Source organism: Arvicola amphibius, chromosome 11 (assembly GCF_903992535.2).
Source record: "Arvicola amphibius chromosome 11, mArvAmp1.2, whole genome shotgun sequence".
NCBI classification, from domain to species: domain Eukaryota; kingdom Metazoa; phylum Chordata; class Mammalia; order Rodentia; family Cricetidae; genus Arvicola; species Arvicola amphibius.
The window spans coordinates 14,282,294-14,426,472 of NC_052057.2; the positions used below are offsets into that span (position 1 = coordinate 14,282,294).

Below are 144,179 nucleotides of genomic sequence, written 5' to 3' on the forward strand. Positions count from 1 at the left end.
CAGAAATTGATGGAACGTACACAACATGCAGGCTGACAATGTCAGTAAGTAATGGATGTGACATCAGACCGGGATTTCCCTAAAACTCCGATTCTCTTCCTACCTCAAACATTCTCTTAATCAGAAGCCCAAGGCAGAGAACTTCTGGCTGTTTGTTCACTTTTTCCATGACCCCATCTTCCGTGAGATCTGGCTTGTCTTTTTCCTTCCTTTTTCTTGGCCATGTGAATAGAAAGTGATCTAAACATAGCCTGCCCTTTCTGGGCACACAACCTATGAGAAAATGCACTCTGTGTTTGCATCACAATGATAAAATTCTTTTAGAAACTGTTTATCCTCATCAAGAGCTTTCTTCCTCACCTGGGAAGGGAAGGAGGGATAAGAAGGGGGATTGTGACAGGGTACGTAAGATGCACACCACAATGAAAGCAGCTCTTCGGTACCCTAAGGGAAAGAGAATTGCTATCATTGCAGAAGACCACGACCCTTCCAAGGCACTCACGTTGCTAACCATTCCCAGGTCACGGTTAAAGGGCAGCAATCTGAACATGGGGAGAAAACCATTTGCACAGTGTGAGGTAGCAGAGCAAGCTTGTAAAGCCCAGGCCTTGCCAAGCTCCAAATCCAGGCTGAATGACATGTTTGTTCCTCACAGAGGTGGCCAGGATTATGTATGTTCCTGTTCTTAGTCTGATACCCGCCACAGAAGCTTGGGAAACATTGGGTCTCTCTGGTATTACTACTCTCTGCACCAGCTGTTGGGGTACTCATCTTATGGACAGTATGTGACTGAAGCCACAGGTCGATAAAAAGATCCTGCTGATCAAGCACTGACATTCGTTCATTTAAGGATTAATTTGATTGACAGAAACAACGTTGGTGAAAGCAGCAAGATGCAGTTGCAAGTCACAGGAAAAGAAGGAGCTAGGAGCAGATTAGAGAGACAGAACACCCTTGACCTACCCTAAGGAAAGATACCACCTATCCTTAGAAAAATAAGTGAGTCAGTGGGCGAGGGAGTTCAGTGCTACAGTAGATTAAACTAAATTAAGTACAAATCCTTATTGAGGACTAAGTCAAAGCCTTAAGCATTCAAAATAGTGTGCCTCCATCAAGAAGTCAAAGGGAAGTACTTTACCATATACTTTTTTTAAAAAATTACCCCACCCCATTCCTACCTCCTGCAAATATAGCACATTGTAGTTATCTGTTTCAGAGTGATTATAGTCCTGAATTAGGACCAACCAAAGTCTCCATTCACCTATGAGGATGCCTGGAGGGCAAATAAATTACATTCTGCTCAGTAGGATGTAACATGTAATGAAGGACACAGTAGAGAGAATTCTTGAGTCCCTATTCCACAGATTATGCCGTCTGTTTTGGTTTGCTTTGCTTTTCTAAGCAGGAGGAAAATCCTCAGACTCTCTGGTTCACAGCCAGTCTATCTTAATTAGAGCCAATCTCTGTTTCTATAGATACAAATTAATGATAAACATTTCCTCTCAGTTTTTCAAGTTCAGGATAAGTTATCAAAGATAGCTCTGGATGACCCAGTTAATGACTGGAGCCAATTGGGTGGCGTTTTTAAAAGGTGGCCTGCTGAAATATATGATTAATGATTCTGTCAAGTGAAAAGGCAAATGTTTGAAATGTGCTAGTCTCAAATTACAGAGAGAATCCAAGCCTGTATGGGAGTGGGAGTGGGAGGGTGATCATCAGGACTCTACGACCCAACCAAGTATTCATGGGACATTAGCCTGTCTAGTACATGTAACACAAGGCTAGGAACTCCATGAGGCTGGATGTCTCAGCTGGTCTTCAGTGTATGCTGGAATCTAAAGATACAGGCTGCAATGCCAGGAAGGAATGGACTTACTAGCAAGAGCAAGCAGGCTAAGAGAACAAGCTTTCTTCTTCTGTGTCCTTAATATAGGCTGCCAGCAGAAGATGTGGCCCAGATAAAGGTGGATTTTCCCACCTCAAAAAATCTGGATCAAGGGGTGCGTCTTCCCACATCAAAAGATCCGGATTCGAAATGGGCCTTCCCACTTCAAATGTTTGAAATAAGGAAAGAAAATAAACTCCCTCACAGGTATGCTATCATTAGAGTTTCAGTTAATTCCAGATGCGGTCAAGTTGACAACCAAGAATTGCCATCACAAGACCACTCCTTATTAACTTGACACATAATCCCCTCTCTTTTTGTCATTTTCCAAATGAAAACAATAACCAGGTTATAATTATACATAGCATGATATAGCTGCCCCTCGTACAACTGCAAACACATTATAAATTTAGACTAGGTGGCCATGTCTCTTGAGGAACATTTTCTTCAGTACCTCAACTTAAATACGATAGCCACAGATATTCTTTTAATTGGTGTTACATTACACAATAAAGAAATAGAGGAAAGAAAACACAAATATTTTTACAAACACATTTTTAACAAAATGTGAGAGAAAAACTCACGGCAATTATAACTCCCAGTTCTACAACTGGTCACGTGGCCTTAGCTGGTGTTAATAACTACCTTCCGTCCTCTACTGCCCATTCTGTACGTCCTCCACCCTCAGCAAGCACCTCAACAGGTTTTGGCTTTTTTTTTTTCTGGAGGAGTGGCCCATACCTTCATTCCTGAAGGGTCTGTGCCTTTTGTCATCCTGCCTGGACTAGACTGTTGTAGTTTCCTGCTGACTTTAATCACAGGACACTGTAACACCAAGAGATGCCCTATGAATCTCCTGTACTCCAGACATAATCTTTCTTACCTCCCTTGTGGAGAAGTAGTCCAATGTCCTTGTGGTAATCTGGATACAATCACTCCTCTTAATGCTGCCATTCCTTTCTTAGCCTGTTCACTTAAGGGCATCTGTAATGGTTTAAATAAAATACTGCAGGTCCTCGAGTGGCAGCAGTGGGCACAAGACCATGGAGGGCCACAAAAACAGCTGGGAGGGAGCCCCCGAGTGGTCCACAGGCCATGCGGGCCAGCAGGTCCTAGGCAGGGAGCCTAGGCAGGGAGTCTCATGGTAGGTGAGAGACCGAGACAGATAGGCACACCACAAGACCATGCCACAGGTCTCTGAAGGCATCTGGTCCCAGGCAGGGAGCCACACGGCAGGTGAGAAACAGAGACATGGATAGGCATGCCATGCAGAGTGAGGTTGGATATTTATTTAGTGGGTTATGGAAGGGAAGGGGAGAGGGGGGAGAGCAGAGAGTATATGTGTTACCAATGAGTCCAAAGTTGTTGCCACCTCCTGCTCACTTGGTTCAATCAGCATAATGTCGCCAATATAGTGAACCAATATGATATTTTGTGGAAGAGACAGACAACCAAGTTCCCTTAGCTAGGTTATGACACAGGTCTGGAGATTTAATATATCTTTGAGGTACAACTATAAAAGTGTACTGCTGGCCTTGCCAACTGAAAGCAAATTGTTTTTGGTGATCTTTGTGTACAGGTACTGAGAAAAAGGTGTTTGTTAGATCAGTAACTACGTACCATGTACTGGGACATGTGTTAATCTGCTCCAGTAACGACACCACATGTGGTGGAGAAGCTGCGGTTGGAGTGGCTACCTAACTGAGTTTGAATAGTCAACTGTTGTTCTCCACGATCCATCTGTCTTCTGCACTGGCCAGAGAGGAGAGTTAAAGGCAGATGTGGTGGGAGCCACCACCGCTGCATCTTTCTGTCCTTGATGGTGGCACGAAGTTCTGCAGTTCCTCCAGGGATGTGATCCTGTTTTGGGGTCACTATTTTCTTCGGCAGAAAGAAAATAGTACCTTACTAATGGCCTCCATTTCTCCTTTCCAACCATAAGAGCCCTCACTCCACAGGTCAGAGAACCAATCTGAGAATTCTAATACCTTCTAAGTATATCTATCCCATTTATACATTCTGGGACTGGAGAAATAACCACAGGATGAGTTCAGGGACCCACCAGACCTATTGTGAGTTGGATTTCAGCCAAAACCCCATTAATCACCTGACCTCCATAAGACCCCACTTTAAATGGAAGGCCATAATGTTTCTTGGGATCTTCCAGAATCAGCATCAATTTAGAACCAATATCCAGTAGACCCCAGAAAGTTTGATTGTTTCCTTTCCCCAAGTGTCCAGTTGCCCTCGTGAGAGGCCATAAGGTACTTCTGTGGAAGGACTGGAGAAAGTCTAACAATAAAGCTCTTGGGTCTCTTATCAATGTTTTTTTTCTCAGAATAATCTAGCCATCCCTCCACTCAAGGGATTCTGGGTCTACAGACTGGCTCAAGTCTGGAAATTGCTTCATGAGCCAAGATTCCCTTTTGCCCATGATCCAATGGAGCATTCCTTTCATTTGAGAGTTTTCCCACGTCTACAACTCAAAACAATTTAGTAGGCTTCTTCTCTGCCTCATGCCTGGAAACACCATAATTGATCAGCCAGTACCACAGGTTCGTAAGAGCCATTCCACCCTAAAATTCCCTCTGCCTGTGCTAGCCTTCATGGCTCAGGCCTTTATAAACATTACTTTGTCGTGCTACCCATTACGATAACTACAATCACCTTGCCTTTGGCAGTTCAGGGCTACTTTGGAACCCAATTAAACCCACTGCATTTAATTCACCCAACTGAGCAGCAGCATCTCCAATTCTAAGGTCTGACACAAAGAGAAGGGGACAACAGAGGTCTTCATGCTGGTGCCCCCTCACCATTGTGTGTCCTACAAAACTGGGGAAGGGTGTGTCTTCTCAGCCTTCCCAGTGTGGAGGATTAGGTTTCTGCAGTGTGCCCATTCCAGCACTTCAACTTTCTTGAGCTTTAAAACCCCTTCATCCACACCAAGCCAAGGTATATCGGGCATCTCCAGCTCCGTTTCAGCAGGCCATCTTTTGAAGACTGCTTCAGCCAGTCGTTTAAATAAAAATTTAACATCCTTTTGACTGTGTGAGCTTCCATATCACATCTAGAATCTCCATTCCGTGGGCCCATATCAAACTCAGCCTGGTTCTTTTTCTGTTCTTTCCCCAAATGACTCCACACCTTTACAATCTATTCCCACACATATTCCCCAGGCTTCTGCTTGAATGAATTAGCAAATTCATTAAGCTCTTTAATATTGGAATGTACCTCCTTGTGGAGTACACTTCCCAGGTCCCTTCTAGGAGTCTGCTTAGCCTGAAGTCTGGTTATAGCTCTAGAGGCAACTGTTGGTGGACCCTGAGAAAGTCATTGATGATTTAGCAGATGCTGAAGGATTATAGAGAATGCAGTATTTCAGGGGGTGGGGGTGGGAGTGGGAACTTCTTTTAACTTCATTAACTTCTTTAACATTAATGCTCTTACTTTAACTGCCTTCACCCTCCGAGGCTGGGATTTCAATTTTCACCGTAATCCCACCCACCTTACAATGAAGATTTCTGTTTAATTTTCTGCAGCCTGAGCTCTGGGGCTGCTGAAGAATGATTCTCTTCCAGGGTACACTTAGAAACTTTTAGACAATGAGCATCTGGAGCCAGCTGATTTTATTGATGAGTTCAGTGTTCTTCACCATATTCTGGAATGCTAGATATTGCTTAATTTTATCGTGGAGTTCATTCTTTTTCTTTGTCAGTTTACCCAGAGATGCTAACAGCAACCAGCCAGTATCATCGTTTTTCTTATTTTTCCACAAATTGTTGGAAGTTTTATATACAGAGTCACCAAATTCATTGTCTTTCACAATGGGTGAATTAGGATAATCAAATGCATTTGGCTCCTTAAGTTTGTACAATAGTTCATACCATGGGCTTTTAGCACACTCTGAGCTTCCATGGAAGGTCCAAGAGTCCAGTAGTTGTTCAGTCCATGAGGCTGGATGCTCAGCTGGTCATAAGTATATCTCAGAATCCTGAAGAAGTAAGCTCTAATGCCTTCTAAAGTGGGGGGATGGACTGACCAGGGAGAGTGAGAGCAATCAGGCAGAGAGAGCAAGCTTCCTTCTTCCTTGTCCTTTATACAGGTTGCCTGCCGAAGGGGTAGCAGATTAAAGGTGGATTTTCCCACCCCAAAGATGGAGATTTAAAATGGCTCTTCCTACTTCAAGTGATTTAATTAAGGAAAGGTCCCTCACAGGTGTTCCCAGTCATTCGGGTTTTAGTTAATTCCAGATGTGGTCAAGTTGACTTCCAAGAACAGCCATCACAGAAAGGAATATTGGCTATGGGTCCTCAATGTTTATGGCAAATATTAATCATGCAGGAATTTTTGCTTCTTAGCTGGTGAGCCACTTTGGATAAGACTTGGGTGAGCGGCTGAGTTCCTTCCCTAGGCTCTCCGAGCTTGCCTGTCTTTCTAACTTGGCTCATCCCAGAGTTTCCTTCACATCGCTGTTATAGCGATAAACATGAAATGGTCCTTACAAGTTGACAGAAGGCAAGGTGACAGCATTGCCTTCTGCCTACCCAAATGGCGTGGGCTGTCTAGTCCACACACAGGCTCCATTTGCTGCTTCCTTTTACATACAACCCTTAGGAGCTCTGGAAAGTGACACCAGACAGAGAGGGAAGGCAGAGAGGGAAGGTCGAACATGTTTGCAACACCAAAGAATCCAAATTCTAAGAGACAACATTACCAGGCACTCAGATTCATCCATCCATAACCACAACGTTAGTTTCCCTGTATCCCAAAAGTCATTAGGAAATAGAACGTGGTAAAGGCGATTCATTTACAGTTTAGCCAAACAGAGGGAAAAAAATCTATGTGCATCTGGCTATTTTACAATAGCCAACCATGATAGAAAACCATGAACAAAGGCCAGAAAACGTGGGTTTTGCTGTGAGGTGGCTGAACCCGTTCTCTCCTCTCAAACGAGACCAGCCTCTGCTGTCTCCCTTCCCAGCAGGCGGCTTCCGTTCTCTGTGAGGAAGGCACAAGCCTCTCCTTTTAGAATTTAGAATATCTCTTCTGTTTTGCCGGGGTTCTATGCCATTCTCTCAGCGCAGGAGTCTGGGACAGAACTTAGCCTGCCCTCAATCCTGACAGGAGGGTGAGGAAGCAAACAAGCAGAAGAGGTGATAAACAGCATCCTCCAGGAGTAACCAGAGAGATGGTTGTTGGGGCACTGGTATGAAAGGTCTTGGGCTAAGGATTCGGGAGGACATTGGGATGTATGGTTGGGGATATAGAGTTATATGAGAAATTATCAGCATCATAATAGAGAAACAGATGACAATTGTATGGTGGGGTTCTGAGGAGAGTTCAGAACCAAACAGCATGCTAACTGCTCTGAAGACAGCCCACATGGCAGAAGTGGGAGTCTCACCTTATGCATTTCTGAGGACAGAACTTGTTCTACAGTGAGGCTCTCTAATACTCAGCAGAGAGGCAGGAAAGAGATCAGGGAACACGGTGTATAGACACCAATTCCCACGTAGTTGTCGATTCTCTTCCCCAGATAAGAAACCCTGGCCCCTGGAAGTCTATCCGCTTGAGATTCCTGGCAATGTCTCAGGAGGCTGCTTGTCAGTATCTGCAAAAGGGGAAAGGCTGATGCCACAGGCACTGTGGACCGAATAGAGCTGGGTTTCAACATAACATTCTCGAAGAGTAGAGGAGGGGGTATTCCCCAGTCCAGCCCTGATAGAACAATTCTAATGCAGGGGTTAGGAGAGGATCCTGCATCAGGATGGGGCACACACAATGTGGAGGCAGGGCCGTGAGCCTAAGACGTGATGGATACCGAAGACAGAGCCCAGGGGCTGAAACTGGAATGTCAGGAGTCCTGCCGTAGGGACTCGGGAGATGTTAGACAGACCCAGGTTTGAGTCTAACTCTGCCTTTCCAGCTGTGAGACTTAGGTATGTTGTCAAAACTCTAAACCTTGGGCTCCTCATTTGTAGGCTGACCCACGAAGGGGCTGGGCATCTAGCTCAGCCTGAAGTTACCTAGGAAGTGCTGGTAAACATCGATGTGATTACGCCCTTTACCGTTGTCATCAGGGGTAAGGACGCTCATGACACTGCCGCCCCTTCTTTTATGTCGCAGACTTCACAGTGGCCAGGCAGAGTCTGCAAGCAACACGCCGAGGCCATAGTGAGAAAGACAACTGAAGAGAAATGCTTGGGTGTCTGCCTCTCACTAGCAGCTTAGGAAAACAATGGCCCCGAAAGAATTTCTCTAGAATCCCAGGCTGAGTTAAAGGAAAGACTGAGGTCCTGGTGCCAACAAGAGGGGGACATATCTCCCAGGAAGAGGCTTCATGTTTATAATAAACAGACATGAATATTTCCTAGCTTTGCTTCATTTTTTTTTCTACAAAATTTCAGCTATGATTCACAGTACAAGAAAAGGCAGAAAGAACCAAGCAGTCCCTCCCCCTGGTTTGGCAAGACTGTAAGTAAATCTGCTTCCCCTTATTAATTCTCCCCCTAATTCTATTTAAAATGTGCCGGCTTTGTGACTCTAGAGAGAACTCCCGTTAAACCACCCCAAAGAGGACTCAAGGGCTTTCAGGGGGGGAGTCAGGTAGAGGCCACGGTGTTGTGCTTGGCAAGGAACACCAAGACTTCCAAAGAAGTGGCTGCAGTTAACTCTCACCCCAGGACTTGTTTACAAGACGCAGCAATGCTGGAACCAGAAAAAGGATTAAGTATTTTTTTCCCCTCAAGACTTTAGTTTAATTTGCATAATTTTTCAAAAGAATGTTCTACTGAAACTCTCTGTTATCTAAACAAGAACAAAGCAACTGTAGGGTGAGCCAAGAGGAAGCAGGCCTTGTGGAGAGGGGTATGAAATGGTCTGTGTAGGGATTGAGAAATGCAGAAAAGCTAATCCTGCTTGGGCCCTTTCTAGCTCACAGCTCTGACTTGATGCTTGCTTTTGCCATGTTGGCTGTGACATCTGCCCCACGCCCACTCCGCAAACACGCAGTGTTGGGGAAACTAGGAAGATGGTTTCCCAGCAGTTCACGCACAGTTTCCTGCATCAACTCCTTGAAAGCTTGTGACCACACTGGGATCAACAGTATTAATATCTCCTGGGGACTTGCCGAAAATGCAATATGTTAGCCCATTCCAGACCCACTGACTGGGAATGCCCATTCCGGGACAGACTCAGGAGTCTGGGTTTTGCTCAGCAGAGGATTCTGATGCCCACTGAAGTCTGAGAGGGACTAGCTGAAATCAGTGTCAAATTGTAAATGTTCAATGGAAGTAACCAGTCGATGATTTTCAAACATATAGCGTAAAAGAAATATTAAAAATCATTTAAATAGACAAAAGTACTGTAAGGTAACCAACGGGTATAAAATCCCCCTCCCCCAGCCTGCTCTCCAACTAGTTAATAGCCAAACAATGTTGAGCAAATGACCTAGCAATACTTCCAACCACTCTCTACTTCTCCACTAGTTCACCGAGCATGCTCCAAAGACCCTCAATTTGTTTTTGAATTTTTGTTGTATCTGTTCTATTTAGAGAGAGTTTGGGGTATCAGACAATTAGAGAAATCTTCACACATGCAATTAAATTATTTTTTAATTTCAATCATAGCATCTTTTTATAACCACCATGGAGGATGTAGCGGGAGATGACACGATGCTATTTTACTGTGTTCTGCTTCACAGACAGCACTGCGCATGTCAGAGGCAGGCGGAGCCACTGGGAGAGACTGCAGAGCCCTTAAGGCTGGGAGACATGGTGTGTCCACAGTGTGTCCGCAGGTGTGTGTAACCTTTGCGAGAGGAGGACAAGAATGTTTCGGCTCACTCCTCAGAGTCCCTGAAATATCTACAACGAAAAGAAGCATTCAGAAAGAAGAAAGACCACATGAGCCGGAGAAAGTCTGAAGGCATTGTAAGGGGATGTGAAAACCAGTCCCTCTCCTAAAGAGCTCACTAGTTCAACAAGTCACTGTGTACGTGGAAGGCCTCTGTTGACCCCCTTCTTACTCTGTGGTCTTTAGAACAGGATGCTTATGACAATACCTAAGTTCTCCAGATGTCATTGTCCTCCAGGAGGTGGGGAACTGATACTATTCTGAGTAGCACAAATGCTCTGCGGTGGGGACTGGGGATGAGGACAGCAGTCTCAGCAACCGACATTTGTAGCCATCAGAGCAGACATAACAAAACGTCCCTTTGGCATCAGAGTACCGACTCCGTTGTGCCTGAGAAATTGGAATCCCCAGGAATCTTGTGCTGGGAGAAGGAAAGGCTGCAAAGCCTAGTCAGCCAGGGGAGAGACTCTTCTCTGGGAAGAGACTTCTGACAAGTTGTGAGACACCCCCCCACACACACAGGAGAGAAGGGAGTGGACATAATGCTGGGTCACAGTGATGGGCAGAACCACACCTTGGTCAGAACTTCTTAGTTATCAATACCTCTCACTCCCTATTTAAACCTGAGTCTCATGTCTGAACTCCCAAGGATGGACTTAGGCAGTCAATGGATTTCTTTATTTGTTCCTCTTCTCATTGTGTTTGCATTTGCTAATCTGCTTTCTCAGTTTTCACTGCTGTCTGTTTAACTGGCTGATTGAGGGCAGGTGACTGTTCTGACTGAGCCCTGGCTCTGACCAAGCAACTTCATAACTAGGAAAAAATCATATTTGTGTGCTCACTTTGGCAGCAATGCATTCTAAAGTACGCATGCTACAGAGATGCATGGTTCCTGCGTGAGAACGACGCTCAAGTTCTGGAAGCTTTCTTTTGTTTTTCTTTTGAGAAAACTCTCAGTGATTAAGATCACTTGCTGCTCTTCCAGAGGACTTGGTTCAGTTTCCAGTATCCACATGGTGTTTCCCAAGTCCAACTCCAGTTCCAGAGGACCCGACACCTTCTGGTCTCCTCAAGTACTACATGAATGTCACATACTTACATATGTGAAGGCAAAACACTAATATGTGTGAAGTAAAGACAAATTTTAAAATCTTAAACCTACTTTGTATTATCTCCCAGTGTTTTCTTAAACCTGGTTTTGTACTACATTTATATTTATGTGTATAAATTTATATGTTATATTTATACTTATTACATGTACATATGCATGTGACATGTAGAAATCAGAAGACAATGTGAGGGAGTAGATTTTTCTGCTTCAACCTTGTAGGGTTTTTTTGTTTGTTTGTTTGTTTTTTGAGACAGGGTTTCCCTGTGTAACAGTCCTAGCTATGCTGGAACTAGCTCTTGTAGACCAGGCTGGCCTCAAACTCACAGGGATTCACCTGCCTCTGCCTCCCGAGTGCTGGGATTAAAGGCGTGTGCCACCACCTCGCAGCCAACATTGTGGGTCTTGTGGTGTGAACTCAGATCATCACGCTTGGCAGCAGGCACCTTTACCCACTGAGCCATATTGCTGACCCTAATTAATAGAAGGTGAACAGAAGCAGCCTGAGTCTCTACTGGTCAGGAACATAAATAGTCTAACTATACTGTGCTTTCTTTGCAATGCTCGATGCTCCACTAAAGTCTGCTCCATCAGCCTGCCTCATAAAATTAAGACAATGAGAAATCACACAGTAATGCCTCTAGCCAAACTGATGTGTACATACAGTAAGATGCACAATGAGCGTTTATTATTAGGCCAAAACATACAGGCACTCTGTTATTGCAGAATGAGCTAACCTGTCCTGACTGCAATATCGGTTTTCCCACAATTTAAATGAGTTTTAAAGGTTAGGCGGTGGTGGCGCACACCTTTAATCCCAGCACTCAGGGAGACAAAGGTCGGCAGATTGCTATTCTAGGCCAGCCTGCTCTACAGAGCTGAGTTTCAGGATGGCCAGAGATACACAGAGAAACCCTGTCTCCAAAAAACAAACGAAAATGAATCATATAGTTTATCAAATTTCTAGCATTCAATAGCTTTATTTAATTTAAACAATAGACATATCAAAATTATTGATCTTTTCAAGCTTGGATTTTTAAAAACTTAAAATATCTTACTAATAAGACACTAATGCATGGCACCTGCCTATGGCCAGAGAATACATAGCTTTTTGCAGAAAATGGACAATGTTACTTTGTCCAAAGAAAAGACAATTTAACCAAGCTCTCTTCAGAGAGTAGGTGCAAGTAAATAAAAGGGCTTCAAGGTGGACATCCCCTCCAAATATCATGTGATCCACTCTGCATCCATCATTCTGCACGGAAGAGACCACGCCAGTCAGGTTAACTGTGCTGGAACCAGACCTCATTCTGTATGTCAGGCTTCTCAGTCCCTTGCTTTCTTTTTAAAATATTGTTTTGTTCAGTTATGGGAAAGGAGGTGCACATGAGTGCAAGAGCCCCTTAGAAGCCAGAAGAGGACATCAGATCCCCTGGAACTGGAGTTCAATGTTCACAGCATCGACTTAACCTCGCGTAAGCTCTTGCAGCCCAGGTACATGGAAGCCTTTGAGATGTCTGCCAGACAGTTCCATTGCGAAACTCTGAGTTCCACTTTTCCTTTACCTCAGGAAGTTACCGGCCCTGTTCCAGCTGACCTCACTATTATCCTTCCTGATGCCCCTATAACTACTTCTCTCAAGCCCCTCTTCTGTCTGGAACAGTTGCTCTTAGCCCTTTCTTCTGAAACCCCACCAATCCAGATCTTCTTGCTTAGCTTCCTAACCGGTATCATTACATCCAAAGAGACTCAGCCCACTGGAGTCTTTGTGTCCTAAGTCACCAAGCTGATTGTGTCATGTCCCTGCTAGCCAGGTGATTTCCTTATCAGTCCTGCATGTGTTTATCCCCACTAGTGTAAACATGCCCTGTAATGCCCGCTGTGGAAAGAATGGCAAGGGGAAAAACAGACCGTGCACTCTCTAACCTATGGCTGCTATCTAGGCCACGGGACGTGGGCAGTTACCTTCCTCTGTGGTATGAAGGGCTGGCTTGGATTCACCTTGATAACATAATCTATGTAGGCTTAATCTATAAGCACTACTATCACAAATAGTTTTCCAAATCAACGAATCCACGAAGGACATGCATGCGAATATTAAAACATATTCATGATCTTCTTTCTTTAGGATTTTCTTTGAAGAACATAAAATCCTAGGTACTATTTCTTGGGAGTGTCCTCTTTTATTTCTGTGATTCTCTCTGTAATGAATATACCAGATTCTTAGTCAGAAAATATTAGAGCTTATTATTTCAAGCTTTATTTCAGTGTTCTTTGGCTGAAAAAAAAAATGTAGTCCCAGTGAAGAACATATTTGACTTTTCAGTTTATAGATGACAAGGTCTAGTGTTAATTCACTCTTGGGATGGCGAATGTACTTAAGTGACTGATAGAAAACAAAATGTCATGCTGAATTCACCAGAATCAGACGACTTAGCCTTAGAGACACCATCTTCTTAACTAGCATGCCACGCCAAAACTGATGGCTTGCGTTACTGGCTATTTCCGCTTCATTATATTACAAAGTGAAACAAGCCATCTGCAGGCAGTTCCATGTCAAAGGGGTCTGTCAGTTCTGAATGAGCAGCATTTTTTTCCCTGAAATCCATACAACTTAAATTATGTTTAGCCTCAAGCATGAATACATATGGATTTTAAAAGAATTGCACCATGTTTACAGCCAAGTGGAGTACAACACTGCATAACAAGGCCTTTTAGTCGTCGGATGCATAGAGATGCTCCTCCATCCAGAGCTGGCGTACACAAACCCGGTCTCCACTGTGATCTTTGGCGTACAGGCAATAGTGGGATCACCAAATAATCTGAGCATAGGAAACCTAATATTTCTGTCTTCTGTAGAAACTATACACATTCCTATAGAGTCTCTGTTAGCCTAGCTGTGTCTCAGAGTATCCAAAGGCTCATCTGTGAGCTTCTCCTGGACCATGCCTTAGACTCATGAAGACACGTCTCCAGTCAGGCTTCTTACTAGACCATTGGGTACATAAACCTATCACCTTATCTTCCCTGTATTTCAAAAGAAATTAGGATAGCGATTTTTAAGTCGAAATAAATTAAGAAATGGGAATTGGTAAAAATGAAATGAGTTTGCTCATGGGTTCGCCAGAACTGAAGAAACTCATAGTTTTCACCTTTGCTGTAGCAGTATAATTTTACTAAAACAGAAAAGATGAAACAAGGCCAGGAGATACGCATGTGTGAGAACTGTCAGGACCACAGGGCTCCACCCCACCCCCACCCCAACACGAGCAAGTGAGAATTTGTATATACATTGTGTTAGGATGCTTCTTACACCATTTCAGGCTCACTGAGCTGTGAAGGGAAGACTTCATTGCCTCCTTCCAGGTCCCTGTGAGCCCCAACAGAATGTCCCCCCCCCCCCCGCAGGAGACAGGCAGAAAGGCTTTCTCCAAAAACAGCCTTTCAGTTGAATGTCTCCACCAGAATTCTTCCCTTGAAATAAAAGGAGCCCGCTTCCCCTTGGTTTCTTTTGCCTCCTCGGTCCTTTGATTCTCCCTCGGTCTCCTGTTCTGACGCGAGTGAAACCCTGTAAAGGGAGACACCTGTGTCTGTGTCCTCCCTTTGTTTCTGGGTATCGAACCGTGGTCCCCAAAGAATTACAGTTTCCCAGAGGAAATCTCATTCCAGGGGAAGGAATGGATGATGCTTGGTACCAACCAGAGGAGTCTGCCTCTCAAGAAGAGATGTCACACAGCTGTGACACCTTATCCGCCTTTCAGGCAGACTGAAACGAGGCAGTGATGGGTAAGGCACGGGCAGCATCACCCCTTGGAGAGGATGGCTTGGCGATACACACCTCTTGCCCTCTATTCAAACCTAACTCTTACATCAGGACCGTGGCAACTGATCTGGCCGTCTCTGGACATCTTTAATCTGTTCCTCTGCCCAAGGCGGCCACATTGAATGACTCTCCCTGCTTTTCACTATTTTATCTCTGCAATTGGCATATTGGTGACAAGCGGCCACTTCTCACTTGGTGAGACTGTCAGGACTCAGGTTCTGACCCAAACAACCCTAGTCACGCCTGCAGTGGTGGAAGAAATGAGCCAGTGTCTAGAGTAGACCTGACCTCCTTCCCTGTTCAGAAGGTAAAGCAAACCTGGAGCGAGTGGCTTAGCCTCTCCAGCTCCCAGTGTTCTCAATCAAACTGTAGAGATTTAGAAGAACATACTGTAAGAGAAACCATTAAGCACCATGTCTAAATCACGGCGTCCCAAAATACCACCTGCCATTTCAGTAAAGGAAATGTTGCAACCGAAAGTCAGTTCTTCGACTGTCAAATACAGTCGACGCCAGCCACAAATAGTTAAGTCTATTTAAATCCGTTTAAATTAGGATTTCAGTTTTTCAACTGCATTTAACACATCTGAAGCATAGTTGGAGTTACATATATCTAGTACAGATATAACATTTTCACCAGAAAAACACTACTGGACAGAGCCCTGTCCATTTGGGTTCTGCAGTACTAAGATGAAATGCTAGTTTCTTTGAAATCTTTCCTTGGTGGAAGAAAATAATATGAACCTTCTGTTTCCCATGGCATCTCTCTGGGATGAAACTTGCTTGTCTCCAGTTCAGCCTTTGGAGAGCATTTGCTCCGCAGTCCTTAGCCTTAGTTCAGAAGACTCTGGCTAGTGACTTAGCAGCAGCTGCCTCCCTTGTAGAGTGTGGGACAATGTAGGTAGGAGCTGGACCCTCCAAATTCAGGGTTTTATTCCTAAGCAAGGAATTTTACTACAGGGTTTTACTACAGCCACAATTAGCTTTGGGTGGAGATACCATGAAGTCTCCCATGAACCCAAAGTATCTTCATGGTAGAGGCCAGAGATCAAAGACCAAAGACAGTACCTACTAGGAAAGCAGTTGGCACTATCAAGTAGGCATCCTGTTTTTCTGTAGACAGCTAAGTGCCTTCCTCAAGGGGTTCTGAGACAGACATCGTGGGCTCTAGGAACACAGTATAGGGAATGTGTAAGATCATGGGTTTTAACATTAACAAAAGTCAAGGCCTCTTAAAACATGAGATAAAGACCCAAGGAATCAAATGAGCTGCAGTTTCCCCTCTAGTCTTCCTGGTTCTGTGACTCAAAAATAACATCTTCCCCATTCTATCTGAGCTTCATCTCTCTGTAGTCAGACAGGATGGGAAAAATGTTTATAGACGAAGGTAGATGGGTTACCCCTACCCTTCTGCTAAACCCTTCTACCTTCATCTTTGCAGGGGGGATAAATAAAGAAGGAATACAGATTTACATATGTCTTGATCGTTAACAATGCTTATAAAGGAGTATATGGAAGAAATATCTAAGTCTTTATTGAATAGTCCAGCACAGCCTCTTTTATCATTTATGAAAAGAAAGCTACAGCTGGATTGATTCTTTGTCAAGATTCTATCTTCTTTTTAATTGGTTAGCAACAGCAATAATAATGGCAGTTGCAAAGAGTCATGACTATGCTCAGTACATACACGTGGATATTCGCACACTTGAACCTCACACTCAGTAAGGTAGGAGGTGTCACCCAAGCACAAACAGGGGAAAGTCACTTAACCCAAGTATCCAGGCTCCAAGAGCATGCTCTGGGCTCTGGATTACCTGAGGGGATAACACGGAGCAAAAGCAGACTTTAGGAGTCCTCCCATTCCTGTGCTCCCTCTTCATTCTCTTCCTCAAACACAACAACTGTGGCTGCTTCCGGTTGGCTCTTCAGTGGTATTCTGTACATAAATGCGTATCCAGAGGGCACTGGGTACTCCTGACAGTGGATGTAGATGGGGATTACTTTTCCATTCCACATTATCGAAGAGGATCTGCATGTGTATGTTAACAGCTTAGTCACAGACACACTGTGAACAGCTTGTTTGCTCCGAGTTAACTCTCCAGACCTGGGCGAACGCCAGGTTGATTCCAGAAGAGAAGACATCAACTTGAGTCCATATGCCAAGGACGTTCCTGAGCCTACATGGTCAGAGGAGGAGGGAAGGCTGCGAGTGGCGTCGACATCTCAGGTCTCAGGGATGCGGCCACCTGAGCAGAGGGGCATGGCCGCCCTGGAATGACTGGCTGCTTGTTTCCTTCCTCCTGGCTTGGTGTCCTCCTGGTGCTAATCTGCTGCCTTCTCAAATTGTCTGGCTTTCAGAATAAAGATCCAGTTCCTAGCTCTGCTCATTGGCACTTGTGGCAGGAAGGGGACCCAGTGTTCTGACCACATCTCACCCTTGTACACCAGGAAATACATGTTTTCTGACCGCAGATTGCTTTCCAAATGTCCGTGTGGCTCCTAACCATAGTTAGTCTAGAGACAAGGAGAGAGAGGGGGGGGGGGAGGAATGAAGTGGAAATTAAGAGTATCTGGCCCTTTTAAAATATTCCATCTGCCCCCAATGATCCTGCTGTCCCCTCTGGATACGACTTTCAGTCCTGACCCAGGTTAAACCTCTATCTTAGGGCTTCCTGCCCCATCTTCAATTTTCTGCCGAACATGTTATTGCAAACAGCACAAGACACGCTCTTGACCTGATTGACTGTCTGTGCCCCACCTGCCTAGGTGTGCTCCAGATGTTTGTCTGCTTGCTCATCCTCCTCTCCCCATGACCTAGGATTTTCACAGATCTGCAGAGGAAAGACAGTGCAAAGATGGGCAACAGGACGGAGTGCCGTTTGGATAGTCGCTAGCCGTCCGTGTGACTTTGCTGTCCATGCGACTTCGCTGTCCATGCGACTGTAGAACGGGTCGCTCCGGAATCCCATCTGTGAGTGCTGGAGTCCAGGGCAGACCGCGGGCAGTAGGCTGCAGGTCAGAACGGCAGAGAAGCTACCCAATCAACCTCTCTTTCCTGGTCAGGTTTCCCCCAGCATCGCAAGCAGTATTTAGCAAACTGGGTCTCAACCATTCTTTGGCCCTTTCAGAGGGGTGACCACCGCTGATAAGGTGGGCCAGACCCCCAAGTATCTCTAGCTGTCCTGGATTCTCTCATTTTCCGTCTCTTTCTTACGTATCACTTATGTGATACGTAATGTGTTGCGTACTAGGTGGGTGGGTGGTTGTCCCGGGAAGAAACTCTAGTCCTCAGGCCTGACAAGAGCCTTTTTATTCGCTGAGCTATCTCTCAGGACCCCAGGGGCCCGGGCTTCCCCCGCCCTCCCTCTCTGTTTAGAAACAGCAGCCACCTCTTGCCTTTACAGTCACATTGCCTCCGCGTCTCCCAGCACTAGAATCTGGCTCCTGCTCAAGGCCTCTCACCAGCATTAAGTAATCCACTTGATTCTCAGAACCTCAGTTTTGCTGCCCACCACCCCTTCCTCCCTGCCTCGCCTCCAGGCTGACCTGCAGGTGTTCATTACCTGCTCAGAACCTCAGCACACTTTCCCTGTTCCCAGCTTCCTCTTCTAAGTCCCCACCAAGGCCCGAGGCAGCCCATTCCTGTCACCTCTCTCCTCTTTGGCCTGCAGCTAACCTTTGGAGTGGGTTCTCTCTAAAGTCAGACAGTTGTGAAATCGCAGCAGCTGCGGGCGACAAAGCCAGGTTCCCAGCGCTGGGGTCGGAGTGTGCCGTCGAAGAGGCGGGCCACTGCCCTCTGACCCCTCTCACCGCGTAATCGGGGACACGCTCTGTGACCCGCTTTCCCGGAGGCGCCTTCTGGTCCTTCTGCTTGGACAGGACGGCGACCCGGGGGCGGAGGGGAGTGGCCGCCGCGGCCTATTTCCGCGAGCATCCAGACCCGGTTCGGGGAGCTCCACGCCAGCCTCCCGCATCCACGCCGCCCGGTTGGCCCTCCGCCGTCAGCATCCATGCAGCCTCGTAGACCCCAGCTGCCCGCGCTGTTGCTGAGCCTCTGGCTGCTGCTGAGCCTCGCGCTGCCCGCGGCTGCCGTGGCGTCCCGGGACCGGGAGCACACCGATGTCCCCACGCGGCCCCCGGCGGCGGAGCTGCCACGCGGGATCCTGCGGCGGGCGGCCCACGCGGCGCTGCACTTCTTCAACTTCCAAACCGGCTCGCCCAGCGCGCTGCGGGTGCTGGGGGCGGTGCAGGAGGGCCGCACGAGGGTGAGTGGGCTGTGATGCGGAGGGGCACGCGCGGGGACCGCGGTGCAGATCGTGCTGCTCGAGCGCTGCGGAGTCCTCAAACGCTGCCTTTGCCTTTCCGACATTTCCGAGGCCAGATGTACTTTACATGCTATAGGGACGTTTGGGGAAACTGAGGAAAGGGTCTCACAAACAGTCCCTGGTTAGGGTCCCCAGCGTGGGTGGCTGTTGGGATGCACACTGCGTACCAAACTGACCTTTGGCTTAAATTCTGCGGCTTCTACCAAAGGCTGGGGAGGTGTGTCCAAAGTCTAAGCCAGCTCTCAAAGTCGCAGATAAGTTTCTGGTGTGTCGCCCTGTTTGGTTAATTGAAGACTACTGTGTAAGATTCCTCTAGGCCTGCGCAGGGACCACCTAATTCTGGCGCCTTCCTGCTCTAACGAGCGAGTGGTAGGGCCGCAGCAGTCTGTGATTGTAGGTGTGGATTTGTGTGAGCGAAGCTGTCTGTCTCTCTTCATCAAACGGATTTTAAAAGTTTACTTTTAAACTGCAGAGTCCCAAAGGTAGTGTAGCTCCTCCGAATGTTCCACAAAACCACAGTCCTGCGGCCTTAAATCGTGTGTAGCTCTGAGCGTTAAGATTTAAATCGGTAGGATGGTAACGACTGTTCTCTGTCTGGGATCAGGTGATGTGAACCGCCCTTTGGAGGTCAGCCTTGCTCCTTATTTCTAGAAAAGGCAAACTATTGTGATTGTTTATAAGCAAAAACCTTTACTGTCTCAGGGACACGCCCCGCCCAAGCTCCAGTCTTTACTAGTTTATCAGAAAAAGGAGGTCACGTTTAGAGCTCGTCTTCCTCTGAGGGAGGAAAGAGGAGCCCTGAAGGCAGCCTTGCCGGTTATCTGTAGGAGACTTCTCTGTTAAAACAAAACAAAACACCCAGACTGACAAAGTATACCAGTTTTCAAAGACCAGGGATCTTTTTCTTTCATTCCAAGATGATTTTCAGAAATCATAAATAGCGAGAGTGAGCCAGCCACTGCGCAAAGGTTGGCAAGCCTGGTAACGTGACTTTGGTTCTCTGATCTGGAGGCAGATGGAGAAAACTGACTTCCCCAAGTTATCCTCTGACTTCCACGTGCCTGCTATGGCATACATGCCCACACATAAGAAAAAATGCAATTTTTAAAGACATTAAATATCTTGCATTTCTGTGCATTTGGCCACCCTTTGGAAAAGGAGTCTGGCATCCTTACGAAATAAGCTAGCTCTCAAAATCTGAAGGAAAACCCACTCCCCTTCCCTTCACCAAGAACTCTGGTATGGCTTATCCTCTGTAGCAGTGTTCCTGACTGCTACAATGAAGACCCTACTTCATTGCAAGTGGCATGTGTGAGAGTAACTAAAACATGGGATCCAAGACATCAGCCCAAGAAACAATTCCCTGGTGTTATGCTTCCTCTTAACCACCCTTGACCTCCCTGGTTTCTAACATTTATGTGATTACAGGAGCCAAGGAAAAGAGGTCAGTGTGCCAAGAATCATTTTCTGCCATGAATCAAATTGTTTTCCTTAAAAGGCTACTAACGAAAGGTCCACCCTTAAAGATGATCAAGCCAGCCAGCCTTGGGGAGATAAACATCTACCAAGGGCATGGAATGTCTGGGAGGGCGGCAGAGTGAGGGGGAACGCCTGGGGCCTGGGGATGAGGGCTGATTGCTGGCGAGGGATTGCAGTAAGCTGGCTTCCTAGGGTCTGCAGCAGGTCCTACTGATGCTTTAAACTGGGTCTTGTTTTACCTCCAAAGAGCCACACAACTTGGCGACCCATATATAAGTATTCTCCAGCTATCACCCCACTTAGGATAGAAATAACATATTCTGCCAACACCAGGTGGTTATAAAGGTTGTGTCATATGCTAAAGCAGACAAAGTATCAAAATAAGAGTTAGAGGTAGCCCATTGCCCAGTCCCTAAATCTTGAGCATTTTGTGTTAGGCATGAAGCTGGATTTTGTGGTCTTACTTCAGCTGTGGGGTAGCAACCTTAGGAAGGCGTCTTTGGCATTCTTTTTGCTTTGAAGCGCTTAGCCACCTTTCTTGGGTGACAGAAACTTAGCCTGATGGGGACAGCTTCCAGAAAGGTGGCTGTAGGAGCTCCTATGGCGAGAGAAGCCGCAGCCCTCAGGGAACTCATCTAGTGTAGGTAGATGGCCTCCCTCTGGTTAGACTCTCCATCCCATGGGCACTTTGTTAGGATAATGCACTAGGTTGCCACGCTGCATCTCCTTTACCTGGTATTGAACCAGGTGGAGCAAGTGGACACCTGAGTGGGAGAAGTAGAACTCATAGGGATCCCTCTTCATTTAGGGCCGGGTATACTCCTTTTTTAACGTGAGGGGCTGGGACTAAGTCTGGTTTTCGAGGTAAGGGATCAATTGCTGTGGGTCCAGTTATTGTAATTTTCGGCTCCAGGGATTAAGCCCACAGCCCCATACATGCTAGGCACATGTTCAACCACTGAGCTACCTCCAAATCCTATGTAACGAAATGACTTGGGTCATACACCATGAGGGTGAATGGCAAAAGCAAGAGAGGTGTTTTCCAGTGTGGTCCAAATCTATGTGCATAAGCCAGGTCATGATGAGGGATGCAGTTCTTGATGTAGACTTCGTCTGAAAACAACAAACAAACAAACAAAACAACAATGGAAGCCAGGGGACCGACTGATGTTTAAAGACTTCTTCCAGCCTGGAGATTTCTTTGTTTGTTTCTCTTAGAGCCTCAGGAGTCCTCATTCTGGAAACACTGTTGCCCTCTCGTGGTCAAATGAGGTAATCACTGTAGAGTATGGTTTAAGAAAGTGCAAGTCTCTGGCTCCTGATTGAAGATGAGACCTTAAGGTGGTGCCCTTGTGTTCTCTGCTATCCCTACCTGATGTCACCTTGTTCCTGGTCATATGCTACCATTCCATGACCAAAAGTGTTAACTTTTCTGCTACGATGTGGCCTAGCCTCAGGATCACAGTTGGAGCGGAGCAGATCCTCCGTGGTGTTGGAAGTTCTCAGGCTTCTGGGGGCGTCCAGGGTCAGGCCCATGGGTTTCTCCACCCCTGGATACTTTGCTTTCACTGAGCTGTATGGACTTGAGGAGAGTTCTGTGGGCACATACTTCCTAAGAAAGCCACCTTATTCAGGAATCTGCTGATGTTTGGAAATTGGTCAGGGTCCTGTTTGCCATCCAGGATCAGACGCAATTCAAACAGCAGGGCAAGGTGTGTTGGGGGAGGGGATTGCCCATGCTCTATTCCAATAAAAACTAATAAGTATAAATGTATCCCTTTAATTTTGATGTAGAGCTGTTTAACTAGAGTGTTTTGGGGGTCTTTCTAGCAAGAAAGGACACGCTTCACTTCGGTTTCCATCTTGGTTTGCAGCCAGTGGGGTGTGCACGTAGAAAGGATAAGGTACCTAGTCCTCTACTCCAGCCTTTCCCCTGCTTCTTCCACAATCGTGGCTTGCTCACAACAGCAAGAGTTGAAGAGACCACTCCGTCAATTCTTTCCAGAGCACTGAGCTTGGACCTTGTGAGTGTGCTAGTCAGTTTTCTTGGCATCCTGACACAAGTCTGGTCAGAGGGAACCTCAGCTGAGAACATGTCTTCATCAGACTGGCCTATAGACAAGTCTGTGGGAGTATTTTCAGGATTAATGATTGATGTGGGAGAGTCCAGCTCATTGGGAGCATCGCCACCCTGGGCAGGTGGCCCTGGGGTGTATTTAAGAAGAAGTGGGTATTGAGAGAGTCACAGGGAGTCAGTAAAGCAGCCTGACCTCTGCTTCAGTTTGTGCCTCTATGTTCCTGCCCTGCTTGAGTTCCCATCTTGGTTTCCCTCAGTGATGGACCGTGATAGGAAAGTGTAAACCAAAGAAACCCTTTCCTCCCCAAGCAGGTCATGGCCTCTATCACAGCAATAGGATGCAAACTAGTTCAGCGGGTAGGACACATGTTTCATACCTGTTCTTCACAGCTCACCCAACAGTCGGTGCCTGATCAGGTAGTAAGTGCATCTTAAATAGCGGGCCTGGAGACGAGTCAGTGGTTTTTGGAAAATATCAGATCACCCTTGCCAGGTCAGAAGGTAGAGCAGCTGCTGCTCTCAGGATTCAGACCAACTCTGACTACCGCAGGCCTGAAGCAGGAGCAGAATTCGTCCCCTGGGCCACGCAGATCCAAGTGCATGCACTCCACTGAGAAAGAAACGCACTGCTTCTCAGTCGATGGAGCACTTTAGTACAATATTAGACACCCAATTACGACTCTTCTTGAACACTTCTCTCCATTAATGTCAATAATTCAGAGTCAATCATTAAGAACAGAAGAGCAATGCATTATGTAGGATGTATTACATGGAGACAAAATTGGGGAATCAAAGAGGCCGCGATGCATACGCAGGAGCAAAGATAATAAAATCATAAGGCAAAGCCAGGTTTTCCTTCCCTGGAAACAGCCCTTAACTTTTAGGGCCTTTGTGAAAGGGCAGCCAAATCAGAGACCCTGTAGGGCCTTGCTGTCATTAGGCCTGCAAGCTGCCGAAGGAGGAAACCTTACGGCACTGAGCACAGGGACACACAAAGTAGCACAGTCCTGGCCTGGCCTGGAGAGGCTCAGGCAGACTACAGGCTTTGCCCACCACACCAGCTCCTAGAGGCCAGGATCCGGGTCCAGAATTGGGCAGCAAATGCCAGCGGTATAAAACCTGGGTGTGATTTTCCTTGTTCCTTGCCCCAAGTTCCCAAGCGACTAAACCCAGATGAGCCAGCCAATAGGAATGCCTTCAGTCATTCTGTAACAAGTTGGTTTTGTTCATATTTTTCTCCTGTCTGCAACATTTTACATTTGGTTTTCCACATGTCAGACCAGGGTGTTTGTAATCACGTGGTATTAGCAGTGCCCCAAGTAAAGACTACTGGCCGAGGGCAGGTTGATCTTCTGGGGTGTCTGCCCTAAAGCCTTCCTTTAAGGCTCTTAATGGTTCCATTGGAAGTTGAATGCAAATACTCAATCCCCCAAAGATTCATTTTTAATACTAAAAGATAAACAGTTTCAGTGACTGCTAAGCAGTGAGTCACTCCATGCATGCACACAGCCAGGGCAGGGGCAAGTCATCCGGAGAATGTTTTAGAGAGCCAACCCCACGCTGGCTAAGACTAGGAGCCCTGACAAGTGTCCATTCGGGTTATTTGTTATGATTGCTCAAGGTATCATCATCATCGCCACTAAAATCAAGCTGTGAAAGGGAATCTTGTGTGTGCTCGTAAAGAAGACAATAGTCACATCGAGGACACATGGCCATGCCCACAGCTAACATTACATTAGCGACCACAACTAATTCTCTATATTTCTTCCTATGTTCACATGACACATTACCATAATGCTCATGGGTTCAACACGTGAGATACACTCACCCGCAGTTCTAGAGGTCAGGGGTCTGCAGTGGGTCCCGCTGCCCCAGAGGTTCAGCCGAAGCCCCATTCCCTTGCCTGTTTGGTACCAGCTGTGCTCCGTGGCTCATGGTCCCGTCTCTTCTCCTCCAAGCCAGCAGGGTCACGTCTCCTGTCTCCAGACTAACCGAGGGTAATTTCATCATAATGAGTACAGTGTATTATGGTAATTCACGATATATAAAGATTATTCATGATAATGATTATGAATGACCTTGGGGAAAATCCCAATTGTTTGCCCAGCCACACCAGTCCTGGGGCCCCTGGAAGTATTTCCCGCACTGCCAGGTACTGATGGTTCTTGGGAAATGGCTGCCCTTGTTCCCTTTGCTGGCTCTTGAGACCATTACAGTACTCCACTGGCTGTGGCCTGTTACGAACGTGAACAACTTCTGTAATATGAGCGCAGTTTGCTTTATCTGCCCTTGCCTGAAAGGCGGAAATGCAATAATATAATTCCAGGGCTTAATATAATATGCACTCTGTCTAGAACCTAAGAATGGCCCAGCAATTTTTATTTACAAATGAGTTATTTTTCTCCAAGCAAGCCTGACTCATAAAAGTAACCTTATAAAGTGGAGATGTTGGCTTTTTTTGGGAATAGCATGACATTTATCTTTTCTCACCAAATATGAAGATGGAGGGGACATTTAGAAGCAGAATGTTAGACCAGTGGGTCCCACTGCCATGAGAGAGGAGACTGGAAGCCCTCCTAGCGCGACAGTGTAACCTGCTTCTCACTTGCTCACCACCCCAGCATGAAAAATGTGGAAAGTCCTCAGCCGTGACCCGAAGACAAAAGGAGAGGGACAGGGTTTAACAAGCAATGGCAGAGAGGAGAACAGAGGGAGTATTTTTGCTGAAGCACAGGGCTTCCGTTCACACGTGAACCTTAGGTTTGGGTGTCTTATCACTCAGGTTCTTGCTTTGCAAACGAATTTAAACAGGGAGTTGAATTTGTGAACTGTGCTCTTGGGATGGATAAATACCTGTCGTTTGTCTTCTAGTTCCTTGGCTTCTCTTTAATACTTATACCTCCTGTCTTGCTTTATACAATGATTCGGAGACAAAGCAACACAGAAGAAACCTGCCACTGGGCAGAGCCTAAGCAGATTCTGCCCCCGAAACAGAGCGTTAGGATGCTCCATTAGGATGGAAATGACTCTGCGGTTGATGATGAGCAGCTTTTACTGAAAAGAAGAAGTGAATTGATAGAGCTGCACTCAGAATGTGTGCTCTTGACTTCTGGATGCACACACCAGCGCTATATATAGCAGTGCCTCCGCCGTGGTGGTTTTTGCTCTCTGTGGTTTCTTACCAGTGGTCGATAACAGAAATACGAAGTGGACATTTTCAGAAATAAATAATTGCTAAGTTTTAAAATACATGCCACCCTGATGGTGTGAAATCTCATGCTAGCCCGCTCTGCCCCGCCCTGTATGTGAATCACCCAAGTGTCTAGTGTATCCACGCTGTATATGCTACCCTCCAGCTAGTCACTCAGTAGCTAGACTGGTTCTCAGATCAACTGTCGCAGAACCATAGGGCTTGTGTTGAAGCCATTTTACTTCCTAGTGGCCCTAGAGCAGAAAATGTCACTATAGAACGTCACAATTGTTTTATTTTCTTGTTGTTCTGCTGTGTTAGCCAGGGGTCTTTACTGGAACATATAATTTAAGTGGGGGTTTATTAGATGGACTTACACAGCTAGAGGCAGGTTAGTCCCCCAGTAGCCCCCTGCGGGATGGAAAACCTGCGAAACCAGCAGCTGCTCACTTCCAGAACCTGACAGCCGAAGAACAAAATGTGCCAATGCTGTGGTCCCAATCTGAGGCTGAAGGCCCAGTGAGTAACTGAGCAAGGGCAGAGCCGAAGGCTGAACTATCTCGTCCACAGATAACGGCCAAAGCAAGTACGCCTGCGCAGGAGGTTGAATGTACCGGAACACAGAGTACTACTAAAAATAGTCACTCGCCTTCTTTCGGAATTTTAGATAAATCCCACATAAAGTGTTCCATAGGTTAAGAGGAAAGGAAATCATCCAATGTATGAGCTTCCTCCTTCTTCCATCTTTTTGTTCTGTCTGCACCTCTGGCCGATTAGACCCACGTTTGGGACGTTCGGGGCATGTCTTCTCTTCTCCATTTCTTTCGCCACATGCCAATCGTCTCCAGAAACATTCTTGTAGACACACCCAGAGTTGTGTGCTACCAATTTCCTTGGCATTTCTCAATCCAGAAGAGTTGACAACTAAGATGAACTCTTAATCCATTCCTGTGCCTACTTTGTTGACAGTATCGCGGGTATGCAGTTATAGGACAAATGCCACAGGGAGCTTCGTTTTGTCTGTGTTTTCAGGCACCCACTAAGGATCTTAAAACAATGCTGCTGTGGTGGCTAATCTTGGCTGCCAACTTGAATACACCTGAAATTAACTAAAACCCAAGCATCTGGGCATTGGTACCATGTGAGAGGTATTTCTTGATCGGACCACTGAGGTGGGAAGATCCACCCTAAATCTGGGCCATAGCTGGTGGCAGCTCAGCTAAGGGGACATGGAAGAAGGAAGATTTCACTCTGCCTGTTTGCTCTTACTCTCATTGGCAAATCCATCCACCCTGGTGCTGAGGCATTCCTTCACCTGATTCTTTAGGACTCCAACAGAGCAAAGACGGACTGAGACATCTAGCCCCGTGGACAAAACATCTACCAGATTTCTTCAAGAGATAGTCCATTGTTGGACTAGCTGGACCACAGCCTCTAAGCCACTCTAATAGCCCCAACCCCTCTACCCTTTTTGTTTCCAAGACAGGGTAGGGTTTCTCTGTGTAATGGTTAGCTGTCCTGGAACTCACTGTAGACCAGGCTGGCCTGGAACTTACAGAGATCCGCCTGCCTCTGCCTTCGGAGTGCTGGGATTAAAGGTGTGTTCCACCATTACCTGGTTATGCCAAAACCCTTTTGGAGACGAGTCTCTCTACAGAGCCCTGGCTTTCCTGGAACTCACTGTGTAGACCAGGCTGGCCTCAAATTCACAACAATCACCTGCCTCTGCCTCTGCTTCTTCTGCCTCTGCCTCTGCCTCTGCTTCTTCTGCCTCTGCCTCTGCCTGGATTAAAGATGTGCACCACCATGCCTGAACTAAATTCCCTTTAAAAAGTCTCTGAAATAAGCTTTCCAATTCTCTAACATGTCTCGTTAATGCAGCATGGAGAGCCCTGAAAGTCTACCGTGTGAACCGATTAACAAGCTGAGATAAATACATTTGATTATCCTGACTCACTTACTGTGAGAAGCAAAGAACTCAGTGACTCTATACATAAAACTTGACAGTCCGTGGAAAGACAAAGAACATAATGATTCTGGCTGGCTGCTTCTAGCACCCCGGGATAAATTAGCAAAACCAAAGAATGAGCTCTGTGATATAACCAATGGCTAGCATCTCAGGATATGGTAACAACGGGAAAGAATGAACCCAGTTATACAATTGCCCAGCTCCCGATGTACATAAACAGTCCAACAGCTTCTAGATGTTCCCTGGAAGAGAATCTCCAGCAGCCACTGAGCTCAAGCTGTAGAAAAGCAAACCAAAGCCCTCATGATGAGGCTGAATGACATGAACTCAAACCCCAGCCTCCGAGAGTGTCCAATTAAAGTAAGGCCACTAACCAGCAAAGACTGAGATCCTGTAACTTTGGATGGGGATGTCTGGAAGGACCCTAGTGAGCAGAGAACTTTGAACCCTAAGATTCTCAAGGGTTTATCTCACTTGAAGAAGGGCCATCACATTCCCAGTTAGCTCTCTCTGCCTGTGGATCACCATGCCTGCCTATTGCAAGGCCTCCCAGCACAACAGCCATGGACTCTAACCCTCTGGAACTAGGAACCAGAAATTAAGTACTTTCCTTTATAAATTGCCTTGGTCATGGTGCTTTGTCATAGCAATAAAAAGTAACTAAGACATCTACACACAGCTACACATAGTTACGTGGGTAAGTACCTCGTTACATTAAAGCAAGGTACTTACCCATGTAACAGGAAGCAAGAAGTAAATTTTCTTTTAAAAAAAATAATTTCATTTCAGACTGCCCTTCTTGGAAAATAGCCCACACTAGACTTATAGCCCATCAGTTGCTGCTGAAACAGAGGGTGGCTTTGCCTCCTAGATTTCTGAAGTATCATAGTTTGATTCTCCTGAGACTCTGGGTGCTTACACTGACAACAGTTTGAAATAAGTCCTCTATATTGCTGACCCTGATGATGCCTTAGCTTCACTACTGAACGAGCTACTTGTCACTTCTTATCCCTCAGAACTTCTATGGCTCCACGCAGCAATGAGAAAGAACTTCTCAAAGTGTGGTCCCAGGACCAGCAGCATTGATAGCAGCTGGAAATGGTTAAAAAGCAAGTTCTCAGACCCCACCCCAGACTGCCTAAATTAATACTTGGTGGGTGGGCCCAGAACATGGTGTTTTAGCAAGCCCCTTTAGTGCATTCTGGTAAGCAACCACAATACCAGGATAAAGTCTATGTAAGAGACCTCCTTTAACCTGGCCCCTGCCCAGCACTGTGACCTTAACCCCAAGTCTACCCCATGTTGATGTGCCAGCGCTCGATCCGGGCCACTCCTGTGCACTGGCTCTCACTCAGTCCTGTCTGGAGCAGTTTTTCTGTCTCTTGCTTGTCTTGTTTCTTATCTTTTCTGACACTTTCCACACCTACTCTGAGTTTGCTTCTGCGTTCACAATGTATCCAAAAGGGTCTCTCTTCAGGGCTCCTTCTACAGTCCCAGGGCATCTTTACATCTTTACGGATTGTATCACATCCTCCCAAAGGGGTCTGTTCAAGTCTTTATCCAGCTGGTGAGTGCGTCCCTTACTGTAAAGAGGGTTTCGGAAGATGTGATGGAGGGACAATGAGGTCCTACTGTATTAACCTGGGCCTTAAATCCAGTGACTGCTGTCCTTTTAAAAGGGCCATGAGAAGGGGCAGACAGAGGAGGAGAGAACACTATTTAAAGGCAGAGGCAGAGGCTGGAGCGATGCAGCTGCAAGTCAGGGATGCCAGGGAATGGGATTCACTGCCTGCAACCAGGAAGAGGCAACAGTGGATACCACCTACTACCAACTACCTGTTGTTTTGAGACACCCAGTTTGTGATCCTTTCCTATGAAACCCTAGCAAATTAGTACAGAGGTCCTCCTTGGCCAGAGAAAGGTTCTTATCTACAGGATCTGGCTTGCAGGTACCGTACAAAGTCCACCTCAGGCCAAGGATTCATTCCACCACTCCCTCGCACGCACACACCAGCAGCAGGCTTGCTGGCATCCTTTTCTTGGAAGGGACTGCTGACACCTGCTTTTGCAGCCTCTGTGTTTGCAGTCTTGGGAGGATGGGCTCTGAGGATAGGTCATAGGCTACAACTGACAGCTCTTGATGGGGCAGTTCTTCGTTCTGGGACAAGTTGCCTGTTTCTTCATTTATAAAATGGCAATAGTGAAATATCTACTTCAAGGCTTTGTGACATAAGTTTCTACACAGGATCTATGGGAAGTCAGGAGAAGCACAGAATGAGAGTGGCAGATATATATATATGGATGGGTGACATGGGTAGATAGATGATGGATAGATAGATAGATAGATAGATAGATAGATAGATAGATAGATAGTAGATAGATCTGGTTGATTGTAATAGGTACAGACATAAATTCATTCCCTCCCAGTGGCTTACAAGTTGCTTTATACATAAGCACTAAATGAACACATGGTGTTGATTTGATAAGGATCTGTGGAGCTTTTGCTTACCAAAAAAAAAAAAAAAGAAGAAGAAAAGAAAGATAGGTGTAGGGTGATGAATCTAGCTCTTTGAAGGCACCTCATTGTATGTTTTCTCAAACAGAATTTTGAAAGTAGACCCCAGCCCTCCCAAAGGACTGCAAGTCAAACCCAACAAAGCCACGGCACTGAGCAATTCCCAGAAGCCAGGACAGCACAGCCAGAAAGAGCAGATACAGCTCTTCTCATGGCCACCAGGGAGCAGGAACTAAGGGCTCTACAAACCAACTGCACAAAGCCCAGATTCAATATAAACTCTATGGCACTAATGGTCCAGATGGTAAGGCATTATGTCCTAGGCTGTAGCACATACACTGTCCTTTCTCACAGAACTACAAAGAGCCCCTGCTAATTCCTTTGTGTTGTAGTCACATGGCCACTTGCTTTGTCTGCCTTTTCTTAGTAAAGAATGTTATTCTGGAAAGTGTGGGAATAATGCACTCTCCCTCTGGCTGTGTCTAAGAAAGTAGCACAGCATCTTCATCTGTTCTGCAGATGGTCATTTTGGGTGGCATGGGATGCTGGGCATTAGACACTCAGATTTCCCCTGCGGTCTATTCCCCGTGGTGGGAAAGCTGGGGCTGGCTCGCCTCTGCATGGTATTGGATTTGGCTCTTTCAAAATGAATTGAATGTTCTCACTTTTTTTACATCACAGATGTAGAAGCCTCTTATGCAAGATGCAGAGAGACTGCGTGGTGGGCAAGGTGGGGGGGGGGGGGGTCAGTGGACTAAGAGGGGCCTAAGTTCAAAACCTTGCATTGTGCTTCCCACAGCCCTGGTTCTAGGCACTCTAACAATGAGAAAACTAATGAAAGCGTATACCTAAGCCCTGGGGGTGGGGCACCAGCACCAAGTCACTTTGGACTGGATTAATGTTTTTAAATGCTTTTGCGTCTTTTAAAAAAAACCTGTCTGTAAATTTGTTTTGGAAAGGTATGGGAGCGGGGTGCTGAAGAAATAACTTTCTGGTTCAAGGTCCATACTTATTTTCCTTTGGGAGAGAGAGAGAGAGAGAGAGAGAGAGAGAGAGAGAGAGAGAGAGAGAGAGAGAGAGAGAGAGATCATTTGTATGCTCGTCCTCAAACCAACCACCCGCCAACCTCTCCATTGGCAACAATTTCCAAATGTAAGCTGCATTTGTGTTTGTAAGTTACAAATATCCTATTTGTAACTGTTTATTTTTTAGGAAGTTATATTGGTTTGTAAAAATCAAGGTTTTTAGAACCTGTCCATGTTGCCATCTATATGCCCACGTCGTTCCCTGGCATTGCTGTATAACATGCCATGAAGGTACCCCCATGGTAGCTGCTCACTGACACCCGCGTACCACATCGTGCCTCAGTGAAATGTTCCTCATCAACCTGCTCACAGCTTATTCAAGATATAAAGAGCAGGGTTTCTTGACTAGAGATTGCCCATACAGATTTGGTTTGATTAATTATGAAGATTGCTGATAGCCAGGCTGTACCAGGCTAGCCTCCCACCAGCCAGGCAAGGCAGTTGTAACCCCAGGTCATGACCAGAAATAGATCCCATCTACCTTCCCATTGCTAATAATCTAGAAGCTGTATAGTGACAGCTCAGTTTCCTTCCGTTGCATTTCCTTCTGCTGAGGTCAAACAGGCCTTCAGAGCTACCTCAGCACACCTAACTCATGGAGAATGTTTAAAAGTACCCAGCATTGGCCCAGTTCGATGTCTGCTATGCTGATGTGGGATTCCCCTCTGCTGTGAATATCATTGGTGGATAAAGAAACTGCCTTGGTCTGTTGATAGGGCAGAACTTAGGTAGGCAGAGGGGGAGGGGGGAGCTAAACTGAATGCTGGGAGAAAAAAAAGGAGGCAGAGTCAGAAAGAAGCCATGTACCCCCGCCAGAGACAGACACTGAAACTTTGCCAGTAAGCCACTGCCAGGTGGCCATACACAGATTAATGGAGATGGGCTAAATTAAGATATAAGAGTTAGCCAATAAGAAGCTAGAGCTAATGGGCCAAGCAATGCTTTAATTAATACAGTTTCTGTTTGATTATTTCTGGGCTGAGTAGCCAGGAACAAATGAGCAGCCTCTAACAACACTATGCTGCATCCCAAATGATCCTTGATGTCTGCATGTTGTCTCCATGGTGTTACTTATCAGTTCATGGAAACATGTGCTAAGAGCTACACAGTTGGGCCGTTTGCCCTTGTATGAACTACATCACACAAAGCTAGATAGTACTGTCACCCAGTGTGGCTCATTAATGCGACCAAGAGATGCACGAAAACAAATTGTGTGCAGCTGCTGCCAGCCTGTCATGTCATAGCGTTCTGCCGCTAATGTCTCTTTGTATAAGTACAATATATTCTAGAATGATAAAGTCACAAATCTCAGCACAACAGGCACATAACCCAGAAACATGGCGATTTATTCTCAAGGGTTGCACATTGTTCGCAATTTGATAGGCTATACTTCTGAGATTTTTTTAAATTTATGTGTGTGTCTGTGTGTGTGTATGTGTGTGTCCAAGTGCCTATGGAAAACAGAAGAGCGCATCAGATCCTCTGGAGCTGATGAGTCACCTGAGACGGACGGAGGTTCTGTGAGTCACCTGAGACAGCTTCTAGGAACCAAACTTGAGACCTCTGCAAGAGCAGCCAGCCTTTAACCACTGAGCCATCTCTCAAGCTCCTCCCTGAGTGCTGCCTTTTTATACAACTGACATAGAGTAGCATAATAATCTTATAGAACCACAGACATGTGGCCCACAGTTGACCAAATATCACTGGGCATAACTTCTTTTTTGTACCTTCTTTAAAATGTTAGATTTAGTTATTTATCTGTGTAAGTGCTTTGTGTGTATGTCTGTGTACCACATGCGTGCCTGATGCACACACAAGTCATAAAAGATTGTCAGAGCCCCTGGAACTGGAATTAAGGATCATTGTGGACCACCATATAGGTGCTGAGAATTGAAGCTTGGCTCTCTGTAAGAGCAACCAGTGCTCTTAATCGCTGGGCCATCTCTCCAGCCCCCTTTATGTACCTTCTGATGGGGCTTGTATCAACCCAGCATGTATTTCTGTCCACATTTGTGGTTCCTGCCTTGGCTCAAGTCCCTCCTGTCCCCTCAGGAAGCACCCTTCACTCTTGGTGTTCTGTCCCATCCTCCCTCCTTGCTGTGGGTATCCATCTCTGCTCTCCCACCAGAGGCCTTCTTAAAGCCCTCCCCCCACCCCAAGTCATGTGCACTGTAACCTTCAGGGCAGCCCTCACCCACCTGGTCAGCTGCTTCAGGCACTGACGCTAGCCTTTCTGCCCTCCAGTTCTCCTCAGGCCCTTTAACCTTCTCCTCGCTCACCCACTCCCTCCAGTTCCTCGTCCGTCTTCAGAGTTGAACTCAAATGTCACCTCCAGAACCCTAGATTGGATCCTAGCCTTCCAAAGCCCATAAGTCAACTGTAATCAGATAATCATGTCTATAGTGGCACATATGAGTCCTTAATGCTCTAGGCTTCCTGAGGGCAGACAATGGTATTGTTTTTGTCTGCTTTTCCCTCACCTAGCACAGGGTTTGGGGTAAGGCAGACCCTCTGTAATCCTGGAGTCAGGGCTACTGAAGAGCACGGGCTGCCAATCAAGGACAGTGAGAGTCAAATCTCTCAAGATGAAGGTGGCCCGGCCTTGTGGGGGCTTATCTCACACAGGCCAGCAAAGCAGCTCGTGACTCAGGGTAAGAAAGAAGGGGAGGCTTTGGGGAGATTAGATAAGAGTGAGAGCCTTGATACATGATAAATTACTAAAATCCTATTTGAGATGAAAAGCAGAAGCTTTCAAGGGTGCCTTGTTAAAATGAGAAGACCCAAACGGCAAAGAAAAAAAAAAACATTTCAGAGAGGGACTGGCTCAGCTTCTGAAGGGATCAAGCAAAAGCACCCGGTCCTCAGTATGGCCGTTTTGACTTCAAACCCCATTTTTATCTGTAGGGTGAAGTAAAGCACAGGTTTCCAAGTCCTGGGGTAGGTGGAAACTTTCCAGTGACCGACCAACCTCCTCCTTAGACAATAGAAACAGTCTGTTATGCCCCTTAGTTCTCCGAGACATTGTGGCTACTCCGAACAACAGAAAGAACAAATAAATCTGATTGGTTGGACTCACATTCTGTGTTGGTTGACAATGATGGAACACACAAGGAAAGTCCCTGCTTTGATTCCTGATTGGAGAAATTTCTAATTGTAACTTGGCAACAAATGTTTGTGATTTTCATGCTCGTAAACCCCACTTCTGCCCCTGCTCGAAGCTGCCAGAAGAAACAAGGCTCCCGTGTCCTTGTCAACTAGTGACCTGCTTATGTGGAGCCCTTAAGTGTCGTCTTCTTCTTCCTTGTGGAGCACAGTGGGTTAGGTATGACATTCAGAGCCTTGATGAGCCTGGTCATGGTTGTCACTTCCGCCCTCCTGCCTAACAATAGTTTATCGACCTCACCTGGCTTCATGTGTTTCCAACAATCTGGTAATCTAAATACGACCTTAAATCTCCTATTACCCTTAGTTTGGGTGCTCCAAGGTAGAGACAGGTGAATCCCTGTGAGTTTTAAATAGTGAGTTCCAGACTAGTCAAGGCTGCAAGGGAGACCCCGTCTCAAGCAAACCACAACAGAAATAAATTAAATGTGCAGAATTATTTAAGAATAAGGAAGACCCTCAAGAGTGCTTCCGTCTGGTAAATCTGGAGCCGCCATTTGTTATTGCCGTGAAGGCTGATGCTTCTGTTGCCTCTCCTCTTTCTCTGTGTCATCCTTGGAGGACCTTGTCCACTTCCACACTTCGACCACCTCTGCTAAGTCCTCCTGCGCACTTCAGATGCTTCTGATCTGATTTGGCTCCTTCTGCTTCCTCTTCTCGTAAGGGGCTTGCCCTCCATCCCTGACACCCCTTTCTCATCTGGAAACCTGAGGGAAGTTCTGGCTCCCACAGATACAACTGCATTCAAAACCTACAGCACCCCAGGGAACATGCCCGGCCAATGGCCAACTCCTTCACATGTGGAAGGCAGGGACTCAGAGCCAGGGCAGCAAGCCATTAAAGGCCTAGAGCCTGTGGTTAAGGAGCGTTGCCTACTGTGGGCTCTGACCATTCCCCCTGATGTGCCACCTCCAACCCTTTGTGTTCACAGTTTGTCTAGCTAATAATGGCTCAGGAGGTAGTTTAGGAGCTGGTGAGATGGCTTAGTGGGTATAAGTGCTTGCTGCTGTTAACCCAACTAGGTAAAAATAAGGCCACTACCACAATTTTTGAGCCAAATTTAAGGCAAGCTTTTTTAAATCCTGGCCAAGACTATGGATACTGACCAGATCTATACGGGGGATTCCCAGAGTATGACTCCAAATTACATTAGGCAAAACCTACAGGGCTATGTACTTCCTGCCTTCGTCCAATCAGAGGTAAGCATACATCCTGATGTACTTCCTGCCTAAGTACCTCCTGCCTGCGTGTGATCAAGCACACATCCTGTGCAGTTGGTGCAACCAAGCTTGTTTACAGAAGTGAAACCACTTGACTTGTAAGTTTGATCCCTGAGACTGACCCACATGGTAGAAGGAGAGAACCATCTCTTATAAGTTGTCTCCTGACCTACACACACACACACACACACACACACACACACACAGAGAGAGAGAGAGAGGAGAGAGAGAGAGAGAGAGAGAGAGAGAGAGAGAGGAGGGGAGAGAGAGAGAGAAAGAGAGAGACAGACAGAGAGAGAGAGAGACAGAGTGAGAGAGAAAGAGAGAAACACACACACACACACACACACCCAAAAATGTAATTTAAAAATCAAAAATCAGTTACTTCAGGCCTCACCTACTATAATACAGATAACCTTCCTAAACTTAGTGCCTTTGGCTATGGCTACCCTGGCTGGCTCTGCTCACCTGCTTCCTTACTGGAAGTGGTGAAAGGTGGCTTTCTGGGAAAGGTGGCTAAGGAGGTCTATCTTTTAGCTCCAAGTGGGTGGACAGACAGACTTCCATGTGTACCTTTGGTAACATGTTGAAAGCTTAAAATGAACCCTAGACAAACACCATTCTCTTCCAGAAACAACCTTACATTTTTTTTATATTTAAATATTTTCTACATAAATAAGTGCTGCTCACTCCTGTCTCTTATCCAGTTGTAATTGTAGAAATGAATGCTATCTGATCTATTTAAGGTCAAATAACCATGTTTAGTCATTGCATCCTTGGGCCAAAATTCAAAGGAAATTGATGTTTATAAAAGTCTATTAAATCAGGGTTATGTGAAGTAATTTCAACTCTGTGCAATACAAAGGTCCCCTTTTTTCTAGATAGTATTCCTCTTATTGAACGATCATTTTGGTCTGTTTTAAAAATGGTGGCAAATAAGCTGGGCGGTGGTGGCACACGCCTTTAATCCCAGCACTCGGGAGGCAGAGGCAGGCGGATCTCTGTGAGTTCGTGGCCAGCCTGGTCTACAAGAGCTAGGTCCAGGACATGCTCTAAAAAAAAAAAAAAAAAAAAAAAAAGCTGCAGAGAAACCCTGTCTTAAAAAACCAAAAAATAAATAAATAAATAAATAAATAAATAAAAATTAAAAAAAAAATTAAAAATGGTGGCAAATAATATAAAGTTCCAGATAACTGAAGTTTACTCCACAAATATGTGCTAGTTCGGAAGTATAAAACACCCAAATATGCATATCGAAAGCTTAGAACGTCTGCCTGCCTGTGAAAACTACAAGGGGAAGCCCTGCCAATCAGCTTTCTGCTACAGCGAATGCCCGACAGCCAACTCTAAAAGGGGAAAGGTTTTATTTTTGACTCGCCCTTTCAGAGTTTCAGTCCGTGATGGCTCCATCTCGCTGTGTTTGGGCCTTTGGTGAGACAGCACATCATAGTGGGGAGGTGTGTCTGAACAAAACTGCCCTCTCTGTGACCAGGAAGGAAAAAAGAGAAAAGGGAAGAGACCATGCATGGTCTTGCGATGGCTTGCTTCAGTGGCCCTACAGATCTGTCATGGGGCCCCACCTCTGGCAGTCTCAGCTCTCCCACGGGCACCTTGAGGGACTCAGCCTTTAGCGCAGGATCTTTAGGGAACCCTTAACACTGGGACTATATCAGGGAGCATAAAACCTGAGGACGCCTTCATTGTTTCTGTAGGGCATCCCCAAATGTGGCGGCTGCTTTGCCATCCTTCAGCCCTCAGCTAGGCTACTACTCTGTCTCTGGCACCTCCCTGGACCACGGCTCTTCCTTTATGCTCTCACCTGGAAACTCATTATCCATTTGTTGTCTGTATTGCATTTGACCAACGATGACACCAGGGAGCCTTCATCTGCCTTCCTGCTGAGGTCGCCTGGGCACCCAGATGGGGTAGACATGCAACGCCGAAGGATGTCAGAACTGATGTCCTTCCAGCCTGTTCCCACGCCTATTCCTCACTGAATGACGGCTCTAAAAGCTGACTTCCACTCTGGGTTTTCCATATCCCTTTCCCAGCCTTGTCTCTGTGAGTGGGTCAAACCATAAGCAGAACAGTCCAAGTCTGAGATCTCAACTCTCCAGTGTCCCTGAGGCTTAATCACAGCAGATCCACTTGCTTGCCTCAGTGCCCCAAGAACATGATGCTGGTAATAGTTTTAAAATTCTTATGCAGATGAGTGCTTTACCTACATGTGTGTATGTGCACTATATGCATGGCTCATGCCCTTGGAGGCCAGTAGAGGGCACTGGACCCCCTTTACGGGATTAACAGGCAGTTGTGAGTCACAATGCAGATGCTGGGTCCCCTGAAAGAGGAGAAATCACTCCTAACTACGAGTCATCTCTCTGGTCCCAAGAACATGATTTGTTTCATTTTATTTGAAACAGAGTCTTCCTATGTAGTCCTGGTCTCAAACTCACAGAGATCCACCTGCCTCTGCCTCCTGAGTGCTGGGATTAAAAGTGTGCGCCACTATAACCCAACAAGAATATAATTCCCGATAGGAAAATAGCTGTGATGATTCCACCATGCTAAGATTCTGTTTCTACATTTCAGGTCGACCCTCAAGAGGGATGTGAGGTGAACCTGGTGTTTAGCACAGAGCGCTACAACCTGGAAGAGGTAAGTTGTCCTAATTAGTGATGTAGCCCATTAGCCACATCTGTTAATACAGTCTTTAATGGAAAACGTGAGACTGGGTACCCACCACAGTAGTGGGAGAGGACTGGAAGGCACTAACTGAATTTACCCTTCAGGACAGTAGGGAAACAGTTTACTGAGCATGCTCCGAGAGGAAAGCAGATGGCAGTAACTGGAATCTAGCCTGCGTGTAAGGCAGGAAGGTTGTGGGGACTCCACTGGTGGATTACTTTTACTGTTATGGTGAGCTTTTCCTTTAGTCGGTGTGTTCAGTCTTCATTTACAATATTTTAATTTGTTATTTGCAAGTTCCGTACATATACACAGTGTATCTAGAGCTTATTCACCCACTAGTGCCCTTCTCTAATTCCCATAGTGGCATCTCATTTGTATTTTAGTAAATAAAGCTTGCCCAAACGTCAGTGTCATTCTGAGGTTTACTGGAGGCAAGATCGCCATTTCAGACTGAGGTCAGGGTAAGAGCCAGTGGCTGGCAGTTTTGCTTTTCTGACCTTCAAGTTGAACCCCAATTTCTGTCTCTAAGTTTTTGTTACTCGTGCTTCAAATTTCCTCAACACCCACCAACCTATCTTCCTCCTAACTTCATATCCATTATTATTACTATATTATTATTATTTTTAGCACATGGAGTCTAATTAGCACTGACCACATACAGATGTGTATGGGGCCATCCACTGGGGCATGGCCAACCTACCAGTGGCCATGTTACCAAAGAAAAGTGAGTCTCCCTCCTCCAGCAGCTACCAACTGACCATAACTCCTCACCTAGGGGTGGGGCCTCAGCAGGCCCGCTCACCAGTCCATGTGAGAATTTTGATTGGCTCGACCCTGTGCAGGTCCCCACATCTGCTTTGAGCTGAGTGGATGTGTGCATCAGCCCTGTCATGGAAGATGGCCTTTAACATCATTTTATGTGTATGGATGTTTTGTCGTTGTGTATGTCTGTGTGCCATGGGTGTGCCTGGTGCCCTTGGAGGCTAGAAGACGACACTGGACTTCCCTAAAAGTAGAGTTACAGACACTTGTGTCGTGTGGGTGCTGAGGCTCAAACCTGGATCCTCTAGAAGAGCAGCCAGTGCTCTCAACATGGCCCCATCTCTCTAGCACAGAGACCTTTCCATGGGTTTTCACCCTCTGTGCACTCTTCTTTGAGGTTCCCTGAGACTTGGATGGGGAAGGTGACATAGATGTCCTGTCTACTCATCAATGGCTGAGACTCATGAGACTCAGAATTTACTGCTACTCCCTGCAAAAAGAAGCTTCCCTGCCCAAGGTGGGAAACAACACAAATCTATGGGTATAAACATAAATAATTAAAAAGGAAGTGGACAACATCATCACTGATCAAAATAACACCCCTGGGGCATTTGAGTTCCCAAGCCATGGGCATTTGACAAGGCTTACAGCACCAGACATGAAGTTACTTCTGTGGAGCAGACTCACCTTTTAGCAGAAACTGAAGGTCACCTCCGTAAGTGTCGGGTCCCTATCACACCTGTGGGTACAGCGTTGTTGGCAGGTCAGTGTTGCGGATTGCAGGGGTCCGCGCTCAACAGGACCATTGGTTGCTTCTCTCCCGCAGCAGCTTGCAGAGCACCTTCCAAGATTAAGAAACCCAGCCAGTAAGGAGAGCTTCCTACTTGGTCTGAGATCGATTTCCTGGTGTCCCGCAACCATGGTTGAAGTCCCCAGCATTGGGCCCGAATATTTAGTTACAATGCTTTGAATATCCCCCCTTTCTCCTGGGCCTCCCTGACCAATGAATTGCAGGGAGGTTTTTCTCTAAATGACCCATTTCTTCTGGGAGGTGGCATTTGAGGGCCAGTTCATGCTGTGTAATCCCTGCCAGGTGAAGGCAGACAGTCAGACTGGCAGGTGTACTGTTCTGGGACATTACTGTGAGTCATTCTGCACATAATTTCCAGCTGTACAATCTCTGACATGTAAAGAAGGCCGTGCGAATTCGAGGAATTCTGGCTGATCACACATCTGTCTTGGTCCAAGGCGCAGGTCACAGATGTCAGGCTGCACAGCTCCATGGCAGCGTTTAGAATTCCCAGACCATGCTCGGGGACCCCTTTTCTCATCTTTTCTTAAGGGCTTCAACAATCGCTGGTTTCATATGTCTGCACTTAAAAACCGTCCACCGTCCTATCATTTCCCCACTTGTGCCCGGCCCTGGGAGAGAATTTCACAGCTCCCTTGGGTGTCCCTCCTCGCACTTCATAGTCCTTAGAATGACTCACGATGAAATGCCAGTGTGTTCTTTATCCTGTCAGCTGGTGACATTTCTAGTTGGCAGGCTGGCACAGTATCAGGTTAGAGAATCACTTATACATTGCATTGCATAAAACATGGAGCAGTGAAGCCAGGTGGTGGCGGCACACGCTTTTAATCCCAGCACTCGGGAGGCAGAGGATCTCTGTGAGTTCGAGGCCATCCTGGTCTACAGAGCTAGTTCCAGGTCAAGCTCCAAAGTTACAGAGAAACCCTGTCTCAAAAAACAAAAAACAAAAAAAACAAACAAAAAAAACAAAAACAAAAAAACCCACAGAGCAGTGACCATGCGCACTAGAGGTTCTCTCTGTCTCCCTGCAATCCCCTCCACACAGCCCACTATTTGTTAGCTTGCCTTACCCGGTTTTCGGAGGGGGGGGGGGGAGAGAGAGAGAGAGAGAGAGAGAGAGAGAGAGAGAGAGAGAGAGAGAGAGAGAGAGAGAGAGAGAGAGAGAGAGAGAGAGAGAGAGAGAGAGAGAGAGCAGAAACCCTATGTGGGAATTGGAAACAGATGAACGTCCCTGCGTGGAGTCAGACTGAGAAGCGGCAACCAGAATCTGGGTGGAGAGGCCAGCCCGGATTGTCAGTAGTGGGCCGAGCCTAAGAAGTCTGGTAACTGCAGGCCGTTGTGCCCCACATCAAAGTGTGGGAGGCAGAGGTTCAGAGAAGGCATGGCACCCCTGACCCAGTGCCTCTGGAAGAAAGCTCGCCGGGATCAGAAGCAAGTTCTCGCGTGATACACACAGACTTTGCGTATTAACTGTAGTGTTGATTTTTCTAGAAGGATCAGGGAGGTGCCTTTGATTTTTAGTTTTGCAAACGGAAAGCATTGCCGCTAGACGCTAACGATGACTGTTTTTTTTCTGACCGACAACATGCTCCCATGGATTTGATGGACTAGCACTCTCGGAGCGCAGCTAGCCAACTGGAGCGAAGATCGGCCTTTCATCTTAGCGTCACTGTTTCCACAGAGCTGTCTGATGGGAGGTGCACAGAGGGGGCATAAATACCCAGCTCTCTTCCTCTACCCTGGGGATGGCTGTCATCAAAGGAGCGGGGGCTTCTCTGATAGGAGCTTTAAGAGTCGTCCAGTTTTTCTATGCTGTACCAATCATTAGCAGGTTTGTTACTGCACCAAGCCCTCCTCCCATCCAGAACAGACACTCCCAGAGGAAAGTTGCCCAATGGATCGCTTGTTTCAGTTTAAAAAAAAAAAAAAAAAACTAGTTCTAGAAGCGGGCTTATTTTGAAAACCCAACTTTGATTATAATTTCCTTCTCTTCACTGGGGACCTTTCGAGTTTATTTCTGGTTCTTGCCTCAACACCAGAATGTCATTGAAATCACTAGAAAGAAACGATTCCACCGGTTACATTTTGATAGGGCGCCCTGACTAGGCACCCATGGCTAGCCGGGCTAGTGACTGTTGTAGTGTGAAGCGGCGGGGCTGCGTCCCGCCACCCGCCGCTGGCTAGCTTTACACCCGAAATAATTACACGGAAACTGTATTCTTTTAAACACTGCCTGGCCCATTATCTGTAGCCTCTTATTGGCTAATTCTCACATCTTTCTTTAACCCATATTTAGTAATCTGGGTAGCACCACGAGGTGTGGCTTACCAGGAGAGATCTTAACCTGTGTCCATCTCGGAGAGGAGAAGCATGGAGACTCACTATGGCGACTGCCTGAAGCGTCTCTCCAACTCTACTTCCTTGTTCCCACAATTCTGTTCTGTCTACTCCACCTACCTAATTTTCTGTTCTTAAAGGGCCAAGGCAGTTTTCTTTATTAATTAACCAATAAAAAAAACATAGACAGATAACTCTCCTCCATCAGACTGTGAACTCATCGTTTCAAGCCTAATTCTGATGGCGTGAGAGTGTGCGCTTTTGTGGGGATAGGTCCTTGGCTTTAATGGCTAAAGAACCTTGACCAGGATGGGGAAAAACCACTCCCCAAGATCATACACACCTTAAGTCTTTGGATTTGACATAAGTGAAGGTGGTCACAAAATCCTCAGTCTGAGCGCAGCATCTGTATGTGTCCTGTCTGGATGATTGGCGGGTTTAATTGTGTAGAGACCTCAGAATAGGGAGGCAGTATTATTATAGCCTAGGTTAGTAGCTGAGCTCAGACAGGCTCCAGTTCAAGTCACGTGAACTGAAGATGAGGAGTGGGCTCCTTTTTAGATGCTAGCATTTTGGTATTTAGGGAAGGAGCTAACTCATGCACATACATGCTGGTATTTTCGTCAATAAGAATCAGCTTCGTCTTCCGACTCAAGTTAGTAAGCGTAATACCCAAGTACCATTGTGTTAGTTCCAGGTAGAGCAAAGCAGCCACTATCCTAGAGAGGTGAGCCAGGGTGGGCTCAACAGAGTTCTTTGCGAGATTTCCAGCATCCTTGGGTAAAGGCAAAATCAGAAGGTACAAAGTTGAGAGGGCAGCAAGGTTGAAGGACAGTTCCCTTTCTGTTGCTGTGAGAGAAATCCCGACGAGAGTGAGCTAGCAATGAGAGAAACAGGATTTGTCTGGATCGAAGGTCCAGGGCTCAGTCCATCACACTGGGGAGTCACACCGCACCCACAGTCAGAAAGCAGTGAGTGATGCCACCGTCGTGGCGTCCCCAGCGCGCCCTTCCTCCACTTCCGGAATCCAGGCTCACAGGTACCCACAACAGGTGGACTGCTTAACACAATCAAGCCACCCACCTCGGGCATGCCTGGAGGTCTGTGTCCCAGGGATTCTGGATTCTGGCCAGTTTCCAGTTCACGCTAACCTCAATCCCTGAGCACCAAAATCACCCTCTACAAAGTTAGGCTCCTCCTGTTGCTGCCAGCCTGCCCCACTTGATGGATGCTCAGCTTGTGTATCTGCGTGAGCTGCAGTGGGCACAGTTCATAAGGAGCCTTCTTTGTTAATTCCGAAACTTTTATTTCAGAAAGGTGAGGAACGTCTGGGCAAATGTTTCGCAAAGGTGTTTTTCAAGAATCAAAAACCCAGACCGGCCATTAATGTCTCCTGCACGGGGCTCACTGAGAAAATGAAGAGACAGGAAAGAGATTATCTGCTTTACAAGCAAGTGAAGCAATTGAAGACTCCCCTGGACGTCGTCCGCATCCCTGGTATGAATCAGTAGCTGGGGGTCCTATAGTCAGGAATAGATATAATCGCTAAGCCTTAAAAAGGGATGGTTATTTATATAATTTCCATGTCTGGAGAGAGGCTAGAGTTCAGCTGTGGATTGGGATGTGTCTCATTATTTAAACGAAGTTCACAGGTATCATTTTCTGTTCATCTCTACAATATACCAAAGCTACCAAAGGCTGAGTCCCTTTGGCTGACCATTTTATATCCCAGAATGAGAACCCAAGAACTGACTCTATGAATAAAAGACAGAAGGCTTTGAAAATGAAAAAGATCACATAGATTCAAGCGCAGATTGCAGGGGAGTCTAGACCCTGAAGTGACATTCTAGAGTTTCCTTGATAGCCTTGGGAGGTTTAGCTGACAAGATACTCCATGTCTGTGCTCAGTCTCCCTGCCCCAGGGCTGGCGGAGGGACTGTCTGGGCTGTTCTGGGTTGCTGCAGCGGCGTGTTTATCTCATTTCAGGTTAGTGGCTAATGGGCAGTGGAGCCGTCTCCCGGAGACGTGCCCTGCGCTCTGCGGTGACTCAGCTGGAGTGGAGCACAGCTCATTTGTCTTGGCACTCAGCAGAGTGTGTGGGTGCAGTAGGGCCTTCAGCACTTACTGGCAAATCCAATTTCCCCGAACCACAGAAATCATCTCTGGACTTGCACTTGGGCACGAGCTTGACATCTCGCCCTGGCGCTCCCCTTCCCACACACTCTCTCATTTGCCCAGAGACCCCTCGGTTCCTCATCCACACCTGAGAGCTCAGGCTCCACTTGTCACCGCATCTGCCCCCACCTACTGACACTGACTAAATGCTTGCACTTCTAATATCCTGAGTGATTCACACCTAAGCCTTCACAGACAACAAAGATCAAATCTTGAGCCGAACAACTATGAGAATTCAGAATATTGTTGAGGATACTCATGCTGCTTGGGATAGGTGAACTAAAAATCAGTAGCTTCATGGGGATCTTGTTTCCCCTTTAGTTTGGGAAATAGGGCTCATTTGCTCCTTAAAAAAGATTTATTTTTAACTATGTGTGTGTTCATGTATGTGTGTGTGTGTGCATGTGTATATGCACATGTGAGAGCATATGCCCATGGAGTAGAGAAGACATCAGATGCCCAGAGGTTGCAGGCGCTGCTCCGTGTGGGTCTTCTGCAAGAACAGTACAGGCGCTGAGCCACTGACTTTGGATAGGATTTCTTCTGGGAACATTTGCCACAGTGTCGTTAGATATGGAACACTTTTCAATAGAACCATTCAACTGGATCCTGTTCACTTACGAAGTCTTGTGTACTCATCGGGGCCATTCAATAGACTACCTAGATTTGGCTACTATAAACGCCCCCACCCCAAAAGAAGTCTTGGGTCTGGAAAGATGGAGAAGAGAATTTGCTGCACAGTCATGAGGAATAGCATTTGGGTCCTATCACCCGTGTAGGAAGCTACACAAACACCTGCCTATTCTAGCTCCAAAGGACTTGGCACCTCTTCTGGCCTCCACGCATGCACCAGAACATACCCATGTGCATATACAGACAGATACATACATGTCTGCACACCCACAATACATACATAATTCAGTCATAGCGAGGGCAGTTTTCATCGACAAATCTGAGTTCTGCTCTGTCTGCAAGCAAGTTCAGCCGACACTGAATGGTCCTGAGAGTTCATATGTGTAAAACTAGCTGAGGATCCAAAAGGTTTGGTCTCTTAGACAAATACACAGAGTGTAGTCTGAGTGTGTGAAGGCTGAAGAGACCAGAGACATTTCTACTGGAAGCGCACAGGTCTCTAAGGTGAGCTGTATATTAATGGACTCACTGTTCCGTCCTATCAAGGGGACAGTCCTGTTTCCCTGAATGAGTGCAAGATACAATATATCGAGGCAGTTGCCTTAGGTTCTTAGAAAGTACCGATTATCAATAGAAAGCACAAAATATAATTATTTTGTTTAAAAGACATGAACTTTTATTATAAAATAATGTTATGAGTCAATAAATCATGCAATATATTCCTACTTTTATCTTCTAATTATCAACTTATTTATATTATTTGTTGAAAGTATACTTTTGTTCATCGTTACTACCCTTTCAAACTTACCCAGTTTCCAATAGGAAATGACTTTTGATATATTGAGTAACCGTGGACGTCTGCAATCTATTGAATTTAGAAATTTCTAGAAACGAAAACAAACCAAAGGGTTGGCTTTAGATTGAGTCCAACTATGGAGACAGGCTTGAAGTAGCCAGTTCAAGCCGTAGCAGTTTCTAGTCAGTATTTAGTTACTCCACAGTACTGAACGTCCGTAGCTTAATTAATAAGCAAGACAATCTCATTCTCGCTCCGCATCGTTTTTCCTCTTTAGTTAGTTCACAAGCCTCCCACGGATGAACACAATCTATAGCAGAGGAAAAGACCCGGAGAGCTTTAAAGCATCAGTAACACCCTGTGTTGTTAAGTACAGTGACCCTGTCACGTGTCCCCACTACCGACAATAGTTAGGGCAACTTGTTTATCTTCGAGGGGGATGCATTTGGTGATCACAAATCTCAAGCTACCGTAAGATGTAAGTGTTGGTGAGCTGCATGAAGAAAGTTTTAATCATGGAAAAGAAGGGGAAGAGGATGCCAGAACCCCGTGACAGCAGGACCAAGGCGTGTGCCACCACTGCCCCAGCCCCACCAACTCTTATCTTCCCAAACTCTCTCATCCAAGAATCTTTATTTTTATTTTTTAAAAGTCTGGTCTTATGTATGTAGGTGTTTTGCCTGCATGTTTGCCTGTCTATGTACCTCTGTAACAGCCATGGAGGTCAGATGGCATCAGATCCCCAGGATAGGAGTTACATGAGGTTCTAGACTACCATGTGGGTGCTGGCAGATTGAACCCAGGTCCTCTGGAATAACAGCCAGTGCTCTTAACTGCTGAGTCGTCTCTCCAACTAAGGATCTTTTCTTTTACATCCTTGATTCTGATTTCTCTGGCTTCTCCCATGATTTTCTCCATCAGTATCCTTCTCGTCTCTGACATCCTGGCCACCAGTAGCCCCTGATCTTGCCCCAGAGGCAGTGCTTCACAGACACATTGTCCCTTCCCTGCCTCGCTCTCCCAAAGGGGACTGTCTTACACTGCCCAGCTGCGACCATCCCTAACCCATCTTCTGTGTTCTGCGTAACGGAAGCTGCCCCCATTACCAGGACAACTGATCGCCAAACCCAACAGGACTTTCTTGTTCTTTCAGGGTTTCCTTAATGCATCATCCACTGCTGCAGGTTTTCCGTTTTAACCCCGTACTTCGTACCTCTAATACCAACCTCAACAAGCTCCCTCCTCCAACAAGTTTTGTATATTCTGGCCTTTAATTGTGTTACTGTTCTAGGGTTTACTAGAAAATTTGGTCATGGCCGCCACCATCTCCTAACACTTGGTAATTTGCCCCTTCCTGTGCAGTTGACCTCCCCAAACATCTGGGACCCGTTCTGCTGTCTTCAAACTCAGCCAACCACTCCTGTGTCCCTTTTCCATAGGACTACTGCGACAGTTCCTCCCAGGCCTTAGATTTCAGTGTCCTCCTGTCTGTCCTGTACAGACTGAATACTGATGTGGAATCCATGTCCACCTGGCTCTGCACACAAGGCCATTCGTAGTATGATGCCATATATATTTTTATTCCTTCAGGACCTGCCACTGAGTCCTAGCCGGCCAGTGTCCTCCTCCTCAGCTCACCCATCCCCTTACGTCGCCCCCACCTACAAGACTGTAATCCAAACCCCTAAAAACGATCTCATTCCTGGGAGCCTACGCCAAGCTCGCCAGCCCAAATAAACCATGCCCCTGCCTGCTTGTCCTTCAGTTGCCTCTAGAAATGCATCAACTGTGTTTCTACGTCACCCATAGGCTCCACAGCCATCAGGGGGCAATCTCTGAATGGTGTATCCCCAGAGGCAACTCTGCCTTACCAACCAATAGGATATATGCTGAAATTTACTTTACCTAAAGAATGTTTCCTAATAAGCTCGCCTTGGGGTACCAAATTGCTGGTTGACCATGACAGAGGCTGCCTCCACCAAACTGTCCCCAGAGGGGATCTGTGATAACCACCCTGGAAATTACTCACTAAAGTTTGACTTAAATAACTGTCGTGTCCCTAGCTATGGGGTCCGATATTGAGTGAGTTTTAAGTGTTTGCTGAATTAAAAAAAAAAAAATAAAGGTTCAAAAACAAATGGTACAGGGAAAATCCATCTAACCTTTTCATGCGTTCAAAAAGTGATTAGGAAGATGCCAACTGATAGGTGAGCTTTAAGGACAGGGTGGCACTGGCTTTCAAGCCAAGGCAGCCAGTAAGGAGATGGGTGGTGGACTTTTCAACCAACAGATGTCCAGATTAACGTTTTAGTGGCACACGTACGTACATGGTGCTACAAATCGCCATTAGGTCACTTATTTGGCACAGCAAATACAAGCACACAATCTCTCCCTTGACCTCATGTCCGGCTCAAGACACTGCTGCGAGTTGATCTAATACTACATCCCTAACTTCATTACTGAAATTTCCCAGGTTTCGCCTGAAAAACCGCCTTCATACAAATGTGCTTTTCTCTCCTTCTCAGATAGTCACGGACGTATTGATCCTCGACTGAGACCCATCTGGGACTTGGCTTTTCTCGGCAGCTCTTATGTGATGTGGGATAAGACAACCCAGTTTCTGCACTACTACCTGATACAGCTCAGCAGTGTAAAGCACTTGGTAAGAACCTGAAAATGAGCCTGGTCAGCTGAGCCCCGGGGATGCAGGGCTCCTGACTGAGCGGCGGGAACACTTACGTTGGTGGCAAGGGTTTTTTTTTCATGTTCCATTCATCTAGCAAGCATCTGAGTGACTGCAGTGGCTCACAGATTGTTTTAGAGATTGAGGTAGCAGTAAACAAAACCACATTTGTTGTTTTTAATGAGACCCAGTTCTAGAAAGAAGCCAGACATAGAGCTCATAATCCAATGGATATGTATCAAACAGGGTAGGAAGTGTTTTGGACAAAAGAAGGGGAGGAGGAAACACAGGATCTTGATGGACAGCTCACGTAGTCAAAGTGAGGTGAAAGGAAGGAGAGTCACACTGAGCAGAAGCTAATGGCCCTGAGAGCCAGAGAAGGGGATTTGAGACTGGAAACCGTTGCAGCAGGGTGGCTGATGGATGAGGGAGCAGCAAGGCTTGGGAGTTGTATAGACTGATCAGAGAGTCTGTGCAGGAAATGAGATGCTATAGCAGGAAGTAGAGGCTATCCATCCTTGGAAGTCTGGGAGGCCGTGAGCCCAGGCTTGTTTTTGTCCTGTCAGGAGAGCAACATGATGTGGTTTTCACAGCCTCTGGCTGGCTCCGTTCTGAGAACAGACGGCGATGAAACATGGGAGGAAAGAGGAAGGCTTGGTGGGGGCGTGGACGTAGGGGATGCGGCTTGAACTCAGGTGTGTGACCGGCAATACCACTCAGGGTTGGATGTGACCATCAGAAAATGGTTAGTGTTGAAGGAGGAGTCTTTGGGATTTGGACCTGAACCTAGAAGGATAGTTTCTATGCACTGATTGGAAAAGACATCAAGCAGTGTTAGAGTTGTGGCAAGAAGACAGTATGAATGGTCACCTTGTCATAGAGGTTTGTGATGGCCTGTGATCAGGCCCATGTGACGGTGTTGAAACCACCAACGGGCAAGATCACAAGCGGTGGCGGATATCATCACACGAGACCGAATCTGGCTCTCGTCTAACCTTAGAGCTGACAGACTCCACCTGGAGGGGAAGGGGACAGCAGCAGCCAGACACTAGTCACCGGTGACACTAGCCCAGGTGGGAGCCAGTGTGAGTTCTCTGCTATGTCCTCTCGGTGAAAAGGCAGAGCCAAGCCAAGAGGCGAGGGTGACGGGGACGAGGTGGGCCCTCACGTGAGTGTCAGTGACCTGTGCGGAGAGTCTGCTGCTCTTAGCAGGGGGAGAAGGCAAGTAGCATCTTTAACCAGGGTTGGGATTCTTCTCAGGTAAATGTGATATAGGGAGAGAGGGGTTTTTCCAGAGGGAAAGCTGAACCAAGTGTTAAGTACCAACAGCAGACATGTCCATGATTCACCCATGGGCGGATCATCGGTATCTTCTGAGGAACCTGCAATGTTAGTATTTTTGATGCTGATAACAATCTGGTCTGTCTTCCAAAGACCATTGGAAAACAGACATCAAACAGAACCTAGGTTGTTGGGTTTTTTTCTTTCACTGATCTTTTTATGGAGTGTCTTTTAACAGAAATTATTCTAAAGTTGATTGTTGCTAGGTAACCAGTCAGGGTATGGCCCCACTTGTCTCCTTCCACTCCTTCTAACAGAGCAATGGAGTTGACAAGGCCAAGACAGTTCAGAGGTGGGAGGTGTCAGAGGGCTTCTCATGTCCCCAAGCCTGCCTGGGTGGGAATTATTATCCGAATCCTCAGGGCTAAACTTACCTGCTAATGCAAGAGTATAAAGAGATGCAGATTTATAAACTCACAGCCCAGATCAACAAGGCCCAACGGAAGAGGGGGTGAAGAAAGGAAGGGCTGAAGTACATTCATAAAATAAGACCCGTCATCCAGCAATAATTATCTCTTTAGACCTGAAGGACAAGTGGCATTCCCAAGACTATAGACTGACTACGCCAAGGATGGGGGAATATATCAGTTAAGGGAAAAAAATGGGGATAAAGACTTCCACTGTACCCTCAGCCTTTAATACAAACAGACAAAAGCAAAACTACGATTATTCTAATTCCAGTCCAACAACAGCAAATCTTGCGGCCACACTAAAATATCTGTCTACCAGGTCACCACTCATATTAGTGAGTTCCAGACTATACATCAGCTTAAAGCCTTCACTAGCCCAGCCTTACAGAAATTACCTCACCGGCCATATCTCTCCGGCCGAGAAGCCTCTTTTCGACCACTATATTAATAGCTCAAGCCTACATATTTTACTGAAACCGCATTGGTTCTATCAGGGCTTAGCGTCTCCCTTTAGGGGATGCAGGGGACGTGGGTGGTGGGATCAGGCAAGGCTTCCTTCCCCGTGGCTTCCAGGAAGACTAGAGGTCCAAGTTACAAAATTAAAAATAATAACAATAAATCACCATCCATCTGGAATATAAGCGCTTGGCATTTGTGATGGTTTGAATAGACGCCAAAGAGGTTATTTCTGAATAATATTAAAAGTAATGACTTCCTGGCAGGGCTTGTCATGGTGAGGGCAGACAGCGGGGTGCACTGTTTACCTCTGCAGTTCTTAACAAGCTGTGCTTTGGGTGTGGTTCCTAGGACCCTTCCTCCTGAAGGAAGATCCAAGCACGGGGGATTATAACTCCGCCTACACGTTTAACACAGGCAATCCCTTTCCTCTGTCACTGCTGGGGAATGAGCCTAGAGCTTCACACATGAGACAGGCATCGACTACCTAACTACATACAGTCTGAGCCCTGATCTGTGGTTTGAGCAAAATAGTTTATTAAATGAAATTGGTATTCTACTGTTTATATAAAGCTTAGCCTCTTTTTACCTAAAACTTAAAAACTACCATAATTTCATTAAAAAAATGCTCTTTTGAAAGCCAGGCATGTAGCACTTGCCTATAATCTCAGCACTTGGGAGGTGGAGTAGGAAGGTTAGGAGTTCAAGACCCGGCTGAGCTATAGTTCACCCTGTCTCCAAAATACACATATTAAAAAATATTGCCATTTCCAAAAGCAGAATAAGCAAGCGCCGTCCTGAAGGGATGTAAGTAAGATCAATTTAAACATTTTAAGATTACATTGTAAAGCCAGGGCCTCAAGAAATAGTACAGGCGGCAGTGAAGTCCATGACTGTCAACAGGGGTCCACTGATGAGCAACAGCTTGGGAAAGGTACTTCCTTGCAAGGTAAAGTCACCAAAATGAAGGCCAGGCAAGGCCAAATACACACCTCCAAACGAATGAGAGTGACACAGTTGTCCCCTTGAATCTGAGGGGCACTGGCACAAACCGCAGGCCACACTGTTTATAAGCCCCTCACATTTCCCACATGTTATCCTAGGTTGCCTATGTACAATGTGAAGGCTGTACCAACTGGTATTCTGTTTCGTTTGGGGGAGCAGCAACAAAAACATGCCCACATGAAAATATATATTCAGAATTTATATTTTCTATTTTAGTCGGTTGCATGCGTGGGTACAGAACCCATGGATTCAGAAAGGTCACTGTAATAGGAAGTGCTGGTAGGTGACTCTCTTAGGAAAGACAGTTTTCCCTGGTGAATTCTGGTGTTGTGGCTGGTGCCTCAGATGTTCAAACACTCGTGTGTATACTGCAGGCCAGAGAGAAACCTACCCACTAATAGAAGACAAGGGAAGGTCTGCTTCTGCCTCTTCTGCATCGTCTGCAGCCTCCCCCCACCCACTGTACATGACTTGGAAAAATCTCCATCCGTATAAGAAAAACAAAGACAAAGTCCAAAATCAATTTCCTTTTTATCGTTCCTCCCCTCCCCGCTTTCAGATTTTTCACTAGTTTCACTAAAACCTTGGTAGAAGACTATAATAAGGCTGAAGATTTTAAAAATAATCCTATCTTTTTTATTAAAGAGAAACATACCCTCTCTATATAAAACTAAGAACTATAAAAAGAGAACTAGGAAATTGACTTATTAAAGTCTAGAGGAAAGGACTGTGTACGGGTGGTGGGGACGAAATAACATGCTTTATTTAATAGAAATTTTATGCTTTTCTCTTGTCTGTCAGAGTGGAGCAGGGTGAATATATCACAGGCACATGTACAGTACCTACGTCACTAAGGTTTCTAGAAGATTCTCCTTATCCTCACAGGCATCAGCCTTCACCAAAAGCCATCAATGCCAAAGAGAAAAAGCTCTAAGGACATTCACCCAGACTTCCACAGAACTGATCCGGAACACTGCCATGGTGTTTCGGCAGCAGAGTTAAGCCATTCCCCCCACCCCCCACAGGAGCAGACGACACAGCCTGGCAAACCCTGCGCTTAGAAACCCCATGGTGTCTGCCCTGCTAACTCTGCTTTCCTCCTCTAGAGAACCAACGATGATGGCATTGACTTTGATTTTACCGTTCTACTTCATGAATTCTCAACACAGGTAAAAAGCAACATTTTTTTTACCTGTGTGTCAAACTTTTAACTTCAAGTTTTCCGAGTTATGATATTTAGACCGTTCCTTCCTAGGAAATCGTTCCCTGCCGTATTCTCTTGTTCTGGTTCCCTGGCAAACCACTGAAGGTACAGTACCACTGCCAAGAGCTGCAGAGCCCAGAAGAAGCCTCTGGAACTGACGAAGCATCAGCCATGGCACCAACGGAGCTCAGCAATTCCTAAAGAGAAGAAGATCTGTTTCTATCGCATCCTGAACAAGACGACTCCCATACGAAACTCCCATACTTCAACACTCCCATACAAAAGCAAAGGTCCAGGCTCCTAGCAACTCAGGCAGGCCTGCGGCTGCAGGGAAATATTTCCCACCTGATTGGCCTTGGTGTTTACCTCTGAGAGCAGATGGTACCTATCTGCTCAGGACTTGGTAATCAGAGCTCACTGCTGAGTCTTGGTGCAGGCGGACCAATGAGTGCTTTGCAGAAAGGGTTTCACCTCTGTATTTGTGTTTTTCACTATTTTTGGACATATTATAGCTATTTCATGTTGTTAAATGGTTCCCACTCGTTATGTCAACAAATATCTTTTTTTCAGTGAAAATAAACTGCAGGGAACTATTAACTGCTAATTTCCGGCAAGCATTCCAGTTAAAATTGCAAATAAATGTATGCATTTCTAAATAATAAAATGTGTTTGTAAGCTTTTGTGTACATAACAACATTTAGGCTAACCTAGAACTAAATCAAACCCCAATACTGCCAGATTCAAATCTTACCAACAGCACATAGTGTCTCACATGAGAAAGCTGCAAACAGCTAAAAAATAAAAAAAAAAAAAAAAAAAAAAAAGCTGGGCGGTGGTGGCGCACGCCTTTAATCCCAGCACTCGGGAGGCAGAGGCAGGCGGATCTCTGTGAGTTCGAGACCAGCCTGGTCTACAAGAGCTAGTTCCAGGACAGGCTCCAAAGCCACAGAGAAACCCTGTCTCGAAAAACCAAAAAATAAATAAATAAATAAATAAAAATAAAAAAAAAATAAAAAATAAAAAAATAAAAAGCACTGATCTAGCTCAGAGTACACCAAATACTTGTTTTTTAAATTTATCCGGACAGCTCAGATCCAGTGTTGGTGTCAGTAACCCATAAAAGCAAACACAGTATGTAATAATCACATCCAGTGAAGTCCCTCCTCAAGGCAGGAAGACCTGGTCCCGGAAATGCTGCCGTCATCCATTTTCCTCACAACTGTTAAACTTTAATGGAACACTTATGCCACTGTCTGAAACCCTTGAGCCAGGTTCCTTGGCCACTAACTGATTGGGGGACATCAGCTTCAAAGTTAAAAAAGCACACAGAAGCACCCTCATGATGGGTGAGGTTATGTCCTCACCGAGGCCCGAAATGCAGTTAATCCACCCAACCCAAACGCCCAGCCCAGCAACACCACTGACTTTGCTGTTCACCCCTCCGCTGGCACAGCCATGTGCTGCTGCTCCCGTCCCAGACTCCCGAGTCTCATGCGTCTATTCCTAGCTAAGGCTGAAGTTGTCCAAATGGTTTTCCAGAGAGAATGTCATTTCTGCATCTCTGTCAACTCCTAAAAATGGAGTGCATGTCTTGGTCTGCACTATTTGATGATGGGAACGTGTAGTCTTCAGAGAAAGGTCTTAGACAGGGACGCTTAACAAAAGAGCCAAAAAGCAGGTCTAATTGTGTATTTTTTTTCTATTTAAAACCCCAAACTGTTGCATTTATCTCCCCAATATCCACTCCTTTCAGTAAGTCCTAATCCCTCTGCATGATCTTGTAAGGGAAACAGCAGCTCCCACTATGCAGTAGCGAAGACTCCGTACTTTTTCAAAACACCCAAGAAGCAGCACAGAATGACCGCATCGAGCCAAAAATCAAGCCAACAGATACAAATGTTCTAACTGAAGCTCCCGAACAAATCTTTCAGAAGAGATGCCACAAGCATCACGTAGACTATGACACATGGTCCTGTGATCTCATCCATCTCGTCTATCCTTCTAAAAGGTATTTCAGCTTTCTCCAAGATCTTACTTTCAAAAGATTTTCCATTAAGCTTATATGTGACCGTAATTCAGCCAGTGAGCAACAAACAACATAATCTTGAACAGACTGATTTAGGCACAGAGTGTGAAGGGGGACGGCACACAAAAGTCGCAAAGGACAAGCAGCGAAGCTCTTCTCCGGGTCTTCATCAGAACATCTTTCCTAACATGGATGCTGAGGCCGTGAGCTTGATTTAGTTAACATTGATTCCACTGGCTAACAACAGAGCAAGTGCTTCATTTGCCGTGGCATAAAATGAAAAGGGAAATTCCCCAAGCCCTCATTCCACCAGCAGCGTAAATTCCGTAAATTCCGAGTCACCGCGTCAGGGACAGTAAACTGACCATCACCTCCGTCCCGATTCTCCAGAACCTTCAGGATTTCACAGTGTATCAGAAGCAGTACCAGGCTTGGTCTGCAGTTTCCTTCAACTCTGCTCGGTTTCAATTGTTCCTGCTTGAATCATAACTTATTAGATCCTACACATGGCAGTTTGAATGAGAATGGCCCCCAAAGGCTCCACAAGCTTGTCCACCCAGGAGTGGTTCTATTTGAAAGAACTTCCTTGGAGGAAGTATATCCCTGGAGGTGGGCTTGGAGGTTTGTCTCTCTCTTCCTGCTGCCTACGGATCCAGATGTCGAACCCTCATCTCCTTCTCCAGCATCGTGTCTGTGTGTGTGTGCCACCATGCTCTCTGCCATGATGATAATGGACCAAACCACTGAAACTGAAAGCCAGCCTCCAATTAGATGGCTTCTTTGATGAGTTGCCAGGGTCATGGTGTCTCTTTACAGCAATAGAACAGTGACTGAGACAGTTCATTTGATGGTCAGTTGAAATGTCTATATTTGGACTTGGATGCTAGTCCTTCGAGACACACTGACTTCTCTCAAGTTTTAGAAAATTTTTAGAAAATTTGGGTCAGTTCTATGCCCTTTCCTTGCTTTCAAAACACAAGGCTCAGCCATCAACTTCCCAACCTACACATGAAAGAGTAAGGGAACCAGCACATTCTCTAGAGAAACAAGTGGGTTTAAAGCTAACTTAGCTGAAGACTTCTCATTCTCGTTCAACAAAGTACAGTTTCAACAACACAAAGAGCTACCTTCTTCAGTGGGAGAATTCCACCAAGTCACGATCACTCCTTTCTGCCTGCAGCACTCCTTGGCTGCCAAATTTAGCGATTATATGTTAAAATAGTAAAATATAAAAAAATTCCGATTTTTCAAAACTGATAAAATTCTGTTGATTCACAAACTACACAATTAAGCAGGGAAGAAAAGTATAACACAAAACTGAACTGTTTAACAACAGCTATCAGCTGAAGAAACAATAGCCCAACTGTGACATCTCACTAAAGAATACTGATATTATACATTAGAGTCACCAGAAACCTTTAATATCGTGCCCTGGGCCTATGTGCAGGCAACCCTGCGGTGGTCTTCAACATCAAATGCTTAAAGCTCCAGGGAATTTTAAGTGAGCCAGGAGAGGGCAGCCTCTCCCCAACCCAAGCTGACACTTTCTTTAAATTAGCTAAACCTACTCTTCATAATAGTAGTGCAAAAATCTTCACTTATGAATACCCACATTAACCTTTTCTATGCTATAGGCTTTCTTTGACCGTTACCACCCACCCATCACTAATATAATGAGTTAGCAACAGATGTGGCTCTGTTCCTGTTCTATGGGATCCTGTTCCATTCACGCTCCTACGTAACCATGCCATTTGCCTATGAAATGATGCAGATGGCTTAGGTACCCAGGATAGTTATTAGAGCCTCTCTCCTCCCCTCCTCTCCCCTCTTCCTCTCCTTACCTCTTCTGCTCTTCTTCTCTTCCCTCCCAAGTCCTCTCTTGAGACAGGTTTCACTATGTAGCTCTGGCTGACCTGGAACTCACTATATATACCAGGTTGGCCTTGAACTCACAAAGATCTATCTGCCTCTGTCTCCTGATGGTATAACCAGAATATTTAGCAAATTAAAAGTACAATTTTTATCCATGTTTCTGATTATTCTCAATATCCAGAGACTGCACTACAGTCTGTGGCAGTATTTCCTTACTGAGAATGTACTCAGTACCCAGAGCAAATACTTCCCAGGTTTGAGGTTATGGTACAGCCACACCCATGCAGGAGGAAATGGGGCTGGTGAATAATTGTAGCTACAGTATCCATTTGAAAACTCAACCAGCTGCATGGTCTTCAAAAAATCAATCTCTGTGTGTTTGCTCTTGTTACAAAGACAGAGTATTTACTTTCACAGGGTTACAAGAATTAAATTAGACAATGTATCTAATTTAAAAGCAGACAGGCAATTTAAATCTTCTTGTCCTAGAATTCTAAAAGTATAAAGTCTACAAATAACTAACGTCAAAGAGGCTGCATAAGATGTCACAGGCCAGCCGGGCGGTGGTGGCGCACGCCTTTAATCCCAGCACTCGGGAGGCAGAGGCAGGCGGATCTCTGAGTTGGAGGCCAGCCTGGTCTACAAGAGCTAGTTCCAGGACAGGCTCTAGAAACTACAGGGAAACCCTGTCTCGGAAAAAAAACCAAAAAAAAAAAAAAAAAAAAAAAAAGATGTCACAGGCCTGTAACCCTAGCATATCAGAGGTCAGAGGTGACAGGGGTGAGAGCAAGGGGTCAAGGCTAGGCATGAAATCCTGTCCAAACCCCCACGAGAAATAAAACCAACTACTTTATTTCTATTATCTACTTTTATCCAAGGAAAACAGACTAGAGCATGTCAGTGGCTTCAGAGGTTTTGGGGATAAAAAAATTCTTAAAGGTATAAAGCCAACTTATTTTGGAAACGAAAGCTTAATATTTGTTCTTTCTTAATTTCAATGAATACAATGTAGGGTAAACTCCAACTAGTTAAACTGAACTAGCATCTACCACGAGACTGAACTGACTGAACTCTACAAATTCTACTTTATCAGAATCTATGCATACAGCTAAGGAGAATATATGTGAGCCCCTTATTCTTGTCTAGTATAAGCCTGCAAATAACACTGTGCTAACAGAGCGGTTCTAAGTGTGCAGAAGCCACAAATTGAAGCCATTTGCCATCTTGAGCATTTTAATAACCCAACGAAGGATCTGAAAATGCTCTCTAGTAAAATTATAATGATTCACGTTTAAATGATACTCCAAGAAATGTCATGATGTACAATGTTTACTTTCATGGCCTCAACAGAGTAACTTTTAAATCAATGTATGCCACAGAGACAATGGGCAACTTAACTGAAAAGTAAACCACTGAAAAGCATTGGCTCTTGACTATGAATGGAAGAAGCTACATGGCTATTCTGTACTGTTTTTCAACTTTTCTGAATGTCGAAAATTCTCATGACAAAATATTTAGGGAGCTGAAGAGATGGCTCAGTTTCGCAGGCCCCAAGTTCAAGCTGCAGGACCCTGTAAGGTCAGCGGGGCATGGCATACCCCTGCAACCCTAGTGCTGGGGAAGCAGGGGTCAGTCATTCTCCAGTTCCAAGTTTGGTCAGAGACGTTATCTCAAAACTGAGTTAGAAGACAATGAGAACACAACCCCTGGTATGCACATGCACATACAAAACCGTAAACATACACACACCTGCACACGGGGTTGTGGGGGGGCACAGGCTGCACACCCACAGTCCTAGTACACGCATACAGGGTGGGGTCACGGGCTGCACACCCACAGTCCTAACACACACACACACATGGAATTGTGGGGGGGCATGGGCTGCACACCCACAGTCCTAACACACACACACACACACACACACACACACACACACACACACACAGAGGTGGGGGGGGCATGGGCTGCACACCCACAGTCCTAGCACACGCATACAGAGTGGGGTCACGGGCTGCACACCCATAGTCCTAGTACTTGGCAAAAGGATTGCGAGTTTTGAGGTCAACATAGGTTACACACATTTGTCAAAAAAAAAAAAAAATTACAAAATGAATTTAAAAATATTCTAAGCTGAAATAATATTCTCTGCTTCCCTTAAATAAATATTAAAATATACTTCAGTAATAATATAATTTTATTTAATGTCTTTCATTAAACAATAAAATAGTCCATAGTTTAAATATATGTACATAATTATCTTTGCATATACACTGAGTCTCCTGATCAGAAGACAGCAGGGCTCCTAAAATTCAGCCATCTGAATTCATTCTCCTGGATCCATCATCTCTAAATCTTGTAGTCAAATAAGTCACTACATGCAAAGTGAGGAGAGTCAGTTCTTGGCTTTTCCTTTTTTTACAGGAAGCTGACCTGTAGCTTCCAAATACTTATTGACGAGTTCCTCCTGTGTGGCCGGGGAGCAGGGCTGGTATCTGCAGTACTCCATTGTGTACTCTCCCTTTCCCTAGAGGGCAAGACAGGGAGGTCGGTTGGCTTACGGCTCTCAAGCAGAGTCGGATCTCATTGAGGGGTGCCCCGAGGTTTCCCTCCGCCTGAAAACTGCTTACCTCTGTGCAAGACCTAAGCTCAGTGGAGTAGCCGAACATATTATTTAGGGGAACCTAAAAGCAAACATAATAAATATTTTAGCACCACTTGTTGAAGAATATTTGAGGGCAATCTTTAAAGCTTTATAATTAATTCGCTTTCTGTTGACAATTTTAGGTTTAAAGATTCAAAAGCCAGAGTCATTTCTGCCTTATCCAAGACACAAGACCCTATTTGAAAATTATTTTGACAGGAATTAGAGCAAACCTTCAATTTCAGAGTGGACACCACTGCTGCCCCTCCCTTCTCATCTCCACAGTTCAGACACTCACACGTGCTGTCTCTGTGGAAATGTTAATGAATTTCCACTGCGTGTGTGCGTGTGTGTGTGTGCGTGCGTGTGTGTGTGTGTGTGTGTGTGTGCGTGCGTTTGTGTGTGCGTGTGTGTGTGCGTGTGTTGCTGGGCACTGAACCCAGAAGCTCATGCGTGCTTGGCATGTGCTCTCCCACTGAGCTGCACCGAGCCCTCTGTAACTGACATGTTACTCAGCATTAAAGATCTGTAATGGGACCAATACCTTCTCTTCCATGAGATTTAAGATGGGTACAGATCAGGGAATTAAATACTAGCCTTATAACAATAAAGCAGCTATACAAATAAAGTTAAAGCAGAAAAAAATAACTATATATCTAAGAAACAAATAGTCAAGATATAAAGAATCCTATTTTTGGCCTTTGCACTCAAGATTTGCTCTTGAAGAAAATTACATAAACTGCCAGAAAATAGAATCTTCAAATGCAAAGAAAATGCTTCAGTTTGCTCTACAATTTCCAAAGCCAAAGCTAACTCATTTGCTTCCGTGGCTCGCAAAAGCAAGACAAAGAGGTAACCCCTCTGGGTTATGAGGCTGAGTTCCAGGCTAGCCTGAGCTACAGTGGGAGGCTGCATTTCAAAGGACAAACAAGAGAGCTGGGAGGCCATCAATGACCGTACTCACATCAGCATAGAGTGTAAAATAGTCCTCGACCCCGTCTTGTCCCGTGATTACTCCGTGGCGCCGGTTAACTCCTGCGATTACTGCTCCCTGAAACTCGTTAGGAGCTACAACCTCCACAGACATAATGGGTTCAATGATACACAATGTGGCATTGGCCAAGGCTGGGTTTAAAAATAAAAACAAAAGAAAGGAAAGTTAAGTACATTCTTCATTAAACTGGAATTCTTTCCCCGTTCTACATGAGGCAGGGGGCACTTTCCCAAAGGTACACAAGCAACAGGCTTCTAATATCCTAGACTTACTTTTTTTTTTTATAGTAATGGTAACAGTTTTACGTATGTGGAAATTCCAAGAGATAATGTTCCATTCTGCTGCTAGTATTTCTATTAGCATACTTTAAAAAATTTAAAAATCCTTAAATCTCATGAAACTGCTGAGCACAGAAAGCATCAGTCACCAAGTCCTGCGCTATGCAAACTGTGCAGCTGTGCTGCCTGATCTCTGTGATTGGCACACACAGACACGCTCAGAAGCGAGACCAGCGCAAGCCCACACTTTCTTACTGGTCCTTGGCGCACACACATACACGCACACATTATATATATGTGTATCATATGTGTATATATAATATGTATATATAGTGTGTGTATACATACATACATTTACATACATACACACATATGCAAACTTATCACAGGGCAAGGAAGAGTACTTGAAGAAAAGAATCGAGTCACTTCTGAGAAGCCTTCCCTTTTCTAGGCTGAACAATTTCACTGTCTGATCGAGACTCAGGTTTTTAGTTGCTGTCTTCTAACAAGTTATTGCCTCTTGTGAAAAGTCTGTCCAGGTCTTAAGTTTCTTCACCAATAACTAAAAACTACCCGACTAGATGGTAACAGCCCCATAACATGAAACTCATCGTGTATTTTCTCGTCCCACCTAACACACAGCTACTGTGCTTCTTAGTTACAAACACTGACTAATATTTATGGAGGAAGTAAAATAAAACTTCAAATATTTACACGTAATTTAGTCGCTTGCTAGAACAGAATGTTTAACCTCAGACCAGCTGCACTGTCCCCAAATAAAAGCTTTTAAGCAAAACACAGGAAAGACAACTAAGAAGCTATTGTGTTTAGAAATAACCATGGTTTTCCAGGGCCCCTCTCTGTTTGTATGGAATCACAGCAACCTCTCTTGTATATTTATACAGGCGCCCCTGAATATACCATGGTCTGAAGAGCAGTAAGTGTCAGAGTGGCAACCTAACACACTCCTCAGGAACAGGAGGGTTGGCACCAGGACCTCAACTAGGGACAAACTTCACAGCTGGTCAGGTTCCTATGCCATTTACATAACGTCTCACTATTTGCATATAGCACTCTTAAAATTACCTATAGATCCCAATACCCAATTCACTATAAGTCTATGCACAAGTTTCTATTACTAACATTGCTGATTCCCCATTTTAATCCACTAGCAAAAACACCAGCATCGGCAGGCCAAGGGCTTAAGTGGCTGACGAGGAGGTAGTCAAGGGCTAAGACTAGTTAGTCTAGGTTTAACTTTAAGCTCTACCAAACTAATATGCCAGCTTAGGTTAGGAAACTAATGGCTCCGAACCTCAGTTCTCTCAGCTCTAAGGTCATTGTGAAGATAGGCTCTCTCACATACTCAACATAACGCAGCACACATGAGGGATCAGTAAACGTCACAACCAAGGCGAGCATGCTGGGAAATGCTCAAAAACTCAAAGGCAACATAACAGGAAGAACTGTGTTCAGTGTGTCTAAATGCATGCATGCACATATGCACACACACACACACACACGTACACAAACACACACACACACACACACACACACACACACTAGGTACATTTTCAGGTAATATTTCCTTCAAGTGCTGGGCCTATTTCTACACAGTAAGGGGAAGAGAAAGAAAGACTCCAACTCAAAGCCTGGCATGGAATGGCAAGAGATCCCAGAGAAGACGGTCTAATGCCATTTTAATGTGCACTCAAGAAAAAAAAAAAGCAAAGGGTCAGATATGCCTGCCTGCAACTGCTCAGAGTTCTAGTTCACAGTTTTGGTAAGGGTGATAATTTTAGCAGTGTAGCGGGAAGTCTATAATATGCATAAAGATTACTGAATTCTTTCAAAACATTTTTCCATTCTCACAATAATGCCTCACAGCTTAAAATGTGATATATGAAAAAAATACTTATAAATTTATGAACTCCTTGACATTTAAATAAATGAGTAAAAATAACACAAGTAGGTAATTTATCTTTAAAATACTTCTTAAGAATTCTGAGCATTTGTCTTCTCTATTAAAACCTGAGCTTCAGATTATATATTAACTTAAACACATTAAAAATAAACACCCAGAAAATTTACAACAGGGTAGGCTTTGATTTTGCAAGAGCCATCTCCCTCCACTCCAGTGGCATCCCTCCCTCCCCTGCCATCCTCCCTCCCTGCCATCTCCCTCCATTCCAGTCTGCAGGCATCCCTCCCTCCCCTGCCATCCTCCCTCCCCTGCCATCCTCCCCCCCCCAGTTCTGCATGGAGGAGAATACAAACTGCTGCTTTGGAGGCTATGACGGTCGATACGGAGGGCATTGGGACACAGCGTACCTTGTTTAAGAGCACCTTCTCCAGCTCGGATGAAAGAGATTTCATTAGAATCAACCATGTGGTGTGCACCATCTTGCAGAACAAACCGTAGCCCAGAAAGCTTGTGACCGGAAAGAGGACCCTTTTCGCAGGCATCCAAAAACCCCTAACAACGGATGAATACAACTGCAATGAGATTTCACACGCAGAGCACGCCCCAAATTCCAAAGCAGGTCAGAAACGTAATGTTATTAAGATGTATGCTGCCTTACACCTCTCAAAAAATGTTCTGAGTAAGCTGGGCATTAGATGACCAATCCCATGGGACAGGACAGTGCATGAGGTGGGAGGGGGCTGGAAAAGAAAGCCAAGGGCACCCACCAGCCAGCCCTGACCATAACCTCAGCTTCAGGAGTTACTTAATGCTTACACTCCTCCCAGAGGCGTCAGGGCCTTAGGTCATCAACTCTACCCAAACACACGTGTAAGCAAAGGCTGTGGCTTGAGCCCGTTACAGAGCCATCACTACTCGGCTGGAATGGCAGATCACACCAGAAAAATCACCATGTAAGGGTGCATGATATGGTTAAGAAATAGAATTAAAGGGAATTTCAGTTTTCAAATGCAACTCCCTTTTTAAAAGATAGCTTCATTAAGGCACAATTTACACACAACAAACTGTGTTTGTTTAAAAAGTACAGTTGACAAGTTTGTGACTCCTTTTCAGGCACCTAAACACTTCAGAACTCCTCCAGTTCCATCACACTGCTACACACTCAGCGGTTACTTCTGACATTTCGAAACTTTAAACTATGCTTGCTGAAAAATATGTAAATTCTTCTCTTTCTTCTGTGACTTTTGGAGACATCTGGTATCTAGAAGCGTGTGACTGGCAAAGGGTGATCTTAAAATGAGTGAAATGCATCACCAACAACAAATGCCAGCACCGCTGAAACGAAATCATAACCTGTTGTCTACAAAATAAACAACTGCTTAGCGTGTACAAGTAACGGAGAAAGGAAAGCAAGCGCTGGCGCTCCATGAACGTGCACAGCTCTTTTCAGTTCCACAAGTAAAACCGTTTCTGGACTCCATATTTTTGAAAGGTGCAGGTAATCGTTTACTCCCAGTTTAACTAGTTCTGCTTGGATGGAGTGGCACACACCTTAACCAAAGCACTCAGGAAGCAGAGACAAGTACATCTCTTTGAATTCCAAGCCTATCTGGGCTACGTATAGATGACCTGTCTCAAAACAAACAAAGTAGCTCTTCCTTTACCAAGAGCACATTCAGCAGCAAAAAACGCAGTAGGGAAGAAGCCAGGTGCCAGAGTCTTAACAGACAAGCATTCCTACACCAGCACACACAGAACTCTCAGAAGCCCCTAAGACTGCTACACACTGTAATGACTGAGTATAATCAAGGCAGTAGCAGCAATTCATGAAGAGCGATTATACACCACTGTAACAGCCTGTGTCCACAGCCCCTGAACTGGAGGTTGGAAGATGGACAGCCTGACGGCCCATAAGGAAGGATGGTTAACTGGAAGGAGCCACGACAGAGCAACCCGACAGGACAGAAGGTGTGATCTAACACCAAATAACCCTCCTTCAAACACAGACACTACAGAGCTTTGCTGCACATCACCTTCTCAACGGCAGGCACAAACTGCTTGGGCACGTTGGACCCGAAGGTCTCGTCGGAAAACTCCAGCTTGGTGTACTCCTCTGGGGCCAGGGGCTCCAGCGCACCAATCACCTTCCCAAACTGGCCAGCCCCGCCGGACTGCTTCTTATGTGTGAAATCAAACCTGCAAGTGGTGCAGGGGGACAAAACAGAGTGTTAGTGATCGGTAAAACGAAATAAACGCCCACTAACTTACACAAAATCCACATTTCATATTTTTTTTAAACTTTTTTTTTTGACTATGATGGCCATACTAAGAAATTTATTATAGGAGTTATTTAGAAGAAACTTCATTTCTGCTCTTACTGGGGGTGAACGAGGGGCACATCACCTAAGCAATCATGTTTCCATTCTTCTAATGGGCTCGGTCTACGGCTTCTCATAACCCACACCCGACTCTGGACTGCTGCCCTTCCGTGTCACACAATGCAGTAAACAATTATGGTTGCCTGGAAATAAGAACCCGGACGACCACAGTTCATTTATCCAGGCAGTTTCTACTGGACTTTACTATGTGGCGTTATATACAGAGGTGATTTAAAGGAAGTATCAGATGTACTAATTAAGATGGGAAATGATTAATGACAAAATGATAATGGTGAGCATAAAAACAGCTTTCAAATGAACTTAAGTTCGTGTTTACATCAAGCCAATGGATGCAATGAGTATTTTACATGAATCTCGAGCATGGAGACACAGCCCATAGGCGGCTGTTTCTCAGGACACGTGGAGACGCAGTTCACAGGAGGCCACATTTTAGGAAAACATCTTGTGTATATACTGTTTGCCAGGCGCTTCTTCCTTTAGGTGCTTCTTCCTTCAACCTGAGACTTTCCGGGGATAATCATTTTCAAAAGTGGGTACGCCATCTACAGGTAGACCGGCAGACATTAGTGGACAAGCCTGTAGGTGGCGTGGAAGAAGCAAATGTGAATAATGGCAGGAGATGCCTGTCTGGAGGGGCAGACTTCCTGAAGAGCCTAAGTGCGTGTGTGTCTGCCTTCTACTAATTCCAGTGGGCGAGAGCTTCAGGATGGGCTGGGAAGCCCCAGAGAGTGAAAACTTAATTTCCCTGAGAGGGAAAAACATCTCTAAGAAGCAAGAGAAGGGAAGCAGAAGGCGAAACCCTCACAAAGTCACCAGAGAAATCCAGTGGTAGGGTTTCCAGGTGCGGAAACGGAGGTCCTGCCAGGTACTCAAAGTTCTCTGAGGACTGGGCATTTTGTTCTCAGTCCAACAACAACAACAGCTCCCTAAAGCAGCAGAGGCCAAGAGGCTCAGCAGGGCAGAGAGCTCGCTGTCAGGTCTGATGACCTGAGTTCAACCCCTGGGACTCCACGGAGGAAGCAGCGACCTAGGCCCCACAAGGCGTCCTCCCTCTCCACACTCTGGCCACAGCGCGCGTACCCCAACCCATACCAAACAAAATAAAGTATGCAGATTTTTAATGAGGAAACAGTCTGTATCTGTGCTATAGAAATTAACTATGGTTAAATCTAATCACAGTTATTTAAACCAACTTGAAAATTCATCAACTTAACAACTCAAGTGCGCGAGCCCCTGAGACAGCGACCATGAGACCACACAGGACAGGTACGGGGCACTCCAGACAGCTGAGTCCTTCAGGCACCAATGTCCGAAGAAGCAGCTCACATCCACGTAATTCTATACTTTTAGGGACAATGTAACTTATGAATGAGAGGAAGCCAAGTGACAGAATGTAAGGGCCAGGCTTGTGGCAAATAATTGGTGTGCACTAAACCCAGAAAGCAACCGGCCATCATTTTAGAGGTACAGGACCTGAGGGTCGGAGAGGCTAAGTAACTAGACAAACGTGACTACACCCTACCACCAAAACCATGACTGGCAACATTTTCCTAGAATGCTAATAAGAAAATATAAACTGGGTCACCAGCCAGACTGCATGAAAACAGATTTTACAGGAATCAGTTAAAAGGACACCGGCCGGCTGCTATGCTGAATGCCAAAGAACCTCTAGCCTAGAGTCACACTGCTGGCAGCCTGGGAGAGGCAGCCTTATCAAAACATCATGTCATATCAAACATAATGCTAATGAGATCCGTGGGGGGGGGGGTTCTTGTTTATCTCTAATTCATATATTCAATTTTACTTAATTTTTTATTTTTTTGAGACAGGGTCTCAATATGCTGCCCCCGGGGTAGTCTGGAACTCTTAAGAGGTTCCCTGCCTCTACCTTCCAAGCGCTTGAATTAAAAACATGAGCCACTATGCCTTTCCATTTTGAATTTACATTGATACAAGTCACAGTATTTTTTGCCTTGTTCAATGCTTACACTGTAATATAAAATCAACAGTGTAAATTACCTGGCCCCGGAGACTCATGATCACTGTTGTTCTCTTGAAGACAGTCTGCACATTATTCAAGTCTAAGTAGAATGGACTGAACACTTATCACTGGTGGAATTACGGCAGGTAACTAAGACTTCAGACAACTAACTGGGGCTGGAGAGAAGGGTCAGCGATTGAGAGCACTTGCTCCTCTTGCAGAGGATCTGTGTTCAGATCTCAGCAACACCATGGTAGCCCACAACCATCCCTAATTCCAGTTCCAGAGGATCTGAAAGCTTTTCCTGACCGCCTTGGGCACCAGGCACACACCCGGTACACACACACAGTGTGCAGGCAAAACACTAAGAAACCTTTCGGAAAAAAAAAAAAAAAAACCACGGATATGGGAATCATATTCTCGCAGTTCAGCTCTTATTCAACATCTAAACAAAAGCAAATTTCCCCTTTAAGGTAATAATTATAATTTTAAGAGAACTCAAGTCGATATGAATATTTAAGTACCTTCATGACATAATCTATGCTAATTATTAGCAACACAATCTGACTCCCCAAAAGCTGACTTCAGAAGCCCACGCTGTAGCCCTGACTACTCTGACTAGAAGTCTACAGTAATTACAGGAGATGCAGCTAGAAGCTTATGAAACTTGATACTGCAGGCTCTGCAGAGGGCCTTCTGACTCACCAACTACACAGCCGCTCTTTCCTGGACACTAGCCAAGGAGTGTTTACCTTCGCGCGCGCGCGCGCGCGCACACACACACACACACACACACACACACACACACACACACACACCCCCTAAAGGGCTAGTTCATAGATGAATGACTTATTCAAAGGAAAAGAAAAAGACAAATATCTTCAGTTTCAAGAGAAAAAGCATCTTGTTATCCTCTAGTTACTTCATATTGGAGGTAACAGGATGGGTGAGAAATGCTACATTGCTTATTATGTCTTAGAAACCCACCTAGTCCAAAAAAGTCCTCACTTAGAGGAAAACTCCAGTAGCACACTGCACAGTCCCCTTCTTCTTAGAGCGTCAATACAACATACACAGCAGTCTACCCAAAATCCTTCAATAATCTACCTTTTAAGAAAAAGAGATGGGGCTGGAGAAATGGTTTAGTAGTCAAGCACCACAAGTGCACAGAACTCCATCTCCGGGGATCTGATGTGTCTGCACACACGTGTGTACAGACATATATATACATATAGTAAAAAAAAAAAACATAAAAATAAATGTTTAAGAGAGAGAGAGAGCCAGGAGTGGTGGTTCACGCCCACTGAGGCTCATATTTCTAAGATCAGTGCGGTAGCGGAGGTCTGTGGGTACATTGTAAATTTCTCTTCTGATCCCAATTAGTCCCCCAACTTTATAGCATGTTTTTTTTCTGCCCCTCCATTCTGGATCATACTCCAAAGGAAGGAAGCTGAGGTGAGCTGAGGTCTGAGATCGGGAAAGTAGGGGCGGATCACACCTGGAGCACTTTGCACCTTGCCCTGTGAGGCCCATTAGAGGGGAAGCGTATTACAATCTGTACATCAAACAGCCAGAGGCAGCTGAGAACTCTAGAGGACCCACTGAGGCAAGGCTGGAAGACCCCTCCCTTGCCTCCTGAGTTCTCCCGCACCTGCCCACCTGCCCAGCATGGAGCCAGCGGGAGCCGGAGGGAATGCCCGGGCTTTTCTCCAGGAGGCCCCCGCCTACCCCGGGGCGGGGCCCGGGCTCCTAGCGGCAGAGCCACAGCCCAAACAGTTTCCTGCGCGAAGGAGGAAGAGGGAAGGAAGGCGCTGAGGATCACACACACCCAGCCCAGCTGCCGGCTTCTCCACCACCCCGGAGACCACGCGGGCCACTGTACTCTGCATCCGCTGCGAACCCCTAAACCAGGGCAGCCCGCTGGTCCCCAAAGATGGAGATCCCAGCCACCCACTATGCCGCCTCCAGGGCCGCCTCGGTGGCGGAGAACTGCATCAACTACCAGCAGGGGACCCCGCACAAGGTGTTCCAGGTGCAGACCGTCCAGAAGGCCAGCAAGGAGGTGAGTCCCCGGGCCCCAGCTGGGATCCGCTTGCTCCCCCGCTCCATGGCCGCGGCTCCGCCTCCCAAACTCGCATTCCTATGGGGTTCCAGGGACAAAGCCCCAAACCGTTTGCTTCCACCGTCTCACAGAGAACCCCTGAAGCCAACCAATGCAGACACAGATTTTGTACGCACAAAATCTCCCTTTCCCGCGGTGAGACAAGGTCTAGAGAGGAGGTGTTCTCAACAGTCTGGAAGCTGTCACAGTTTCTCAATCTGCTGGCTGTCTTGGCTAACAGAAGCTCATGGCCTCCAGACAACTCCCTAAACTTTCAAGGCAACTCTTCAGCCCTTACCCAAAAGGAAACCGTGAGAAACAAGCCCCTTGTAAGAGGACAAAAGCAGTGTGGGCTGCTGCCAGGCTCTGGCCACCCACATCCTGCCTTAGATGATGCGCTGCCCTGGCTCAAGCTGGGCTAAGGTTTAAAACCTCAGCTACCCCCGCCCATCTCTCCCTCGCCCTCCCCCGGCAATCGGACACAATCTTAACTGTTCACAGGTTTTTTTTTGTTTTTTGGTTTTTTTTTCTTTTGGCCGACAAGGAAAAAGGTTTTATTTTTGAAGCTGTACTAGATAATTAGGTGTAAATTTCAAGTTTATCTTTTTATTTAAAAGTGGAATATCTAATAGGATACGTTGAAGTAGCATTTGGCGGATCAAGCACAAACAGCACGTACACACACTGGCTCTGTCACCTGACAGTGATCTGCCTCTAATCAATGTGTTACTGAACGGATGCTCTGGTACCCTGGGCTTTAAGATAAGCCTTTCCAAAGGTGTATCCCCTATCGTCTTTGTGTCTGTACTTGCTGTCTGTGCTTCTATCTATCTTCTACACTAATCCAAAATACATCTGCTGGAGACTGCCAAATTGGATGTTAAACACTTGGCGACAGGGGCCTTTCTCAGGAAGTAAGGCTTGGGGAGCGGGGAGGAGGTACAGCAATACACACAGTCATGAAAACTGTCAGCATGAACCCACCGTGTTATGCTTATAAAGACACAAAGCCTAAGTGTACTTCCTCACACCAGCCGCCTCCAGCCATGTAATAATGAGAAGGCCCCAAGTAGATTTGACTTATTATCATGTCTTCTTTTCCCCACTGCATTGTTCTTAATTCCAGGATATTCCAGGAAGAGGGCACAAGTATCACCTTAAATTTTCTGTGGAAGAAATTATCCAAAAAGTAAGTTAAATGCCCTGTCTGGTGAATCATTTTGATTGGAATATTCTAGATCATTCTGACTGCAGGGTTTGATCTTGAGCTTTTACTATTGCTGCTGTGAAATTTCTGCGTAAAACGGCAGCATCTCTGCGGGCAAAGCCAAGTGAGACAGTGTGTACTGCCTCGGTTCTTTCTACTGAATTATTTAGAAAGTCAGTTATTTCCGTTCAGATAAATTACCCTTAAGAAGATCACACATTCCAAACAGTCTGAACTTAGGCCTTGTATGATTGAATGTAGTAATTTACTCTCCAGTCATGATTGCTTTTCTTACGCCTGCCTTTTAACTGGGTATTCAAATTAAGTACGCTTAGGAATTCAGGAGCAATAGAATGGCCAAGTGTGATTCCACTAATCTGGGGCAGGAAAGTTTGAAAGATTTTATGCCTGACCAATTATTAGTGGAATAAATTTAAAAGAGGGAACTGCAGCTTGCAGCCCAGCCATCTTGAAACTGGAAAGTTTGCCCTTTCCAGGAGAACAACTCCAGGAACTCAGGAAATTCCCTGAAAGGCACTGAGCTGCTACCCCTTCCTTTTGGAGTGGGGAGAGGCCGCTGTGTCTGCAGGGAAGGATGGGAGGCACACTGACAAGGGACCAGTCCTGTGCTGTGGGTCAGACTAAAGTGGTACCCGCTAACAGCGGATACATGCAGTCTCAGGGCTGGAACTCCTCACATCCCGAGACCTCACAATCGTGAGTGGTCATCGTTTCTAACAGCAGGTCACAGTGAACTGCACAGCGGAAGTCCTTTACCCACAGACGGGACAAGGTGCTGCCCCAGAGGTCAGCTTCACATTTGATGGTGAAATCGGCAAGAACCCGGATGAAGAAGATAACACATTTTATCAAAGGCTTATGTCTATGAAGGAACCACTACAAGCACAAAACATTCCAGGTACACACATAAAGCACAGGAAACATGCTTGAGATGTACTATTACCCATGCTCAAAATTGCTTGATGCTAACTATGTTTAACTATGTTAAAACTGACTTTTACAAAAATACTTATTTCCAATCCAATCCAGCAGTAAAAAAGAGGATCTGGAGTTTTACACATGCATGGCTTAATTTAGTTTTCACTCGCATTAGAACACTAGGAAGCATGACTAAGAATTTTGATTTTTAATCTAAAAAGGTTAATATTACATTCAGCATATAAATGTTTCCTCTACCAGACAGCTCTGGAAATGTGTCTCCACAAATGAAGCCAGTTCACCACTTAGCCTGGGTCGCCTGTGGCTACATAATGTGGCAAAATTCGACCGAAGACACATGGTATAAGATGGCACAGATCCAAACTGTCAAGCAAGTGGTACGTGTTCTCTCTCTCTCTCTCTCTCTCTCTCTCTCTCTCTCTCTCTCTCTCTCTCTCTCTTTCTCTCTCCCCCCCCCACAGTAAACTATTACCATGCAGATGGCATTTTTGCAAGTTACTATTCTTAATCTTTCATGCCAAGGCAATCAAACTTAGTTACTTATGATGCGTTATTCAGACTTTTCCAGAGCAAAGGGGCTGTAGCTTTATTAGCATACACTAGACAAAGACTCAGGTATATACTACACATTTTAATGAACCACCTTGTCTTTAATTTGCTTTACAAAGGTCCTGGGGGCCACTTTTTATAGCACTCACAAATAAAGGGGCACTTCAAAACTGTGAAGTTGTGAGTTAAAATTGGGCCTTTTTTTGGGGGGGGGGGTTATTAGGTTCAATACAGAATATTTCCTTTTTGGCAACCTAAACAGTGTATTTGACTTGCTAATGTCAAGCACCACTGAACTAACTGCAGTTTTCTCTGCTGAATGGCGGTTCCCTGGCTACCATGGTCTTTGGAGGCTTGGGGTAATTCTTGCTGTTCCTTGGCTCGTGCATGATCCTTTTCTGTAATCCCTCAGTCAGAATGACGACCTCACATCGTATTACGAGCCTTATGCTTCCTAGAGCCTAATACCATGGGTCTGTAGAAACGCATCTTCCTAGACCAGAAATACGTATGAATAAATTCTTTAGTTTTCCTTTTGGAGGTTAACTAGGGGATATTCAACTAGTAGCTGATGGGAAACAAGAAGAGTACCAAGAACACAAAGACAGTTTCCATAAACAGAGAAAGGGGCTTCCTGCTGCCTCTTTTGGTGTGCAGGCAACAGACCGCGGAAGAGCCCGGGTGCTGTGTCTCAGGGACCCTGGTAACCGCTCCTGAGACACCATAACCGCCAGCAGGACAGCAGCTATAGCGCTAGCGAGAGGCCAGAACTACCAATTCCACATGCGTCTCACAGACACCAACCTTGGTTACAACATTCCTTTGAAGCTACTGAACCATCAACCCAGGCCGGGTACAGGCTATAAAACCACAGTCATGATTTCTCAAGACACGCCCAGAAACACGCAAGCCTTTTCTTAATGTGTATTTAAAAAAAAAAAAAAGCAACCTGTAAGCCTTCACTAAATTATGATTTTAAAAGTGAGAATGTGATTGCAGGTCTATATTTATAAGCACTGTTGGCTGGGGAGCCCCACAAGAAGCCTGTGCTGCTCGTTGGAGTCTCAGCATGGCAAGGACAAGCTTAGGAAGCCTCAGTCTCATGGGCACAGCGCATTTCTGATGATGGTTTTAGCCCACAGATGCAGGAGTTCTGTGTAGCTCACTGCACGCATGCCTTTTCTTCCCGAAGTAACATAGAGTACAGAACAAAGCGTTAGATAATTCAGTCACCACCTTTATCGTTTTCTAAAGAACGCCTTTCCGCAGGCATTCCCACTGCCATCGCTGACACTAAGGGTCTGCAGATAAGAAGCTACGGACAGGAATGCTCTAAATAGCTGCCACGGATTAGCAAGTGAAGAAACAGAAACACAAGTTTTAGAATAATAAATACAAAATAATGATTTTTAAAATGTGATTTGAAAGTGTTTATTCAATATAGGAAAATATTTCTGTCAGGCTAAGTTGAAGGCAGTTATGAACTTCAAATTCATTTTTATAAATCAACATTAACTCAAAAATATTAAGATGTCATTTTGCCATAATATTATTTAAATGGTTTTTTTTTTGGTTATAGCCAAGAAATGATGACTTCATTGAATTAGATTATACCATTCTACTCCATGACATTGCGTCACAGGTAATATACGACTTATCTTTATTTGATGCCACTTTGAAAATCAGTAATTCTTTTGTCACCACATGGTCACCTTGTGCCTTTGGACTCTATGTAAAAGTTAATGAAAATGCAAGCAGGCACCAGGCTGGGGTGCATCATCTCTGCAGCAACTGGCCTTGCAGCTGCTGCTCCTGATGAAGGCACTGGAAATATTGCCAGCAAATAGAAACCCAGTTATGTTTTCTGATTTCCTAACAGCATTAACTGTCTTTATTTGCAGGAGATCACTCCCTGGCAAATGCAAGTTTTGTGGCATCCACAGTACGGCACAAAAGTCAAGCACAACAGCCGCCTCCCGAAGGACCTGGGAGCGGAGTAAACAGCCCTAACACCCAGATGAGATGGAAATGTTCCTAACGGTGTGGATGGCTATCCTCACTGGCACTTAGCCTAATACCAAGTGAATCCCACGGAGTCTCTCTGTTTGTCTTAGCTACGGCATAGATTCCATAATGAAGATTATTACTACATAAAAATGTCTTTCCAACAGTAACAATACTGTGTATATCCCCAAATAAAAAGTCCGCTTCAGTCTCGTGGAGTCTGACTGCATTGTATACTTACGGCACAGAGGCAGTGATGGTCTCTCTAAAGGCCACTTTGGGCTTTCCTATGATGCAAGGACAGCCATATTCTCTCTCCATTCTCTAAAATGAAGGGGGGTAACACTGTTTATATTTTATAAAGTAAAAGAAGAAAAAAATACCTTAGCATCATTCTATGAAATACAGACAAAAAACTGAACAGTAAATTTTAAATCATTTTAGTAACTGGCAAGAATCAGATGTGATAGTCTAATAACACAAACTACCTTTACATATCTTACAAAAGTAAATTCCAGTTTTGACTCATTAATTTATACTCAGTACCATTTGCTCTATCTGCCCAATCTACTGTTGATTCATATTAGCACATTCACTGGAAAAACACAATCTGCTGTTGATTCATATTAGCACATTCACTGGAAAAACAAATCTTTTATCAGGATTTGCTATCCTAACTGCAAAGACATAATCAGGCCACAATCTCACTAGTGTCAGCTTCTGTTTACATTTTGACCATATTCACACCTGATCTAGGAGGAGGGTTTTTGTTTTTGTTTTAACCTGTGTGGAACGGGCCTCCGTGCTTCGTTTTGTTTTCTGGTGTTTGAGACGGGGCTTCTCTGCAGAACAGCCCCGGCTGTCCTGAACTCGCTCTGTAGCCCCGGCTGTCCTGGACTCGCTCTGTAGCCCCGGCTGTCCTGGACTCGCTCTGTAGCCCCGGCTGGCCTGGACTCGCTCTGTAGCCCCGGCTGTCCTGAACTCGCTCTGTAGCCCCGGCTGTCCTGAACTCGCTCTGTAGCCCCGGCTGGCCTGGAACTCACAGAGATCAGCCTGACTCTGCCTCACAAGTGCTGGGATTAAAGGCGTGCACCCCCCACCCCATGCTTAATCTAATTAGTTGATTATTTGTGAGACAGGGCCTCAGTCACTCTGGCTGGAACTCACTCTGTAGCTCAGGCTGGCACTAACTCAGAAAGAGCCTAGCTTCTCTCTCTGGAGTTCTGGGATTAAGGCTACCTTGCCCTGGCCTTCATGCTTATGTATGTGTTTGTGTCTGTATGCATGCCCACGTATGTAGAGGTGCCAGGAGAGGGGACTGGATCCACTGGAGCTGGAACTAATAAAGGAGGTTGTGAGCCACTCAGCGTGGGTACCAGCGACCAGGTTCAAGTCCTCTGGAAGCACAGCAAGTGGCTTTAACCACTGAGCCACCTCTCCAGTCCTCATGAAGAGAAGTCCTGAGAGGTAGGCACACAAACAGGCTGTCTCCCCCAAGGCTTACTTTATTTGACCCGATAATCGACCAGGAATGGATGGGGGTCTTATTACAAATCCCAGAGCCTAGATTCTAGGAATCCATGATGTTTAACAAAGACTTGGATAAAAAATGACTAATTTTTAACACAAGAAGGGAAGCCCAGCAGTGTGCCATGCGTGGATACAAATCATAGCTAAGCCTGGAGAAGCACTATCAACTTAATCAGTACTTTGAGCAGCAGTTGGCTTTTTATCTTGATGACCTTGTGTTCCTATTAATCTTGCTGCCTCAACTTGCAGAGGTGTGACTATGGGATGAAGGCCACTCTGCCAGAACAAAGCACACTTGGTAACAAGGGCGGCTGCACGGGGCTGCGCTGTGAACCATACCTGAGCATAGATTTCCAGGTGTAATTCTCCCATCCCAGACACAATGGTCTCCTTGCTCTCAGTGTCAAAACGGACTTTAAATGTGGGGTCCTCCCGTGTAAACCTGCCAATGCCTTTTGAAAACTTTTCCAAATCATTCTTTAAAAGAGGAAGAAAAGTCATTGTATGATTAAGCACAAAAAACAACTGCATTTTTTGAGATGTTACTGAATAAATCCATATACACTGGCAACTAAGAAATAAAGCGGGTTCTGATGTTTTTGGAAAAAAATATGGCCACCACAGCCAAGACCAGGGCCCAGCCGGCCGAACAGGATTTTCTCTTCATACGAAAATAGAAAACAAGGGTCTAAGATTTAGCTCTCACTTCCCATCACACTGCCAAACTATCCATCGGTGGGAGCTGCCCGAGTGAAGGAAGTGCCGGCCACTTTTGGAGATCCGCTATGTAATATAGTCAGCATGTTTACCAAGAGTCTTCTGTAGAATCAGAGCATTAACTACTCTGTGAAGAAGACGGACAGCAAAGGAAATAGCACATCAAGATGTTTCTGTTCCCAAACAACCTCCTCAGTCATCTGATATACGTTTGTACTTTGATGTAATTCCACATAGTGAGTAGGCTAAGATGCCCACTTCCCTCAACTCCAGATAGGGAGCAACCTACGAGCTGTCAGAGTAGGCTCAACACAACCCAAAGGTCTTTCCAGGTATAATAAAGCAGACAGGAGAGGAAAGCCATGCTGATGAGAGAAAGGCAGGAGAGAAGCAGGAACAAGACCCAACCCATTGCTACCAGCACTAAGCATGGTGGGGGAGGGGAGGGAACACGGGCGCAATGGCTCAGTGGTTAAGAGAACTTCCTGCTCTTCCAGAGGATCAGAGTTCAGTTTCCAGCACCCATGTCAGGGGCTCACAACCACCTATAGCTTGAGCGCCAGTGGATCGAATGTTATTGACCTCTGCATGCACACACCCACACATAAATACATTCTATCTAAAGATGACAGAGAAGGCCATAAGCCAGAAACAGGTGCGCAGCCTCTGGAAGCTCAGAGCGACCCTGAGGAGGAAAGGAAATGGAAACCCCAATCATATACCCATAGGAGCCCAATTCTCCCCACAAACGTGAGCAAGCAAGGAAAAAGTTTTTGCCCAGAGCCTCCAGAAAAGAATACAACCCTGAGCTTGAGCTCAGGGGGGAGAACATTTGCTTCAGCCGGAGTTGAGTCCGAATCCCCACAACCCATGTACCACTGGATCTGGTAGCACCATCCCAGTACTCCCACGGCCAGATGAGTGGCAGAGACACGCGACTCACTGGAAGGTAGCCAGTCAGCTAGCCTGGTACACACGGGGGTGAACAACCGAGAGACTCTCAAGTTAGAAGGCAGGTGACGGTCAACACATGGGGTTGTCCTCTGACCATGAACATGTGCCTGCACGCACACCGAGAAGGATACACATGCACACAAAACACACACACACACAAATACACACACAAATGCATCCCTGCTTGATTAATTTAAACTGTAATGAATCATATCAGTCTCTAACCTACAAATATAAAATAAATACACTGGTGTAGTTTTACGTTACTAAGTTTTTGGAAATTTCTTACGGTAACAATAAAAACAAACACGTCCTGTATAAGAACTAGCAGCACCATTAAGCACACGCTTGGAGCTGTAACGCCGACTGCACGTGTCATCTCAGATATAACTGCGATGTAAGTTTGTAGACAAAGGGTAGGTGACTTGCTCAGGCCACACAGGTCACACACGAGGGCATCAGTTCCTACGCTGGTGCTCTCAGCTGACTCATGACTTCTCTCGCATCAGCCACGCTCCCATGCGGCAGAGGTGCAGTCCTGCTCACTATCAGAACTCAGGGCCTTAGGGTGAGAGGGACTTCATCAGGTGACTGGAACACATTTACGTGTGAGAAGACATCTTAAATGTTTTCACCCGATTTCCTTCTGTCATTGCGAGTTATTAACCGTGAGCTCTGAGTGTGGGACTGGAAAACACAAAGACGCCTTCCATTCCTAACCTCGCTAGCAGCCTTAATAAAGAACCTGAAACAGAGCTCTCTTTCAGAGATGTAAGGTGTAAGGGTCAGCCCCCACGAGATCCCGAGAAGATGGACTGTTTCCGTGACTTTCGCTCTCTTGACTTTCTCCTTTCTACACTGGAAACGATCTCAAAACAGACAAAGTAGCAGATGTTAATGATGTATCCTACAAGACAATTTACCCAAATATGTAAATGGCAGTTCTCAGATGGCAAAAAGTCTTAAAATGTTCACTCAATACATGAATGAATTAGCTCCAACAAGGCAACTTAGGAACTAAGTAAGTATGGCTCAGGATTGAACTGATGCCAATGGAGAGCAATACGAGTGCAAGGCATTCAAACAATTTTGGCTTTGTAGAAGGCCAAATGATATTAAACCTGATATATAACTGTAAAAACAGCACATAAATTAAAAACCCTAAATAGGAAATTATAGGTGAAGCTTTAAAAAGTTGTCTTATTGGCTTGTGGTATTATAATCAGATATCTCAAAACAAAACAAAGTCCAGGAATACATGATAGCCCACTAAGTCGTGACAATGAAGTATCATTACAACTTGGGACAAACACTGTCTTCTCCCCATTTCAGTAACCTAAGACTCCAAGAAGGTAGACTTGCTACTCAGAAGTCAATGTTATGGCTAAGAGTTATCAAGTCTCTCCACTATTAAATGCCATCTATTCCTCGAAATGCACTGAGGACTTATCAGGACCGATGAGTACATTAAAAGGCCGACTCAATACCAACAGAAGAAGGAGAAACCAGCCCAGTGCTGCTTCCCACAAGACGCCATGTGGAAAATGACGAGAGAAAGCTCACGTTCAGAGCAATCTGTTAAAGCTTAAACGCCTACCTTGTTAGAAGGCTTCATTGCTACTGAGATGACAGGTTCAGGAACGTGAATTGACTCCTAAAAAAACAAACAAAACCAAAAAAAAACCATCTTTTTAGGAAATCATAAAATAACTACAAGACAGTTTTAAGACTCAGCAATTGGCATACTCCATTAACATCAAACCTAAAGGCAATCACTAGCCAACACCTCAGGCTGGACATTATGGGTCTTAGTCTGTTTTGTATTAAATAAAGTAAGAACATAACATTAATAAACAAAGATGTATACTTACATGAACCCCTACCTCCCCAAATAACTTATCGACTTTATTGACCTAATTATTGAACATAATCACGACAATGAAGTTGAGTAAATGGTGGCACGGTATTCTTATTGCCTGCTCTACATTCCTGTTGTAGTCCTCTGATAAGTCATATTTTATTCATAATAAGGGAAACAGAAGGAATTCCAGTCTTCATACACACATATTATTTGATCAATGACAGGTCTAAGAAGCAGAAACTATTCTCATGTCACAAGTCAAGTTACTGAAGGCTAGAAAGGAACAGGAAGTAACTTGGCTAAGGACCAGGTAGGGAGAACTGGGCAGAAGTGAGGTTAACCACGACCCTTCCCTTCAGTGTCTAAGAGGACAATTCCCACAACAAGCAGCTACTTCATAGTACAATGGCAGGCATTTTCTTATGCACACAAGTGTTTTGTCTGTGTGTACATCTGAACACCAAGTCTGTGCAGGAGTGCAGGATGGACAGAAGAGGGTACTGGGAACCCAGCCTGGTTCCTCTGCAAGAGCAGATGGATGCTTAGCCACTAAGTTATCTCTCCAGCTCATGACAAGCACTTACACGAGGCCTAATCTAAAAGATAAAATGTCCTTATTGAGATCTTAAAATTGCAGATTTATGGGTTTTGAATGGTCTTATAATAATCTGTTAAACCCAGAGAATAATTTGTTGTTGTTATTATTTGTTTTGTTTTTCGTTAAGACAGGGTTTGTCTGTAACAGCCCTGACTGTCCTGGAACTCACTCTGCACCCAGGCTGGCCTCGAACTCACAGAGATCCATCTGCCTCTGCCTCCCGAGTGCTGGGATTAAAGATGTGTGCCACCACCACCTGGCACTAAGACACCTTCCAAGCATAGACATGTTGCTATCCCCAAGTCTATTCTAAATATTATAGTCTGGCCTTATAGTTTTCTGGGCTACTGGAAGAAGTCACTCTCCGGTCCCTGGTTTAGTAAGCAGTGCTCCACTGGGAACATCCTGATAATAACAAGAATTAAAGTGGCACCCAAGGTGGACAGCAGACCAGAGTAGAAGAGCTGGAGTTACGTGCTCCAGGTTTTATCTAGTGTAGTAAGGAGCTGCGGGCAGGCCTGCTTCTCATCCCGCCCCGCTCCCGGCCGCCTGGCTAGCTTATAACCCGAAATAACAACACACAAACTGTATTCATTTAAATACTGCCTGGCCTATTAGTTTCAGCCTCTTATTAGCTAATTCTCACATTTTGATTAACCCATATTTAGTAATGTGTGTAGCACCACAAGAGGAGGCTTACCAGGAAGATTCTAGCCTACGTCCATCTTGGGTCGGAGCTTCATTGCATCTGCCCGAGGCATCTGCCTCACTCCCAGCATCCTGTTCTGTCTACTCTACCCACCTATGTTCTGACCTATCAGGCCAAGCAGTTTCTTTATTAATTAACCAATGAAATCATCAGATAGATAGAAGACACACCTACATCATTCTAGTGAAAATTTTCCTCCACATTAAAATTTTACAAGATTGTGGAACGTTTTTACTAAGAAAAAAATCCAGGTGAGTAGGCCCGCACATAGCACTTATCCAGCTGATCATCAGAGAGCTATAACCAACAAAGGCCATGAGGAACAGTTAATGCAAGCCTTTGTAGCTGTTTTACTGCATATAAAATACACTACATATAAAATAGACGCCTAAAATTCAAATGATGAATAGCTTTGCAGTTACAGGGCTCACCATAGAAAGGCCACTGTTGTCTTTGTCCGTGAATGTGTCTCCACTTGCACAGTCAATGCCGAACAATGCACAAATGTCTCCAGCATACACTTCTTCAACATCCTGAATAAAGACATAATGCAATTTATACTTGCACATAAAATAAATCAAGGAACAACATGAAGCAACTGCATGTAAACATACTACACATAAGCAACGCAGAAACTCTTCCTGAATTCTACCAAGAATGAGCAAATCCAACACCAACAATCAATCATACCAAGACATGTCTTCAACAGTCTTTAAGATGCTACCTATGTGAACAGACAAGCTTTTACACTCAGTGGAAAATTCCAGAGCTATGGCTTCCTTAACTGGTCTGTTTTAAAGCAGGGGTGAGCTCTGCTGCCTCAGGGCAGTGAGACCCTGAAGGACATACACGCAAGGGAGACTGCAAAGGAAGTTTGGTAAACAAAGGTAGAAGAATGGAAGCCACTGAACTAAAAATATCTTTAATGTCTCACAGATGCACGCATCACGAAAACACAGGAAAGCTAGGACAAAGCACCGCTGCCTCCAAGCTTCCGAGTTATTGTCCTTCCTCCTTCCTTGCTCACGGTTCATTCATAATAGCTGTGGGGTGAGTGGCTTTCTTTGGTGACACATATTCGCCTGAAGCTGGCAAGAAATATCGGTGACAATTACTAACCCTACAGCCTGCCCCTCGCTGCCTACTGTGCAAAGCTGTCAAGTTTTCATCTTCCCAGAGATAAGAGGTAGGGTCTTCTAAAAACTTCCCATTTTTATTTAAACCAATAGGCTGAGAACACAGAGCCAGACTAGAGAGACGGGGCTTCAGCACTCAGCGTAACTGCTGTGACCTATCTATAAGGACGACAAAAGGCAAGTATAAGTCAAAGACCCAGACTTGAGAAGTTACAGATCTTCGGGTGGATTCTGGAGGCAATGCGGCCCTGCAAGAGTTTGCAGTATGGATCCAGGCTGGCTTGTGATTCTGCCTTCGGCATGTTCCTGAACGCACATACCCTCACTGCCAGTATCTTCGCTGCTCCTGAGTCAAGTACTAAATCCCACGTCGGACAGGAGTATAGCTCCTAATACTAACCAGTACCCTCACCTATGCTACCTTATTTCAGAAGGCAACGTCATCAAATCATGTGGAAAACTGTGAATTTATTATTCTTTTATCCCTAAGAACCGCCTTTCTAAATGCTTCTCATGCTTGTCCTCTCTGCCGACAGGGTCCCCTTATGTGTTTCAGGCTGGCCTTGTGATTCTGCCGTTGCTTCCCGAACACACAGCCAGAGTCTTTGCAGTTCCCGAGGACAGAGCCTGTACTGAATCCCAGAGTCTCTCTTCCTGAACCAGGGCCTCTGAGGAAGGAGACTAGTTTCTAGAGGAATAAACCAAGACCTCACCACCTGCCAACCATTTCACCTACAGCAGGGTGCTATCAGTTACAACACAGCCGAGTACAGAGGAACCAAGGAAAGCATCGCCTGCTGGCCGAAAACAGCGCCCTGGTGGTGTACTTGCCTCCATCATGTCGGCGTGCATGCGCACCAGCCTCTGCACGCGCACCTTCTTTCCCGTCCTTGTGTTGTAGATGGTGTTGCCCTTTTTTAATTCACCTTGGTAATTGCGGACATACGTTAGCTGTCCGAAGCGGCCGGCCTAGACGTCGAGAGTGCATTTTCACGAGAACAAAAGAAATGTCAGAAAGAGAAAAGAGTCAACCTCGCAAATCAAAACAAATTCCAGCTACATTAACAATGAAGAGACAAAACCAGAAAATAAAAGTATATGTCAAAAAAAATATATACAAAGAGTATCCAAGTTAAAAAAGAAAACCCGTTTTACTACAAATTTTAAGTAGCCAATTGCTTTTAAAAATTCAAATTTGTTAGCAAAAGTTTACATCAATAAGTAAAATACCCTGACATTAATAATAAAAGGATAAAAAATATTTATTACATTTACAAAATATGAAATATAGATTAAAAGAAATGTCTCCTTGGCACCTGTTGCTTCTCTGAGTTCAGTTCCCAGCACCCACATCATGCAGCTCACAGCGCCTGTAACTCCAGCTCCCTCTTCTGGCCTCTGTGGACACCTCCACTCATACGCATACACCCTCACACACAGACACTAATCAAAAATAAATCTCACACAAAATGGAACTGTACTATAAATGTAGAGAAGCTATTTCCTCCATATCTGCTGGGAGAGAAGAGCCTGCGAGAGACCCAGGAAACTAACACATCTTGCAAGACTCAGAACTCAGAGAGGCCTATGGTTCACGAGCGCCCCCCACTGGTTCAGAGCAGACACAGTTTCTGGGGAAAGAATTGGTGCCTTGGTGCGCAGCCTGCCAGCAGGGCAAAGATTCCAGGGACATGGCTTTCAGGAGGTATCACCACGGGGTGGGGTTTCCGGTGCTGCAGAAGTCTAGGGGCCACCCATGTTCCTCTGGCTGCCCCAGTAAACTCACTGGCTCACCAAGACAGACTTAGGAGGACGAATGTGTTTGGTCTGTCATTGAGGCCTGTTTGGATGAATAGATGCTTATTTCTTTCCTCTTGAAAAGTCACTTGACAACCTAACATAATGACTTCTTTTTAAAAGTGCAGTAAGAAAGGAAGAGAATACAAAGAGCCATTTTGTAGGGAAGAGACCCGACAAACCCTACCTAAGTCAGGTGATCAAGGTCATCCTAATAGTAAAACCCATATGTTTGAGACGTGTCAAGGATGACGTGTTCCCTGCAGTCACCCATTACCCAAATCTAATCTTCACAGAAACATAAGAAAGTCTCAAACTGGAAAACATCCTGACTAACACTTCTTAAAAATATCAAGGACATGAGAAGCAAGGGAAAAAAAATCTGAAGCAGTTTGCAGGAGCTGTCTTAGGCTTCCATCTCTGTGGTAAACACCACGGTCAGAAGCAGCTTGGGGAGGACGGGTTTACTTCCACTCTGAGTTCCAGCACAGCCCAGCACTGAGGGACGTCAGGACAGGAACTAAGCAGGGCAGGAACCTGGAGGCAGGAGCTGATGCAGAGGCCATGGCCAGGTGCCCCCCATGGCTTGCTCTGCTTTCTTATAGCTCCCAGGATCAATGACCCAGGGGTGGCACTGCCCAGGGGTGGTACTGCCCACATCAACCATCACTCAAGGCCAATCTGGTAGGATTATTTTCTCAGTTGAAGCTCCCTTTTCCAAAATGACTCTAGCTTATGTCAAGGTGACATAAAACTAGCTATGACAGGAGCCATGACAATCTAATGTGCTAGCTGAATGGGATGCGAACAAAAAGGGGCTATAAGCAATAACCATAGACATTTGAGTATGGGCTTTATTAATAGTAAATTAATATTGTTCCATTAGTTGCAATAATGTTTACTAAGAAGAAATGGATGAATGAATTATCTGTACAAATATTTATACTTTTTCTGTAAATCTAAAATATGTTCTTTTAAAATTTATAAACTTCTCATGTCCAAAAACTAGGTTAGCATCTCGGCTGGGGCAATGGCTAAGCAGTGAATAACATTGTTTTGCCCTTGCAGAGGATCTGAGTTCAGTTCCCAGCACCCACATGGCGACTGACAACTGTCTGTAACTCCAGCTCCAGAGGACCAACGCCTTCTTAGACCTCCATGGCACCGCACACAAGATGGTACACAGACATATATGCAGACAAAACACTTATACACGTAAACTAAGAATAAATAAATAAGCATCTTAATTTTTAAAGTCTAAATAATAGTGCACTGTAAAGACACACTGCAGGTTGCCTACACAAACCATAGCTGCACATCTCCAGCTGCCTACAGATCTCTCTTTTAAAAACAGAGCTAGGCTGAGCCCCTTCATAAGTGACTCAGGACCATTATTTTCTAAAAGTGGACCCACTTTTGCCTATAATAATGTCCAATACCTATATAATTTTAAACCAATAATGGCATATTTACTTAACACGCTATTCTTCCAACAATTTATAACTATTCTAAATGGAAATACCAAGGTAAAACTATGTAGAGTATGGTTTCTGTAAAACTTTACATTTTAAAACTGCAAAGAGTTAACCGCATCTAACGACAAGGAACTACCAACTTACCTACCGTTCAAGGTTCTGGCCACTCTTCTCTCCTCTATTTTCCTAAGCATTTCACAAGGGCATACAGAGTCATTTTATAACAGGGTCAAAAGTCTAGCAAAAAAAATTTACAGACTGCAGTAAATACATCAGATAGCAACTTACCTCCAGTTTAAAAGCCAGGCCCACAAACGGGTGGGAATTGTCTCTTTGGGAGTTCATTAAGATTTTGGTTTTCTCTTTTGAGTCACTTTAAACGAAAGAAATATAAAGTTATAAAACATAATACTTGGTATGTCTTTGTGTGTGTTGCATACGTGTATGTGTACAAGTATCAGCATGCATGCATGGAGGCAGGGGATGACTTCAATTATCCTGTTCTATCACGCCTCTCGCTGAACCTGCCACAGGGCTGACAGCCAGCTTGCCCCAGTGATCCTCCTGTCTCCGCACAGTCCCCTCCCAGCAGCACCCCATCTCCAGTGTGCAAGCACGGGACCCCAACACGGCTTTTTACACGGTCTTCACTTAAGCAGCAAGCACCTCACCCACTGAGCCAACTGCCAAGCCCCTGAATATTCCATCCACATCAATTTGCTCTTATCAAAGAAAAAGCGTATGTTTGCTGACAGCTTCTGAATATACACCACGTTTCACTGAAGAGTTCAGTCAAAGTCCTGCAGGCTTTGTAACTACATAGTCAGGACCAGAGCGGACTCAAACGCTGGACCTCTTAGACAGCATATAGAGTAATATCCGGAAGAGCCTTAAGAAGGTTTCTTTCCTTGTTTTTGCTTTACATTGTATTTTATGCATATTGTATGTAGAGCTCGGAGGACAGCTTCTCTGAGCTGATGCTCTCCTTCCACCATGTGGGTCCTGGGATTAAACTGAGGTCACGGAGCTTGGTGGCAGACACCTTTATCTGATGTGCTATCTCCCTAGCCTGAGTTTCATTTTTTTTTTAAGTTAAAAAAATTCTATATCTTAAATGATAGCAAATGAATAAAATAGTATAAACCTTGAGAGATAACAGAACAAATTATACTTTAAAAAATTTATTTATAATATATATGTATATATATACATATACATACACACACACACACACACACACACATATTGTTCTGCCTGCATACTTGCCTGTTCACCAGAAGAGAGCACCAGATCTCATTATAAATGGTTATGAGCCACCACATGGTTGCTGGAATTTTAGGACCTCTGGAAGAGCAGCCAAGGTTTTTAACCTCTGAGCCATCTCTCCAGCCCACAAATCATTCTTGTACGTCATAAATGATATGGAAACTCATATAGCAAATATCTTCCTGTACACCAAAATTGAAATCCAACTAAAAATGGTGATTTTTATGCATAAAGAAAATCATAAAAATAAATGAAAGACCAATCCTTAAACCTCTTTGCCGTGCATACGTATTAAAGCATCTTTCATAAAGCACAGTGCGCGTAGCCACACTCACTCCTGGTTGAGTATGGCGTAGTTCTGGACCTCAGAGGGATTGGGAAGGTACTCCAGGACAGCGTCCAGGAGAGGCTGGACTCCTTTGTTCTTCAGAGCACTTCCCAGGAACACTGGAGTGAAGGATCTGCTCAGGGTGGCTCTTCGGATTGCCAGCTACAGAACACAGAGAGTTGAGTACGATTTGTGTTACTACAACAGCCCAGGCGTCAGGTCAGTTATGAACACACAAAATAAAATAATACTCCGGAGTGCTGGTTCCAGGGAAGGAGAAGAGAACATCTCAGTAACTCAGTCAAAATACTGAAAAACGAGAAAATTGCTTTTCTTAGGGCCAAGTAGTGATTTATGGAATAATTACCTTTTGATAGTCCTAAAAGGTTCCTTTTTATTTGGTATTAAAAGATATATACATATATATGTTTTAATAATATATATACATATGTATATATTAGATACATAGAATACTGTAAACTCTATGCTAATAATTGTGTAAGGGGAAGAACACAGACATGAAGGTAGGTGTGGTAGCATACGCTATTAATCCCAGTACTCGGAAGCAGGGGCAGGTGGATCTCTCTGAGTCAAAGCTATCCATCCAGTCAAGTTTACACAGTAAGAGCCTGTCTCAAAAACAAAACAAACAAACAAAAGCAAGAATCAAATCCCTGGATTTATGAGAAACTAGCATGATTTAGAAAAGCGTAAGAAATGGTCTTTTAAGATAAGAAAGGTTTCCTTGTAATCTTGGCGAAGGCCAGTTTTAACTGTAAACTTGATACCGTTCAGCATCACAGGAGGGGTGAACCTCTGACAGTGTCTTGGAGGATTCTTTCGCTAGTATGAACTGAGGTGGGAAGAGGCACACTGGATGCAGGAGGTACCATTTCACAGGCCGCTCCCTGGACGGAGTGAAAAAGGAAGACTGAGCTGAGTAGGAGCAAACATCCATCAATCCACAGCTCTCTCTGCTTCTGAATGATGTACTCTGAGATCCACTGCCGTCTGCTTTGGAATGGACAGACTACAACCAACTCTCTCAAGCTGCTAACTTCCCAGTAAGAGTGAACTGTAACCTAAAACTGTGAGCGTAGAAACTCCTTTGTCCCTGAAATGCTTTTGCTGTCTTTTGAGATAGGTCTCATTAGATGTTCTTGGCTGGCCTTAAACTCACTGGCATCTACCTGCCTCTTTTTCAAGGGCTGGGATAAAAAGCCTGCACCACCAAGTGGAAGGCTCTGGGTTCAAGACTTAGAACCACCACACACAGGAGCACACATATGCACACACAAACAACCACAAAACCTTAGGATAAAACATTCATAGTCACAATTTCTAAAGATACTATAATAAAAGTCAGATAAGAGTTGAGCATATGAACAGAGCTATAATGAGGGAAAGACAGAGAAAAAATCACTTTAAACACTTGTGCTGCTTCTAGGACTCAAACACGGCTACGGGACAAGCAATTAGGCTACCACAAGCCATGTCTTCATAAAGGCTTCCCACTTCTCTCTAAGATGCAGACAGGGACACAGCACCATCACGATACTTAGTCTGCAGCACAACACAGAATCATATGAGGATGGTGACAGGGGGAAGGAGGACACCGGAACCATCCCATAAAACAGCCAACAAAGTCCTGGCTTTTCTGTTTTCATAACAATCATTCTCACACTTAAAAGTTGCTGTTTCCCAACACATCAATGAGCATCCAGCCATAGCACAGAAACTAACACATACCCACGTGACCCAAGGAGATGCAGGCCTGCACAGCCTTGTGGACTGGCAGCAAGGGTTTGCTCTATGATGCTCTGCACATGGTGTGCGCTAACCGCTCTCCTTCGAGAGACCACACTTTGAGTACACACTGAGTAGACCCCAATAATCGTCTTGACCACACTTTGAGTACACACTGAGTTGACCCCAATAATCATCTTGGACACTGAGTCTATCTTATTTTTGCTTTATTCAGTTTGGTTTTGATATTTTGAGACACGGTCTCCCTAGCATCCCAGGTTGACCTCCAACTTGGGATTTTCTTGTCTCGCCAAGGGCTGGGATTGCCAGAGTCCACACCAGACAGCCTGGGCTTCCTTGGTAGATCCACAGGTGGCATCACAACGTCTCGCTGAGAGAATTAATTCTATGAGGTTCCTCTGGAGGCTCACACATGGCGCCCTTCAGACAATCTCATGTGCCTTGTTCCTTCCCTAGGTTTTCTCTCAACGCTCTAAGTGTGACCATCCTCCAAATTCTGTGAGTCCCAGGAAGTTACTAAACATTTGGGAATAAATTTAAAATCTTGACACATTTTTAATGATAAAACGAAATCACACCCCTCTCTATCGTGGTTCCAACATATAATACATGGTTTTATTTATGGCTAGACCTGTACATCTATGAGTATTCCCTGCTCATCAGGGCTAAACTGCTAACTCTTTTGAGTCCATCAAAGAACTCACATTACAAGATAGGGTCTCAGTCTAACAATTCAAAGAAAATCAGGAAGGACCCTCAGCTGCAATAGCATCCTTTCTTGTTTTAGATTTACTGAATTTACATTCAAGCATAACATCTTATATACAATAATTACCTAGCCGATCTCTGCTAGGCATACCAAGTGGTTTTAAAAGATTAATGTCTTTTTAAAGATACATAAAATTTACCATTTTAATCATTTTGAAGACAGAAGCTCAACAATACTTTGTCAACTCATAATGCTATACAGCGCTCACCACTGTCCCTCTTTAAAACGTTTATATTGTCCACTTAAAGCAATACTTCCCCAAAATAAAGGCTCTCTAACAATTCATAAAATAACTACTTACTTTTGGGTTTTTTGCTTTTTGTTTTTGAGATGGGGCATTCAGTCCACAGACCAGGCTACCCACTATGTGCTCAGGATGACCGTGAACTAGCGGGAACTGTTCAGTCTCCGCCTCTCAAGTGTGGGATTGCAGGTCCATGCCTCCACACTCAGCTCAAAGCTCCACTTTCTATGAATCTGACTATTCTCGGTCTACCGCATAAACGAAATCATAAAACAACTATCTTAGATATTTGGCACATTCTCTGTCTACTGCATAAACGAAATCATAAAACAACTATCTTAGCTATTTGGCACATTTCACGAGAATGTCTTCATAGTTCTGGTGTCACACTGCTCAGAGTTATATTTGGGGGGGGGGATAAAAACTATTCATATTCACAGACCACATCACTTTTACACATCCATTCTAATGGGCATTCATTAGCAGATCTCTGCTATTCCGTGGCTGAGGTGGATACTGCATACATGTTGGGTTGCGCTGTACTAGCTGGGAACCCATCCTTCTTGGGGTGAGCCTCCAGGGAGAGGCTTACTGCCACGCTGCCTTCTACAGTGCTTGGCACATTTCCACCGGGAAGGCACAAGCGTGTGAGTCTCCACATCTGCATCAATGCAAGCTTTCTGGGCTTTTCAGTTTTCTCGCTAGTTGGTTGGTTGGTCTTTAAGATTCATCTTAATGGTACAAATGGTCTCTCACTGTGGCTTTGATTTGCATTTTTTCTAATGATTAGGACTGGAAAGTATCTTTTCATGTGCTGATACTTGAACATCTTCTTTGGGGAAATGTTTATTCAAAAGCCTCTGGCTTTTGAATCTTCATTTTTATGGAAGTCAATTATATTAATTTTTTTTGCTCAAATTGCATTAATAAAGCCCATTAACAAAAGAATCATGCCTTCTGCTCCCATATCAACCCCATTTTTCATTATAAAATATCTGAGGTGCTGGAGAGATGGCTCAGTGCTTAAAAGAACTGGCTGCTCTTCCAAAGGACCAGGGTTCAGTTCCCAGCACCCACAAGGCCATTCAGTCATCTGCAACTCTAGTTCCAGGGAATACAGTGCCCTCTTCTGGCTTCCAAAAGCACTGCATGCAGGCAAAACATCCGTGAACATTTTTTAAAAGTGTTTTTTAAAAGATCTAGTTTGAGAGTACTTGCCTTTAAATCAGAAACCGAGGGGATTTTTTCTTCCAGGAAGAGCTCACCAAGCTGCTCATCTGAATTAGCAACACACTCAATTAGCTCCTGCCGGTGGTCAGCTGCTGCGGCCCTCAGCTCAGCTGGAATCTCAGCGTACCGAAGGATCTGACTAAGAGAAAGAATGCTCTGATGTAGAGGCTCTAGGGCTGATAAGCTAAGCACAAATCACTGATGGCATGCCAGCAGCTATGGTGTTCTGCTGCTGTTCTGGCAAACACTCCGAGGACTCTGCGCTCCAACAGCAAATAAGATAACTGCTTCCTCACAGTTCAGACAAAACAGTGGGCAAAACCGCTTCAGTGGACCAGCCCTTTGCTCGAAAATGCACCACCAGGGAACAGGGGAGCCTAGACTCAACACAGCCCGCTACAGGGAAACAAAGCAGTATGCATGATGTCATAAGGCATCGTGCCCTATTCTTCTCCTAGCGAGTTTTTTAGAATAATAGATAAAATATAAAATTCTTCCCCATTTAATATCGACGGGTTTATCTTATTCTAGAGCTAAAATGAGCAGAAGAACATGAGGTCAAAACCTGCCTTGGGAGCCACGTGTGGTGGCGCACACCTTTGATCCCAGCACGGGAGGCAAAGGCAGTCAGAGCTCTGTGAGTTCAAGAACAGCCTGCTCTACATGACAAGTCCCAGGCCAGCCAGAACAGACCCTGTCTCAAAATGAGCAACAACAAAAAAGACTTAGAAAAGCTATCAATTAAATAAGGGATTAAAATTCTTTCCAGTGTGGCCACAGGACTATTTTTTTCTGCCATATAACTGGAAAACAAAGAAAAGAAAGCAGCACTTATTTAAACTGGAGGGCTGCTCACGCTCACACCACAATAAACAGTTTCTATTATCTACACTCTAAGTGAGAAAACTTGTCTAAACAAGCCACATTAGGATCAGCTACCTTCAAGTAAGCTGTCTGAAGCCTGTCTAAGCTTCTGACCATTCCATTAGCATGGGCTCTGAAGGCTGACTTCTTTAGTCTACTGAAGCTTTTGTCTATTCTGAACCAACAGCACATGTCTTGAAGGAGGGATGGGCCCTGAGGCAGAATCTTGCTTGTGCAGCCAATGCTGGCCCTCAGCTTGCTCCTGACTCGGCCTCTAAGTGCTGGAATGATAGGCGTGTACCATCGGGTCTGGCTCTCCATTTTAAAATACACAGCTTGAAATCCTTTGAGACTGCTGTTAAATACCGAGTGTTATATTACAGATGGTGTGTTTTATTATTTGCCTTTCAATCCCTAGATTAGCAGTTCTCAAGCTGTGGGTCATGACCACCAGCTTTGGGGAATCACATATCAAACATCTTGCATATCAGATATTTATATTATAACTCCTAACAGTCACAAAATTACAATTATGAGGTAGCAATAAAATAATTTTATGGCTGGGGTCACCACAACCTGAGGAACTGTATTAAAGGGTCGCAGCATTAGGAGGGCTGAGAACCATGAGGCAGACTCAAGAACTGGAGTCAAGGATGAAGAGTACATTATGCTTTGTCCATTTCTTACTCCCTATTGGGATATCCTAAATAAAAGGCTGTGTGCTCAACTTCGTTATTTGTATGAAAAGAGTTAATGACCTAGGGTCCACTGTAGTGGCACACGCCTTTAATCCCAGCACTCAGGAGGCAGAGGTAGGCAGACCGCTGTGAGTTCAGAGTTCAAGGCCAGTCAAAGCTACAGGGTGAGACCCTGTCTCAAAAAAAAAAAAATGAAGTTATCTAACCCTTCCTACTAGAGACTGCAATATTCTGGTGAGTATGATTATGGTCAACAGAATTTTCAAGAGGCCAAAGGTCTCTAGTATGACTAAGAACATTTAATTTTAAGTCATTAAAATCACCTTAAAGAATGATATTCAAGCACATTTTAAAAAAATAATTAGTCTCTGTTTAACTTATGACTTCCTTTTCTTTGATGTCTTCGAAAATACAAGATTTTGGCAGTATATTTTAGCACTTACCCAAAGTCTCCGTCAAAGTAAATCGCTCGTTCCTCAATGAGGTCTATAATACCCTTAAAATCGCCCTCCAAGCCAATGGGTATTTGCACAAATGCTGCGTTGTGATTTAGTTTGGATCTGAAAAACAAAAATATTTGCTTGCCTCTTCTCTCAAAATTATTTTGAAATGACCAAAGGCCGAAACCAAAACAAAAAAAGCAACGGCAGACATTGGAGAACTGAAAATGATGTTAGCAATGGGTAAGGGGAGAAGAAAGCAACTGTGACAGAATCCAAATCAGGGAGCCATGACACACCCTGAACAGCATAGGACCCGAAATAACCTGCACCCCAGACTCCTGAATACGCTCATGCAGAGCAGAAGGGAAAGACAGAAAATCAACGGCCAGGAGGTTAAAGACGGTGGGACAGTGGGATGGCAGCCCACTTCTCATTCTTAAGTCAAGTGACAGAAAGACAGCCATTCAGAGAGGGAGTTCTCGCAGGAAAACAGAGCCCGCTAACGTGCACACACAGTTAACACGGGAACTCCATGTTGAGAAGAGATACGCTCTGCGGCACCGCTCAGTGTAAGCGAGGTCTCCGTGTGTCGCTGCAGACAGAACGGGGTGGACATGACTAGTATTTGAAGGAAGTCAAGAGCTTACAGAAGAGGGGTGAGTGTAAGGCATGTACTAACATCTGGGGCTGGAAAGCTGGCTCAGTGGTTAGAAGGGCTTGCTGCTCCCCTAGAGGACCAGCATTTGTTTCTCAGAATCTGCCAGGGAGGTCACAACTGTCTGTAAGTGTGGCTGCAGGAGATCCAATACCTCTGTCTCACCTCCCTGGACACCGGCACACGTGGTGAACACTTACACAGACACATAAATAACTACCCAAAAATATCTTTTTTAAAAAGTATTAATATCCAAGAATAGTTACTTACCAGAGGAAAGAAAATAAGATTTAAATTAATTTAGATTAATATTTTTGTAGTGCTGGGATTAAACCAAGGCCTGACACGTAATAGCAAGAGATCTGAGATACATCTGCAGATAAACTTAGAGATGTGTAAAGTACCTCTATGACAAAAGTTACAATAATAAAAAATTTATGGAAATTGGTTATATAATTGCTGAGTATTTTAAAAGGCTAAATAACAGAAAAGACACAAGTGACTATCAGAGTCATGAGCTAAAAATTAACCTCACAAACTCTGTCTGGGCCAGTAAGATTGCTCAACTGCTAGACACACTTGCCATGAAAACTTGATAACTCAAAATTCAACTATACTGGAGCCCTGTAAAAGGACCCAAGCCACAAAGTTGTCCTGATTCCCACGTGTGAGTAGCATAAGCACCCCATTTATCACACACATGCCACCCCAGAAATAGGATGGGTTTTCCCCACTTCCCAGCGAAGGCAGTGAAGAACCACAGGGTAAATTCACCCACTGAGATTGGGTTCCATTTACCAAGACTCACAGAAATGCATTTTTGAAACAAGAAAAAAAAACTTGAAGACACAATTTAATAACTGAATTAACTGTCTGAATGTGAGGTCGGCTGTCCAGACCAGCACTCCCGAGGCTCAGTACCTCATTTGTTGAAGGGCCCTGGCTGGATTGGAGCCCATCCGGTCCAGCTTGTTGATGAAGGTTAGAAAGGGGACGTTGTAGCGCTTCATCTGGCGGTTGACAGTCATGGTCTGGCACTGGACCCCACCGACGGCACAGAGGACCAGGATGGCGCCATCCAACACCCGCAGGGCCCTTTCCACTTCTATTGTGAAGTCCACGTGCCCTGAATGAGGAGGGTTTTAAAGAATGTTTAATATACAATTTATTTGTCCTGAGGTTTCCTATTGCTGGGCTAACACACTGACAAAAATCAACTTGGGGAACAAACTGCTAATCTGGCATCCGGGTTACAGTCCACCATCTGGGGAAGCCAAGGTAGACACTCAGGCAGGAATGGAGCTGAGCCCAGGGCTGCTTGCTCACTTGCTCCTCATGGGTAGCTCGACCCACTTTCTTATACAACCCAAGACCACCTGACCAGCAGGGAGACCTCCCCTAGGAGGCTGGGCCCGCCTATCCATTAGCAATTAAGAAAAGCTCCACAGAATTTCCCACAGGCAATCTGATGGAGGTGTTTTCATAAGCGAGCTCTCTGTTCCCACTAGACTCTAGCTTGTGTTAGGGTGACAAAAAACTAAGCAAGACATGACTGTCAACCCAGCAAACTAATACAATGATCTCTGACAATAATCTCTTTTCCTGTTTACCCAAGATCTCATGTTAATATCAGTATCATAATATAGATCATAACTATAAAAGCCTCAGTCTTTAAAAACCTGGATCTCTTTTAGAAGTCTAAAGTCTCTCTAAGACACCCAAGATCTCATAACTGTGGGCTTCTGTGAAATAAAAACACAAGTTAAACGCTTTCCTCTCTAACAGGGAAGAGTCAGGACACAGACACAATCAAATCAAAGCCAAAGGTGTAAAAGTTCCAAAGGGCTTGGGTGCCTTCACTCCTCCGGCTCCACCATCCGGAATGCATACAGCTTCTCGCCTAGGTTCAGGCCGGTTACACTCTGCAGCTGTCAGCTGTCGCTGGGGTCATCCCATAACACTGGCACCTCCAAACTGCTGGGGTCTCCACGGAGACTGGGCTGCACCTCCACTCACAGCCTCTCCTATGGATCTCTTCGGGGCTAAGCCTATCAAGCCTCAATCTCTCTTCTCGACCCTGTCAGTCCTGGGCCTTCTCCTGCAACCGAGGCTGCGCTCACGCCAATGCCGTCCGTCACAGTGCCGAGCTTCGACTCCTCTCTGATACCCACCCTGCCTTCAAACACAAGCACTCCCTGGATGAGTCTTTCATGCCAAGTTCAGTGGGCAGCATGGCATGAAATCTTGGCCCCTTCTGGCCCCCAGCTTCTGTGTGCTAACCGTAGGGGCTACTCCCAGAAGATTTCACCTCAGTGACACTGGCGTCTTCTTAACTACTGCTAACTCCTCACCCTCAGCTGACCAGCATGGAGTCTCTCAGCAAGGCAAATGTCTGTCTTCCGTGGTACCTGCTAATCACAACTGAGTCTTCAGCCCCAGCAGACCAGACACTGCATCTTCTTAATTCAATAAGACACTGCATCACATAAGCGGCCCTGAGGCAGCGTTTGCTTCCCTCTGTCAGGCCACCTCACCCGCATCCCTTCCAGCATCCCTACCTTCTTAGCAACTACCAGAGACCACTGAGTTTAAGAACTCGAGGACTTTCTCAGCTCAAGGTTCCAAAGTACTTCCACAGTCCTCTCCTATAGGTCAGGTCTGTCAGGGCCACAACCTGCCCCAAGTTCTGTATTAGTCAGTTTCTGGTGTTTTTTTGATAAAACACCAGGATCAAAAGCAACTTGAGGAGGAAGGGGTTTATTTGGCTTACAGATTACAGTCCACCTTAAGGGAAACCACACAGAAACTCAAAGCAGGAACCTGGATAAAGTAACTAAGGCAAGGATCATGGAGGTTGAGCACTTGCTTGCTCTCACGTGACCTATGCACGCATGGGGAGGGGCTTGGGGGTTATGCCCCCAGTGGGCTTGGCCCTCTATCAGTTAGCAACTGATAAAATGGTCCACAGACATGCCTACAAGCTATCTGATGGTGGCATTTTATGTTCCCATTGACTCTAGCTTGTGTCAAGTTGAGCAAAAAACTAACTACCCAGGCCGGGTGGTGGTGGTACACGCCTTTAATCCCAGCCCTCAGGAGACAGAGATAGGCAGATCTCTGTGAGTTTGAGGCCAGCATGGTCTACAAGAGCTAGTTCCAGGACAGGTACCAAAAGCTACAGAGAAACCCTGTCTTGAAAAAACCAAAACCAAAACAAACTTAAAAATCCTAACTACCCGGACGCTATTAATCTGTGCTCATTACACCCACTTTAAATTGTACGGCAGACTCCTCACCTCACCAATTTCCGGCACCCAGCGTCAGGCTGAAGGTCAATAGGACTACTTCTAAAGGATCCTAGGGAATGCTAGAATGCGCTGAAGGCAGGAGCCCATCTTTCTCACTTGTGTTATTTTTCAACAAAGCCCCATACTGATGAGGTGCACTAAGTCCTAAATCTGACAGGAATTCAGTTTTGTACTTTTAAAACTTGATGCTTGAAGATGAACTGCATCAGAGCAGAAGAACTACGTGCATTTTTGCCCAAAGAAACCAGGAGACAAAGGGCCCGCTCACCTGGGGTGTCTATAATGTTGATATTGATGTCTTTCCACATGGTGTAGGTGGCTGCAGACTGGATAGTGATCCCTCTCTGTCTCTCTAGTTCCATGGAATCCATGACAGCACCCACTCCATCTTTGCCTTTGACCTAGACAGCAACACAAAAATTCAGAGTTTTCCTTTATCCCAAGAAAGAAATCTTGGGGGCTGGAGAGATGGCTCAGAGGTTAAGAGCACTGCCTGCTCTTCCAAAGGTCCTGAGTTCAATTCCCAGCAACCACATGGTGGCTCACAACCATCTCTAATGAGGCCTGGTGCCCTCTTCTGGCCTGCAGGCATAGAGGCAATGACGGGTTTCCCCGTCTCGGCTGCCATGTTTGTTTTTCCCCTTCAGCAGCTGCGAGCACTTGGGGGCAACCACCTGTTTCCCTCTGTCCTGTGGTCTGCTAGCTTCACACAGTCCACAAACTGAGACTCAGGCACCAGGCCTTTCAGCTCTCTTCCACAGGGACTCTTGAGGCACAGAAGGTCAGGGTTCAGCTTCTCAAGTGTACACTTTAACGATGCTCTTAACCTCAAGAACAGTTTAGACAGTTACTCCACGGTATGGCAGTATCTTTCAAGGGTCAATATTTTAAATAATTTTTGACAGATTTTTAATATAACTTATACTCAACACTATGAGCAAAAATCCCTGAAAAGAAGCTGTGCCTGACCATGAAGCAGTCTATGCCTGTAGAGACTGCTGTGCTGATCAGAACTTCAGTATTGTAGAGACTGGGATTTTGCAGGTTCTTTAGTTAATTACCTTATGTTGGGCTAGTTTTAACCTTCTGGAACAGCCATTCCTTGACCCACTCTGTATCTGAAATTGTACCTCATGGTAATAAACAGATACAAACCCCTTAGAAGCTATCAGCAGTGTTTAGCCGGTCACTGGCTTCTGCCAATCCTGAAACTAAGAATGTCATCAGAGAGCATCCTGGGTCTACAGAACAGTTCCTCACATCTCATGTCTGCCTCTCTGGGGTACCCACCAAGGCATTTTAAACTTGCCTTGACTTACAGCCAGTCTTGTTCTGGAAAACATGAAATGGTTTCCACGCTAGAACACGGAATCTTAGGTAGCCCAAATCTGTGTTCCTGGGCCATGGTCACTCAAAATGACTCCAGGACAATCTTTATTTCCTTTAAGACGAGAGCTGTGGACTTTTTACATGGACAGCAACCTTTGAAATTCACTCCCATTTAACATTATAAACACACATCCTTCATTAAATGGTTAGGACTACCGTACCAGCTGTGTACACTGACTCCACATTTACTCAGGATGCTCACAGCGATCTCTTCGAGGGAGATCATCACAGGAGCATAAAGCCAGCTTGGCCTCCCCTCTCTGCACACGTGACTCTGGCCAACAACCCTCTAGGACCCAGTTGTGTGACGCTTATAAAATTATAACTCCAAAACAATAAAAGCAAAGTGCTTAATCACTCTGTAATTAACCATGAGACACACACCTCGTGCATTGTGGCAATCCTGCCCGTGTAGTACAGCACCCGTTCTGTTAACGTCGTCTTCCCAGAGTCAATGTGAGCTGAGATGCCAATATTTCGTATTTTTTCATTGGGAACTATTCCTGACGAACACCATCGGCAGGCCTTCCAATTAGCCTGAAAAGAACAGTTTTTAAAGCTCGATTTAACATACCTTTCCTAAGAGATCGCAGTTAAAATGGAAACTATACATTTTTTTTTCCTCAGTCTTAATGCAAGGGGTATTAGATACAGAATCCTGGATTTAATTCCCAATAATACTCAAAACTAAAAGCAGGACAGGTACTACTGCTAAATGTTAGCTTTTTAAACATTTTAGATTTGTTTATTTTTTGTATATTTGTTTTGCTTGCATGTATATCTGTGTACCACAGGCATGCCCAGTGTAGGAGGAGGAGAAGGCTTGGATCCCTTGGAACTGGAGTTACAGACTGTTCTGAGCTGACATGGGAGAGCTGGGAATTGAACTCTTCCCCTGGAAGAGAAGTCCTGTGGGGGTCAAAAGGAGAATTTGAAGGAATCCAATCAGACCCCTCCACCACGTGAGTCTCAAGACTGACACTCAAGCTTGGCAACTGCCCTTACGTCTGAGCCTATCTTGCCCAGCCCAGACCTTAGTTTTAAAGCACACACCGGATATCATAAAATCATAACTATACCTCTCAAGGACCACCTTAATAAGAAATACAAGTTTTAGATTAAATTGTACCTTGGGTTTTCTGTCCACACTCTTCCTGTACTTCACGGCTAGCAAAGGTGTATAAGGACACACAAGGTCTACACCACTAACTGCTCAAGACAGCCCCCAAAGGTTCCCAGGTTCACCCACACAAAGCGGCGAAGTACCTTTTTTGGTGACAGTTGTTCCTGCTAACTTTACAGGGGGGAGAGGGGCTATATTTATCGAATCAAAAAAACTGCACACCCACACGCTCTGCGACCACTTCTGGGAAGGGAGAAACTGACATGGAGAAGCAGAGTTGACAAGGGCTTGGATGGTTAAACTACAGGGACATCTGACAGCAAAGCAAACGAGGGCTCCAGGACAGGTAAGGCACTACAGCTACCAATGCTTGCCCTACGAGGAGTACCTCATTTCGAAGGCTTACAAAGTTTAGCCTATACGCCTAAGAGGGAGACATGGCAGAAGAGCACCGGGAAGCTGAGCGCCAATAAAACGGCACAGCATCCGTTCTGAGCATCCAACCACACTCCGGAGTCAGAAGAGCACTGGATACCGAGTCAGAAACCCGGGGTTCGAGCCCCGGGACACTAACTTTTCATCAGACTTCACTCGGGGCACTTCTCTTTAAGGTAGATCATACCCATCAAGAAGCAGAGGACCCTAGCACAGAGCTGCGGGTCTCAAGAACGAGCTGGCGTGCGGATACCCAGGGGCTTTGGGGGCTGCGGACAACGCCGCTCAAGATCCCGGGTAAGGGAAGGGGTGTCGCCACCTGCTCGGCTCTGGCAAGCTCGCCGGGCATCAGTACCTGCTTCCCCTGCCAGCCCAGGGCGGCAGGGACCCGAGGGAGCGGTCCATGGCCCAGGGCCGCGGCGACCCGCAGAAGACGCATGGCAAGTCTGGATCAACCGCTTCCAGGGCTCCTGCTCGGCTGTGCTCTGCTCTGCACTGGCTGCTGAGCAGGAAGCGCTCAAAGTCACGCCGGCCACCCGGGCCGCAGAGCACTTCCGGGAGGAAGGTCAGGAGGACGGCTAGAGGAAGGCAGAGGGAGAGGCTGCTAGGTCTGAGCTCCAGGGTGAGCGCGCCGTCTCCCGGTCAGGAGGAGAAAGTGCAGTTGGTGCAGTGGCTTGTCACCGGGAGGTGGCATTACTACTGAGTGGGGACAGTCTGGTCCCTTTGTCTCTAAAGGGGAAAAAAAATAAGATAAAATTCATCGCTGTATAGAAAATGCGCCAACGCGTTGGAGGCAGAACTAGGCAAATCTATGACTTTCAGGCTACCCTGGTCTACATAGAGTTCCAGGCCTGTCAAGACTACAAGTGACACCCTTTTTCTTTTTTCTTTTTCGAGACAGGGTTTCTCTGTGTTCCTGGAGCTCGCTTTGTAGACCAGGCTGACCTGAAACTCATAGAGATCCACCTGCCTCTGCCTCCAAAGTGCTAGGATTAGAAGTGTATACCATCAAACCCAACAAAGGAATCTGTCTTGGTTGCTACTCTTCTTCTTCTTTTTTTTAAAAGATTTATTTTATGTATACGAGTGCATTCCAGAAGAGGGCTTCAGATCCCATTATAGATGGTTGTGAACCACCATGTGGTTGCTGGAATTGAACTCAAGACCTCTGGAAAAACAGCCACTGTTCTAACTCTGAGCCATCTCCCCAGCCCAGCGAGATCCTTTTCTGTTGTAAGGAGGCCGCTTGTTTGTCCTGGCTGCTCAGCCACAAAATAGTCACATAGACACTGTATTAGTTAAAACACTGCTTGGCCCATTAGCTATAGCTTCTTATGGGCTAACTCTTACACATTAATTTAATTCATTTCTAGTAATCTGTGTATTGCCACGTGGCTGTGGCTTATTGGGTAAAGTTGTGGTGTCTATCTCTGGTGGGGCTACATGGCTTCTCTCTAACTCCTCCTCCTTTCTCCCAGCATTCTGTTTAGTTTTCCCCACCTACCTCTGTTACACATTCTGCAGGACACAGAAGAAAGCAACTGACAAACTGCCAACAAAGGTGGAACTGCCTTTGAAATTTCCTGCTTTGTGGAAAAGTCTGCTGGATATTATGGGCCTGTAGGCTGAATATAGATGTCCCAACAGTACAGAAGAACTTTGAGTACTGTCCAGGTAGCAAGATGTCTCTGTCAATTCTAGAGTTTTGGACAATGCACTTTGATGGAGTTGAAGAATTTATAGTTATAGTTACAGTTATGATAAAAGATAAAGTAGATATAAACATTGTAACTGTAATTCTTGCTTAATATCTGTTTGTTATATGTAATTTTACTATGTTAGTGTTAAAATCTTCTTTTTCATTTAAACAGAAAAGGGGAGGTGCTATGAGTTTTCCCTCTGTATGCTGTTATTACCATTGATAAATAAACTGCTTTGGGCCTATAGCAGAGCTATAGGGGAACAGAGCTAGACGGGGAAAATTAAGCTAAATGCTGGGAGAAAGAAGGGCGGAGTCAGGGAGAAGCCTTGGAGCCGCTGTCAGAGACAGACATGCTCAAATTTTGCTGGTAGGCCACGACTTCACGGTGATGCACAGATTAATGGAGATGGGTTAAACCAAGATGTAAGAGTTAGCAGATAAGAAGCTAGAGCTAATGGGCCAGGCAGTGATTTAACTAATACAGTTTCTGTGTGATTATTTCGGGGCTGAGTGGCCAGGACAAACAAGCGGCCTTCATACAACACTTTTCAACAAAATGAAACAAAAGCAGAAAAATTTAAACATGATTGTTTTACCTGAGTATTAAGGGATAGTGTTTATAACAATTTAAGTGGAAGAAGTGCACAAATGTCTACATTGGTACAGTATTAGAGAGTATGGGGAAATGACAGTAGATAGCGATGAATTACAATAAATCTCCTTCGAAACAGTCTTTAGTGTTTGTCAGTCATATAGCTATGCGTCCTTCTGTCTACCAAACTGCACATGTAAGGCTTCTGTTTGGACGTCTTAAAGACACCTAAAACTTGAGACACCCAAAGTGGAGCTTCTGATCTCCTCCAACCCTTCCCCTACAGTCTCCATTTCAGCAACAGAATCTTTGTTCTTCCCCTAGACCTAGCCAATGAGGACACTCACTCTGGCACCATTTGCCTACCCCTGTATGTAAAGCTCCCAGCACATCCTGTAGATGCCACTCAGAGGTGCTATCCCGACCTTGCACTTTTTTTTTTTTTTTTTTTTTTTTTTGCGTCTCAACAGGGTCATATCTTCCTGGAGTCACTGTGATGAGCCCTGGGTTGACGTCACTACCCTCGCCTGCCGTATTTCAGTACATTCTCAGCACACTGACTAAACGGACCCTTTGAAGGCACACCATGTTTCCTCTCTGCTGGAAATGGGGCCGCGAATCCATCGTCGCTGTTATTTCTACTTTGGTGTTGTTCAGTGTTGTTCATAATGCTCTGGGAAGGAAAGTTCAGCTCTACTTCCGGGGTATTGCAGTCCTGAACAGATGGAGGCTTTGTCAGTAGAGGCCAAAGCTTGAGTCAAGGCTCTAGGATTCTTCTTTCCGTGTGAGAACGGCTCCAGTTGCTTTCTTCTAGCGGAGGGATACCAGAGGGCTCTGTGTATGCAGTGTGCTTCTACCGCCAGCTATGAACCCAGACACAGCAGGACTTCCAGAGAACAGCCAATGATATGCTTTGATTATACCTGTGATTTGGGTCAAGGAGACCATCTCTTAAAGCAGAAGCAGAGCCCCCAGTGGAGAGGAAAGGGAAAAGAAGGGATGTCAGACAACCTGAGGAGCTGTGTATTTTGGATAACCTGTTCTCTGTGTTGCGTACTTCATTGGAATATCTACCACCCAATACCTTTCTCTAATCTTTTGTTCTCTTAATTTTTTATTGATTTTATTGAGCTCTACATTTTTCTCTGCTCTCCTTCCTTCCTCTCCCCTTCTACCCTCTCTAATCTTTAAAAATTCTGTCAGGACTTTGCTTCTAAAGTCATAAAATTGAGCCATTTAGAGCAAGCATGAGGACTATGGATTTCAGTTACTTATGAAATTATGTAATGCTGATTTGTCTAGCCTCTCCCAGTCAAAATCCTCCCTGGTCTAGTTAATGTTGACGCTGAAGATGTAGTGATAGAAGCTACTGTGATAGAACTCTCCAGAAAGGGGTTTGTACGGTAAAATAAAATTTGGTCTTAAGGTAAAGATTGTTCCCAAATGAAAAATAAAAGATGAGGAAAAACTGATCAGAGAAGGTTAAACATATTATAAAAACATTGCAAATGTTAATTACAAGATGATAATGGGTGATTACTACAATTAAGGGTCTTAGAATGACCTTTCGATCATAAGGTCAAAACTCCCTAGCCCGATGTAGAACTAGCTTGTTTCTTTATTTACAGTAAGCTTTCCTTAAAATTCTCATCTACTTTCAGTAACATTTACAGAAAAGGTTACTTAGAGAACAAGAATTTTATGTTTCGTCCTCTTATTGATGGGCCATTTATACTTGGTGATTTGGTTTTATACAAATGCCAGGACTGTGTATTTGCCTCCTGGGAAAAGCTTTTCCTTGTTGCATGGTCATTGTCTTAGTAGCAGGAAACGTTGTGATAAGAATTATTTCTAGTTGGGATGTTTCTGCTAAATTACATAACCCTGAAAATCAGTGGGGTGGTTCCTCAGGAAAATGGGAACTGGTCTACGTCAATTCCATCGTATACTCAAAGGATGCTTCCCCCTACCAGAGATGCTTGCACATCTGTATTCACTGCTGCTCTAGTCATAATAACCAGAAATTAGAAAACATTTACCAGTTTCCCAGATATCCCTTACCAAAATATAGTGAAGAGAATGTGGTACATTTACATAATGGAGAAGTATTCGGCCTTTAAAAAATGAAATGATCAACAAACTTTCATATTCTGAAAAAAAAAAAGAAATACTGAAATTCACAGGTAAATGGATGGAACTAGATAAAATCATCCTGAGATGTTGGGAGCCGTGTGGTCTAGTTTCAGATCAGCATATAAATGCTTGCTCGATGGATCTCCACAAGGCAAAGCCCATAGAGATAGTCTCTCACTCGGCAAGGACCGGTAGACCTTGGGACAGATTACTGCTGGGACCGTGTGGCCTGCACACTCTCTTCTCTCTCATAATACTGAAGATTTTCTTGGCGGTTTTTAGGGTCACTTTCTCAGTCATGCATGGGACAGATGTGATCATTTCCTAAAACCTCATTTTTTTGTGTGTGTGCCAATAATTTCCCCACCAAAAATCTTTGGGAACTGATGCTTGAATTCCAGAGTAAAGGCTGAATTTTTAAATGGTACAATTAAGAGGAGCAATTGAATTATTAATACATTGCTCAGAAATATACATCTAACTTATTCTGAGAAAATCAATTATTCATTCTGACCAGAAAATGTACTTTTCTAAATGTAAAAGGAATCTCTCACTGAACTTTGACAAGACAGAAATATGCAACATTAAAATTTTAAGAAAAAGGCTATATAAATGGTGATCAGTTTAAGGATGTGATATGGAACAAACCCTATACTGCATGAAGAAATTTTAACAAATTCATGTACATTAATACTTCAAAATATTTTCTTGAAAACAAACTTTATTGTTTTTCAAAGTGATTATTTCTTATTAAATAATAATAGTGTATATGTGTATATATATTTGTATACATAATCTATAGTCCAGGACCTCAAACTCATAGGAGTTCTCCTGCCTCACTCTCTAGGATGTTTGGATCAGAAGTATGAGCTACCATGCCTGGTTCACTAATATAGTTAAGTTTTCCCCCCTCTTTTTGCATATTTATTTATTCATTTTACATACCAACCAGTTTTTCCTCCCTACCCTTGTCCTGCTCTCCCACCTTCCCCCAACCCACCTCCTCCCATTCCTCAGAAAGAATAAGGCCTCTCAAGGGGAGTCAACAAGGCCTGGCATATTCAGTTAAGGCAGGACCAAGCTCCTCCTTTCTGCATCCAGGCTCCGCAAGGCATCCCACTAAGTGGTATGGTCCCACTGTCAAACAGACCAAGCTATATAACTGTCACCCACATGCAGAGGGCCTAGTTCAGTTCCATGCAGGCTCTCAAGCTGCTGGTCTAGAGCCCTTGTGCTCTCACAAGTTCAGGTCTCTGCGGGTTTCCTTGGGATGATCTTGACACCCCCACCCTGGCTCATATAAACCCTCCCTCCCTCCTCGTTGACTGGACTCCCATAGCTCATCCTGGTGCTTGCATGTTGATCTCTGTATCTGCTACCATCAGTTACTGGATGAGGGTTCTATGATGATACCATCTTACACCTGTCAGAATAGCTAAGACAAAAAATACTGAAGCTAGCCTATGTTGGAAAGGATGTGGAGTAAGGGGAACACACTTCTCCACTGCTAGTGAGAGTGTAAACTTGTACAGCCATTTTGGAAATCAGTATGGTGGTTTCTCAGAAAATTGGGAATCAATTTACCACAAGACCCAGCAATACCACTCTTGGGCATATGCTCAAAGGATGCACACTCATACCACAAAGACACTTGTTCAACTGTGTTCATAGCAGCATTACTCAAAATAACCAGAACTTGGGAACAGCCTAGATGCCCACAACCAAAGAATAGATAAAGAAAATGTAGTACATTTACACAATGGATTATAACTCAGTTGAAAAAAAAAAAAAAACAATGGTATCATGAAATTTGCGGAGAAATGGATGGAACTAGAAAAAAGTCATCCTGAGGTAACCCAGACAGACAAATATGAGTATACTCAGTCATAGGTGGATACTTGATGTAGAGCAAAGGATAACCAGACCACAATCCACACCTAGGTAACAAGGACCCTAGAGGGAAGGGGAAATAGATGAGATTTTCTGGGTAAACTGGGGTTGGGAGGGGTAAATGGAAGGGAACGAGATGGTTGAGTTGGGGGAGGGATGGAGTGGGAGAGCAATGAAAGAGAGATCTTGATAGAGGAAGTCACTATGGGGCTAGGGAGAAACCTGATGCTAGGGAAATTCCCAGGAATCCACAGCTAAGCAACAGTGCCTGAAATGGCCTTACCTTAACCGTCATCATAGAACCTATTTTAAGTTTTTAAGCTAGCTAAGTATATAGCAATTAAAAAATTTGAGAAAACTAAACTTTGATTTGTATCTCTCTACTGTGTGTGTTAGTAGACACTGAGAGTATTTTATTTTTTGGCTTTTTAAGACAGAGTTTCTCTGTGTAGTCTAGGCTGTCCCAGAACTCAGAGATCTGTCTGCCGCCACCTCCTGAGTGCTGGGATTAAAGGCATGCACCACCACTGCCAAGCTTGAGTATATTTTATTTTAACATCCACTTTTGTGCTCTGAACTAAATGACAGAACTAGTTCAGAACTATAATCAATCATGGTAAAGTATGCAAGAATACATATACTTATACTATATATAGTATATATAAGATCTATTATTAAAATATATAATATGTATTATATGCAGTCCATATCAAAATAACTGAGAAAGCAAAATCAGCATGTGAGTTTTAGTGAGTATGCTTTAAAGAGTTTTATATAGAATGTTTACCAATTTAATCACATTATTGAAAATCAAAATTTTATTCCTAAATTATGAACAATGCAAAGCTAAAACTTACAAGAACATTCAGATTCAGAAGAACGTTTCAAATTACTGTATCAATTTAACAACAAATTGGTCTTTTGTATGTTATCTAGCACCATGACTTTCTTTGTTAAACAACCAATTAAACAAATGAAATGCACTGTTATTTATTTTTTGCTGATTTTCAAAGGTGACCCTTTGATGTTGAGTTTGTCCGCAAAAACGTGTGATCTTCTTCCATTCTCAATGGCTGGATTTCGATGAATTTTCTCTCTAAGAAATATACATATGACTATTAATACAATTTAAAAAATACTCAATGGTTTATAAGTCACTGCAAACAAGTTAAAAATTACTACAATTTAGAGTTTGATCTTAAAAGTTTCCCCAGAACTTTAGAAAAGTACTTTATTGAACATTCAAGAAGGTAGGAGCTGTTTTACCTAAGGTGTACTGGATTGCTTGCAGCTTAAACGGTGTTGTTAAAAATGGTAGCCACTAGTGATATTTACCCTTAATTCAGCTCCTGAGTTGTAGCACCCACATGTGAAAGGGGATTCGTGGTCAACCATGTCTAACAGTTAATATGCTGGCCAGCACACTTTATCATGTGGAAATTCACTACTGAAAATTTGAACGGACAGAACTACTAAAAGAAAATGTAGCTGCTAGGGCCACACATTTATAGAACAGCCAACATGAACTTGCTTTCTCTAACTGGGACCTAGATTTTGTGCTGAAGCTTAGCAATGTTAGATGTTTAACCATAAGTTTTCAATGTGAGACAAATATTACTGAAAAATAGAGGCAAATTTTTAAGCCATTTAATAGAAAATATTCAGGCTCTAAATTCCTGACCAAGTACTTTCAAAGAAAATATGCCAGCATGTGGGACTCTGCACAAGGATTCAATTTATTCAAGGCCCGTGTGTGTCCAGCGCTGGTTCTTTGAGGCCTTCTCCAACAGTCCTGCACTCTCTAGAGTCTAGAACCAATCCTGTGTCAAGGGCAGTTGTAGTTTTTTCCAAGAACTTGAATTAACTTCAGAATATGTACTAAATGTATAAAAGTGCCATACATTTTAATATTCACTTTTAACAAATTAATTTTCCCAGTTTTTCCAAAAGCAATTTCAAAGAAGATAAAACTTTGTAAAATTTATCTAAACCATCTAGTATACATAAAAAAGCACATTTCATTAAATACTTACACAATACTATTACATACTGTGAAAGTATTTACAATTAATTTATAATTAAATGATGAATTTTGACTGAGTAAGAAAGTTAAGTTTTCTAAATACAAAATCTTTCTCCATAATCTATATAACTATCTTAACTTTGTGTGATATTATGACTTTGAACATTCACATTGGGAATTTGCTTCACAAGATAGCTACATCACAGTATATACAGTTTCCTTAGGATTTTTGTCTTCTATTTTTCCCCCGACGATTAAGAACAGCTCTAAAATAGTATTTATTGTTTTCAGAAGCAAAATTTTGATTTGCATGGACTACTCAGATTTAATATAAAGTTGTTACTTTTTTCATAAAAGTTACTGTATATATATACAACTTAGATATTCTTAAGAATGTGATAAGAGATAAAGTTACATAATATTTTTACTTTATGTTTATGTGTGGGGTAAGAATACATGTGTGGGTAGGTGCATGTAAATGTGTGTGTGTGCACGTATATAGATCATAGAAATTTTAGCTATCATTCTTTAGGCTTTGACTCAGAAGGCAGGCGAGACTGGTTGGCCAGTGAGACATCCTACTATGTCAGGCTATTTGTTTTTTTAAACATAGGATTTGGTTATAAAACTCAGATCCTTGCAATTACATGGCGAAACCTTTACTGAATGAGCTATCTCCCCAGAATTACATACCAAACCTTAACAGAATGAGCTACCTCCCCAGATTACATGGCAAAGCTTTGCTGAATGAGCTATCTCCCTAGGATTACATAGCACACCTTTTAATGAAGAGCACTGCTTTTAGAAACAGCTTTTACCTTCTTTTGTGTTCTCGTGACACTGGATGCTCATGACCCACACTTCGCATTCTAGTGTTCTGTAGATTGTGTGGCCGTCCAGTAGGCTTGTACTTCAAAACTTCATTTTGCCACTCATCATCAAAAGCATGAGCATCGCCTATATGAAAGGACAAGTATTTAGGTTTCTATGCCAGCTTGGCCGTGTGTCACCACACACTTCACGCAGTCTAGCTTTCCGACAGAAGGGGATGCTTCTGCAGTATCTCCCTTGTCTGTTTCTCTCCTACTGACCATCTGGTTATGGTAGTATGGGCTTCCACTTAGCTCCTGGGTTATCCTCTTGCTCTGTGTGGACTGGACGATCAAGTACACGCATTTCTGAACTTCTGAATCATCTCATCATGGTAGTGGTGCTCCCCATGTTTGTGTCAGCCCTTCAGTCATTTGCATCTCTACTCACCTCTTCACGGTCCTGACTTGACTTCTCAAGCTTGTCAGTTTCCTAACACTATCAATTATGACGTCATGAAGTAGGTAAACTAACTTCTATAAGAACACACAGATGATTGTTCTTGTTCTTTTACATTGTCTTTATAAAATATCCTAAACTTAACTTTCCCATGTATTGATAATTATAAAATACTCAGTGCACATATGTACATACATATATGTGCATGTTATTTATTTTTTAATTTATATGTATATGCGTGTGTCCATGTGTGGGTATGAGAATGTAAATGCTGGTGCCCTTGGAGGTCAGAGGCATCTCTTTGGAACTGTAGTTACACGTACTTATGGGTCATCTGATGATGTAACCCACATGGGTTGGCCCTGGCACCCTGACTAGGGCTGATGAGGGAACAAAGAAATGACAAGGAACACGCATACAGAGAAGCCGGGGTCAGGTGGGCTGCCAGCACTGTGTTGGAGCAGCACCAGCTACTCCCGAACAACAACCTGAAACCTGTTTTTACTGAGCAGCATAGTTGGGAGGGGTAGCTAGGCTCCACAGGTCGTCTCTGTAGACCAGCAGTCTAAATCTGTAAGAACAGCCAGGAGGAGGAAGTTGAAGTTTCCAGTTTTTGTATACAATGATCAATCTCTGTAAACGTTCACACTTGGACTAGAGGAACAAGACTGCCAATTCCTAGGCTGACCTACTGGGGAATGCCTTTGCCAATTTCTCACGGGTCTGAGGCTATGGTCCTTGTGTGGCCGTCCCTACATCAATGATATACATTCCTTTAGGACGTCACTGACTCAGGGCTTCCTCTGCTCCCTACATCCTGACAGTAAGAACTGAACTCGGGTGCTCTGTAAGAGAAGTATGAGCTCTTAACCACTACTCTGTCTCTCTAGGCACCTCAGTATATACCTTAATGATAAGATCATGATGATTACAGTTATTTGGCTTCCATCTTACTGTGTTAAGAATGATTTCTCTCCTGCCATGTAGGCACCTGGAGTTAAACCTGAGGTAGGTTAAGTAATAAGTACATTTATCTTATCCCCTGAGCAGTATCACCAGTCCATAATAATCATTTTTATCTAAAATAATTTCTTTTCTGAAATGATACACATTTAAATTATTATGATAAAACATTATTCAAAGAATTTTCTAAAAATGAGATGTGACATTGCAATATAATTCAATTTTAATGAAAGCATAAAAGCTTGATTACTAATATTTATTTAGACAAAATAAGTAACTTGTCAATTAATAGTAATTTTAATGTAATTTAAAATATAATAAGAAAAGGTAAGAAGTAGGAGAGCTTAATGTACTGAAGAATAAATATAAAAATCTAGAAAAGAAAGATTTGCTTGGTATTTAGTATATTATCTTACATATATATTAGAAATCAAAATATACTAGAAATTACAATTACCTATACAAACTATAAAATCTTAAATTATGAGATATTCACAAAACTTTTAGGTAACAGAATATTTTTAAAAATTAGGTATTTATAGTTATAATGGTGAAATAAATTGAGCACAGTATGAACAAAATAGCAAAATATCAAGTTGGAAAATATGTTTATATATACATACAACTATTAAAAAATTCGTCAAAACCTGGATGGTATTTTGGAATTGAAGTTATGATTGAGTTTTATTTATTCCTTTAAGCTTCTTGACAATCACAAAGTAAACTCATTTTGCCTTCAGTTAGATAATATTACTAAGAAAGAACTCCAAATCTTTCATCCTATCGCTTATAAGAAAACTGAACAACACCTCGCAAAGTCAAGGTAAAATTTGTTAGGAGACAGAACCACAATTGAATACTCTGACCAGCACTTCCTACACGTTCCTTATCCTAATAAAAATCCATGAAGTTCTAGGAATGCAGCTACTATTTTACCTTTTGAAAAATAAATTTTGTGTGACAACTTACTTTCATTCATATTGATGAACTCTTGATTGACCTCTTCATCTCCAGTCTTGTTATTCTTTGACTTTTTAATAACATGAGCTCGGTCATGGATATGATGACCAACAGCCATTTTCTCTAGGCCGCTGTCAGAATCTCTTATCGCTCTTCTGGTTTCTTTTATCTTGAAAAATAAGGTAAAAGTTATTTAGCTAGTATTTAATCCTAAAGAATGGATTTAATTCTACATTCGTCAGGCTCTGTTTATTGAAGTAAGGCCACAGATTTGCTGTACCAAGTTCATTATTTTGTACAATTAATAAAATGATTAATAAATAATATTAATAATTAATTAATAAAAAAGCTCCATTATCAACTTGGCATGGTAATAAAGATAATATTTAACTGTTTACAATTTTAAGATTTTCCAAGTTGTAAAAATAATAAATCTGTAACACTGTCTCTGACAATGCAATGGATGGAAGCTGATAAGCGCAGCCACTGCTCCAGTGACCACACCCACCAACACCCGGAGTGGACCAGAGTGCTCATGCCAGCCAATGACTGTTAGCATGATTTCCACGTGACATCTATGACTACACCAGTTTACATTAGAACTTCACTATGTTCAGCAAAGTAAAACACTAGTAAATTTGCTAAACGATGCAAAGATATCACTAATAGGTATGTTTACACATCAGAACTAAAAATTAATTACTTTACATTCATTATTCTGTTAATCTAAAATCTTCCCACGACCTACAAGGCAACGGAGAAATGGGAATTCTTATGTTACTGTTTGTAGAAGCCAAGAATTTTCATCACTATGGGTTAGTAAGTTGGTAACTTTAATTTAATTTTTAAAGGCGAGGGGCTATGCACACCCTAAAAGCCCAGAGATACTATCCTTAGATTCCTTTACATGGCATTATTGATAAAGTTCTGTGTTATAGTTATATCCCGGGTGCTACATAGCAGTTAACAAGAAAAAAGTTAGGTATGGTGGGCCACTGAGGAGGCAGAGGCAGGTGGAGCTCCATGAGTTCAAGGCCAGGCTAGTGTATGCACACTGAGTTCCAAGCCAACAGCCAGAGCTACGGAGTAAGAGCCTGCCTCAAAACCAACAAAACCAGAAATTAAAATAAAAACTAAAGAAACCTGTGTTACAGGTGCAACTTGAATACATTTCTGAAACATCCTGCTGAGCAGTGGCGACACAAACAATACTATTTGTGCAAAGTTTAAAAACTTATAAAATAATGTTATATTTTATGCTGTATTCATAAAGAATAAATAAAAATATACAAGTATGACAAGCTCCAGATATAGGAAAATGGTTGTCTCCTGAGATAGGAAAAGTGATCTTAGAAGAAGTATATGTTAAAATCATCCTCAAAAATTAAAAAAAAAAATTATCTTAAAAGAAAAAGAGGAAAATGCTGATCTAATTAATCTATGTGGCAGGAATATGGGTTTATTATACATCCTTTCTGTACACTTTAACTTTTTTTTTTTTTTTTTTGGTTTTTCGAGACAGGGTTTTTTTCTCTGTTAACTTTGGGGCCTGTCCTGGAACCAGCTCTTATAGGCCAGGATGGCCTCAAACTCACAGAGATCCGCCTGCCTCTGCCTCCTGAGTGCTGGGATTAAAGGCGTGCGCCACCACCCAGCAACACTTTAAGTTTTAAGTTCATATATAAACTCCAAGTAGACATTTCATGAAACAAAGGCTTCTTTTAGTGTCTGTCTTATCAATGCACAAACGTAATAAGGATCAACAGATATTTATGTGACGGTAAACCTCAACTTCCATCAACTACCCACAGTTGCACGTTAGTGGTCTCCATAGAGAAGTACTCAGAGCCAGGCATGGTAGTTTATACCAGCAGTTCCTCACGTAGGAGACTGCAGCAGGGCTGCTCCACGTTTGCGGGCAGCTGGGACTACACAGTAAGACTTGGTCTAAAACCAGCAGTAATAAAACTCACTCCTCCTGGTGCCCTCCTGGTTTGAGTTGAGGCCTGGAACACCTTTGGTGGTTCATCTCCTACTTTGGAATAGGTCATGACAGAGGAAGAACAAAACGAATGCCCATTCGGATCTATTGAAAGCTGACCCTAGAGACAAAGGCAATGTAAATTAAGATTCTAGTTAAATATAAAGAATGAATGCCAAGAGTTGAAATAATACTATTAGCTATACAGTACAGTTGTTCAAAATGGAACTAGGTGCCCTAATCTACTTCGGTTTTTGGTGCTAATTTCTATTTCTTGTGTAAAGAATAACAAGTGATTCAAATCCCAGTTTGTGTAGCTTAGATTTAGATAAAGAAGATGCACTCCTTAGGCAGAGACTATCTCTTGTAATGTCCTGCCAATCAAGATCAAGTGAACTAGGAATGTACCAGGAACTGTCACACTCTCTTTGGGTACCAGACTGATATATTCCTAAAACCATTGCTAAAACCCTAGATTTTAGCATTCTTAAATGATCCATAGAATTCAGATTGGATATTGAAATGATACAGGTCACCTTCAGATCAAACCAAGTTACTTGGTTTGATGCTAATATTATAAACACAACAATAGCCATATTAGTGTTCATTTATAATACTTAAGACTGTATGGAGCTAATCTAACATCCAAACCAGTTTTGTTTTCAGAGATTTTTTTTAAAATATTGAAACGTAGTTACTAACATGCAATGCAACTTTCGAAGTAAATAGGTAACAATAATACATGCAAATGTATAGAAAGTGTTCCTTTACAATAGCAACTCATAATATTTTTGTAAGCCAACCAATGTGACTTATCAGACCATCAGGTTGAAAATAAATTAATGATATATAATTATAATTTTTTAATTGAGGAGGAAAATATCTGCAAGCTGTTATTATAATTATAATATTCTAATATAACCACTTAAACTTTTGTTTCAGGAATCAATTACCTAAGAATCGTATATGGGTTAATCATGCAACTTATTATGTAATAATGTTAATTATTACATGTACTACTCATGAAATATTGTTTATGGGTTAGCCATGTAACATTTCTTTTGCTATGCTAACTGTGGTTAAAGATGTTTGAAAATAGTGTTCTCATCAGTCTGTTTTCAGTACTTACAAAGTTTCTCTGTAACTCCTGCATACTGTTTCGCATATTTAACATCATCCGATCCATTGTCTGAAAAGGGTTGACATCTGCATGCTACAGGATATCAGGAAGTATGTTATTATTAACTACAACACCAGCACATATAAATTTTCCCAAACCAGTTAAGAAACATTCCCCAATTTACTGTATCATGCAGTAACCAACTAGGCAAAAATAATTTAAGGGCTACACATTTAGAGTGATTTGCTAAAGAAAAAGGACCAGATGCAAAAATCATAAACAGACAACATAAATTAGGGAGTCAGAAGACTGCAAATATATACACATATTATACGCCTAGATACACACACACACACACACACATATAATACATATACACAAATGTTTGTATATACACTTATACACAGTCAGCTTTCTTAAGCCAGAGTCCTCCTTTCTCCTCCATGCGTTTTTATCTTCTTACCAACCCTTAAGTCTTCTCTAGGGAAGGAGGGCTCAGACAGCACATACTCTCTTGGGTAGGGCCTGAGCTCAGTTCCTAGCAGGCAAGCAGTTCACTATTGCCTGTAATTCTAACTCCGGCTACCAAGTATCTGACACTCTCTTTGGCCCCTTTGGACCCTGTACAAATGTGTATAAATCCCCACACATAAATACTATATTTTTAAAATTCACCTCTAATTGATCTTCACCATTACACTCAAAAGCTTTGCGCTGCGGTCTTGTGTTTCCCGTGTGCTACCACAGTGCACACCTCCTCACCATTTTACTAGTGTCTTTGTGATACGCTGCTTTCTTCTGTAATCAGGTCCTCAGAAAGGACAAGTATCATCTCAAACTTCAGAGACTCAAATAAATTTAGTGCAAAATAATGAAAATAACCTTTTAATGAAAATATAGCTACAAACAGTCTAAGTTTATTATGTTCCAATCCTTGGGTTCTTTGCTGGCATTAGAAACTAGTAAACTAGTCAAACAGGCTGGCAGGTCTGCTATAGAATACCCATACTTGTAAAGGCAGCAAGAAAAACCTGAAGTCAGAGAGAAAGCAGCCAGTCTGAGTGTTCCCGTACATCATAATCTGTCACCTTGTGAGAAGTCAGCACAGGCATGTGGAAGTCCATCTTTGAAACACAATTATCAAGTTTCTTTGAACAGCACGTGAATGTTCCCTCAAAACCTACTTTTCCATTTCTGAAGACTAATTTTACATTTTGATTGATTTACTGTAACCATCTTGATCTCAACCTGTGGGTCACAACCTCTTTGGCAAACTATCTCCAAAAATATTTACATTATAATTCATAGCAGTAGCAAAATTACAATTATGAAGTAGCAAGAAAAGCAATTTTATGGGTGGGGAGGCCAACACAATGTAAGGAACTGTATTATATGGTTACAGCATTAGGAAAGCTGAAAACCAATGATCTTGACAGAAATGAAGATATTCTAAAAACCTATTTGTGCCTCTCTTTGGTTATCAGACTATTGAAATAATCCCCTAGGAACTGGATTTTCCTCAGGAATTTCATGGTAGGAAAACAGAAAGGCTGAAGCCTGGTACTATCCAGTGGAGGAACTTGTCTCCCAGGAAGAGATTTCACAGTTATTTCAATGTGTTGGGTGCTTTGCAGAAGAGACTGGAGCTGAGTCAAGGATGGGTCAGTGACGGCTGGGAGCACACAGTGACTAGGACTGCTTACTTAATCTGCACACCTTCCCTCTGTACCAAAGTCTCACGTGAAGACCCTGCAGATGGGCTTGGGAAGGCTCTGGGCCTTAGGCCCCAGAGTGGCAGCACTGAACACATCCCTTCTTTTTCGCCTTCACTAGTACTTGTCTGTTTAACTGGCTTACTGATGATCAGTGGGTAAGTCACACCCAGGCCCTGGTCCTAACAACTCTGGTAATTACTTTAGAAAACCAAGGTTTATGCACTCTTGGGTAAATTTAATACATGCAACAAAAGTTGCCAGTACAAAGCTTAAAAGCCACTATGGAAGTTAGTGAGATGCATGCAAACTCATTTGCTTGGGTTAATAAAATATGTTAAAAATATAGCGAAAATAATTTCTGCCTAATGACACGAACCATACCACCAAGCCTTCCAAAAGGCACAAGAGAAAAACTTGTTGCCTAGAAAAAAATACACAATAAATTCTGGTTGCCTTTATTATATAGCCACACCTAAAACAAAAAAAATGCACTGCAGAGCCAAACCACTGTTCATCATCAAATGCAGTGTCGTGGAAGAGACGTTACTTCCGCTCCAATGGTGTTCAACGGAGTGACTGCTGATTTGTATAAATGCCTTCCATACCTCTCCAGCTGAACTATAAGCAGGTTTCATTTATATGCTTAAAGTAAGAACAAAATTACCTTTTCTTGCTCCCTTCATGAAAGCTTATAAGTAGTTCATTTATCCAAAAAATACACTTGCTATGGTTACAGCAAATACAAAACTATTTTAATATTCAAATGATTTTCAACATTCATAATTAATGTGCTCTTGCACTGTTGATTTTTCCTGGTATTACTTTTTAGCTTTAAAAAATGGATTAAACTAAAAATTATGTAAATGTGTCTCAACATGTAACATTAATTTATAATATTATAGATATAGCATCTATAAATGACACTATTTACTAATGAAAAAAAAGTTAAGTATGACTGGGTAAAGCACAGGCAATTTTATTTATCAGGTTTTATGATGAGCCAAACTATTTTGCTCTCACTAAGCTTATTGTGAAGAAAACATGAAAAATGTTTTTCTAGAGTAGTCTAGAATTCTGTGGATTGATCAATCATATGCCTGCCGAGTTCTAAATATCTACATATCAATTGTGAAGATTAATTTTTATGGAAATGTCATTCCTGGTGGCTGAAAAGTAACAGAAAGAGGAGGTGAAACCCACAATGGTTAACACACATGTGTAAACTTTGCCTTCTGTTTGTGCCCTCCCAGTTTGGCTCTTAGATAATCCTGCTGAGAATATGCAGTTACACAAGTCTTCTGAAATCAAGGCTAATAAGTTCTCAATGTCTAATGTGTCCCAACCAGAGTTTAGTGATCCAATAAAGATAGAACACCACACTAGATTTTGTTACTATTTAAAATATGAAGTGTGTGGTTCTAGGAGTTCCTGCTGGCTCTAATTCAGCATAGGGGAGGAAGTTCTCAGAGGGGAAATATGCAAGAAACAATGGCCTAGTATTGCTTATAATTGTACAACCTTGTGGTCCTAAAGTTTTAATAGCACAGAGCAATTCTGTACCATTAACAATTTAATGTTCCCAGTTTTAGCTTTTCAACATGTCTCCCCATTTATGTAACAAATATTTCCACGGTAGAAGTATTAGTTATACCCTATCATTTTAAGTATGTAACTTCTATATTTTTTTAATCATGTTCTGACAGAACTTTCTTGCTTGCTTTCTTTAACTTACAGTTAAGGAATCTTCACCATCATTATCTCTACGATTGTGTGTTCTTCCTCTACCATCAGATACACTGAGCAAGTTTCTTTCAAAAGGTTCAGAGAAACTTCTCATCATGTGGCGCATACTTTCTCGGTGTGAAAGAAAGGAATCACTGTTGAGAATACAGAATAATGAAAAATTAATGTTACAATTTAAGAAAAACTGGAATACAGATACTACAAAGAACCTTGGGAATTAATGTAATTATTAAGGTAACAAAATATTACAATTTAGAAGAGCATTATTTAATAAAAGTCCTAGTATTATAAATACAATTATAAATAAATTTATAAATAAATCCTATCCCATTTGCTATCCCCTACATTTATTATACTAATAAAATATACTTTCATCTCATGTTCTATAAAAATGGTAAATACAAATTACCATGTTATAAGTAGTTTAAGATGAGGAAAATTGAAAAAAAATATTTCTATCTTGTAAGACCACTGCAGGAAGTCTAAAAATTCTACAGGGTTAATAAAGAACAATCTATGCTGAATACTCCATGGGTAACAAATAACCTACCAAAGTTTTCTTTTTAAATTGAATATGCAGAAATGAAAGTTTGGAAAATAACTCTCCTGAAATATAATAATACTGGTTGGAGCTGGAGAGATAGCTCAGGAAAGAGTGCTTGCTGCTCTTCTAGAGAACTGGAGTTTGGTTCCTGTACCCCCAGAAGATTCGCAACTGCATCTCGTTACAGTTCCCGGGGATCCACACCTTCTACAGGCTCCTGCACTTCTCTCCTCTCTCTCTGTCTCTCTCTCTGTCTCTGTCTCTCTCTCACACACACACACAGTCTTAACAAAAAATAACACTGCTTATTTTTAACTTTCCTTATTGAGAGTTTGTCATTGAGAAACATATTTATGTTTAAGAACACTATAAAAATACAGATTATATCTGTATAGTCAAAGCCAAAGAAACAGATAATCTTTATAAGGTTAATTTTTTTTTTTCAAGACAGGGTTTCTTTGTGTAGCCCTGGCTGTGCTAGAACTCTGTAGACCAGGTTAGCCTTGAACTCACAGATCCATCTGCTTCTGTCTCCCAAGAGCTGGGGTTAAAAATGTGTGCCACCATGTCTTGCTTCTAAGACTAATTTTTATTTTTACTAATTCTAATTTTTACAATAATCAAACACCAAAATATCTCAATACCAAGCTTCAAGAAATGTTGTCAAACTTCTTTGAAATTACCAACTATTAAGTTGGTTAAAAATAGAGATTTCTGTTCACACCTACCATGATGTCAAGCTGGCTAACAATACGGATTCCTGTTCACACCTACCATGATGTCAAGCTGGCTAACAATACAGACCCTTGTTCACAACTACCATGATGATCAATCATACTGGCTCTGGGTCTGATTTATGAATATGTACCCCTGGTGATTTTAACTCAACTTTTGAGGAGCAAGGTCCTCTTTGAATCTGTGGTACCTGAATTAATAAGAATTTGAGCATTTCTTCTGGAGACAAGTTTTCACAACTATAAAATAAGGATAATATCAAATATTCCTGTTATCATTATCACAATATGTAACTTGAAAACACAAAATATCTGATACATTACTAAGTTGAATAAATCTTTTCTTAGTTTCACTTCCTTTTTCATGTATGAACATCATTCCCTATTATTCTATCACTAGCTGCTTCTCAGGGAAAGAGATTAGACTTTAAAAATACATAGAAATGATACTGTTCCAGCCCTTCTTCTATGTACTTAAGTATCAAGTTCCTTAGTATGCTAACTCTTTTTTTTTTTTTTTTTTTTTTTTTGGTTTTTTCGAGACAGGGTTTCTCTGTGGCTTTAGAGCCTGTCCTGGAACTAGCTCTTGTAGACCAGGCTGGTCTCGAACTCACAGAGATCCGTCTGCCTCTGCCTCCCGAGTGCTGGGATTAAGGTGTGCGCCACCATCGCCCGGCTGTATGCTAACTCTTTCACTGCAATTTCGATTGAAAAGCCTAAACATTTTAATACTTCAGTATCAAATAATTTTCCAGTATTTTTCCAATATAAACACACTAACCATGAGTCAATAATTTACTTTTCATTTTAGAGTATTTAAAGCACATCATGATTGTGACTTCCTTTGCCAAGTAACCTTATAGCTCCTTGCTTTCTACCTAAACTCCCCACGACAGTGTGGTCTCCTTCCAGAATTCTCCACTTTAGTCACCATCTCTATAAATCTTCTTGGTAACCCAGTGCTTTGACATTACCACAACGAAGGCCTGAAAAGCCAACATCTGCCAGTAATCTTAGACAGACAGGGCTTCTCTATGGAGTCATACAGTATTAGTTTACAATTCAGTCCTGCTAGCAAGAGTTCAGATTTCTTCATACATTACCTTGGAAGTTTAAAAAAAAAGCCCGTGGCTGGAATCATTGCTCAGTAGGGTGTTTGCCTAGCACAGATGCAGCTCTAGGCTCATCTCTAGCACTGGCTTTGTTATCACAGCAACCCTAGCTTTCACTGGACAGTATTCCTTCTGTTTTATTTATTGACTAGTATGAGAAGTACTGGGGTTAGCTGTTCTTTCCAGGTCCAGTGGATTCAGTAGTGCATCCACCTGGGCTTGAACTGCTTTCGTTTGAAGTCTTTGTTTTGTTTTTTAATTGCTGCTTCAATCTTGATACTTGTTATAGATCTGTTTAAATTATCTCATCTTGGTTTATCTTCTGTATGTCATATGCATCAGAAAATCAATTTTTATACAATTTTCTAGCTTACTGAAAATGATTATTTAAGGTACATCCTAACAATCTTTGGAATTTCATTGTTATCTGTTGTAATGTCTCTCCTTTCATTACTAATTTCATTAATTTGTGCCTTCTATTTTCTTTGGTTAGTTTGGCTGAGGGTTTGTTGACTTTGTTTCTCTTTTTTAATCTTATCTTTTTAAAGAACTTTGATACTTTGTATTTTTTTTCATTTTTACATCTTAATTACTGCCATGTTACTTCTGTCCACTAATTTTGGGTTTAGATTGTTTTTATTTAAGGACCTATATAGTATATGATTAAGCTATTAGAGATCTCTTAATGTAGGCATCTGTAACTATAAACTACCCTCTTAGGGCTGCATTCATTGCATCTAGTACCAGTATGTTGGATTTTCATATTCTTTCGGTTATAGGATTCTTAAAATTCCTTTATTGTTTCCTTCAATGATCCATTCATCATTCAACAGTCTGTTGTTCAATCTTCATGAGTTTAAATACATACTACAGTTTATCTTTCTGTTGATTTCTATTTTTATTCCATTGTGACCAGAGAGAAAACAAGAAATTCATGTCATATTAGAAATCTATTTTAGAGAAGGTTCCATGGGTTGCTGAGAAATGTGTGATCTTCAGATATATTGTAGGGTCACTTGATTTTAGGTCATACAACTCAAATGGTTCTCTACTTTTTGTTGAAATAATCTATCGGTACTAAAATCACCCATTACTACTGTGTTGGGTTTTCCTTACATCTAACTGTGTGTGTGTGTGTGTGTGTGTGTGTGTTTATGTATGTATAAGGGTACATATATTTAGGATGGTAATGTTCTCTTCATGAATTGCTTCCTTAAAGTCTATTTTGTTAAATTAGAACAGTGATATCTGCTTGCTTCCCAGTTCCATTTGCTTGAAATACCTTTTTCCACCCTTTTATCCTTAGGTTGTGTCTGTCTTTGATGGTGAGGATCATTTCTTGAAGGCAGCAAATACAAAGATTACATGTGTTGACCTGTCTTTTGAATAGGGAAGGAAGACCACTAATAAAGGCGCGTGCTTTCTTAGTCCTCATTTGCTAACTATTGTTTCAGCACAGCTATCCTTTCCTATAGACTGGCGGATGTTTCTTTCTCGTCACTCTGAAAGATGAAAAGAGCTGGCTTAGTGATTATCGATTCTTTCACTAGTTTTCATTATAGCAAGCTTTCTTTTCAGTTTTACTGGCTACCTGGACCGACAATCCTTCAGAGCTTGAAATACTTCATTCCAAACTTGCCTGGTTTTTAGAGTTTCGCTTGAGAAACCTGCTTTTATTCTGATGAGCTCATCTTTATGTGAGACTTGGTGTTTATCTCACGGCTTTCTGCGTACTTTCTTTGCTCTTCATGTTTAATTCCTAAATAGTTGATTGATTTTTTTTTTCCGGGCTCATTAGTTGAAAATCTAAATAGCTCCTGCACCTGGATAAGCTTTTCCCCCCTAGATTTGGGAAAATTTCTACTATAATTTTATTGAAAATATTTTCTATGTCTGTAGCATGAAACTCTTCTATATCCATGATTCATAGATTGGTCTTTTCCTAGTGTCCCCTAGATCTTATATTCTTGGATATTATGTTTATATTTCTTAATTTCCCTTGTCATTGAATGTTACAATTCAGCCACCTTAAAGCCCTAGTATTCTGTACTCCCCTTGACCCAATCTATTGGTGAAGTTTTTCCTATGAGCTTTTTATTTGATTCAATGAATATTCTACTGCCACCATTACAGATTGATTTTCTTCTCAATTTCTCTTTACCAAATTCTATCTTCATATCTCATATTAAACTCATTTCATTCAGCTGTTTATATTCTTTTGGAATTAATTTTAAAAATAATAAGACAGAAAAAAAGGAAAAGAGATCAGAGAGAAGAAACGTAGAACAAAGAGAAACTGTGAACAGTGACACCTGAACTAAGCATAAATAGACTAGGAATGAAACTGAACTGGAGACCTGAATGGGAGTGGTCTGAATATGTTTTCTTTCCTGCTTGCTGATTCCAGCTTTGACTTGAACGTTCCTTCCTGGGCTCCCAGAAGCAAGTCACATTCCTGAGCAATGGCACTGGCACTCTCCCTCCAAGGGAGGAGACAGCACCTCCCAGCTGAGACAATCCTTCTAGGATACACTCTGGACTTTCTCTTGTTCTATTGCTAAGTTTCCTATTACACTTTACTACTAAAACTAGAATTTTTTTGGCGATCACCCCACTCTTCTCATAGCTGTATCTAACTTCCCCCGAGATTATAGCAGACCATGCCTGCATGTTGTCCACCATCTTCTTCGTCAAAAAAAAAATTCTAAAAAGCACAACTGCTTCAAATGTAATTGTTTTTGGATCAGCAAATGCTTAAGTGAATTTGTGTGTGGGTATACATATACTTTAAAAAATTGTTTGAATTCAGCTTTGTTTTAATATATTTAACATCCAATAATTATAGTTTTGAGTTTTCAAAAATTTATAGTCTAAGCTCAATTATACACAACATCTATATCATCTCCAAAGTCCTGCTTTGAGTCTTCGCAGAAAACCATCTTCCCAAATCCTACTCACACTAATAAGCTTCACATTAGATTCACCAATGTGATAAAATACCACACAGGAAGAACTTAAAGGACTTTCCTGCTCATGGTTTCAGAGCTTCCAGTCTATCATAGCAGAGAAGGACAAAATGCAGGAAGGCTGTTCTCAAAGTGCTAGGAAGCAGGGTGACTATCATGCCACGAGCTCTCTCCTTTCTCCCTGGTACTCTCTACCTGGGCCTTCAGCCTGTGGGGACAGTGCCAATCATATTCCCCGTGGGTCTTTTCACCTCAGCTAATGCTCTCCAGAAACTTCTCACAGACATTCAAAGGTGCGCTCTACTAATCTAGGCATGTCTCAATCTAGTTGGCAATCAACACTAACCATCACAGGCCTTGTCAGAATAGTTTTGCCTTTTTCAGAACTCAAATAATGGAATCATAGAGTCTGTCATCTTTTACATTTAGTTTCTTTGACTGAGAATAATACTTTTGTAATTTACCCATGTTGTTCTACTCACCAAATGTTAACTAAACCCTAGTGTGCGTGTGTGTGTGTATGATTATAATCACAAAACTATTTCTAGTTTTTTTGTCTCTATAGTAAGGCTGCTGGAGTATTCAGGTGCTAGCGAGGCTTTGTGCATACAAAATTTCACTTCTTGTGAGCAGCCATCTGTAAGCACAGAGCGGGCTGCATAGCAGGAGCACAACGTCATCAGGAGCTCTCTCAGCACTGCGATCTTGTTCAAACTTGGCACTGTTAGTTTTTCAATTTATTATTATTATTTCAATTATTTGAACAGTAGTATAATCGCATCATTGTGATTTTCTTTTGTATTTATTTATATAAGTGATAGAAATGAGTGCACAGACATACCTTGCCCATTTAAAAATGTCTTTTGCTCTTGGTTGTTAGAGAGTCCTTTATATATTGTTTTTTTTAAACAACCCTTGGTCTTGCCATTTTAAAATAACCACATAGCTATAAGTCTTTATTATTTTTCAGGCTGAGGTCTATTTGTACCTTTGTTTTGTTTTGTTTGAAATGGGTCTCATGTAGCTAAGGCCGGTCTTGAAATCACTACATAGATGAAGATGGCCTTAAACTTATAATTCCCCTACTTCTATATCCAGAGTGTTCGGAGTGTGGGCTCTGCCACTAAGCCTAGTTTTACGTGGTGCCAGGGGTCCAAGGCTTCATGTGAGCGCGCTCCAACTGTGCCACACTCGCAGCACAGGCAGTCAGCCTTCACCGGCAGACTGTGACCTTGGGCAGCATAGCCTACTATCTTTTCTTTTCATCTGTTTAAGACTTAAGTTAGAAATATTATAAAGTGGATAATAGCATATTAAGGAATTCACTCATTTAGATGTGTGATAGACAACTTCTCCAACCGTCTTCAATGGTGCCAAATCCCTGGTGTTCAGGCCATCATGAACCTCTCCTGTCCTTGAACATGAGATGGACTTGGTTATAACAGAATAACAGGATGTTACATTCAGAACCACACATTTCAAAGGCTGAGTTTTGTCTTAGGGGTCTCTCATACACAATGGCTGGGAAGGCTTATGGAGACGTCTACATGAGACAACTTAGAAGCACATTTTCTAAACCAGCCAGCAGACATGTGAATGAACTTGAAACCAAATGCCCCTTTATAGACAACACCTGTGATAACCTCGGGTTCAACGGACTTGACTGTAGTCTCCTGGGGCTTGAGCTGCTCCACTGAGCTTGTACGTTTCTCTAAGCTTTTGCAGCAATAGGTAACTAACACACATCCAAGAGTAAGCTCTTAAGCTTACTGAATCAGGAACAAGCCTATGGGACTTCTGACAGCAGAATAACAGTCACAGGTTCTGGGAATTAGGATATGACTATCTTTACAGGAACCATTAGCCTGCCTTCCACAGACATGTTTCTAAAATAACATTTTAAAAGTAACTTCTAGAAAAACCATCAACTTCTGCCAAGTCTGCATAAAATGGTCACAGGAGATTAAAATGCTGTAAACACGGTTTGTGATTAAACTGCATTGGTGTATGCTGACTGAACTGTCATGAGTGAACAAGTAAATTCTTTATTAAAGAACAAAAGGCTGAATGAGAAAAGAGAAAACAACTAAAAAGACCCTAAAATATCAACATCTGCAGAAATACCTACCACAACGTCACCATTTTCCCTGTTCTATGCTGAACTGTAATTATTATTTAATGCTATAATTCAAGGGGAGCTTTTTCTCTTCATGCCTCTCTCCTTCTAGCCACAGGCTCTCACTGCGTAGCCCTGGCAGGTCTGGGACTTGCTACATAGATGTCTACCTCCTGAGTGACTTGATTGAAAACACACTACTACTTCTGGTTCTTGCTTTGTCTTACGCAAGTTTACTGAACCTACCCAGTCAACTTTTTGCTTTATAATTTTCAGCTCTAGAATTGCTATTTGATATATAACACACATATTTATACTTATTAGAAATAGACATGTTACACATAAAATTTCACTTCCTTTGTTGAGATGTCATATATTTTCTTTCATTACAATCATTATTCTCCTTCACATTTGGGGCAAAATTATAACTTTTAAATTGTTTTACCCACTAATTCTATTATCTGGTTAACTTTGGGATAGGTTTTTATCTAAAAAATGAGTCATATTTTTCAGTGAAGTATTTTGAACTCAATGTGTACTGTATAGGTTCCGAATTTTGTTACATTCTTCAGGGATGATAAATTAAGCAGGTCATTAATGTGGCTGCCTTAGAATTCAAATTCTATGTCTTAAATGGGAGAGTAAGTCTTGCTTGATTCTTGGATCCTTCTCAGTAAGCGGCTATGAGTCTGGTTATGCCCAGATTTCTACAGAATTTGTCCCAGGAAAGCTCTCTAGTTCTCCCTTCAGGACGCTGTCCACTCCCACCCTCACACCCTGCTTTTCAGAGACTACAGTAATTCTGAGCTTTGTCCTTGGTTCTTAGGCCAGAAGGAGTTTTGACTCTTGTAGCTTTGGCTGCTTTGATGGAGCATGTGGAGCTTGGGTGCAGGGTGGACATTTTTTTCCCTCATCCCATCTGGTGGGTCCTCTTCAGTATGTACATGCTTTCAGCCAATTCCCAGGAACTTTTCCAGAAAGCTGTTTTTATATTCATCATACTTCAGTGTTATCTATAAAATCCATGGGTCCAGTTAATTTTGGATAGGAGATGTTTTCAGTTATTTGTAGGGTTTTTTAAATGATAGTTTATTTTCAAAAGAAAAAAATTTAAGAGTAATATTCTAACTAGGCAATTCTAACCTCTAACATCAAAGCATTTATTTGATGAAAATAGTAATTACTGTCAACAATAAACACTACACAAACTGCTCAGTGAATCATAAAGGATAAAGTCACCATTAAACAATGTTTACTGAATATTTTCTAAATTACAGTAACCACTAGAGAATCCAATGATCAGGTACAAAGTTGGCATTAAGTACAATCTTTATATAAAAAGAGTATGACCAATGTGTCTTACTTCCCTTTCGTGTTCCTAAGGTCAGGAGATGGCTTAGTAAGTTTGTCACCTTAATAAATTCTTTAATTTAGTATTGAATAATGAATACTAATTGTATTAGGAATGGAGTAAAGGGGGTAGGTCAAAGGACAAATTACCTAAAATATAAGTTCATTTTTCTTTGTATCCTCAGATGTGTTTATGCTATGAGTAATGGTTGTAAAAAATTAATTATAGGCATGAGTCTGTTTTATAGTTAATTACTACAAATTTGCCTTTATTTTTAACAATGGTTGCTTGGCTCTGAAGAAGGCTAAAAAAGCGTTGAAGAGTGTGACTTCTTCCTGCTATGCTTGGAGGAAGGCTGCTTTCTGATGTGTCTGTTTCTGATCTGTTACTATTTTTGATCTCAAATCTAGGGTTTCCCGCCTTTGATCAGAGGGTCATCCAACAGTTTAAGTTACACTCCTGCGAGACATGTTTTTAAAGAAAGATACTAATTACATTTCAAATTAAACATTACTTAAGCTATAAGTAGGCATACAATAAACCCAAACACTCAACAGAAAACTCGATAATTGTGAAACCTATCTTCCCAAGGCTTATTTACTTCTCCACTCCTTGTCACCTGAGGTGTTCATCACACACCATTTCTTTGTCCCTCCCCAGCTCTCAATTAAACAAGGCCAGTTCTCCTGAAGCAGGCAAAGAAAACAAATAAATGGTGGTCGCATGGCAATGCCCAACTCCTTCCACGCACCTAGCACAGCTCGGGCAGCGCTGCCAAGGTGACAGCCTTCACGCTACGAAAACTTTTCTATAACCTAGCGCACACCTTTAATCCCAGCTCTCAGGAGAAGCAGGTGGACCTCTGTGAGTTCGAGGTCAGCCTGGTCGACACGGAGTTCCAGGCCAGTCAACTCAACAGGGTGAGACCCTGTCTCAAACAAAACAAAATAAAAAAAATCCCCAAACAAACAAAAACCCAAACACCCTCCCCCCAAACAACCCCACCTGTTTCTCAAGTCAAGGACTGTCACCTTATGAAGCACCCCCACCCATCAATTAAATTAATTCTCACCAGAGGCTCCACCAAGGCTGTAGTTATGGCCACCACCTAAGCCCTGCTACTGCACAGGAGGGATTCCCGTCCCAGGCCACCCCAAACCAATCCCCAATCGCCAGCAGCCATAGAAAGCTGGTCCTCACCTCCCACCAGCAAATCCTCTCCTCACCTCAGGCCCCTCATTGCCCTTCCACCCCCAACCCTGCTCAGAATGACTCCCACATCCCTTCAGCTAGACCCCACTCCTGCTCACACCCACTGCTCACACTCTTCCTCATACCCACTGCTCACGCCCACTCCTCCTCACACTCACTGCTCACGCCCACTCCTCCTCACACTCTTCCTCACACCCACTGCTCACTCCTCTTCACACCCACTGCTCACACCCACTCCTCACACCCACTGCTCACACCCACTCCTCCTCACACTCACTGCTCACGCCCACTCCTGCTCACACCCACTCCTCCTCACACTCTTCCTCACACCCACTCCTCCTCACACCCACTCTTCCTCACACCCACCGCTCACACCCACAACCTGCCGGGTCCCCTCGCCTTCCGGGCGTGCGCGCGGCTGACACACTCACGCGAAGAAGGGGTCGTCCTCGAAGCTGCTGCCCAGCATCCGGAACATCGTGGCTCCGCGGCTGGCGGCGGGCGCGGGTGGAAATGGGCGCAGCTCGCCGCGTCGCCCCCAGCCTGCTTTCCACTCGCCCGGCGCGTCTGCCAGCGGCCAAGGCCGCGCCCGCGACTAAGGCGGGGCCTGACTCCCTGCTGCCACTCCATTGGCCCAGGCTCTGTGACGTCACCAAGGGAGGCGGGGAAGGGGAGGCCGGCGCGAGGCTGCCATGGCAACTGCGGTAAACACACGGGAGGCTGGAAGTTTGGCTCGAGGCCCGCTGGGACCTTTCAGCGAGGCTCCCCAGAGACAGTTTGGTATCAGAGCCGCGGGAACCAGAACGGCAGACCAGCTCTTTATGACCAAATCGCCCTTGGTCCCGATCGTTCTCTGGTGGTAGCTGATCAAATAATGAAAAAAAGTGAAAAAACGTTTTGAGTGCAGTTATCAAGTAGTGTATTCACTTCTATCAGATTTCAAAAAGAAAACTAATACATGTTTCTGTGATCTAAAACTCTAAGTAATACACAAACACGTAGACAGAGGATCAAAATAAAAATTACTTTCGGTTTACTCCCTGTCCATTTCAAGGACCGGAGCTCATGTTGAAACCAATAAACCATCTTTCCAGCATTCTTAACAAGCAGGATTTGGGCCCGAGATCTGAAACAAGCAGCCATAGCTAAGATTCTATTTCTATTATTATAGGATAAAGAAACCTATTTATGACAAGGAAACTGGTTTCCATCTTAAAACAGTGCAATACCTTAATGATAAGACCAAACATTTTCTAGTGGTCTTCAAGAGATAGTATTGGTGAGATTTGGGTATGGTATTATGGAGGAAGGGGCAACATTAAAGTTATTGTACAATTGCTGATGTTTGGGATGTTTGGAAAGTGCTATAGAGGCCCTTCCAAGACCTAGAGAAAGAGAAGGACGAAGGATGATGGCAAGGAAGGGAGAAAAGGTGTCTGTACCTTCAACTCCCTGTTCCCACACTCTCTGGGGAGTTCCCTTGTGGAGGTGGAAGGGTGTCCATGATTCCTAGGGCCCTGTGGGAGAGAGGTGGCTTGCTGCCACTCGGGACCTGATTTGGAAGTGGCAGGAGTACTTAGGGTTATTTTTGGAGCTGGAAATTTAATCCTTTGAACCTTTATCCCTCCCCCCATTTCACCAGGTTTCTCCGCAGTCTGCTTCCCTGAGACTATTGGCTTCAGGCAGGGCAGGCTTCACAGTCTAAGATGACACAGCCCTTCCAGGAAATACATGGGCTATTTTAATTTTCCTCTGGCCTCAGGGTGATGCTCGGCACGATGGCAAAACTTTCCATACGACACCAGGAATTAGTTTCTGTTTGGTACAAAGCGAATGTGTGAGAGATCGTAGTTTTAAAGAAAAACCATAAAAGGAATACAGTCCGTGGCACTACAAACAATAATTTTAAAATACATCTGCACAGAGGCTAAATAAAGAAAACCGTGAGAAAAAGTCCCATCTTGTTGCATGGAAGCTCACCCCATTGTTGAAACACACAGGAACTTGAATTCAGGGACAGGCTGGTAGGGATCCCCCAGCACATACAAACGCACGCAGTTTAGACACCTAGTATAATGCCTCTTTTAAAGGTGGTAGAAGAAAAATAAAAAAAAAAAAGCCCATGACATCTATAGTAAATGGGAACAAAAGAAGGGGTGGGTCAGGAGAGGATGAGCACCCCATTAAGGAAGCCATGGAGATATGGAGCAGGCTGAGAGCGGTCTTGGAACTGTCTGTAAAGACAATTATAATAACTATTAGTTGTGAAACCCTCCAGCAATTTATGTTGCATGAGGGTGGGCTGAAAATGGAAAGGTAGTATTGCTAACTGACAAATTGGGAAGGGTAAGAGGGGAGCATACAGTTACAAATAGGGGGTACTACACCTTACTGAGGAAGTTAATTTGAGCAGAATGTTATAGGAAGGAAATATGTATCTTTCTGAACTTTCTAGGCCGGTACAAAGGTGCCTGATATCTGACATGTATAACTCTACTCATGTGACTTGAAACTCACCTTCAGGGAGTAAAATAATAAGCTTGCTTTATTTATCAGGATACTAGTTCTCACTTGTTCTTCTTATGTCTCAAACACTGCAATAAGTGCTTTCAAATACGTTTTCTCAGTTAAACCTTCCAATACCATGTGTACTAAGATAATTACCCCTGATTACGTATGAACACATTGATGCTCAGAGAATTGATGGCTCACTTTAAACTGAGATTTGCCCTACTCCAAAGGTTATATTATCTTGGCCATCCTGCTTTGCCTCCCTGTAAAGTTTACAAGGGTCATGAACTATCATGTTTGGCTGGCAAATTGCATATTTACACATGTAATCTCTAGCCACACCCCTGCTTAGTCTCATTGGGAAAAAAACACTGACCAAGTCAAGGAAAGACTTGTAGAGGAATGCGTGAAATAAAGCCAATTCTGCAACTCTACTAATGACACCGAGCGTTCAAAATGTCATCAAGGTTCATGCTTTCCCACCCATTAACTCACAAGTTATTTAAGAAAGACTAGTTACATCTTGGACACTATTCTAGCCATTTAGAATACAAAACTCCCTGGCCTATCAGAGCTTACATTCCAGCCCATTAGCTCACGTGTCCAAGATTCTACAAACAGTTACAGCACCTTAGAATGTTCAACATATTTCTAATATATTACCTCAAGTGCCCAAGAATGAAGAAATCATTATTTTAGTATAATATCTCAAGCTCCCAAGAATGTGGAAATCATTATTTCTAGTATAGTATCTCAAGTGCCCAAGAATGAGGAAATCATTGAGCTTTGAGTGCTAGACTTTTATGTTATTATATTTCTCCAGAACCCTGAGTTTTAGATGGTTATAAGCGTCTTTGCAACTGTTGATTCTAGTGCACCCACAAACTCTGCACCCTAGTCTTAATGCCTCTTTCAACAGTGTGTAGATATTGCACCTGGTGAGTTTTACTGTCAACCTGACACATCCCATAGTCACCTGGGAAAAGGGAACCCCAAATGAGCTATTGCTTCTGTCAGATTGGCCTGTGGCCAAGCTTTGGAGGAACTGTTTTGGTGGATGATACATGTGTGATGTATCCCTAGCATGATCCCTAGGTATCTGAACCTGCGCTGTGTAAGAAAGCCAGTAGAGCAAGCCAGAGAGTGAGCAAGCCAGGAAGCAGCACCCCTCCATGATCTCTACTTCAATTCCTGCTTCTGGGTTCCTGCCTCCAGCTTCTTCCCTGACTTCCCTCAGGGAGCTGCTGTTACCTGGAGGGATAAGCTGAAATAAACCCTATCCTTCACAAATTGCTCTGAACCATGGCATTTATCACAGAAACAGAACAAAATTAGGACAAACGTGCTCTAAGAATGAGATAGCAAATCAGACTCATAATTTGTTCTGTGCCAACCATGAAGGGAAACATAATATCTTGGAGTAGTTGGCATATGTGAACACCACCAAGTTACAGATATGAAGGTATTTTTTCTTTTTTAAAAAAGATTTTTTTTGTATTATTTTATGTGTCTGGGTATCTTGCCTACATGCACAGACAAGTACACCACATGCCTGCATAGTACAATGGATTCCCTGGAACTGAAGTTACAGACAGGTGTGAGCTGTTATGTGGGTGCTGAGAACTAGAATCAGGTCCTCCAGAGGAGCAGCCAGTGCTCTTAACTACTGAGCCTTCCCTTCAGCCATACAAGAGCTTTTGGGGGGGGGGGGATTAGAGACAAGGTTTCTCTGTATAACTGTTGTCAGAGGCCGTTCCCAGTTGCTCAGACCACAAAACAATCACTCAGAAACTATATTATTTGCAATGCTGTTTTCCCAATAGCTTGAGTGTATTGCTAGCTAGCTCTTACAGTGCTGGGATTAAAGGTGTGTGGTCCTAAGTGCCAGGATCACCTTTGTGTGAGCTCTGTTTCTCTTTTAGACAGAGTAAATCTCAAGTAGCCCAGGGTGGTCTTGAACTCACAGAGAAACATCTGCCTCTGTCTCCTGAGTGCTGGGATTAAAGGTGTGTGTCACCACTGCCTGGCCTCTATGGCTAACTCGTGGCTTAGCTCTGCACTTTGATCTTCAGCCAAGCTTTATTTGTTAGATCACAAAGAAAAGATCACCACAGCGTCTGGTGTGCTGGAATTAAAGAAAGCATTACAAATGCCCCAGGAGATTTCCTCATGCTACTTTCTAGGCCACATGCCTCAAGGGTAAGTAATATTCTGAGATTTTTTTTTTTTCCTTGAATCCACCCCTAGTGCAGCATGCACGGGCAGCTTATTCTCTCTTACTCATACAGTATGAAGTTGCTGCTCATCCCTGATGGGGTTTTGGATTGTTCCTCTATTTTGTGTTTAAAAAATAAGGCTCATAGGACTATGCTTGTCCATTTTAAAAGTCAGCATTCTGCTCTTCTTTTTTTTTTTTTTTTTTTTTTTTTTTTTTTTTTTTTTTTTTTTTTTTTGTTTTTCGAGACAGGGTTTCTCTGTGGCTTTGGAGCCTGTCCTGGAACTAGCTCTGGTAGACCAGGCTGGTCTTGAACTCACAGAGATCCGCCTGCCTCTGCCTCCCGAGTGCTGGGATTAAAGGCATGTGCCACCATCGCCCGGCCATTCTGCTCTTCTTAAGCTTTTATTATTGAGATTCTGAAGTATTTTCTTAAAGAGAAGTATTTTAAATTTTTTTCTCATAAAGAGCATTATTTTCCTTATTGACTTGGCACATAAAAGTTGGCTAATGTTTTGTGTTTATAGATGTCTGCTGAATTTTCCAGAATAAAGGAGAAAAGCTATCCCCATGTTCGAGATTCTACAACGGTGGATTAAACTCCGTGACTGTAAAACAAGACTTCTGCAGACCCAGAGCCAAGTTATTTTGGGCTCTTTTAGTCCCTTTAAATTAAGAGCCATCCATTGCCCAACCCTGTTTCTTTTTGATTACTAAACCCCGTTAAATATATATTTAGCAGACCACTGGCTTCTACCAATCCACCAGCTAAGAAAGCCATCTGATAGTGACTGAAACCCATAGCAGAGTTTTCTCAGCCCAGCTACAACTTGCTTATTTATGGCATTTGGTCAATGCCTTAATTTGTGACTTAATTTTGGTTTCATGTTTAATAAAAAAAAATCTCTTTTAATAGCTTTCATAGTGGGCATCATATTCAGGGCAACCGACTGACTGTATATTACTATGGTCATTCATGTTTGGCTAAGAATGAGCTACTCCTTATTCCCTTTGAGGTGAGATTTATGTTTTGCATCTACATAGATAAGAAGGAACACTTTAAATTAAAAAAGAAAGCATAATTATGGAGCCAAAAATCAATAGAAAAGTCTAAAAGTTTCTTCAGAAAATAGTACTGAGGCCGTCTGTTCTCAGAAGTGCTTTAATGAGGCTATCTAAAGGGCTATTTTTGAAAGTTATTTTTGGAGAGAAGTCAACAGGGGCCCCACTGGCAAGGCGACCAAGGGACTTGTTTGAAAACTGCTGAGGGCTGGGGTGTCTTCCTTCCTTTGTGATGTGTTTGGATCCCTTTATTAAAAGTTGCAATAGTAAGATTATCTGCTTCCAATCATGGGAAGGCCATGAAAATTCCAGTCCTATCCACCGTATGTGTGCGTGTGTGCGTGTGTCAGGTGGGGGAGGTGACTCCTCCTCCCTGTCCTCGTCCCATTTCTAATTATACCATCTACACATGTTTCTATGAACAGAAGTTAAAGTCTAGGATCCACATGTGAAAGAGACCAGGCTATTTGTTTTTATGTCTGGGTTACTTAATGAAAACTCCTAACGCCGAGGCACATTGAGTCACAGAACCCATGTCACGATTTCACAGAGGAAAAACGAGCTGTGTGGAAAGAGAAGTATTCCTAGAGCCGATGGCTGGGAGGTGCTAGGGTTGGGATTGGAAGTTAGGCAGTCAGGATGTGGAGTCTGAGTTTTTAATCAACATCCTGGTATGTATGAGCTCTTCTGGCCCCCTTTCCTAATCCCCTCCCCCCAAAACAAAAAAAACAAAACAAAACTCATTGAGCTGACCTCCTTGCTGTCAATTGGTGGCAGAGTAAAAATAAATACACAGACACGGATAGGAGCAAGTCAAACAAAAGGGATGGAAGCTGACTGTAGGATCAAAGTAACAACCAACTTTACTGAGTTTCTGCCTGTGCTGGGCACAGCTTTAATGCTCCAGAGATTGGACAGACAAACGCTATTACTACGCCAGCTGCACAAAAGCAAGAGAAACGCCAGAGCAGAGAAACCACTCATTCAAGGTCTCTCAGCCTGCTGAGAAGCCCACTTCCCTCTTCCTGCTGTGTCCTTGTGGGGACCCAGAGGGGTGGGCCGGTAGCTTGCTGCAGGGGACTGGCTTCCAGCTGAAGAAGCGTTACTATGGCACAGAGCTCAGATGTCCCTGCAGAGATGCATGCCCACTGGTCACATGGATTTCACATGAATTCTCTTAATTCTTTTAAATGTTAGTAACTATAAAAAGAAAGTCCCTCAGAGCAGGCCACAGACAACAAGCCTGTGGGCTGAATCTGGCTGCAGGCTGCGAGCGTGTGATCCCGTTACTGAGAGGGCGTGTTTTCATGGCATGAAAGAGACACATGAGCCCTGTAACATTCACACACCGGCTTCTGCACGTAACTCTAAACCAGACCTACAGCAAACCCTGGGTTGGGAGAGGTAAGGTGTACCCTGGTCTCTGGCATTAGGCCCTCGCCAGTGACACCAGTCCCCAGTCACTGAGGTCCAGACTCTCAGATGTCAGGGTCACAGGGTCATTTCATCTCTGCAGGACGTTTAGACTGCAAACTAATTCTCACTGGGGCCACAAATGTTTAGTTCAAGTTTGTCGGATTCAGTGTACTCTATTACATCTAAAATTCATTCTAGTCAATTTTAAATCGGATGGAAATTATATTGACTTCTGGCCTAAAATGTTTGCATTTCAATTTTTTTTCTAGATTGCCTTTTAGTGTGCTTTTGATAAAACATGTCTCCTGATGTTAGAATAAAATAGTAAAGGCCCTTATGTCCACACAAAACAATCTGTGAACAGAACTGTCTGCTTCCAAGACTTTTTGCCCTCTTAGTGTTTGCTGTCATGGAGCTAGCACACGCAGTAGCTGTGTGAAGTATACCTACATTTTACATACATAGACACATACACACACAAATATATATAGTGTAATATTACACACACACACACACACACACACACACACACACACACACACACGTTCTTTTTCCTTTTCTTTTGGTGACACTGAGGATGGAACCCAGGGCCTTACATCTGCTATGGGAGCACCGAGATGTTTCTTTCCCCGCCCACTTTAGAAACCCTTCCTCCTTTGGTTTATGTAACACAACACCGGGGACTGAAGCTCGGGGCTCACATACGTTAGGCCAGGCACATCGTTTGGTCACATGTCTATTAGAAACTTGCACCAAAGCAATCAGTATAGGCCAGAACAAAATGATCAAAGTTAATTATTTCATTGGGCTTGACGTAGGAACCAACAATTAGCTGGCAAATTTGAAAGCACGTCTTAACCAAACGCTGTAGTTTGTGGTCTGTGTGTTTGCTGGGTCTCTCTGACTTCTTACCTTTTCTGCTTTTTATTCTATACTTTCGCTGTTTTTTTTTCTCCTTCTGACTTAATGAACTTTGTGTATCTAGATTGATTCTGTGAGCTCTGATAAAACACCTGATGCTTCCCTAGAACAAATACTGGTACCTAGGCATAAATAACGCAATAAGGTAGCCACCATTAATTTGATGGCGGTGTTGAGATACTGGCCTCTGTCTGAGAACAAACTCATTAAGGGATCCTCGCTGACATGATAAAGTGCCCGTGAAGATCTCAGAGTGATGTCTCTAATTGCCCAGGCCTTTTTTCCATTAGGTATCTGCATGAATTATAACTCTTGGGCGAAGATAAAAAGGTTGCTACGAGAAACTGCCCCAGCGCTATAAGGGCTGTCAGTCTGGAGGGCATCTCAAATGAGATTAATGATGTCAGCACTAATATAAGAAGATTTAGCATAACCAAGATTATGGCTTCTGCAGAAACCTGCCAGCACTCATTTATTTTGAATAAATATTATTTTTAATTAAAGTCCTAAGGTGGGTTATTCCTGAAATAATGAGATCTACCGTGATTTCCTTTGGGAATTAATTTTCTCTCTTAATTCCCAGTCATTTTGATGGTTGTGGCTCATAGAATCTTACTCATGACAGTTAGCTTTGGAGCACACGCTGCTTTTCAGCGACAGACACTAAATAACGCAAGGTTCGTTAGAACACGGGCCTCTCATTTTTCTAGCCCTCCTTATCACTTAGTCCAAACACATTTACAAGGGACTGCCCATAAATGTCTATGGTGAATCTGCTTTGTAAAAATAAGAAAATCGCTCAGGAGGGAAAAAAAAAATTTAACCTAAAAAGCAAAATGACTACAAACATAAACTCAGAGAATTGTATTATTCCTACCTTTTTTGGCTCTGTTTCTTTTTAAATTTTGCCCTAAGCATTATGTTACATACTTACACGTATAAATCCCCATTCACGTCAGAACTTGACACGTTGGAAGATTTCAATGGCCTTTTGCTAGATCACGAAACAGAGATGCTTGCACCAAGGACTCCGAACTCTGCAGCTCAAGTTCAGGGCACCAGGCCAGACAGCCTCACTTATAACAGTAGCAACGGCCCAGCATTAAGCCGACTGAGCCAGTGTGCCTTTGCTGGGAAGAGACACTGGGACCACGGCAACTCTGAGAAAAGAAAGCATGAAACTGGGGCTTGCTTATAGTTTTAGAGGCTTAGTTCGTTGTCACTGGTAGGGAGTGTGTCTGCTGGTAGGCATTGTGCTGGAGAGGTGGTGGGGAGGTCTACATCTGGACCCATAGTCAGCAGGAAGAAAGAGAGCCTTTAGATCTGGCTCGGGCTTTTCAAACTTCAAAGCCCACCCCCAGTGACATACTTCCTCCAAGGCCACACCTCCTAATCCTTTCAAATAGTGTCACTCTCTGGTGAGGAAGCATTAACATCTATTAACCTACGGGAGGCATTCTTATTCAAACTATCATACTAATCCTCATATAAATATCAATACATGGCTTAACCAGATTTCTAGTGTCTCAGTACAGTTGGTGTTTTATTATGGCTGCATCCCAAACCCCAAACCCAGCGCCATAAAAACAACCACATTACTGGCCTCATAAATTCAGTGGGTGAAGAACCTAGATAGACAAATTGTGCTTGTATTGGGGCCTTAGTGGGAAGTCTATGTGACTGATGGAGTCTGTACTCTGATGTCTGATAGCTGGTGCTGCGTTAGAGCTAGGAACCCAGTTGAGACTACTGCATAGGTAATACTGATAAGTGGAGTCTACAGGAGCCTGGCTTCATCAGAGCATGGTGGACTTAGCATTTGGCCATCTTCTGTGGCTTTTCAAGTGTTGAAAGTGTGAGTGCTCCGGGAGAGTAGGCATAAGCACAAATCTTTCTTAATTGTGTTGTGTCACCTTCCACGTAATCCGTTGCTTACAAGCAAGTCATGAAGACAGATAAACTTTCAGTCACGTCAAATTTGCAGACATGTTTCAAAGTCATCGCAGAGAGTAATGAAGAGTCTACTGCAATTCTGTGGATTGTTGGTGTTGGGGAGGCTGAACCCATGTTTTTCCAGTTATTTCCTGCTGACACACTTGTTTTTCACACCTATAAGTAGGGGATGCCCCAGCAGCTGTGCCCTTGATTTCTCAAGCTGGCTACCTAGGTAAGCTGCTAAGGGGATCTTTCTCCTCAGGACACAGAGAGCAAAGTTATGTCTCCTATTTCCCGTCTATTTGTGATTTGAGGTCCAAGTGCAGGCTCAAAAGTGACAATAATGAAAAGCTACTGAATTGTTTGTTTTAGTTCCATGAGATCACACATCTGGGCAATTCAACAGTTAGTAATTTAGTGTGTCTGTTGACAGAGAGATACTGCTCGTGGGGACAGAAATCATGCAGTAAAGAAGCTTGTTTCAAAAACGTAGACTCAGAATTGAACCAAGCACTTTCTATGTGTTGAATAGCTGATGGATGAGAAGTTCCTTTTGGTTTTCCTTTGAAAAGAGAGAAGGTTGAGTTAAGAAACCAAAGCACTTAAGTTGTCAAGCTGCACAGAAACCAGAGATAGACTGACGACCAGTGCCTCCTTTCTCCTGGGCCTTCACCCCACAGATGTATACCTTCATGACAGAGTCAAGCTCAAACCTTCAAGCCCAACTTTCTCTATGAGATTATTTTCCGCTTTAAAGAACTACTCTAACTGGCTGGGACCAGTCTGGGATAAAGTGCTGAAGAGCACGGATGGTTGGCAATTCTCAGGGTTTAAACGTCACTTCCTTTACATCTGAAATGTTTGTGTAGAAGGCCACAGCTGTTGTACTTAAGCTAACTTCTCTGGGAGGAGCTTATCTAGTGTTTGGAACGCTGGGAGAAGGGTGATACCATCCAGTGGTAAACTTAACAGGTTCAGTCTTTTCCCATATTAACAAAAATTTGAGTGGGTAGATGTGTTGTGTAGTTAAGTTTTTTTTTGATAAAATTTTGCTTATGATTTGTTGATGTAAAACACAGATTTTATTGGAAAGAAAATAGATTATGGTGAGCCAAAAACCAATGACTAATTCCAGGGACAGATATTCAGGTTACCTGACTAATGCTCCTTATCATGGAAGAGACCATGTGAATTTTTTTTATTATTTTAATTGAAATTTTACATACCAATTCCACTCTCTCTCCTCCTCCTACTTCCCCCACTTTCCCCAATCCCGGCCCCCATCCACTCCTCAGAGAGGGTAAGGCTTCCCATGGGAGTCAACAAAGTCTGACACATCACTTTGAGGCAGGATCAAGTCCCCCCCCACCTTTATCTAGGCTGAGCAAGATATCCCTCCAAAGAGAATGGGCTCCTCCCCCCCAAAAAAACAGTTCAAGCAGTAGGGATAAATCCTGGCCCCATTGCCAGTGGCCCCTCAGACTGTTTCAGCCATGCAACTGTCACCCACATTTAGAGGGTCTAGTTTGGTCCTTTGTTGATTCCCCTGCTATCAGACTGGAGTTGGTGAACTCCCATTAACTCAGGTCAGCTGTTTCAGTGGATTTGCTCCTATTATCCTATCCCTCCTCCCTCTCTTAGACTGGACTTTGGGAGCTCAACCCAGTGCTGCTCTGTGGATCTCTGTATCTTCTTCCATCAGTTGCTGGATGAAGGTTCTATGATGACAATTAAGGTAGTCATCAATCTGATTGCAGGGGAAGGACAGTTCAGGCACCCTCTCCACTATTGCTTAGGGTCTTAGCTGGGGTCATCCTTGTGGATTCCTGGGAATTTCCCTAGTGCTAGGTTTCTTGCTAGCCTCGTAACGGCTCCATTGATCAATACATCTCTTTCCTTGCTCCCCCCTTCTCTGTCCTTCCATCTTGATCATCCTGTTCCCTTGTGTTCTCCTTCCACTTCTCTTCCTCTCTTCCTCCCCTCCATCCACCCTCCCTTCTTCCCCCACCCCCATGTTCCCAATTTTCTCAGGAGTTCTTGTCTCTTTCCCCTCCCAGGGGCATCCATGTATGTCTCTGTTAGGGTTCTCTTTGTTAACCTATCTTCCTGGAAACAACCTAGATGCTATGTGAATTTTATAGTCATAGAACCAAAGAAAGAAATGAGAGCATATTTTAGTTAGTGTTCCATTGCTGTGAAGAGTCCATTACCAAGGCAACTCTTATAAAAGGAAGCATTTAATTTCAGGCTCATGGTTCCAGAGGGTAGTTGAGGCCATGACCATCCAGGCGGAAAGTAGACAGCATGGTACTGGAGAAGAAGCTTTTAATCTGCAGGCAGCAGGCAGAGAAAGAAACAAACACAAGGCCAGGTGTGGGTTTTTGAAACCTCAGAGTCTACCCCCAGTGGACGACGGCTTCCTTGAAAAGGCCACACCTCCAATAGGACCACACCTCCTAATCCTACCCGAATACTTCCACTATCTGAGACCATGCATTCAAACATTTGTGCCTATGGGTCCATTCTCATTCAAGATGCCACAGTGTTTTTTATCAAATGCCTTTGTGGGGATATCAGGAAGACCCAGTAGAGCCAAGGGGAAACCTCCGCATGGGTTCCAGGGGTTACCATATAGCATGCTTAGCTTAAAGGTTGGTGGGAGCTTATTTTTTGCTGAGCTTGATGGTACATACTAAAAGTTTTACTCTGTAGTTATGATGTGTTAGTTAGATACAGAGATTGCTGGTAAATGGTTATTAAGAGGCACTGATGATAACCTAAGATAATTTTGGCTCTTGATCTGCAACATTCCATCTCTCCATAATCACATGGCTTTAGTCAATTTGTAGGATCTTCAATATAAATGTGGTTTCTCGAGAGAACTTGGCTTTTGGAAAAAACTTCACGTCATAATTACCAGGAAATTTTCTGCTATGAATGAACTGAAATACTGCATATCCCATTGCAGTTTGGATATTAAATATCCCCCCAACTCATGTGTTGAAGGTGTGGTCCGCAGTGTAACTCTCAAGGGCAGGCCTTTTAGGAAGTGTTTGGATCATGAGAGTTCTAACCTAAATCCATTGGTTTAATTACAAATGGCTTCATAATCTGCTGACATTTTTGGGAAGTGGTAGAAACAGAGATATGGGATTTGGTTAGAGGAACTAGGTCACTGAGGGGGTGCCGTTGAAGGTCTAGACTTTGTTCCCATAATCTCACTCTCTTTTCTGCCTATTTTCCATGAGGCGAGTTCAGTGTATGACTTGTGCAAGTCAGGTCTCTCTTTTCATCATGTCCCATATGGGAGAAAGGGGGTCAAACTCAGGGTGTGAGGCTCAGTGGCAGGTATGCCTATAGCCTGACCCATGCAACTGTGACAAGAAAAATAATTTAATAATTCGCATTTTACATTATAAGAAAGCTATTTCCTTTATTCAAAGCTAGCAAGTGAGCAGATTTATTGCTACCTGAAATGTTTTCATAATATAATTTATCTAAAATATATTGACAAATATTGGGAACGTTGAAGAACCTGCAGTCTAGTAAGATGGTAGGCAATCATTTAATTTACAAGGTTTATTCTAGAACTGAAACCTACCATTTCACTCCTACTGATCTATGCTGCCTTTGTTATTACAAAAACTGACAGAGATTTTTGACACAGATTGTGGTAACTCCAAAATAGGTTTTCAAATGAGAAAAGACATATTTTAATATCACTCCTATTCAAAGATATCATAGGTCTCTGTTTAAATATCCTCCCGAGGAACTTAGGAATTAGTTGAATGTTTCTTGGAAATTGTACCAGAGTTATTTTTAAGATAAAAAATACCTAAAGCCAGAACTTCACATTAGCGCCTGTTGTGAATAATAGCATATGTGCCAGTCACCTGTCCCCGTCTCATCGCCAGCTATAAAGGTCTGCCGAAAGCCTGCATGAGTGCCCCCGTTGAATGTGGGCCACACAGTGCTGAAGACGAGCACAGGCGCTGAGAACAGGTGCTAACGGGAAGATGAGTCTCCCCTTGAAGGGTCAAGGGCTCTTGGTAGAGAGCTATTAAATGGCACAGGGCTCACATTGCTATTTCTGCGCGATGGCACACTTCTAAAACATGTTTTTTTGTGAAGTGCAGCAAAGCATATTTATAAGACTTTTGATAACTTTAGATGACTTCTATTTTCTTGCCTGAGGTGAGTAGACACTGGTCATTTAAGCATACAGCATTTTGGAAGAAAACCATTATTTCCAACTATTACAAAGTTGACAATTTATCTTCTACAGGTCAGGGAGAATCACTTAAGCTACAAAAAGTCTAAATAAACGATCTATCCATAGATTTTAAAAAAAAAAAAAAAAAACAAAACAAAACCAAAAAACCCTCAAGAATACCCCACTTGTCTCAACACATCGTCCTGGTATTTGGGAACCATTTGTGCTTTTCTAAAAACTCCATTTTAACTTTTTAGGATCATAGAGATAGACAGACATGGTCGTGGATTTTGCTAGATACAAGGCCCTGGCAGCCCACTGTGGAAAGGCTTCTGAAGGCAGAGTTTTCTATGGGTTTATCCGAGTACCATGCGTAGGATCCCAGGAAGAGAGGGTCAGCTCAGTTCACCACTCTGAGAACTGCAGTGCTTTCATTTTGCCAGTCCTCTCGAAGACCTAAAAATAAGGCGGTACATTGTGGAGTTTAAAGTGTTGTCTTACTACATTGGCGACTTTTAGTTTTTGAAAACTGATCTATCTCTTTGGAAGGAGAGGAAGTCACAGGAGGCCAGCGTTCGGTAGATCCTGAATGGTCAGACCCACATCACTGGAAAAAAACCAAAACAAAACAGAGAAAGGAACAAAACTACCTACCAGTCTTTTATTATGCTGGTATTGGGAAAAAATTTACGGTTTAAAAATTTTCAATGCACATTATACAATGAAAAGTAGACTTTAATGAAAGCCTGGGAAAATATGGGACTAATGAGATGCTTGTTTAAAGTCTAGAGCCACTGTTGGCAGATGCTAATCCCGAAAGGCGAGGATACCACCTATCGTACATGTCATGGGAGCCAAATTTTGTAGGGTTAAAAACACTGGATATTTAAATCAGAGAAAAAGGACTAGGTTGCTTGTAAAATTTATTTTTTTGTACTCATTCCAATGAGCTTGACACATTTATTTTAATTGCATTTACTGTGTATTTTTGGTGCTGAAGCCTGAATTCGTATCCTGCACTCTACCACGATAACAGTTGCTCTGTCAATCTGACTTGAGAAGTATCTAGATCAGTAAAGTATACCTCTAGCTGTGTCTCTGAGCGTATATACAGAATGGACCGAAGGAAGACCTCTCAATGTGCTTGCCATCATCCCATAGGCTAAGTGGCCTGAAGGGTCCAAAAGAGTGGTTCTCAACCTGTGGGTCACAACCCCTTTAATAAATTTCTGTCTCTAAAAGTATGATTGATAACAGCAGCAATATTATGTAGTAACACAAATATTTTTATGGTTGGGGGTCAGCACAACATGAGGAACTGTATTAAAGGGTCACAGCAGCAGGAAAGCTGAGAAGCACTGCTCTCAAAGGTGAGGAAAGAGAACACCTTGCTGCTGCCAGGGGTACACTCTGCTTCCTGCTAACACCACAGAAGCTGCTTTGCCATGCTCTCCAGTCACGATGGACTGAAGCCTTCAAACCCACGGGGAAAAGTAAATCCTCTTTCCTAGAAGCGGCTTTCCTCCGGGATTTTACCCCAGCAATAAGAAATGGACATAAATACCCTATCCCTAACTGAGCAATTTAAATAACCAGCCAGTTAAGAATACTTGCTATTTGAAATGGGAAAGTCTTTCATAATTAAAAAAAAATATAGTCATGATCTCTATGTCAAACACTGGGTCAAATTCTGGGGTAAAATGTTAGCAAAAGTAGTCCTGAGATGTAATATGTCTGGACGTTTTTTATTTAATTTAGGGGAAAAAAAACTACCACAAATTGGAGATGAAATGTTAAAAGTCCATCTTCATGGCAAAGGTTAGGATAATACTCAGATTCACAGTGTTCTTATCTCTATTTTTATTCTTGACCTCTTGCAAAGCCTCAGCCATGTCCTTATGAAGAGGACACACTTTCCACAGGGGAGTTCCAAGAGTGAGTTTCCTTAGGGGAGTATCTAACAGTTGTCTGGTCATTTCATCACAAGAATTTTGATTGATGTCTAAACCAAAAACTCTGGGAAAGACCCAAGCATAGGCAAAAAAGGGGGGGGGGGATGATGAGTCAGGCTGTGGAGCTGGAGGCTCCAGGCTTCTTGGCTGTCTAAGACCAGTTTTAGACTAGTTGCAATCTCATCCATGAAGCCTTCTTGATTTTTTTTTTTTGGAATTCGGACTAATTTCGCTTTTTCTTTTACATAACCCAGTCTTCTCTCCTGCTAGTATGTGTTAGATTTCTTATATTATTGGCATGCCTAGGCTTGGTAGCTTAGCCTCTTGAGGGTAGGACCCTCACTGATACACCTTGTGTTTGTCCAAAGGTCCCTATAGTGCATTGAGCATAAACTAAGCACTCAGAGTAATATTCATGACTAAGTTGGTAAACAAGACCATGAAGAAGTTTTGGATTTCCTAAATAGGTTCATTGCAGCTCTCCCAGGACAGAACAGAACCTCATGGTGCTGTCAAGGAAGCAGATCAGAGAAGACTGATTGAACACACAGCAGGCTTGTGGGCTATTGCCAAGATCAGCTCAAAGTCCAGAGAAACACAC

At 43.5% G+C, this 144,179-nt stretch overlaps 4 protein-coding genes across 4 annotated transcripts; 2 read left to right on the forward strand and 2 right to left on the reverse strand.

Annotated features, from left to right (window-relative positions):
• The first annotated feature begins 18,453 nt into the window (after window positions 1-18,453).
• Window positions 18,454-53,659, forward strand: Rarres1 (retinoic acid receptor responder 1). Its single transcript, XM_038347132.1, has 6 exons — window positions 18,454-18,934; window positions 38,284-38,349; window positions 43,606-43,789; window positions 48,422-48,558; window positions 52,898-52,960; window positions 53,047-53,659. Exons 1-6 carry the CDS (start codon window positions 18,680-18,682, stop codon window positions 53,194-53,196), a joined length of 855 nt encoding a protein of 284 aa, XP_038203060.1. The 5' UTR covers window positions 18,454-18,679; the 3' UTR covers window positions 53,197-53,659.
• Window positions 53,660-59,069: 5,410 nt separating this feature from the next.
• Gfm1 (G elongation factor mitochondrial 1) lies at window positions 59,070-99,791 on the reverse strand. Its single transcript, XM_038347133.1, has 18 exons — window positions 99,583-99,791; window positions 98,054-98,206; window positions 96,549-96,681; window positions 93,894-94,098; window positions 92,318-92,434; window positions 90,301-90,451; window positions 86,310-86,464; window positions 84,997-85,081; window positions 82,268-82,405; window positions 80,732-80,833; window positions 78,730-78,786; window positions 75,801-75,938; window positions 74,173-74,255; window positions 64,764-64,926; window positions 63,138-63,282; window positions 60,499-60,659; window positions 59,521-59,574; window positions 59,070-59,417 (listed from the first exon to the last, which is right to left on the reverse strand). Exons 1-18 carry the CDS (start codon window positions 99,664-99,666, stop codon window positions 59,286-59,288), a joined length of 2,256 nt encoding a protein of 751 aa, XP_038203061.1. The 5' UTR covers window positions 99,667-99,791; the 3' UTR covers window positions 59,070-59,285.
• Lxn (latexin) lies at window positions 68,558-74,139 on the forward strand. Its single transcript, XM_038347135.2, has 6 exons — window positions 68,558-69,172; window positions 70,338-70,400; window positions 71,160-71,337; window positions 71,619-71,755; window positions 73,507-73,569; window positions 73,829-74,139. The coding sequence occupies exons 1-6, from the start codon at window positions 69,044-69,046 to the stop codon at window positions 73,925-73,927; spliced, it is 669 nt and encodes a 222-aa protein (XP_038203063.1). The 5' UTR covers window positions 68,558-69,043; the 3' UTR covers window positions 73,928-74,139.
• A 6,284-nt stretch (window positions 99,792-106,075) lies between the features above and the next one.
• On the reverse strand, window positions 106,076-127,931 carry Mlf1 (myeloid leukemia factor 1). The gene is made up of 7 exons (XM_038347673.2): window positions 127,785-127,931; window positions 117,308-117,452; window positions 113,870-113,953; window positions 112,733-112,861; window positions 110,769-110,928; window positions 108,386-108,524; window positions 106,076-106,640 (listed from the first exon to the last, which is right to left on the reverse strand). The coding sequence occupies exons 1-7, from the start codon at window positions 127,829-127,831 to the stop codon at window positions 106,535-106,537; spliced, it is 810 nt and encodes a 269-aa protein (XP_038203601.1). The 5' UTR covers window positions 127,832-127,931; the 3' UTR covers window positions 106,076-106,534.
• Between the last annotated feature and the right edge of the window lie 16,248 nt (window positions 127,932-144,179).

Coding starts and splice junctions, on each gene's coding strand:
- Gfm1 (XM_038347133.1), bottom strand. CDS start 99,666: ATGCGTCTTCTGCGGGTCGCCGCGGCCCTGGGCCATGGACCGCTCCCT. Junction 92,435..93,893: donor AGGGCCCTTCAACAAATGAG/GTACTGAGCCTC, acceptor TTTGTTTTTCAG/ATCCAAACTAAATCACAACG. Junction 59,418..59,520: donor AGCTTAGGTCTTGCACAGAG/GTAAGCAGTTTT, acceptor CTTGCCCTCTAG/GGAAAGGGAGAGTACACAAT.
- Lxn (XM_038347135.2), top strand. CDS start 69,044: ATGGAGATCCCAGCCACCCACTATGCCGCCTCCAGGGCCGCCTCGGTG. Junction 69,173..70,337: donor TCCAGAAGGCCAGCAAGGAG/GTGAGTCCCCGG, acceptor TCTTAATTCCAG/GATATTCCAGGAAGAGGGCA. Junction 71,756..73,506: donor TCCAAACTGTCAAGCAAGTG/GTACGTGTTCTC, acceptor TTTTGGTTATAG/CCAAGAAATGATGACTTCAT.
- Rarres1 (XM_038347132.1), top strand. CDS start 18,680: ATGCAGCCTCGTAGACCCCAGCTGCCCGCGCTGTTGCTGAGCCTCTGG. Junction 18,935..38,283: donor TGCAGGAGGGCCGCACGAGG/GTGAGTGGGCTG, acceptor TCTACATTTCAG/GTCGACCCTCAAGAGGGATG. Junction 52,961..53,046: donor TTCATGAATTCTCAACACAG/GTAAAAAGCAAC, acceptor GTTCCTTCCTAG/GAAATCGTTCCCTGCCGTAT.
- Mlf1 (XM_038347673.2), bottom strand. CDS start 127,831: ATGTTCCGGATGCTGGGCAGCAGCTTCGAGGACGACCCCTTCTTCGC. Junction 113,954..117,307: donor ATGGTGAAGATTCCTTAACT/GTAAGTTAAAGA, acceptor GATATCCTGTAG/CATGCAGATGTCAACCCTTT. Junction 110,929..112,732: donor CCAGGAGGGCACCAGGAGGA/GTGAGTTTTATT, acceptor TTATTTTTCAAG/ATAAAAGAAACCAGAAGAGC.